The 144,179-nt window shown below is 47.3% G+C and overlaps 2 protein-coding genes across 2 annotated transcripts in view; both read left to right on the forward strand.

The window, feature by feature from the left end:
- The first annotated feature begins 9,889 nt into the window (after window positions 1–9,889).
- On the forward strand, window positions 9,890–76,901 carry LOC139266718 (dynein axonemal heavy chain 14-like). Its single transcript, XM_070884304.1, has 6 exons — window positions 9,890–9,931; window positions 10,080–10,341; window positions 22,048–22,268; window positions 56,702–56,954; window positions 74,918–75,047; window positions 76,799–76,901. The coding sequence occupies exons 1-6, from the start codon at window positions 9,890–9,892 to the stop codon at window positions 76,899–76,901; spliced, it is 1,011 nt and encodes a 336-aa protein (XP_070740405.1).
- Window positions 76,902–112,648: 35,747 nt separating this feature from the next.
- LOC139266720 (dynein axonemal heavy chain 6-like) overlaps window positions 112,649–144,179 on the forward strand; it is a 199,542-nt gene continuing 168,011 nt past the window's right edge. Inside the window, exons 1-2 of the mRNA XM_070884305.1 lie at window positions 112,649–112,682; window positions 128,606–128,761. Coding sequence (XP_070740406.1) covers window positions 112,649–112,682; window positions 128,606–128,761 — 190 coding nt within the window. The remainder of the gene's footprint in view (window positions 112,683–128,605; window positions 128,762–144,179) is intronic.

Below are 144,179 nucleotides of genomic sequence, written 5' to 3' on the forward strand. Positions count from 1 at the left end.
CAACCCTTTAAGTATCCTTTGCCAGTCTATTCTAGCCAATTCATCCCTCATACCGTCGAAGTTAACTTTCCTTAAGTTCAGGATTTAGTTTCCGAATTAACTGTGTCACTCTCCATCTTAATAAAGAATTCTACCATATTATGGTCACTCTTCCCCAAAGGGCCTCGCACAACAAGATTTCTAATTAGTCCTTTCTCATTACACATCACCCAGTCTAGGATGGCCAGCTCTCTAGTTGGTTCCTCGACATATTGGTCTAGAAAACCATCCCTAATACACTCCAGGAAATCCTCCTCCACCGCATTCCTACCAGTTTGGTTAGCCCAATCAATATGTAGATTAAAGACGCCCATGATAACTGCTGTACCTTTATTGCACACATCCCTTATTTCTTGTTTGATGCTGTCCCCAACCTCACTACGACTGTTTGATGGTCTGTACACAACTCCCACGAGTGTTTTCTGCCCTTTGGTATTCCGCAGCTCCACCCATACCGATTCCACATCATCCAGACCAATGTCCCTCCTTACTATTGCATTAATTTCCTCTTTAAACAGCAACGCCACCCCGTCTCCTTTTCCTCTCTGCCTATCCTTCCTAAATGTTGAATACCCCTGGATGTTGAGTTCCCAGCCTTGGTCACCCTGGAGCCACGTCTCCGTGATGCCAATTACATCATATCTGTTAACTGCTGTCTGCACAATTAATTCGTCCACTTTATTCTGAATACTCCTCGCATTGAGGCACAGAGCCTTCAGGCTTGTCTTTCTAACACACTTTGCCCCTTTTGAATCTTGCTGTAATGTTGCCCTTTTTGTTTTTTGCCTTGGGTTTCTCTGCCCTCCACTTTTACTATTCTCCTTTCTATCTTTTGCTTCTGCCTCCATTTTATTTCCCTCTGTCTCCCTGCATAGGTTCTCATCCTCCTGCCATGTTAGTTTAACTCCTCCCCAACAGCACGAGCAAACACTCCCCCTAGGACATTGGTTCCGGTTCAGCCCAGGTGCAGACCGTCCGGTTTGTACTGGTCCCACCTCCCCCAGAAGCGGTTCCAATGTCCGAGGAATTTGAATCCCTCCCTTTTGCACCACTCCTCAAGCCACGTATTCATCTGAGCTATCCTGCGATTCCTACTCTGACTAGCACGTGGCACTGGTAGCAATCCTGAGATTACTACTTTTGAGGTTCCACTTTTTAATTTAGCTCCTAGCTCCTTAAATTCGTCACGTAGGATCTCATCCCGTTTTTTACCTATATCGTTGGTACCTATGTGCACCACCACAACTGCCTGTTCACCCTCCCTTTTCAGAATGTCCTGCACTCGCTCCGAGACATCCTTGACCCTTGCACCGGGGAGGCAACATACCATCCTGGAGTCTCGGTTGCGGCCGCAGAAACGCCTATCTATTCCCCTTACAATTGAATCCCCTATCACTATAGCTCTCCCACTCTTTTTCCTGCCCTGCTGTGCAGCAAAGCCAGCCACGGTGCCATAAACTTGGCTGCTGCTGCCCTCCCCTGATGAGTCATCCCCCTCAATAGTACTCAAAGCAGTGTATCTGTTTTGCAGGGGGTGACTGCAGGGGACCCCTGCACTACCTTCCTTGCAGTGCTCTTCCTGTTGGTCACCCATTTACTATCTGGCTGTGTACCCTTTACCTGCGGTAAGACCAACTTGCTAAACGTGCTATTCACGTCAGTCTCAGCATCGTGGATGCTCCAGAGTGTATCCACCCGCAGCTCCAGTGCCGCAATGCGGTCCATCAGGAGCTGGAGGCGGATGCACTTCCTGCCCACATAGTCGTCAGGGACACCGGAGGCGTTCCCACATAGTACAGGAGGAGCATAACACGTGTCCGAGTTGTCCTGACATGACTTAACTGCAGCACTTTGCAATTTTTCTCCATTTAAATAATAATTTGCTTTTCTATTTTTTTTGCCAAAGTGGATAACCTCACATTTTCCCACATTATGCTGCATCTGCCAATTTTTTTCCCACTCACTTAGCCTGTCTATATCCCTTTGCAGATTTTTTGTGTCCTCCTCACAACTTGCTTTCCCACCCATCTTTGTATCATCAGAAAACTTGGCTACATTACACTCGGTCCCTTCATCCAAGTCATTAATATCGATTGCAAATAGTTGAGGCCCCAGCACCGATCCCTGCGGCACCCCACGAGTCACTGTTTGCCAACCGAAAAATGACCCATTTATTCTGACTCTCTGTTTTCTGTTGGTTAGACAATCCTCTAACCATGTTAATATATTACCCCCAACCCTGTGAAATTTTATCTTGTGCAGTAACCTTTTATGTGGGCACCTTATCGAATGCCTTCTGCAAATCCAAATACACCACATCCACTGGTTCCCCCTTATCCACCCTGCTTGCTACACCCTCAAAGAATTCTAGCAAATTAATCAAACACGATTTCCCCTTCATAAAACCATGCTGACTCTGCTTGATTAAATTATGCTTTTCCAAATGTCCTGCTACTGCTTCCTAAATAATGGGCTCCCAGCATTTTCTCAACGACAGATGTTAGGTTAACTGGTCTACGGTTTCCTGCTTTCTGCTTTCTGATCCTTTACCACTTTTGCTTTCCTGATCTTCCTCCTCTCACCCTGTACAGTTGAGCTAGCCTTGGTGCTGTGGACTTGGCTCCCACTGAACTCCCCAGATGAACCATCACCCTCACCTGAATACTGGTTGGAGAGCGAGATGCACTCAGAGGATACCTGCACTACCTGCCTGGTGCTCCTTGTCTGTCTGGAAGTAACTAATTCCCTCTCTGGCTGCACACCCTTGTGCTGCGGGGTGATCACCTCCTGAAGCGTGCTCTCCGCGCAGCTCTCAGCTTCACGGATGCATCGCAGTGACACCAGCTGCTGCTCACGCTCCAAAGCCTGGAGCTTGAGCTCCTCCAGCTGACGCACATGATTGTACAGGACACTGGAAGCTTCCTCGAGTTCCCACATGGCACAAGATTTGCATTCCACGGGACTGAAGTGCCCTGCCATGCCTCTACTTAATAGATTATTAACTAAATTTACAGAAATAAAAAAGAACAATCACCAGCTACTCACCAATGAGTTTGTTTCTCTTTAGCTCCTTCCCTTTCCCTTGTGCTGACATCACTTACCTTGATCACTGTCGGAGTGCCAGTACTAGGGGATATGGAGCCAATGTAGATGGATTGAGTTTGGATAGAGATCAGCCATGATCTCATTGAATAGCAGAACGGGCTCGAGTCGGCAGATTTGGCCTCATCCTATTCCTAAGTTCCTAACCCCAGCTTCTTTAGTCATTGCGCATAACTGAAGTCCCTCATCCCTGGGACCGTTCATTCATTCACTCGCGTCAGTCCTCCGACTCTGGATTCCTGTGCCTACTCATCCCTGTTCCCGCTGCACCACCATTGCCCTCACAGCACTGATTCCTTCCGTTACTCCTCGGCACTTCCTTCTCTGTGAAGCGTCTTGGGCTGTTTCCTACACTGAAGTTGCGGTATCTTCTCCTGAGTTTGGAATTGCACACTGAAACTCTCTTTAATTCAGACACCCGCGTGACGGGCCAAAGGTGAGGATACAGCACCACCGAGGGCCATACAGTTTCCCTGATTAATTGCCGATCTTCATCTGTCTGCAGGTCCGCCTTGGAGTGATGCTGGTGGGCCCCACATGTGGGGGAAAGACAACGGCCAGAAATATCCTGCAGAAGGCTCTCATCATTTTACCAAGCATTGCAACAGAGGCTGCGGCTGATAGTGTAAGATATGAGACTTATGTTTGTGACCACAACAAACCACGCTGGGTAAAGATATATTTTAAATAAGCACAACAGATTTTATCATGTGGTTTACATCCAACACAACGTGGATAAAATGGCTTTTAATTTTAAGAATCAGACCTTTGGTGTGCAGTATTTCTCGTAAAGAAAGAAAGAATTTGCAATTCTATAGCGCTTTTCATAACCTCAGGATGTCCCAAAGCGCTTTACAACCAATAAAGTATAGTCATTGTTGTAATGTAGGAAACGTGGCAGCTGATTTGCGCACAACAAGCTCCCACAACCAGCAATGAGTTTATGACCAGATTATCTGTTTTAGTGATGTTGGTCGAGGGATAAAACTTCTTCGAATAGTGTCATGGGAGCTTTTACATCCACCTGAGAGGGCACATGGGTCCTGGGTTAAATGCTTATCAGAAAGACGGCACCTCACAGAGTGTAGCAGTGCGCACCCTCAGTACTGTCCCTCAGTACTCCCTCAGTACTGCACTCTGTGTCCATAGAAACATAGAAAATAGGTGCAGGAGTAGGCCATTCGGCCCTTCGAGCCTGCACCACCATTCAATAAGATCATGGCTGATCACTCCCTCAGTACCCCTTTCCTGCTTTCTCTCCATACCCCTTGATCCCCTTAGCCGTAAGGGCCATATCTAACTCCCTCTTGAACATATCCAATGAACTGGCATCAACAACTCTCTGTGGCAGGGAATTCCACAGTTTAACAACTCTCTGAACAAAGAAGTTTCTCCTCATCTCAGTCCTAAATGGCCTATCCCTTATCCTAAGACTATGTCCCTTGGTCCTGGACTTCCCCAACATTCTTCCCGCATCGACCTGTCCAGTCCCGTCAGAATCTTATACGTTTTTATGAGGTCCCCTCTCATCCTTCTAAACTCCAGTGAATAAAGGCCCAGTTGATCCTGTCTCTCCTCATATGACAGTCTAGCCATCCCTGGAATTAGTCTGGTGAACCTTCACTGCACTCCCTCAATAGCAAGAACGTCCTTCCTCAGATTAGGAGACCAAAACTGAACACAATATTCCAGGTGAGGCCTCACTAAGGCCCTGAACAACTGCAGTAAGACCTCACTGCTCCTATACTCAAATCCCCTAGCTATGAAGGCCAAAATACCATTTGCCTTCTTCACTGCCTGCTGTACCTGCATGCCAACCTTCAATGACTGATGAACCATGACACCCAGGCCCCCTTTTCCTAATCTGCCGCCATTCAGATAATATTCTGCCTTTGTATTTTTGACCCCAAAATGAATAACCTTACATTTATCCACATTATACTGCATCTGCCATGCATTTGCCCACTCACCTAACCTGTCCAAATCACCCTGCAGCCTCTTAGCATCCCCCTCACAGCTCACACCGCCACCCAGTTTAGTGTCATCTGCAAACTTGGAGATATTACACTCAATTCCTTCATCCAAATCATTGATGTATATTGTAAAGAGCTGGGGTCCCAGCACTGAGCCCTGTGGCACTTCACTAGTCACTGCCTGCCATTCTGAAAAGGACCTGTTTATCCTGACTCTCTCTTCCTGTCTGCCAACCAGTTCTCAATCCACATCAGTACATTACCCCCAATACCGTGTGCTTTAATTTTGCACACCAATCTCTTGTGTGTGACCTTGTCAAAAGCCTTTTGAAAGTCCAAATACACCACATCCACTGGTTCTCCCTTGTCCACTCTACTAGTTACATCCTCAAAAAATTCTAGAAGATTTGTCAAGCATGATTTCCCTTTCATAAATCCATGCTGACTTGGACCGATCCTGTCACTGCTTTCCAAATGCGCTGCTATTTCATCCTTAATGATTGATTCCAACATTTTCCCCACTACTGATGTCAGGCTAACTGGTCTTTAAGTGCCCGTTTTCTCTCCCTCCTTTTTAAAAAAATGGTGTTACATTAGCTACCCTCCAGTCCATAGACAGTGATCCAGAGTTGATAGACTGTTGGAAAATGATCACCAATGCATCCACTATTTCGAGGGCCACTTCCTTAAGTACTCTGGGATGCAGACTATCAGGCCCCAGGGATTTATCGGCCTTCAATCCCATCAATTTCCATAACACAATTTCCCGCCTAATAAGGATATCCTTCAGTTCCTCCTTCTCACTCGACCCACTGTCCCCTAGTACATTCGGAAGGTTATTTGTGTCTTCCTTCATGAAGACAGAACCGAAGTATTTGTTCAGTTGGTCTGCCATTTCTTTGTTCCCCATTATAAATTCATCTGAATCCGACTGCAAGGGACCTACATTGGTCTTCACTAATCTTTTTGTCTTCACATATTTATAGAAGCTTTTGCAGTCAGTTTTTATGTTCCCTGCAAGCTTCCTCTCGTACTGTATTTTCCCCCTCTTAATGAAACCCTTAGTCCGCCTCTGTTGAATTCTAAATTTCTCCCAGTCCTCAGGTTTGTTACTTTTTCGAGCCAATTTGCATGCTTCTTCCGTGGTTTTAACACTATCCTTAATTTCTCTTGTTAGCCACGGTTGAGCCACCTTCCCCATTTTATTTTTACTCCAGACAGGGATGTACAATTGCTGAAATTCATCCATGTGGTCTTTAAATGTTAGCCATTGCTTATCCACCGTCAACCCTTTAAGTATCATTTGCCAGTCTATTCTATCCAATTCACGCCTCATACCGTCAAAGTTACCTTTCCTTTAGTTCAGGACCCTAGTTTCCGAATTAACTGTGTCACTCTCCATCTTAATAAAGAATTCTACCATATTATGGTCACTCTGCCCCAAGGAGCCTCGCACAACAAGATTGCTAATTAGTCCCTTCTCATTACACATCACCCAGTCTAGGATGGCCAGCTCTCTAGTTGGTTCCTCGACATATTGGTCTAGAATACCATCCGTAATACACTCCAGGAAATCCTCCTCCACCGCATTCCTACCAGTTAGGTTAGCCCAATCAATATGTAGATTAAAGTCGCCCATGATAACTGCTGTACCTTTATTGCACACACATCCCTTATTTCTTGTTTGATGCTGTCCCCAATCTCACTACTACTGTTTGGTGGTCTGTACACAACTTCCAATCGCGTTTTCTGCCCTTTGGTATTCCGTAGCACCACCCATACCGATTCCACATCATCCAAGCTAATGTCCCTCCTTACTATTGCATTAATTTCCTCTTTAACCAGCAACGCCACCCCGTCTCCTTTTCCTCTCTGTCTATCCTTCCTAAATGTTGAATATCCCTGGATGTTGAGTTCCCAGCCTTGGTCACCCTGGAGCCATGTCTCCGTGATGCCAATTACATCATATCCGTTAACTGCTATCTGCGCAGTTAATTCATCCACCTTATTCCGAATACTCCTCGCATTGAGGCACAGAGCCTTCAGGCTTGTCTTTCTAACACACTTTGCTCCTTTAGAATTTTGCTGTAATGTGGCCCTTTTTGTTTTTTGCCTTGGGTTTCTCTGCCCTCCACTTTTACTATTTTCCTTCTTTTGCTTCTGCCTCCATTTTATTTCCCTCTGTCTCCCTGCATAGTTTCCCATCCCCATGCCATATTAGTTTAACTCCTCCCCAACAGCACTAGCAAACACTCCTCCGAGGACATTGGTTCCGGTCCTGCCCAGGTGCAGACCGTCCGGTTTGTACTGGTCCCACCTCCCCCAGAAGCGGTTCCAATGTCCGAGGAATTTGAATCCTTCCCTGCTGCACCACTCCTCCAGACACGTATTCATCTGAGCTATCCTGCGATTCCTACTCTGACTAGCATGTGGCACTGGTAGCAATCCTGAGATTACTACTTTTGAGGTTCCACTTTTTAATTTAGCTCCTAGCTCCCTAAATTCGTCTCGTAGGATCTCATCCCGTTTTTTACCTATATCATTGGTACTATGTGCACCACCACAACTGGCTGTTCATCTTCCCTTTTCAGAATGTCCTGCACCCGCTCCAAGACATCCTTGGCCCTTTCACCAGGGAGGCAACATACCATCCTGGAGTCTCGATTGCGGCCGCAGAAACGCCTATCTATTCCCCTTACAATCGAATCCCCTATCACTATTGCTCTCCCACTCTTTTTCCTGCCCTCCTGTGTAGCAGAGCCACCCAAGGTGCCATGAACTTGGCTGCTGCTGCCCTCCCCTGATGCGTCATCCCCCCCAACAGTACCCAAAGCGGTGTATCTGTTTTGCAGGGGGATGACTGCAAGGGACCCCTGCACTACCTTCCTTGCACTGCTCTTCCTGTTGGTCACCCATTTACTATCTGGCTGTGGACCCATTACCTGCGGTAAGACCAACAAACTAAATATGCTATTCATGTCATTCTCAGCATCGTGGATGCTCCAGAGTGAATCCACCCTCAGCTCCAGCTCCGCAATGTGGTCCGTCAGGAGCTGGAGGCGGATGCACTTCCTGTACACATAGTCGTCAGGGACACCGGAAGCATCCCTGACTTCCCACATTGTACAGGAGTAGCATAACACGTGTCCGAGCTTTCCTGCCATGACTTAACCCTTAGATTAACTTAATTTGACAACAACAATGCTAAATGTTACTTACTTTTAAAGAAAAGAAAACTAAAAACTACTTACCAATCACCAGCCAATCACTTACCCCCTTGGTTGTGACGTCACCTTTCGATTTTTTTTCTCCTTCTTTTTTGCCTTCTCCCTGCAGCTACACCGGCTGGCCTCTTGTCGGCCTCTCGACTGCTGAACTCGTGGCCTTTTTATAGGCCTCCGACCCCGGACTCCCGCCTCCTCCTCAACGAACTCCCGATTGCTGAACTCGTGGCCTTTTTATAGGCCTCCGACCCCGGACTCCCGCCTCCTCCTCAACGAACTCCCGGCCTTTTGAAAGGCCTGCGACCCCAGACTCCCGCCTCCTCCTCAACGAACTCCTGACTGCTGAACTCGCGGCCTTTTTATCGGCCTCCGACCACGGACTGCCTGGATTTTGTGCTTGTGTCTCTGGAGTGGGACTTGAACCCACGATCTACTGACTCAGAGACAAGATTGCTCCCAACTGAGCCACGGCTGACACCAGAGACTGGGTACTCTGTGTTGAGTGGCTTATTCCCTGACCCCTCAAAGCCTTTCTACAATCGACAAGGCTCGCCAGGAATGTGACGCAAGACTCACCATTTACCTTTCCCTAGTTTGAACCTGCGTCCCCTTAGACTACTGTGATTATTTAGTATGACATAATATTCTGGAATTCCCTTATCCGTTTACTGTCTAAAATCCCTCAGCAATATCACCTCTTGGCACCCCCTTTCCAGGTCGAAGAGCCAAGGTTTCCTCCAGCCATTCCTCCTATCTCGAACCACTGACACTGTGTGGCAGCCATGGCTCAGTGGTAGCATTTTCGCCTGAGTAACAATGTTGTGGGTTCAAGTTCCACTCCACTGCAGTACTGAGGGAGCGCTGCACTGTCGGAGGGGCAGTACTGAGGGAGTGCTGCACTGTCGGAGGGGCAGTACTGAGGGAGCGCTGTACTGTCGGAGGGGCAGTACTGAGGGAGTGCTGCACTGTCGGAGGGGCAGTACTGAGGGAACGCTGCACTGTCGGAGTGGCAGTACTGAGGGAGTGCTGCACTGTCGGAGGGGCAGTACTGAGGGAGCGCTGTACTGTCGGAGGGGCAGTACTGAGGGAGTGCTGCACTGTCGGAGGGGCAGTACTGAGGGAACGCTGCACTGTCGGAGTGGCAGTACTGAGGGAGTGCTGCACTGTCGGAGGGGCTGTACTGAGGGAGTGATGCACCGTCGGAGGGGCAGTACTGAGGTAGCGCTGCACTGTCGGAGGGGCAGTACTGAGGGAACGCTGCACTGTCGGAGTGGCAGTACTGAGGGAGTGCTGCACTGTCGGAGGGGCTGTACTGAGGGAGTGATGCACTGTCGGAGGGGCAGTACTGAGCGAGCGCTGCACTGTCGGAGGGGCAGTACTGAGGGAGTGCTGCACTGTCGGAGGGGCAATACTGAGAGGGAGCTGCACTGTCGGAGGGACAATACTGAGGGAGAACTGCACTGTCGGAGTGCTGAGGGAAAGGGCAAGTTTGGGAAAGAGTGAGGCAATCATGCGTTGCGAGGAACCAGACATAGTCGGGATTACTAAAACATGGCTACAGAAAAATCAGGACTGGGAATTAAACATTGCAGGGTAGAACATATTTAGAAAACAGAGAGAGGGAAAAGGGGGATGTGGAGTAGCTCAACCCCAAGTCACAGAGGTGAAGAGACATCTTCCAACCCATGGTTCACCCAACCTCTCAAACCTATTCCCCAAATGTTTTCTGCCCCCTCTGCAGAGTCCCACAGCCAAGAGAGGCAAGGTGGAAGCCTTCACCATCAATCCCAAGTGTGTCACTCTCAGGGAGCTGTACGGGCATTTGGACCAGCAAACCATGGACTGGTCTGATGGCCTGCTGGCTCAAGCAATGCGGAGGTTCGCAAAGGAACTGAACAGAGAGTACAACCGTGGACCTGACGTAAAGGTGCTTTCTTCTAACTTCGTTAACGTTGATAAAAATTGGATTGACCTCCAAGATTACGAAAATCTGGAGAGCGAAGGTGAGCACGTGCGAGCAATGGGGTTTATTGCAGCAGTTCCCATGGTTGAAAGAGATGGACCATATGCTCTTTGTTCTGCAAGTGTTAGAGAAGGTGAATTGAGTGATAGGGAGGTCATCAAAATAAATGACATGAGCTAACATATTCCGGGACATTCAACCATTTTTCCACTGAGGAATCTGAGTATGATTTAAGTTGAAGCATTACTTTTAACTTCGGTTCAGTACACAATGGTTTAGAATTCACCTTACGGACAGAGCTGGGGGGGACTTCTGTTTCCAAGCCAAGTGGGCCAGTCTGTGGAAGTTTACCTGCCTTCGGATCAGACACTGAGAGTCTATTTGGCAGAAAAAAAATCAAAGAGCAAGTTATTATTTAAATGGAGAAAAATTGCAAAGTGCTGCAGTACAGCGGGACCTGGGAGTACTTGTGCATGAAACACAAAAGGATAGTATGCAGGTACAGCAAGTGATCAGGAAGGCCAATGGAATCTTGGCCTTTATTGCAATGTGGATGGAGTCTTGCAAGAGTTGTACAGGGTATTGGTGAGGCCACACCTGGAACACTGCATGCCGTTTTGGTTTCCATATTTAAGAAAGGATATACTTGCTTTGGAGGCAGTTCAGAGAAGGTTCACTCGGTTGATTCCGGGGATGAGGGGGTTGACTTATGAGGAAAGGTTGAGTAGGTTGGGCCTCTACTCATAGGAATTCAGAAGAATGAGAGGTGATCTTATCAAAACGTATAAGATTATGAGGGGGCTTGACAAGGTGGATGCAGTGGGGATGTTTCCACTGATAGGGGAGACTAGAACTTGGGGCATAATCTTAGAATAAGGGGCCGTCCATTTAAAACAGAGATGAGGAGGAATTTCTTCTCTCAAAGGGTTGTAAATCTGTGGAATTCGCTGCCTCAGAGAGCTGTGGAATAAGGGGAATAAGGGAATAAGGGGTTTTGGGGAGCGGGCAGGGAAGGTGACCTGAGTCCATGATCGGATCAGCCATGATCGTATTAAATGGCGGAGCAGGCTCAAGAGGCCGTATGGCCTACTCCTGCTCCTATTTCTTATGTTTTTATGTCCTTATTCAGACTCACTGAAATGATTCTAATCACTTTGAAAGCAGTGTGGCAAGTTACCAGGGGTAATTACAGATGAACTAGTGGGGTGCCACAGGAATCAATGCTGGGGCCTCAACTATTTACAATCTATATTAATGACATGGATGAAGGGACCGAGTGTATTATCGTCAAATTTGTTGACGATATAAAGATAGGTGGGAAAGCAAGTTGTGAGGAGGACACACAGGTGTCGAAATCCGGCTGCTACCGCCAGCTGATATCCGGGAGAGGTGGCAACGGGCTGTAAACGGCTGGGCAGCAGCTTCAGGTGGTGGTGCTGCCTGATGGGAAATTCGGTTCTGCTTCTTCAAGGGTGCAAAGATTTGCCGCCCCGCCGACTACCGCCACGGAAATCCTGACGTCAGTACGCGTGACACGCTTCTTTGGCGCAGGTCTCGCCAAATTCACTTTACCGGCTGGCGGGTAAAAAGTTGCAGTTCACAAGTCGAGGTAAAGATTCTGGGGCGGTATTTAAAGGGAGTTGCAGCCGGGCCACAGAGGTCGCAGTCAGTGCTGTGCTCTCTCCTCGCAGAGTGTGTAGGTGTTGCCTTGCAGCCACTCCTCAGCTTCACAACTACCATTTCGCAAACATTGATGGATTTCAGGTCGGATCCATTGGTGACTGACATATCGCGGCTACCTTCTGTAAGTTAATGGGGGCAGTGATGGCACACATGTCGTCCTGTGGCGAAGACTTGAAAGGCACCGGCTACAGAGATGGCTTCAGGTGGATCCACGCCAGAGGAGAGGCCCCAGACCTCAGGGCAGGAGGCCGTACAGACGCAGGGTTTACCGTGCACATTATTCTTACCTTAATTTGTCCGAGGAGCAGTGCCTAAGAAGGCTGCGGTTCCGCAAAGAGGTGGTCACCGAGCTCTGCCACCTCCTGCACACACACCTCACAGCTGACATCAGCACCAGGACCTCACTGCCTGGCAGTGAAAATCACAGTTTCCCTCAACTTCTATGCTACCGGGACCATCTAGTTTCCTGTCGTTTGCAGTACCTTGCTGCATTTGCCAAGTGACCGACCCTCTCTACAGCCGCACATGGACCACATAAAGTTCAGCATGTCCAGGCAGAGCCAGGATGAGCGCTCCCGTGTCTTCGCCAGGATAGCGGGCTTCCCCATGGTTCAGGGGGCCATTGATTGTATGCATATGGCATTGCGGGCCCCACCTCACAATGGAGAGGTGTTTCGCAATCGAAAGGGCTACCACTCCCTCAACGTTCAGCTGGTCTGTGACCACGGGCAGATGATCCTCTCTGCAATGCCCGCTATCCTGGCAGCTGCCACGATGCCTTCATCCTGCGGGAGAGCAGTGTGCCATGACTGTTCCAGACACTGCATGAAGGGCATACCGGGCTCATAGAAACATAGAAAATAGGTGCAGGAGTAGGCCATTCGGCCCTTCGAGCCTGCACCGCCATTCAATGAGTTCATGGCTGAACATGCAACTTCAGTACCCCATTCCTGCTTTCTCGCCATACCCCTTGATCCCCCTAGTAGTAAGGACCACATCTAACTCCTTTTTGAATATATTTAGTGAATTGGCTTCAACAACTTTCTGTGGTAGAGAATTCCACAGGTTCACCACTCTCTGGGTGAAGAAGTTTCTCCTCATCTCGGTCCTAAATGGCTTACCCCTTATCCTTAGACTGTTCTGGACTTCCCCAACATTGGGAACATTCTTCCTGCATCTAACCTGTCTAAACCCATCAGAATTTTAAACGTTTCTATGAGATCCCCTCTCATTCTTCTGAACTCCAGTGAATACAAGCTCAGTTGATCCAGCCTTTCTTGATAGGTCAGTCCCGCCATCCCGGGAATCAGTCTGGTGAACCTTTGCTGCACTCCCTCAATAGCAAGAATGTCCTTCCTCAAGTTAGGAGACCAAAACTGTACACAATACTCCAGGTGTGGCCTCACCAAGGCCCTGTACAACTGTAGCAACACCTCCCTGCCCCTGTACTCAAATCCCCTCGCTATGAAGACCAACATGCCATTTGCTTTCTTAACCGCCTGCTGTACCTGCATGCCAACCTTCAATGACTGATATACCGTGACACCCAGGTCTCATTGCACCTTCCCTTTTCCTAATCTGTCACCATTCAGATAATAGTCTGTCTCTCTGTTTTTACCACCAAAGTGGATAACCTCACATTTATCCACATTATAATTCATCTGCCATGCATTTGCCCACTCACCTAACCTATCCAAGTCGCTCTGCAGCCTCATAGCATCCTCCTCGCAGCTCACACTGCCACCCAACTTAGTGTCATCCGCAAATTTGGAGATACTACATTTAATCCCCTCGTCTAAATCATTAATGTACAATGTAAACAGCTGGGGCCCCAGCACAGAACCTTGTGGTACCCCACTAGTCACTGCCTGCCATTCTGAAAAGTACCCATTTACTCCTGCTCTTTGCTTCCTGTCTGCCAACTAGTTCTCAATCCACATCAGCACACTACCCCCAATCCCACGTGCTTTAACTTTGCACATTAATCTCTTGTGTGGGACCTTGTCGAAAGCCTTCTGAAAGTCCAAATACACCACATCAACTGGTTCTCCCTTGTCCACTCTACTCGAAGCATCCTCAAAAAATTCCAGAGATTTGTCAAGCATGACTTCCCTTTCACAAATCCATGCTGACTTGGACCTATCATGTCATCTCTTTCCAAATGCGCTGCTATGACATCCTTAATAATTGATTCCATCATTTTACCCACAACCAATGTCAGGCTGACTGGTCTATAATTCCCTGTTTTCTCTCTCCCTCCTTTTTTAAAAAGTGGGGTTACATTGGCTACCCTCCACTCCATAGGAACTGATCCAGAGTATATGGAATGTTGGAAAATGACTGTCAATGCAACCGCTATTTCCAAGGCCACCTCCTTAAGTACTCTGGGATGCAGTCCATCAGGCCCTGGGGATTTATCGGCCTTCAATCCCATCAATTTCCCCAACACAATTTCCCGACTAATATGGATTTCCCTCAGTTCCTCCTTCTTACTAGACCCTCTGACCCCTTTTATATCCGGAAGGTTGTTTGTGTCTTCCTTAGTGAGTACCGAACCAAAGTACTTGTTCAATTGGTCTGCCATTTCTTTGTTCCCCCTGAATCTGACTGCAGGGGACCTACGTTTGTCTTTACTAACCTTTTTATCTTTACATATCTATAGAAACTTTTGCAGTCCGTCTTAATGTTCCCTGCAAGCTTCCTCTCGTACTCTATTTTCCCTGCCCTAATCAAACCCTTTGTCCTCCTCTGCTGAGTTCTAAATTTCTCCCAGTCCCTCGGTTCACTGCTATTTCTGGCCAATTTGTATGTCACTTCCTTGGCTTTAATACTATCCCTGATTTCCCTTGATAGCCACAGTTGAGCCACCTTCCCTTTTTTATTTTTACGCTAGACAGGGATGTACAATTGTTGTAGTTCATCCATGCGGTCTCTAAATGTCTGCCATTGCCCATCCACAGTCAACCCCTTAAGTATCATTCGCCAATCTATCCTAGCCAATTCACGCCTCATACCTTCAAAGTTACCCTTCTTTAAGTTCTGGACCATGGTCTCTGAATTAACTGTTTCATTCTCCATCCTAATGTAGAATTCCACCATATTATGGTCACTCTTCCCCAAGGGGCCTCGCACAATGAGATTGCTAATTAATCCTCTCTCATTACACAACACCCAGTCGAAGATGGCCTCCCCCCTAGTTGGTTCCTCGACATATTGGTCTAGAAAACCATCCCTTATGCACTCCAGGAAATCCTCCTCCACCGTATTGCTTCCAGTTTGGTTAGCCCAATCTATATGCATATTAAAGTCATCGGTGACAAAGGATATGGAATCACCACCTAGCTGGTGACATCCCTCCGCAATCCCACCACACCTGCCGAGCAGCACTACAACAGCAGCCATATCGCAACCAGGACCATTATAGAGCAAATTATCGGGGTTCTAAAGCAGTGTTTCCACTGTTGGAGGGGCAATTCAGTACTCATCTAATAGAGTGTCCATCTTCACCGTTGTGTGCTGCATGCTGCACAACCTGGCCATCATGAGCGGCCACTCATTACCAGCAGGGATGGATGATCCACCTCAGGAGGATGACGACGATGAGGAGGAAGGTGAGGAGCTATAGCCAAGGAGGAGGCAGCCTGATACTATTGCGGCTGCAAGGTCTGCTCGTCAGAGACTCAATTCCAGTGAATGACACAAGATGCGCCGAATGGCCAGCCTATTCAACTGGCGATCTGCTGAAGAAATTGCGCCCCAAGCCTCCATGTACATAACATAAGAACATAAGAAATAGGAGCAGGAGTAGGCCATTTGGCCCCTCGAGCCTGCTCCGCCATTTAATAAGATCATGGCTGATCTGATCTTGGCCTCAACTCCACTTCCCCGCCCGCTCCCCATAACCCTTGACTCCCTTATCGTTCATAAAATCTGTCTGTCTGCACCTTAAATATACTCAATGACCCAGCCTCCACAGCTCTCTGGGGTAGAGAATTCCAAAGATTCACGACCTTCTGAGAGAAGAAATTCCTCCTCATTTCCTTTTTAAATGGGCGACCCCTTATTCTAAAACAATGTCTCCTAGTTCTAGATTCACCCACGAGGGGAAACATTCTCGCTGCATCTACCGTCAAGCCCTTCAGAATCTTACACGTTTCAATAAGATCACCTCTCACTCTTCTAAACTGCAATGAGTATGGACCCAACCCACTCAACTTTTCTTCATAAGACAACCCCTTCATCTCAGGACTGATTGATGCCACCACGCACTGATGACATGACAGCCTGCAGGCCTACCATAGCGTCGACTTGTGCTCAATGGCCACTGCCACCATGTCTGGGACACCATGGTCACTTGATGCATCCCATTTAAGAACATAAGAAATAGGAGCAGGAGTGGGCCATTCAATAAGATCATGGCTGATCTGATCATGGACTCAGCTCCACTTCCCCGCCCGCTCCGCATAACCCTTTACTCCCTTATCGCTCAAAAATCTGTCTATCTCCGCCTTAAATATATTCAATAACCCAGCCTCCACAACTCTCTGCGGCAGAGAATTCCACAGATTTACAACATAAGCAGAAGAAATTTCTCCTCATCTCAGTTTTAAATGGGCGACCCCTTATTCTGAGACTATGTCCCCCTCGGAACATCCTGTGGCATTGCTGCAGGCTACTGGGTCCCGGAGCATCACTCACCTCTATATCCCCGACCACACCTTCCACCAAAAAGCTGCTGGCCCCGCTCTCTGAGGCTGCTGGATCCTTTGTCACGTCCAGTGAGGTGTCCCATGCCTCCTCTCCACCGTTACCCGCAGTGCAGGCGTGCAGGCCCTTGGCCGTCTGAGTCATCATCTGAAAGCACAAAGCCAGAGAAGAGTGGTTACCTGCAGGGGCGGGGGCCAGGACTGGGAAAGGCATTCCGAAACGCCAGTCTCATGGAAAGTGGTGAAGGATTGTGGTGTCAGGCCTGTTGGAGGTTGCAAAGGAACTCAACAAACCGTCACTGTCACAGAGGGCTTGGTCTCACCCACCACTTGTGCACCCATCAGGGCCGAGACATGTTATTCCACAGGAGTTATAGGTTGCACCTCTTGCAGACTGGCGGCGACCCCCTTTCCACCCCACGTGGGAATTATCCTGCGAGAGTGGATCGGCCATCGCTCGGCGCCCCCAACAGTTTTCCGCAGTGGGAAGCTTCTTGTGGCTGTCAGCGCATCCACCCTTAAAGGGGAAGGGTGCACTGCCTTGGCCGCCAACTTATTTTAATTGTTGGCCAACTCCGAAGTCAGCCCGGCAATGGCACCACGGGTTCGGCCGGGCCACCAACAGGCAGCTCGGCACCCACGGCCGAAACGTTCCTGGTGGCCCAGTGGGTGCCACTAAAGTGGTTGGGAAAATGTTGGGAGTCGATTATTAAAGAAGCAGTCGCAGGACATTTGGAAAAGCAAAATTCGGTCAGGCAGAGTCAGCATGAATTTATGAAAGGGAAATCATGTTTGACAAATTTGCTGGAATTCTCTGAGGATGTAACGAGCACGGTGGGTAAAGGGGAACCAGTGGATGTGGTGTATTTAGATTTCCAGAAAGCATTTGACAAGCTGCCACATAAAAGATTACTGCACAAGACAAAAGTTCACGGGGTTGGGGGTAATATATTAGCATGGATAGAGGATTGGCTAACTAACAGAAAACAGAGAGTTGGGATAAATGGTTCATTCTCTGGTTGGCAACCAATAACTAGTGGGATGCCGCAGGGATCAGTGCTGGGACCCCAACAATTTACAATCTATATAAACGACTTGGAAGAAGTGTAACGTAGCCAAGTTTGCTGATGATATAAAGATGGGAGGAAAACCAATGTGTGAGGAAGACACAAAAAATCTGCAAAAGAACAGACAGGCTAAGTGAGTGGGCAAAAATTTGGCAGATGGAGAATAATGTTGGAAAGTGTGAGGTCATGCACTTTGGCAGAAAAAAAATCAAAGAGCAAGTTATTATTTAACTGGAGAAAGGTTGCAAAATGCTGCAGTACAGCGGGACCTGGGGGTACTTGTGCATGAAACACAAAAGGATAGTGTTATATATGTATACTTGTATTTACTCTGTACAGCCACCAGAGAACTCATCCCCTGGAGTCCCAAGGGATCCCATAATCCCCTGGAGTCGCACAGGTATTTAAGGAGGCTTCACAGGTTGGAGAGGCACTCTGGAGACCTGCAATAAAAGACTAAGGTCACACTTTACCTTGAGCTGACAGTGTTCAGTCTGACTCTTTCTCCATACACAACAACTGGTGACGAGATACAGATAGCGATCCCAAAGATGCAGAGAACAGTGGGCATCCTGGAGAAATTCTTGGAGGGAGATGATTGGGAAACTTTTGGGGAGCGACTCGACCAATACTTCGTGGCCAACGTGCTAGATAGGGAAGAGAGCGCTGCCAAACGAAGGGCGATCCTCCTCACCGTCTGTGGGGCACCAACGTATGGTCTCATGAAGAATCTGCTCACTCCAGCGAAGCCCATGGAGAAATCATACGATGATTTGTGCATACTAGTCCGAGAGCATGTGAACCCGAAGTAAAGCGTTCTGATGGCAAGGTACAGGTTCTGCACCTACAAAAGGTCTGAAGGCGAGGAAGTGGTGAGTTATGTCGTTGAACTAAGACGCCTTGCAGGACATTGCGAATTTAAAGGACATTTGGAGCACATGCTCAGAGACATTTTCGTACTTGGCATTGGCCACGAAACCATACTTCGCAAACTTTTGACTGTGGCACTCCAACCTTGAGTAAGGCCATAGCAATAGCCCAGGTGTTCATTGCCACCAGTGACAATACGAAGCAAATCTCTCAGCACATAAGTGGCCTCAAGGCCAGTCTTAACTCCGGTTCGCACGAAACTAAGAACTTACACGAGAAAATTGATTCCTGTAATCGGCAGTGCTACCGTAAAGGTCTCCTACGATGGAGCGGTGCACAAGCTGGAAGGTACCGGGCGATGGTCCCACGCTGCTCAGTAGGAGCTGGCTGGGAAAGATACACTGGAACTGGGACGACGTCCGAGCGCTATTGCCTGCCGACTACACTTCGTGTGCCCAGGTCTTAAACAAATTTCCTTCGCTGTTCGAACCAGGCATCGGGAAATTCCAAGGAGCAAAGGTGCAGATCCACCTAATTCCGGGGGCGCGACCCATCCATCACAAGGCGAGAGCAGTACGGTACATGATGAGAGAAAGGGTAGAGATCGAGCTAGACTGGCTGCAAAGAGAGGGCATCATTTCCCCGATCGAGTTCAATGAGTGGGCCAGTCCTATCGTCCCAGTCCTCAAGGGAGACGGCACCATCAGAATCTGTTGCGATTACAAAGTAACTATCAATCGTTTCTCCCTGCAGGACCAATATCCATCACCGTGGAAAGTCTGCGTATGGTTTTCACAAGCCATGGATTGCCGGACATCCTAGTCAGCGACAATGTCCCGTGTTTCATCAGCCATTAATTCCAGGATTATATGTCGGGCAATGGTATCGAGCACCTCCGGACAGTGCCGTTCAAGCCAGCTTCCAATGGCCAGGCAGAACGGGCGGTCCAAGTCATAAAACAGGGCATGCTACGCATCCAAGGACCCTCCCTTCAGTACCGCCTATCGCGCCTCCTGTTGGCCTACAGGTCCCGCCCGCACTTGCTCACGGGAGTCCCGCCAGCGGAACTCCTCATGAAACGCATGCTCAAGACGCGGCTGTCCCTCATTCACCCAGCCCTGGCAGATATTGTTGAGGGCAAGCGCCAGTCCAAAACCGAGCTCCATAACCGTAACTCAAGGGGGTGGTGTATAGAAATAGATGACCCGGTATTTGTTCTTAACCTTGCTTTGGGACCCAGGTGGCTTGAGGGCACAGTAATTGGCAAAGAAGGAAATAGAGTCATGGTGGTCCGACTAAACAATGGGCAGATACGCCGCAAACACTTGGACCAAGTAAAGAAAAAGTTCAGCATAGACACGGAAGAACCTGAAGAAGAGCATGATGAGATGGCACCCACACCACTGCCAGTGCACGAGCAACAAAGACAGCCCTCAGCATGCACAGTCCCTGCGCCCAGCCCGGACAGGCCGGAATCACCTCAAGTGACAGAGACGCGTGCTGAGGCTCAGCCACCAGAGCCACAACTGCGGCGCTCCACGAGAGAGCGTCGACCACCTGACAGACTTAACCTCTGAAACAAAAAGACTTAGGGGGGAGGTGATGTCATGTATTTAACCATCTTGCAATGACATAGTCATGTAACTGTAACTCATGTACACTGTACCTGTACCCGAGATATCACATCCTGACCACAGGGGGTGAACTTGCGGGAGACACTCCTCACCTGGGTTTCCAGGTATAAAAGGGGAGGTCCCACCCAGGGTCAGCACTCCTTGGTCCTGGCAGTAAAGGTGAAGGTCACAGAAGGACCGTGTCTGATATATCCATGCCTCGTGTGAGTTTGTAGTAAGATGCATGGACACTACAATTACCGCCTCAATTGCTGCCCCACTTACGCTGCTTACCACCTCCAGAGTAGCATGCAATGCCTGGTTTAACACTGCAATTCCCTTTTCAGGCGGCAAAACTAAATTTCGCGGTTCGAGGCAGCAACTGCCGCCTGGCGTTAAAATCTCCATTCAGACGGTGACATCGCCTCACGAACGGCGGGACCAAATTTAATAAATTCTGCAAAGGGATATAGATAGGTTAAGTGAGTGGGCAAAAATGGCAGATGGAGTATATTGTGGGAAAATGGGAGATTATCCACTTTGGTAGGAAGAATAGAAAAGCAAAATATTATTTAAATGGAGAGAGACTAAAGAATGCTGCGGTACAGAGGGATCTGGATGTCCTCCTACATGAAACACAAAAGGTTAGTATGCAGGTACAGCAAGTAATTAGGAAGGCAAATGGTATGTTGGCATTTATTGCAAGGGGGAATGGAGTATAAAAGTAAGGAAGTAGTGCATTGATGAGGCCACACCTGGAGTACTGCGTACAGTTTTGCTTTCCTTATTTAAGGAAGGATATACTTGCATTGGAGGCAGTTCAGAAAAGGTTCACTAGGTTGATTCCTGGGATGAAGGGATTATCTTATGAGCAAAGGTTGGGCAGGTTGTGCCTATACTCATTGGAGCTTAGAACAATGAGAGGTGATCTTATTGAAACATATAAGATTCTGAGGGGGCTTGACAGGGTAGATGCAGTGAGAATGTTTCCCCGAGTGGGGGAATCTAGAACTAGGGTGCATAGTTTCAGAATAAGGGGTTGTTTAAAACAGAAATGAGGAGGAATTTCTTCTCTCAGAGGGTATTGAATCTTTGGAATTCTCTGCCCCAAAGACTGGAGACTGGGTCATTGGATATATTCAAGGCTGAGATCAACAGTTTCTTAACCGATAAGGGAATAAGGGGTTATGGGGAGCGGGCAGGGAAGTGGACCTGAATCCATGATCGGATCAGCCACGATCGTATTAAATGGCAGAGCAGGCTCGAGAGGCCGTATGGCCTACTCCTGTTCCTATTTCTTATGTTCTTGTGTTCTTAAGTGGATTGCTCTTTGAAAGAACTGGTGCAGAATCAATGGGCCGAGTGCCTCCATCTCTGCTGTATGATTCTATGATTCAATAGTTTATAAGCAAGGACAGAGCCTGGGAAAAGGAGCAGGGGGAAGGGGAGGAAAGGACAAAAGGGATGGACTGTGATAGGGTGGAGGGCAGGAGTGATTAAATGACAAAAGTACGATGGTACAAGGCAAAAAGGACAAGTAAAGAAACAAAAGATGAGTCCAGAGGAGGAGTACAGCAGAACCATTTTACTTTTGTTAAAGTGTTAATCAGTCTGCTCTCTGGAAGTTTGGATTAGCTCATGTAAAGGCATACATGAGATCATTCTATCCAGTTTGTATCACAAGAATTAGAAAGTCACTTTATTTAGGATCAGCAATCAGTGTCTGGAGAGGTTAAACATAGATTATTAATTCAGTCTTGTAATGGGGCGCAGGCTCTGTTAATCTGCCCTGTTTTTGTTCCTCCAGATATGACCGTGATGTCCACCTGGCGATGGATAATCATGGACGGCCCAGTAGACACTGTTTGGGTGGAAAACCTCAACACGGTGCTAGATGACACGAGGACTCTCTGCTTGTCCAATGGGGAACGCATCAGTTTGCCACCGGGCATGAGGCTGCTGTTTGAGGTAGACAGCCTTTCCCAGGCCAGCCCTGCCACAATCAGCAGGTGTGCCATGGTGTACATGGTAAGCTATCAGGGACCTCGCCAAGAACTGAGGGGGGCGCTTATTGGGAACAGTACAGAGTGCGTGCATTTGTTACCATTTGAGAGAGTTCTTTTTTATTGTACTTAGCAGATTCTTGTGAATGTCATTCTGGGGGAACTATTTTCAATCTCTTAAAAAAAATGTTAATGTCAATTTTATGTTCCTCTTTATGAAGGATGTTAGCGATGGGGGATTGGTGCATATTCCGTTTAAAAGACCCAGTGTCCCATCAAACACTCCCAGGGCAGGTACTGCACGGGTTAGATTCAGAGTAAAGCTCCCTCTACACTGTCCCATCAAACACTCCCAGGGCAGGTACAGGGGGTTAGATACAGAGTAAAGCTCCCTCCACACTCTCCCATCAAACACTCCCAGGGCAGGTATTGCACGGGTTAGATTCAGAGTAAAGCTCCCTCTACACTGTCCCATCAAACACTCCCAGGGCAGGTATTGCACGGGTTAGATTCAGAGTAAAGCTCCCTCTACACTGTCCCATCAAACACTCCCAGGGCAGGTATTGCACGGGTTAGATTCAGAGTAAAGCTCCCTCCACACTCTCCCATCAAACACTCCCAGGGCAGGTATTGCACGGGTTAGATTCAGAGTAAAGCTCCCTCTACACTGTCCCATCAAACACTCCCAGGGCAGGTACAGGGGGTTAGATACAGAGTAAAGCTCCCTCCACACTCTCCCATCAAACACTCCCAGGGCAGGTATTGCACGGGTTAGATTCAGAGTAAAGCTCCCTCTACACTGTCCCATCAAACACTCCCAGGGCAGGTACTGCACGGGTTAGATTCAGAGTAAAGCTCCCTCTACACTGTCCCATCAAACACTCCCAGGGCAGGTACAGCACGGGTTAGATACAGAGTAAAGCTCCCTCTACACTGTCCCATCAAACACTTCCAGGGCAGGTACAGCACAAGTTAGATACAAAGTAAAGCTCCCGCTACACTGTCCTTTCAAACTGTCCATGAGTGTTTTTGTGACTGGAAGGCTGTTTCCAGTGGGGTTCCGCAGGGCTCAGTGCTGGGGTTCTTGCTCTTTGTGGTATATACCAATGATTTAGACTTGAACGTAGGGGGTATGATTAAGAAGTTTTCAGATGATATCAACATCGGCTGTGTGGTTGATAATGAAGAAGAAAGCTGTAGACTGCAGGAAGATATCAATGAACTGGTCAGGTGGGCAGAACAGTGACAAATGGAATTCAATCTAGAGAAGTGGAAGGTAATGCATTTTGGGAGGGCTAACAAGGCAAGGGAATCCACATTAAATGGCAGGACACTGAGAATTGTAGAGGAACAAAGGTGTTGTGTATGCAATAACGCAATAGACAGAATACTGTAAACTCAGAACAGTTACAAACCTGGCTCTACTTTATTAGGACCCAAAGTGATTACATTACAAGGTGGCTGGCCTTTTATACCTGGGCTGCACACACATGACCTCCGACAGTGGCGCCACCTGGTGGCTAGTAAACCCAAGCATACATATATGATAATATCCCCATTTAAGATATTAGTAACGGTCTTTTTACAAATTGAGATGGCCTGGGGCTTTCTGCTCCCGAGTTGAACGTCTCAGTTCAACTCCAGCCTTGGGCGAGCCTTCTGAGTCTGTTATGACTGGGGGCTGGGGAGCCGATCTGATGGGAGTGGCAATGACCATGTCAGGGATTGAAAGTCCAGATTCACTGATGTCAGCGGAGTCCTCTAATGACTGAGGGTAGGTTGGTTGGTCAATGATTGTGTCTTCCTCAGACTGTTCCGGCTCATCCTTGTGCCGCAGCTTTATCTGATCGACATGTTTCCTGCATGTCTGCCCATTCTTGAACTTAACGATAAACACTCTGTTACCCTCCTTGGCCGTAACAGTACCAGCAATCCATTTGGGTCCTTGACCATAATTCAGTACATACACAGGATCACTGATAGAAATGTTATGTGACACAATAGCTCGATCATGATACCCTTGCTGACTTTGACGTCTGTATTTGACACGATTATTCAAGTCAGGGTGGACAAGAGAGAGCCTGGTCTTGAGATCTCTCTCATCAATAGTTCAGCATGGGAGACCTCGGTAAGCGTATGGGGTCTTGTCCTGTAACTAAGCAATATGTGTGACAAGCGAGTTTTCAGTGAACCTTGAGTTACACGTTTCATACACTGCTTGATGGTTTGGACCGCACACTCTGCTTGAACATTGGATGTGGGTTTAAAGGTGCTGACCTCACATGTTTGATACCAGTGAGTTTCATGAACTCTTGAAACTCAATACTGGTGAAGCAAGGTCCGTTGTCGCTTACAACGATGTCAGGCAGACCATGCGTAGCAAACATGACACGAAAGCTCTCAATGGTAGTTGTGGATGTGCTGGATGACATGATTGTACACACTATCCACTTGGAATAAGCATCCACCACAACTAAGAACATCTTTCCCAGGATGGGACCTGCAAAGTCGATGTGGATCCTGGACCATGGTTTAGATGGCCACGACCACAGCGAGAGCGGGACCTGAGCAGCGGTGATAAAAGGAGCGGCAAGTCGAGGCCTGAGATCACAGCGAGAGCGGGACCTGAGCAGTGGGGATAAAAGGAGCGGGGAGCTGAGGCCCGAGATCACAGCGAGAGCGGGACCTGAGCAGTGGGGATAAAAGGAGCGGGGAGCCGAGGCCCGAGATCACAGCGAGAGCGGGACCTGAGCAGTGGGGATAAAAGGAGCGGGGAGCCGAGGGCCGAGATCACAGCGAGAGTGGGACCTGAGCAGTGGGGATAAAAGGAGCGGGGAGCCGAGGGCCGAGATCACAGCGAGAGCGGGACCTGAGCAGTGGGGATAAAAGGAGCAGGAGCTGAGGCCTGAGATCACAGCGAGAGCGGGACCTGAGCAGCGGGGATAAAAGGAGCGGGGAGCTGAGGCTCGAGATCACAGCGAGAGCGGGACCTGAGCAGTGGGGATAAAAGGAGCGGGGAGCCGAGGCCCGAGATCACAGCGAGAGCGGGACCTGAGCAGTGGGGATAAAAGGAGCGGGGAGCCGAGGCCCGAGATCACAGCGAGAGCGGGACCTGAGCAGTGGGGATAAAAGGAGCGGGGAGCCGAGGCCCGAGATCACAGCGAGAGCGGGACCTGAGCATTGGGGATAAAAGGAGCGGGGAGCCGAGGGCCGAGATCACAGCGAGAGTGGGACCTGAGCAGTGGGGATAAAAGGAGCGGGGAGCTGAGGCCTGAGATCACAGCGAGAGCGGGACCTGAGCAGTGGGGATAAAAGGAGCGGGGAGCTGAGGCCTGAGATCACAGCGAGAGCGGGACCTGAGCAGTGGGGATAAAAGGAGCGGCAAGCCGAGGCCCGAGATCACAGCGAGAGCGGGACCTGAGCAGCGGGGATAAAAGGAGCGGGGAGCCGAGGCCTGAGATCACAGCGAGAGCGGGACCTGAGCAGTGGGGATAAAAGGAGCAGGGAGCTGAGGCCCGAGATCACAGCGAGAGCAGGACCTGAGCATTGGGGATAAAAGGAGCGGGGAGCCGAGGCCTGAGATCACAGCGAGAGCGCGACCTGAGCAGTGGGGATAAAAGGAGCGGGGAGCCGAGGGCCGAGATCACAGCGAGAGCGGGACCTGAGCAGTGGGGATAAAAGGAGCGGGGAGCTGAGGCCTGAGATCACAGCGAGAGCGCGACCTGAGCAGTAGGGATAAAAGGAGCGGGGAGCTGAGGCCTGAGATCACAGCGAGAGTGGGACCTGAGCAGTGGGGATAAAAGGAGCGGGGAGCTGAGGCCCGAGATCACAGCGAGAGCGGGACCTGAGCAGTGGGGATAAAAGGAGCGGGGAGCCGAGGGCCGAGATCACAGCGAGAGTGGGACCTGAGCAGTGGGGATAAAAGGAGCAGGGAGCTGAGGCCCGAGATCACAGCGAGAGCGGGACCTGAGCAGTGGGGATAAAAGGAGCGGGGAGCCGAGGGCCGAGATCACAGCGAGAGTGGGACCTGAGCAGTGGGGATAAAAGGAGCGGGGAGCCGAGGGCCGAGATCACAGCGAGAGTGGGACCTGAGCAGTGGGGATAAAAGGAGCGGGGAGCCGAGGGCCGAGATCACAGCGAGAGTGGGACCTGAGCAGTGGGGATAAAAGGAGCGGGGAGCTGAGGCCCGAGATCACAGTGAGAGCGGGACCTGAGCAGTGGGGATAAAAGGAGCGGGGAGCCGAGGGCCGAGATCACAGCGAGAGTGGGACCTGAGCAGTGGGGATAAAAGGAGCGGGGAGCTGAGGCCCGAGATCACAGTGAGAGCGGGACCTGAGCAGTGGGGATAAAAGGAGCGGGGAGCCGAGGGCCGAGATCACAGCGAGAGCGGGGATAAAAGGAGCGGGGAGCTGAGGCCTGAGATCACAGCGAGAGTGGGACCTGAGCAGTGGGGATAAAAGGAGCGGGGAGCTGAGGCCTGGGATCACAGCGAGAGTGGGACCTGAGCAGTGGGGATAAAAGGAGCGGGGAGCCGAGGGCCGAGATCACAGCGAGAGTGGGACCTGAACAGTGGGGATAAAAGGAGCGGGGAGCTGAGGCCTGAGATCACAGTGAGAGCGGGACCTGAACAGTGGGGATAAAAGGAGCGGGGAGCTGAGACCGGAGATCACAGCGAGAGCGGGACCTAAGCAGCGGGGATAAAAGGAGCGGGGAGCCGAGGGCCGAGATCACAGCGAGAGTGGGACCTGAGCAGTGGGGATAAAAGGAGCGGGGAGCCGAGGCCTGAGATCACAGCGAGAGCGCGACCTGAGCAGTAGGGATAAAAGGAGCGGGGAGCCGAGGCCTGAGATCACAGCGAGAGCGGGACCTGAGCAGCGGGGATAAAAGGAGCGGGGAGCCGAGGCCGGAGATCACAGCGAGAGCGGGACCTGAGCAGTGGGGATAAAAGGAGCGGGGAGCCTAGGCCCGAGATCACAGCGAGAGCGGGACCTGAGCAGTGTGGATAAAAGGAGCGGGGAGCCGAGGGCCGAGATCACAGCGAGAGCGGGACCTGAGCAGTGGGGATAAAAGGAGCGGGGAGCTGAGGCCTGAGATCACAGCGAGAGCGGGACCTGAGCAGAGGGGATAAAAGGAGCGGGGAGCTGAGGCCTGAGATCACAGCGAGAGCGGGACCTGAGCAGTGGGGATAAAAGGAGCGGGGAGCCGAGGGCCGAGATCACAGCGAGAGCGGGGATAAAAGGAGCGGGGATAAAAGGAGCGGGGAGCCGAGGCCTGAGATCACAGCGAGAGCGGGACCTGAGCAGCGGTGATAAAAGGAGCGGCAAGCCGAGGGCCGAGATCACAGCGAGAGCGGGACCTGAGCAGTGGGGATAAAAGGAGCGGGGAGCCGAGGGCCGAGATCACAGCAAGAGCGGGACCTGAGCAGTGGGGATAAAAGGAGCGGCAAGCCGAGGCCTGAGATCACAGCGAGAGCGGGACCTGAGCAGTGGGGATAAAAGGAGCAGGGAGCCGAGGGCCGAGATCACAGCGAGAGCGGGGATAAAAGGAGCGGGGAGCCGAGGCCTGAGATCACAGCGAGAGCGGGACCTGAGCAGTGGGGATAAAAGGAGCAGGGAGCCGAGGGCCGAGATCACAGCGAGAGCGGGACCTGAGCAGTGGGGATAAAAGGAGCAGGGAGCCGAGGGCCGAGATCACAGCGAGAGCGGGACCTGAGCAACGGGGATAAAAGGAGCAGGGAGCCGAGGGCCGAGATCACAGCGAGAGCGGGACCTGAGCAACGGGGATAAAAGGAGCGGGGAGCCGAGGGCAAAGGTAAAACAAAGAAGTAAAAAGAAATCGAAGTGTGACGTCACAGCCAAGTGGGTAAGTGATTGGCTGGTGGATTGGTGAGTATTTAATCTTTTTTTCTTCTTTTTATTTCCTTACCAGTAGGTAACCTTTGACATTGTAGCCAAATTAAATAATTTAAGTGTTAAGTCATGGCAGGAGAGCCCAGACCCGTGTCATGCTCCTTACGTGCTATGTGTGAAGCCAGGGACGCTTCCATTGTCCCTGACGACTACATGTGCGGGAAGTGTATCCAGCTGCACCTCCTGAAAGACCGCATTGCGGCACTGGAGCTGCGCATGGATTCACTCTGGAGCATCCGCGATGCTGAGGATGTCGTGAATAGCAGGTAAAGAGGTAACGGTTACTCAGGCAGATAGGCAATAGGTGACCATCAGGAAGAGCAGTGGAAGGAAGGTAGTGCAGGGAGCCCCTGCGGTCACGTCCCTCCAAAACAGATACACTGTTTTGGGTACTGTTGGAGGAGATGACTCATCGGGGGAAGGTAGCAGCAGCCAAGTTCATGGCACCATGGGTGGCTCTGCTGCACAGGAGGGCAGGAAAAAGAGTGGAAGAGCTATAGTAGTAGAGGATTCTATTGTAAGGGGAATAGATAGGCGTTTCTGCGGTCGCAACCGAAACTCCAGAATGGTATGTTGCCTCCCTGGTGCAAGGGTCAAGGATATCTCGGAGCGGCTGCAGGACATTTTGGAGGGGGAGGGGGAACAGCCAGTTGTCGTGGAGCATATAGGTACCAACGATATAGGTAAAAAACGGGATGAGGGCCTACAAACTGAATTTAGGGAGCTCGGAGTTAAATTACAAAGCTTGACCTCAAAGGTAGTAATCTCAGGATTGCTACCAATGCATGTGCTAGTCAGAGTAGGAATTGCAGGATAGCTCAGATGAATACGTGGCTTGAGGAGTGGTGCAGAAGGGAGGGATTAAAATTCCTGGGGCATTGGAACCGGTTCTGGGGGAGGTGGGACCAGTACAAACCGGACGGTATGCACCTGGGCAGGATCGGAACCAATGTTCTAGATGGAGTGTTTGCTAGTGCTGTTGGGGAGGAGTTAAACTAATATGGCAGGGGGATGGGAACCTATGCAGGGAGACAGAGGGAAGTAAAATGGGGCAGAAGCGAAAGATAGAAAGGAGAATAGTAAAAGTGGAGGGCAGAGAAACCCAAGGCAAAAAACAAAAATGGCCACATTACAGCAAAAGTCTAAAGGCACAAAGTGTGTTAAAAAGACAAGCCTGAAGGCTCTGTGCCTCAATACGAGGAGTATTAGTAATAAGGTGGACAAATTAACTGCGCAGGCAGCTATTAACAAATATGATATAATTGGGATTACGGAGACATGGCTCCAGGGTGACCAAGGCTGGGAACTCAACATCCAGGAGTATTCAACATTCAGGAACGGTAGACAGAAAGGAAAAGGAGGTGGGATCGCGTTGCTGGTGAAAGAGGAAATTAACGCAATAGTAAGAAAGGACATTAGCTTGGATGATGTGGAATCTGTATGGGTAGAGCTGCAGAATACAAAAGGACAAAAAACGCTAGTGGGATTTGTGTATAGACCACCAAACAGTAGTAGTCGGCTGGGGACAGCATCAAACAAGAAATTAGAGATGCGTGCAATAAAGGTACAGCAGTTATCATGAGCGTCTTTAATCTACATATAGATTGGGCTAACCAAACTGGTAGCAGTACAGTGGAGGATTTCCTGGAGTGTATTAGGGATGGTTTTTTAGACCAATATGTCGAGGAACCAACTAGAGGGCTGGCCATTCTAGACTGGGTATTGTGTAATGAGAAAGGACTAATGAGCAATCTTGTTGTGCGAGGCCCCTTGTGGTAGAGTGACCATAATATAGTAGAATTCTTTATTAAGATGGAGAGTGACACAGTTAATTCAGAGACTAGGGTCCTGAACTTAAGGAAAGGTAACTTCGATGGCATGAGACGTGAATTGGCGAGGATAGACTGGCGAATGATACTTAAAGGGTTGCCAGTGGATAAGCAATGGCAAACATTTAAAGATCACATGGATGAACATCAACAACAATGCATCCCTGTCTGGAGTAAAAATTAAACGGGGAAGGTAGCTCAACTGTGGCAAACAAGGGAAATTAGGAATAGTGTTAAATCGAAGGAAGAGGCATATAAATTGGCCAAAAAAAGCAGCAAACCTGAAGACTTGGAGAAATTTAGAATTCAGCAGAGGAGGACAGAGAGTGGGACATCTCCAGTGCATGTGTCCGCAACTGAGCAAGTGTGCTGTGACACACCATGTGAAGGATGATGACCAGTCTAGTGCAGATCCGGATATGCAATCCGAGATACCAGAGGAGGAAGTGTATCGACTGTATTTGTTCCAACCAATAATGATTAATGTAAAATTTAATGATGTGCCGGTATCGATGGAATTGGACACTGGTGCGAGTCAATCAATAATGAGCCAGAGGACATTCGACAGGCTGTAGGATACTATGGCTGTGAGACCTAAGCTGAGTCCAGTCAATGCCAAGTTGCGTACGTTCACTAAAGAGCTCATAATGGTGATTGGCAGTATGATGGTGCGGTTCACGATTTACCATTATGGATTGTTCCAGACAAAGGTCGAACGCAGTTCGGCAGGAACTGGTAAGAAAAAATCGAATGGAACTGGAACAAGATCAAAGCGTTGTCGTCGGATGAGAATACTCCATGTGCTCAAGTGCTGAGAAAGTTCCCCTCGCAATTGGCAATTTCACCGGAGCCAAAGTGCAGCTCCACATGGACTCGGATGCAAGATCGATCCAAAGCTCGGGCAGTTCCGTACATGATGAGGGAGAAGGTCAAAATCGAACTGGACAGACTCCAGCATGAAATGATCATATCACCGGTCGAATTTAACGAATGGGCCAGCCCCATTGTTCCCGTGTTGAAAAGTGATGGCACTGTCAAGGTTACAATCAACTGAGTTTCGAAACAGGATCAATACCCGTTACCGAAGGCTGATGATCTGTTTGCAATGCTAGCCAGTGGGAAGTCGTTAACAAAACTGGATCTGATGTCAGCCTACATGACACAGGAGTTGGTCGACACGTCGAAGAAACTTACGTGCATCAACACTCATAAAGGACTGTTTATCTACAACAGGTGCCCTTTTGGAATTGGCTCGGCTGCAGCCTTAGTTTAGAGGAACATGGAGAGTCTACTGAAGTCTGTCCCCAGAATCGTCGTGTTCCAAGATGACATACTGATCACAGGTCTTGACTCCGCCGAACATCTGAACAACCTGGAAGATGTTTTACATCGTCTGGACAAAGTGGGACTCAGATTGAAACGCTCGAAGTGCGTCTTCATGGCACCGGAAGTCGAATTCCTGGGGAGGAAAATTGCTGCTGACGGTATCAGGCCTACAGACTCGAAAACCAAGGCCATCAAAAATGCACCTAAGCCTCAGAATATGATGGAGCTGCGTTCGTTCCTTGGTCTACTCAACTACTTCGGTAATTTCTTACCTAGATTGAGCACTTTTATTAGAGCCACTGCACATGCTACTAAGAAAAGGCGACAACTGGGTTTGGGGTGCGTCTCAAGATAGAGCTTTTGAGAAAGCTACTAATCTGCTTTGCTCAAACAAGCTGCTGGTACATTATGATCCGTGTAAGCGTCTCGTATTGGCCTGTGATGCTTCATCATATGGAGTTAGTTGCGTGCTCCAACAAGCTAATGAGTTGGGCAAATTACAACCTGTTGCATATGCTTCAAAAAGTTTGCCAAAGGCGGAAAGAACTACAGCACGGTAGAGAAAGAAGCACTAGCCTGTGTGTATGGGGTTAAAAAGATGCATCAGTATGTGTTTGGTCTTTGGTTTGAACTGGAAACAGATCACAAGCCACTCATTTCATTGTTTTAGGAAAACAAAGGTATCAATACCAATGCATCGTTCTGCATCCAGAGGTGGGCGCTGACATTATCTGCCGATGGTTATGTCATTCGCCATAGACCTGGCACTGAGAATTGTGCCGATGCATTGAGCCGTCTGCCGTTTCCCACACTGGAGGTGGAAAAGCCACAACCGGCAGACCTACTGTTAGTCATGGATGCTTTTGAAAGTGAAGGAAACCCTATCACAGTCTAACAAGTTGAGAACTGGATTAGCCAGGACCCGATATTATCGATTGTGAACGTTGTATGCTTAGTGATGATTGGTCTGCCATACCCAAGCAAATGTGTGAGGAGACTAAACCTTACATTCATCGCGAAGACGAACTATATATTCAATCAGATTGTATACTGTGGGGTAATCGTGTTATTATGCCCAAGAAAGGCAGAGAGAAATTTGTGCATGATCTACATAGCACGCATCTTGATATTGCCATGATGAAAGCCATTGTCAGGTCTCATGTATGGTGGCCTGGAATTGACTCTGATCTGGAATCACGTGTGCATCAGTGCAACACTTCCATGCAGCTTTGTAAAGCACCAGCGGAACATAGAAAATAGGTGCAGGAGTAGGCCATTCGGCCCTTCGAGCCTGCACCACCATTCAATAAGATCATGATAGATCATTCACCTCAGTACCCCATTCCTGCTTTCTCTCCATACCCCTTGATCCCTTTGGCCATAAGGGCCATATCTAACTCCTTTTTGAATATATTTAGTGAATTGGCCTCAACAATTTTCTGCGGTAGAGAATTCCACAGGTTAACCACTCTCTGAGTGAAGAAGTTTCTCCTCATCTCAGTCCTAAATGGCTTACCGCTTATTCTTAGACTGTGACCTCTGGTTCAGGAACTCTCCAGCAACGGGAACATTCTTCCTGCCTCTAACTTGTCCAATCCCATCAGAATTTTATATTTTTCTATGAGATCCCCTCTCATTCTTCTAAACTCCAGTGGATACAAGCCCAGTTGATCCAGTCTCTCCTCATATGCCAGTCCTACCATTCCAAGAATCAATCTGGTGAACCTTCACTGCACTCCCTCAATAGCAAGAACGTCCTTCCTCAGATTAGGAGACCAAAACTGAACACAATATTCCAGGTGTGGCCCCACCAAGGCCCTGTACAACTGCAGTAAGACCTCCTTGCTCCTATACTCAAATCCCCTTGCTATGAAGGCCAACATGCCATTTGCCTTCTTCACCGCCTGCTGTACCTGCATGCCAAACTTCAATGACTGATCTACCATGACACCCAGGTCTCATTTCACCTCCGCTTTTCCTAATCTGTCACCATTCAGATAATATTCTGTCTTCCTGTTTTTGCCACCAAAGTGGATAACCTCACATTTATCCACATTATACTGCATCTGCCATGTATTTGCCCACTCACCTAACCTGTCCAAGTCACCCGGCAGCCTCTTCGCATCCTCCTCACAGCTCACACTGCCACCCAGCTTAGTGTCATCTGCAAACTTGGAGATATTACATTCAATTCCTTCATCTAAACCATTGATGTATATTGTAAAGAGCTGGGGTCCCAGCACTGAACCCTGTGGTACCCCACTGGTCACTGCCTGCCATGCCTGCCAGTTCTCCATCCACGTCAATACATTACCCCCAGTACATGTGCTTTAATTTTGCACACTAATCTCTTGTGTGGGACCTTGTCAAAAGTCCAAATACACCACATCCACTGGTTCTCCCTTGTCCACTCTACTAGTTACATCCTCAAAATATTCTAGAAGATTTGTCAAGCATGATTTCCCTTTCATAAATCCATGCTGACTTGGACCGATCCTGTCATCGCTTTCCAAATGCGCTGCTATTTCATCTTTAATAATTGATTCCAACATTTTCCCCACCATCGATGACAGGGTAACTGGTCTATAATTCCCCGTTTTCTCTCTCCCTCCCTTTTTAAAAAGTGGTGTTATATTAGCTACCCTCCAGTCCATAGCAACTGATCCATAGTCAATAGACTGTTGGAAAATGATCACCAATGCATCCACTATTTCTCGGGACACTTCCTTAAGTACTCTGGGATGCAGCCTATCAGGCCCTGGGAATTTATCAGCCTTCAATCCCATCAATTTCCCTAACACAATTTCCCGCCTAATAAGGATTTCCTTCAGTTCCTTCTTTTTGCGAGACCCTCGAACCCCTAGTTTTTCCAGACGGTTATTTGTGTCTTCCTTCATGACGACAGATCCAAAGTATTTGTTCAACTGGTCTGCCATTTCTTTGTTCCCCATTGTAAATTCACCTGATTCTGTCTGCAAAGGACCTACGTTGGTTTTCACTAATCTTTTTCTCTTCACATATCGATAGAAGCTTTTGCCTTCAGTTTTTATGTTCCCTGCAAGCTTCCTCTCATACTTTATTTTCCCCCTCCTAATTAGACCCTTTGTCCTCATCTGCTGAATTCTAAATTTCTCCCAGTCCTCAGGTTTGCTGCTTTTTCTGGCCAATTTATGTGCCTCTTCCTTGGATTTAACACTCTCTCTAATTTCCCTTGTCAGCCACGGTTGAGCCACCTTCCTCTTTTTATTTTTACTCCAGACAGAGATGTACAATTGTTGAAGTTCCGCCATGTAATCTATAAATGTCTGCCATTGCCTAGCCACCATCAACCCTTTAAGTATCATTTGCCAGTCTATCATTGCCACTTCACGTCTCATACCATCGAAGTTACCTTTCCTTAATTTCAGGACACTAAACGCTGAATTAACTCTGTCACTCTCCATCTTAATATAGAATTCTACCATATTATGGTCACTCTTCCCCAGGGAAGAGTGACCATAATTTGGTAGAATTCTTTATTAAGATGCGACCTTGGAGTTCATGTCCACAGATCCCTGAAGGTAGCAGGCCAGGTAGATATAGGGGTTAAGAAGGCATACGGAATATTTGGTTTTATTAGCCGAGGCATAGAATACAAGAGCAAGGAGGTTATACTTGAACTGTACAAAACACTTGATAGGCCACAGCTAGAATACTGCGTGCAGTTCTGGTCACCACATAACAGGAAAGATGTGATTGCACTGGATAGGGTATAGAGGAGATTTACGAGGATGTTACCTGGAGTGGAGAATTTTAGCTATGAGGAAAGAATCGATAGGCTGGGTTTGTTTTCTTTGGAACAGAGGAGGCTGAGGGGAGACCTTATTGAGCTGTATTATGAGGGGGCTAGATAGAGTGGTTAGGAAGGACCTATTTCCCTTAGCAAAGGGGTCAACAACCAGGGGGAAAAAGATTTAAAGTCATTGGTAGGAGGTTTAGAGGGGATTTGAGGGGAACTTCTTTCACCCAGAAGGTGATAGGGGTCTGGAACTCACTGCCTGAAAGGGTGGTAGAGGCAGAAACCCTCATCACATTTAGAAAGTACTTGGATGTGCATTTAAAGTGCCGTAACCTCAGGGCTACGGACCGAGAGCTGGAGAGTGAGATTAGGCTGGATAGTTGCTGACACGATGGGCTGAAGTGGCCTCCTTCCAGACTGTAAATTTCTATGATTCTATGAAACACTGCCAGCTTAACAGTGTATCTGACTCCTTGTGGGCCTGAGCTAAGAGCACTGGATCTGTTGCGGAATTGGAAAGTGGCCCTCTGACTTGATTCTGAAATGCTGTGTTGATAAGAAGCATGCATAGCATATGATTGAATGAATGGTAATTAATGCTGAAAATCTTTTCCAGCAAAAGAGATTCATTTTCTCTCGTGATTTTTAAGCTGGTGTTGCGGTAGTCACTCATGGAAAGATCAATGGTATAGCTGCTCTCCTGTACTGACATCAGGCCTATCAACGGGGGAGGACAGGAATCAGACACGAAGCTTTGTTCAAAGGAACTCAGTAAAACATAAATCTGACACTTGAAAGGTGAACATTGCCTCCACGTTTACATCTCCTTTGGAGCTCAATCGAGTACAGTGTGGACAGGAGGCTCAGCAAACGTGCTCAGTGGAAAACATTAAAGAGCAACAGTTCTTTGATCGTACGGCACTGAATGCCCTTTACCTGCTGCTGAGGCTCTCTCACAGTTCTCATGTTTATCTTCCTGCTGTGTTGAAGGCCCGAGAGTCGGAGGAGGCGACCACAGGAGCGGGAGTTCGGGCAGTCGAGTGGCCTATAAAGGCCTGAGAGTCAGAGGAGGCGGCCACAGGAGCGGGAGTTCGGGCAGTCGAGTGGCCTATAAAGGCCTGAGAGTCAGAGGAGGTGGCCACAGGAGCGGGATTTGGGCAGTCGAGTGTCCTATAAAGGCCTGAAAGTCGGAGGAGGCAGCCACAGGAGCGAGAGTTCAGGCAGTCGAGCGGCCTATAAAGGCTCGGGAGTCGGAGGAGGCTAGCTGATGCAGGGGCAGTGGCAGAAGGTAAACAAAGAAGTAAGAAGAAATCGAAGTGGAACGTCACAGCCAAGCGGGCAAGTGATTGGCTGGTTGGTGAGTATTTGATCTTTTATTTTTCTTAGCAATAAGAAACCTTTGGCATTGTTACAAATTAAGTTAATCTAACCGTGAAGTCACAGCTGAATACACTTCGCTGACTACTATGTGTGTGGGAAGTGTATCCAGCTGCAGCTCCTGACAAAATGCATTGCGGCACTGGAACTGCGGATGGATTCACTCTGGAGTATCCGCGATGCTTAGGATGTCACAAATAGCACGTTTAGTGAGTTGGTCACACCGCAGGTAAAGATTGCACAGCCAGATAGGGAATGGGTGACCATCAGGAAGAGCGAGGAAAGGCAGGGGTCCCCTGCGGTCACCTCCATCCAAAACAGATACACCGTTTTGGGTACTGTTGAGGGAGGTGGCTCATCAGGGGAAGGCAGCAGCAGCCAAGTCCATGGCACCAGGAGGGCAGAAAAAAGAGTGGGAGAGCTATAGTGGTAGGGGATTCTATTGTAAGGGGAATAGATAGGCGTTTCTGCGGCCGCAACCGAGAATCCAGGATGGTATGTTGCCTCCCTGGTGCAAGGGTCAAGGATGTCTCAGAACGTCTGCAGCACATTCTGGAGGGGGAGGGTGAACAGCCAGCTGTCGTGGTGCATATAGGTACCAACCAAACAATAGTAATGAAGTTGGGGATGGCATCAAACAAGAAATTAGGGATGCGTGCAATAAAGGTACAGCAGTTATCATGGGTGACTTTAATCTACATATAGATTGGGCTGGTAGCAATGCGATGGAGGAGGATTTCCTGGAGTGTATTAGGGATGGCTTTCTAGACCAATATGTCGAGGAACCAACTCGAGAGCTGGCCATCCTAGACTGAGTAATGAGAGAGGACTAATTAGCAATCTTGTTGTGCGAGGCCCCCTGGGGAAGAGTGACCATAATATGGTAGAATTCTTTATTAAGTAGGAGAGTGACTGTTAATTAAGAGATCTAGGGTCCTGAACTTAAGGAAAGGTAACTTCAATGGTATGAGATGTGAATTGTCTAGGATAGACTGGCAAATGATACTTAAAGGGTTGACAGTGGATAAGCAATGGCAGACATTTATAGATTACATAGATGAACTTCAACAATTGTACATCCCTGTCTGGATTAAAAATAAAACGGGGAAGGTAGCTCAACCGTGGCTAAGAAGGGAAATTAGGGATAATGTTGAATTCAAGGAAGAGGCATATAACTTGGCCAGAAAAAGCAGCAAACCTGAGGACTGGGAGAAATTTAGAATTCAGCAGAGGAGGACAAAGGGTCTGCTTAGGAGGGGAAAAATAGAGTATGAGTGTAAGCTTGCAGGGAATATAAAAACTGACGGCAAAAGCTTCTATAGATATGTGAAGATAAAAAGATTAGTGAAGACTAATGTAGGTCCCTTGCAGTCAGAATCAGGTGAATTCATAATGGGGAACAAGGAAATGGCAGAGCAATTGAACAAATACTTTGGTTCTGTCTTCCTAAGGAAGACACGAATAACCTCCCGAAAATAAAAGGGGACCAAGGGTCTAGCGAGAAGGAGGAACTGAGCAAGTGCGAGCAGCGGGGTATCCGGTGACGTCGGAGCAGCCTATAAAGGTCCAGCGTCGAGTCGGGAGGCGGGAGTGCGAGCAGCAGGGAGTTCGGGGACATCGGAGAGGTCTATGAAGGCCCAGCAGTTGTCCAGGAGGTGGGAGTGCGAGCAGTGGGGAGTCCTGGGACGTCGGAGCGGCCTATAAGCTGTACCAAGCAAACACGTCTGCAGGAGATGTCTCCATCTCGAAACTCTCCGACTCAGAGTCATTGAGCTGAAGTGCGAGTTGGAGACACTCCAACACATAAGGGAGGAGGTGGAATTTCTGGACAGTTTTATCTGGAATAGTCATTTCCCAGAGAAAAGTACAGGTTCAGGAAAGAGAGGGTGTGACTGTTGGGGAGCTGGGTAGCGGGGATTTAGGAGAGGTTGAGAAAGAGGTCCCACAGACACTGGTTCTATCCAGTGGGTACGATGTATTTTCTACCTGTGAGGACAAGGAGACAGACTGCAGGGAGGGCAGACACAATGCAGACCAAGGCACCTTGGCTCAGAAGGCTGTCCAAAGGGTGGAAAGGGCAGAATAAAATGCGATAGTGATAGGAGACTTTATAATTAGGGGATAGATAGTGTCCTCTGCAGCCAAGAATGAGAATCCCGAAGGGTGCGTTGCCTACCCGGTGCCAAGATGAGGGATATCTCACAGCATCTGGAGAGAAACTTGGAAAGGGAGGGGGTAAATCCAGTTGTCATAGTCCGTGCTGGAACAAACGACATAGCTAGGAACAGGGAGGATGTCCTGCTCAAACATTATCAGATGTTAGGCTCTAAATTAAAAAGCAGGTCCTCGAGGGTAATAATCTCTGCATTATCGCCCAAGCCACGTACAAATTGGCATAGAAGCAGACAGATCAGGAGAATTAACACATGACTAAAGGGCTGGTGTGGGAAAGAGGGTTTCCTTTTCATGGGACACTGGCACCAGTTCTGGGACAGGAAGGAGCTGTACTGATAGGATGGGGTGCAACTTAACCGGGATGGGACCTGTGTCCTGGTGGAAAGGGGAAGTAGGGAGGTGGCAAAGGCTTTAAACTAGTTAGATTGGGGGAGGGATCTACAAGAAACATAACCAGCCTATATATATAAAACAGGAAAAGAGAGCATAGGAAAGAATAAAGTAAGGTAGGAAGGACATTGATGACAAGGGAATAAATAGATTTATAGAACAGGCATCTAAAAATATGGTTAAACATAAAGTGAGAGGAAATCGTATTAAAAATGAGTTAAATTGTCTTTACAGCAATGCACACAGTGTCTGTAATAAAACAGGGGAGCTGGAGGCAATCATGCGTAGTGAGGAACCAGACATAGTAGGGATTACTGAGACATGGCTACAGAAAAATCAGGACTGTGAATTAAACATTGCAAGGTATAACATATTTAGAAAAGATAGAGAAGGAAACCGTGGAGGTGGAGCAGCTGTACTTATTAGGGATAACATAATGGCAGTAGAAAAAAGTGACGCAGCTATCAGCAAGGCAAAAATAGAATCCATATGGAGAGACATAATAGATAATAAAGGATCAATCACACTAATCGGTGTAGTCTATAGACCACCTCATAGTGGAAGGAAGGTGGCGGAAGAAATATGCAGACAAATTGGGGAAATGAGTAAAACATACGGAATAATAATCGTGGGGCATTTCAAATACCCTGACATTTATTGGACAGAAGAGGTAGGTAAAGGGGATAAGGGAATGGAATTTCTGCAATGTTTACAAGACTCCTTTCTAACCCAATATGTATAACCCCAACAAGGGAGGATTTGCTATTGGATCTAGTAATGGGAAATGAACCAAAGCAGATAAGAGATGTAAAAGTAGGGTAATATCTAGGCAATAGTGATCATAATATAAAACGCTTTAAGATGATAATTGAGAAGGACATAAGTATGATGAAAACCAGGGTAATAGATTAGAGAAAAGCTGATTTTGAGGGATTGAGAATAGAACTTGGGAAAATAAAATGGACAATAATATTGGCCAAAAAACAATGTAGAACAGCAATGGGAAACATTGTGCAGGAACAATATATTTTGCTAAAAGGAAAAAACAAACTACACACTAATTGTCATGTATGTAATCTCAATGTAACACCACTGCAATACTGTATATACTTAAGCAATGCACACCTTGACCACAGGGGGTGAACTTGTGGGAGACACTCCTTACCTGGTCATCCAGGTATATAAAGGGAGGTCCCACGCAGGGTCATCACTTCTTGGTCCTGTGAATAAAGATTCAGGTCATAGAGTGACCTCGTCCATAGAATGTGCCTCATGTGGGTTTTGTGCCATTGAGTAAGGACTTTACACTAATGAGACTCCTTGGATGAATAAAGCCATAAGGGAACAATTGCGGGTAAGAAAAGAGGCATACATTAAGTACATAGTCAGTAGGGGAGTGCATGATAAGGGAGAATATGAAAAGATTCGGAGAGAAGCCAAAAAAACAATTAGGAAGGCAAAGAGGATCTATAAAATTAAATGACCAAGGAACGTAAATCAAAATATTGAAATATTTTACAGGCACATCAATAAAAAAAGGAAGGTTGGGATGGGAATAAGGCCATTAATGTTCACTAATGTCCTTTAGGGAAGGAAATCTACCGTGCTTACCCTGTCTGAATAAATGTCACTCCAGACACACAGCAATGTGGTTGACTCTCAATTACCCTCTGAAATGACCCAGCAAGCCACTCAGTTGTACACAACCGCTACGAAAAACAATAATAAAAATAAAACCGGATGGACCACTCAGCATCGACCTCGGCACTGACTACGGACAACGGCATATACAGCCCAATCGATCCTGCAAAGTCCTTCTCACCAACATCTGGGGACTTGTGCCAAAATTGGGAGAGCTGTCGCACAGACTAGTCAAGCAACAGTCTGACATAGTCATACTCACAGAATCATACCTTTCCATCAATGTCCCAGACTCCTGCGTCACCATCCCTGGGTATATCGTGTCCCACCATCAGGACAGACCCACCAGGGGTGGCGACACAGTGGTGTACGACACAGGAGGGAGTGGCCCTGGGAGTCCTCAACATTGACTCCGGACCCCATGAAGTCTCATGGCTTCAGGACAAGCATAGGCAAGGAAACCTCCTGCTGATTACCACCTACCCTCCTCCATCAGTTGATGAATCAGTACTCCTCCATGTTGAACACCACTTGGAAGAAGCAGGGAGAGGAGCAAGGGCACAAAATGTACTCTGGGTGGGGGACTTCAATGTCCATCATCAAGACTGGCTCGGTAGGACCACTACTGACTGAGCTGGCCAAGTCCTGCAGGACATAGCTGTCAGACTTGGCCCGAGGCAGGTGTTGAGAGAACCAACATGAGGGAAAAACCTATTTGACCTCGTCCTCACCAATCTACTAGTCGCATCTGTACATGACAGCATTAGTAGCAGTGACCACTGCACAGACATTGTGGAGACGAAAGTTCCATCTTCACACTGAGACACCCTCCATCGTGATGTGTGGCATTACAACCGTGCTAAATGGGATAGATTCAGAACAGATCTAGCAGCTCAAAATTGGCATCCATGAGGCGCTGTAGGCCATCAGCAGCAGCAAATTTGTATTCCACCACAATCGGTAATCTCATGGCCCGGCATATCCCTCACTCTACCATTACCATCAAACCAGAGGACCAACCCTGGTTCAATGAGGAGTGCAGAAGAGCATGCCAGGAGCAGCACCAGGCGTACCTAAAAATAGGTGCCAACCTGGGGAAGCTGCAACACAGGACTACATGTATGCTAAACAGCGGAAGCAGCATGCTATAGACAGGGCTAAGCAATCCCACAACCAACAGATCAGATTGTCCACCGCTATTCAGTCATGAATAGCGGTGGACAATCAAACAACTAACGGGAGGAGAAGACTCCATGAATATCCCCATCCTCAATGATGGCGGAGCTCAGCATGTGAGTGCAAAAGACAACGCTGAAGTTTTTGCAATTATCTTCAGCCAGAAGTGCTGAATGGATGATCCATATCGGCCTCCTCCTGAGGTCCCCACCATCACAGAAACCAGTATTCAGCCAATTCGATTCACTTCACGTGATATCAAGAAACGGCTGAGTACACTCGGTACAGCAAAGGCTATCGGCCCCCACAACATCCCGACTGTTGTGCTGAAGACTTGTGCTCCAGAACTAGCCGCACCTCTAGCTAATCTTTTCCAGTACAACTACAACACTGGCATAAAAGTTCACGGGATTGGGCATAATATATTAGCATGGATAGAGGATTGGTTAACTAACAGAAACAGAGAGTCGGGATAAATGGCTCATTCTCGGGTTGGCAATCAATAACTAGTGGGGTGCCGCAGGGATCAGTGACCCCAACTATTTACAATCTATATTAATGACTTGGAAGAAGGGACCGAGTGTAATGTAGTCAAAATTTGCTGACGATACAAAAATGGGAGGAAAAGCAATGTGTGAGGAGGACACAAAAATTCTGCAAAAGGACATAGACAGGCTAAGTGAATGGGCAAAAATTTGGCAGATGAAGTATAATGTTGGAAAGTGTGAGGTCATGCACTTTAGCAGAAAAAAATCAAAGAACAAGTTATTATTTAAATGGAGAAAAATTACAAAGTGCTGCAGTACAACGGGACCTGGGGGTACTTGTGCATGAAACACAAAAGGTTAGTATGCAGGTACAGCAAGTGATCAGGAAGGCCAATGGAATTTTGGCCTTTATTGCAAAGGGGATGGAGTATAAAAGCAGGGAAGTCTTGCTACAATTATACAGGGTATTAGTGAGGCCACACCTGGAATACTGCGTGCAGTTTTGGTTTCCATATTTACGAAAGGATATACTTGCTTTGGAGGCAGTTCAGAGAAGGTTCACTAGGTTGATTCTGGAGATGAGGGAGCTGACTTACGAGGAAAGGTTGAGTAGGTTGGGCCTCTACTCATTGGAATTCAGAAGAATGAGAGGTGATCTTATCGAAACATATAAGATTATGAGGGGGCTTGACAAAGTGGTCGCAGAGAGGATGTTTCCACTGATAGGGGAGACTAGAACTAGAGGGCATGATCTGAGAATAAGGGGTCACCCATTTAAAACTGAGATGAGGAGGAATTTCTTCTCTCAAAGGGTTGTAAATCTGTGGAATTCGTTGCCTCATAGAGCTGTTGAAGCTGGGATATTGAATAAATTTAAGACAGAGATAGACAGATAAGGGGATAAGGGATTATGGGGAGTGGGCAGGGAGGTGGACGTGAGTCCATGATCAGATCAGCCATGATCGTATTAAATCGCGGAGCAGGCTCGAGGGGCCGTATGGCCTACTCCTGCTCCTATTTTTTATGTTCTATTCTTATCTACCTGACAATGTGGAAAACTGCCCAGGTATGTCCTGTCCACAAGAAGCAGGACAAATCCAACCCGGCCAATTACTGCCCCCTCAATCTACTCTAAATCGTCAGCAAAGTGATGGAATGTGTCATTAACAGTGCTATCAAGTGGCACTTACTCATCAATAACCTGTCCACCGATGCCCAATTTGGGTTCCACGAGGACCACTCGCCTCAGACCTCATTACAGTCTTGGTCCACGCATAGACAAAAGAGCTGAATTCCAGAGGTGAGATGACAGTGACTGCCCTTGACATCAATGCAGCATTTGACCGAGTGTGGCATCAAGGAGCTCTAGTAAAACTGAAGTCAATGGGAATCAGGGGGAAAACTCTCCACTGGCTGGAATCATTCCGAGCACAAAGGAAGATGGTTGTTAGAGATCAATCATCACAGCCCCAGGATATCGCTGCAGGAGTTCCCCAGGGCAGTGTCCTAGGCCCAAACATCTTCAGCTGCTTCATCAATGACCTTCCCTCCATCATAAGATCAGAAATGTGGATGTTCGCTGATGATTGCACAGTGTTCAGTTCCATTCACAACTCCTCAGATAATGCCCACATGCAGCAAGACCTGGACGACATTCAGGCTTGGGCTGATAAGTGGCCAGTAACATTTGTGCCATACAAGTGCCAGGCAATGACCATCTCCAACAAATGAGCATTTAAACAAAGACCACCTCTCCTTGACATTCAACAGCATTACCATCGCCGAAGCCCCCAACAGCAACATCCTGGGGGGCGGTCACCATTGACCAGAAACCTAACTGGACCAGCCACATAAATACTGTGGCAACAAGGGCAGGTCAGAGGCTGGGTATTCTGCAGTGAGTCTCTCATCTCCTGACTCCCCAAAGCCTTTCCACCATCTACAAGGCACAAGTCAGGAGTGTGATGGAATACTCTCCACTTGCCTGGATGAGTGCAGCTCCAGCAACCTCAAGAAGCTCAACACCATTCAGGACAAGGCAGCCCGCTTGATTGGCACCCCATCCACCACCTTCAACATTCACTCCCTCCACCACCGGCGCACCGTGGCTGCAGTGTGTACCATCTACAAGATGCACTGCAGCAACTCGCCAAGGCTTCTTCGGCAGCACCTCCCAAACCCGTGAGCTCTACCACCTAGAAGGACAAGGGCAGCAGGCGCATGGGAACACCACCACCTCCATGTTCCCCTCCCAGTCACACACCATCTTGCCTTTCGTTCATCTTCGCTGGGTCAAAATCCTGGAACTCCCTCCCTAACAGCACTGTGGGAGTACCTTCGCCACACGGACTGCAGCGGCTCAAGAAGGCGGCTCACCAACATCTTCTCAGGGGCAATAAATGCTGGCCTTGCCATTGACGACAACATCTCATGAAGGTATAAAAAAAAAATGTAAGGGATAACAGGATAGTACCACAGGTAACGATAGAGAGATGGTAGAAATATTAAATAATTATTTTGCTTCAGTATTTACTAGGGAGATAGAACAGGTGGACATGACATTGGATGATGAGATTAGTAATGAGATAAGTGCATTTGAAATAAAAAGAGGGGATATATTAAATAAACTAATCAAACTCAAAGAGGATAAAACATGCAACCATTGCATTTTAAAAGAATCTAGGGCAGAGATAGCAGAGGCCTTACTATACATATTTAATAATTTGTGAGAAAAACATGCCGTGCCAGCTTAACGTCAGACCTGTATTTAAGGAACGGAATTGTCCAGGGAATTATAGATGAGTCAGCATAACATCAGTGTTAGGAAAAATAATGGAATTCCGACTAAAGGAGAAAATTGAAGAATATCGAGAAATCAAAAATATAATAATGAATAGTCAGGAATTCAAAAGGGAAAGACTTGCTTGACCAAACTTTTTTGAAGATGTAACAGAATAGACAATGGTAAGACAGTAGCCGTAATTGATCTGTATTTTCAAAAAGCCTTCGACAAGGTACCCCACAATAGACTGACGAACAAGGTGAGAGAATGCAGAGTCAGGGGACAAGTAGCAGATTGGATAGCTAGCTGGCTTCAAGAAAGAAAGCAGAGAGTAGGGGTAAAAGGTAGCTATTCACAGTGGTAGAAGGTGGGTTGTGGTGTTCCACAAGGAGCAGTGCTGGGACCACTGGTGTTCACAATTTATATTAATGATTTAGACTTTGGAATTAAAACATAATTTCGACATTTGCGGATGACACCAAATTGGGGGGGGGGGATATTTAATAATGAGGAGCACTCCAAAAAATTACAGGAGGACATTAATAAACTTGCAGAATGGGCAGATAATTGGCAAATGAAGTTCAATAGAGATAAATGTGAGGTAATACATTTTGCGAGGAAGAACAGGAAGGTCACTTATTACTTGGAGGGGGCGAGTCTAAGTGGGGTAGAGGAACAAAGGGATCTCGGAGTGCAAATACACATTCTCTAAAAGTTGCGAGACAGGTACAGATCCTTATCCAATTGATGTGTGGTGGATTCAGATACAGACCCACATCCTATCACTGAGGTAACTTCAGATACAGACCCACATCCCATCACTGTGGTGGATTCAGAAACAGACCCACATCCTATCACTGTGGTGGATTTAGATACAGACCCACATCCTATCACTGTGGTGGATTCAGATACAGACCCACATACTATTACTGTGGTGGATTTAGATACAGACCCACATCCTATCGCTGTGGTGGATTCAGATACAGACCCACATCCTATCACGGTGGTGGATTCAGATACAGACCTACATCCTATCACTGCGTGGTGGATTCAGATACAGACCCACATCCTATCACTGTGAGATGGATTCAGATACAGACCTGCATCTATTCACTGTGGTTGATTCAGATACAGACCCACATTCTATCACTGTGGTGGATTCAGGTACAGATCCACATCCTATCACTGTGGTTGATTCAGATACAGACGCACTTCCTATCACTGTGGTGGATTCAGATACAGACCCACATTCTATCACTGTGGTGGATTCAGATACAGACCCACATCCTATCACTGTGGTGTATTCTGATACAGACCCACATCCTATCGCTGTGGTGTATTCTGATACAGACCCACATCCTATCACTGTGGTTGATTCAGATACAGACCCACATCCCATCACTGTGGTGGATTCAGATACAGACCCACATCCTATCACTGTGGTTGATTCAGATACAGACCCACATCCTATCACTGTGGTGGATTCAGATACAGACCCACATCCTATCACTGTGGTTGATTCAGATACAGACCCACACCCTATCACTGTGGTTGATTCAGATACAGACCCACATCCTATCACTGTGGTTGATTCAGATACAGACCCACACCCTATCACTGTGGTTGATTCAGATACAGACCCACATCCTATCACTGAGGTAACTTCAGATACAGACCCACATCCCATCACTGTGGTGGATTCAGAAACAGACCCACATACTATCACTGTGGTGGATTCAGATACAGACCCACATCCCATCACTGTGGTGTATTCTGATACAGACCATCATCCTATCACTGTGTGGTGGATTCAGATACAGACCCACATCCCATCACTGTGGTGGATTCAGATACAGACCCACATCCTATCACTGTGGTTGATTCAGATACAGACCCACATCCTATCACGGTGGTGGATTCAGATACAGACCTACATCCTATCACTGCGTGGTGGATTCAGATACAGACCCACATCCTATCACTGTGAGATGGATTCAGATACAGACCTGCATCTATTCACTGTGGTTGATTCAGATACAGACCCACATTCTATCACTGTGGTGGATTCAGGTACAGATCCACATCCTATCACTGTGGTTGATTCAGATACAGACGCACTTCCTATCACTGTGGTGGATTCAGATACAGACCCACATTCTATCACTGTGGTGGATTCAGATACAGACCCACATCCTATCACTGTGGTGTATTCTGATACAGACCCACATCCTATCGCTGTGGTGTATTCTGATACAGACCCACATCCTATCACTGTGGTTGATTCAGATACAGACCCACATCCCATCACTGTGGTGGATTCAGAAACAGACCCACATCCTATCACTGTGGTGGATTTAGATACAGACCCACATCCTATCACTGTGGTGGATTCAGATACAGACCCACATACTATTACTGTGGTGGATTTAGATACAGACCCACATCCTATCGCTGTGGTGGATTCAGATACAGACCCACATCCTATCACGGTGGTGGATTCAGATACAGACCTACATCCTATCACTGTGGTTGATTCAGATACAGACCCACATCCTATCACTGTGGTTGATTCAGATACAGACCCACACCCTATCACTGTGGTTGATTCAGATACAGACCCACATCCTATCACTGAGGTAACTTCAGATACAGACCCACATCCCATCACTGTGGTGGATTCAGAAACAGACCCACATACTATCACTGTGGTGGATTCAGATACAGACCCACATCCCATCACTGTGGTGTATTCTGATACAGACCATCATCCTATCACTGTGTGGTGGATTCAGATACAGACCCACATCCCATCACTGTGGTGGATTCAGATACAGACCCACATCCTATCACTGTGGTTGATTCAGATACAGACCCACATCCTATCACGGTGGTGGATTCAGATACAGACCTACATCCTATCACTGCGTGGTGGATTCAGATACAGACCCACATCCTATCACTGTGAGATGGATTCAGATACAGACCTGCATCTATTCACTGTGGTTGATTCAGATACAGACCCACATTCTATCACTGTGGTGGATTCAGGTACAGATCCACATCCTATCACTGTGGTTGATTCAGATACAGACGCACTTCCTATCACTGTGGTGGATTCAGATACAGACCCACATTCTATCACTGTGGTGGATTCAGATACAGACCCACATCCTATCACTGTGGTGTATTCTGATACAGACCCACATCCTATCGCTGTGGTGTATTCTGATACAGACCCACATCCTATCACTGTGGTTGATTCAGATACAGACCCACATCCCATCACTGTGGTGGATTCAGATACAGACCCACATCCTATCACTGTGGTTGATTCAGATACAGACCCACATCCTATCACTGTGGTGGATTCAGATACAGACCCACATCCTATCACTGTGGTTGATTCAGATACAGACCCACACCCTATCACTGTGGTTGATTCAGATACAGACCCACATCCTATCACTGTGGTTGATTCAGATACAGACCCACATCCTATCACTGTGGTGTATTCTGATACATCCTATCAGTGTGGTGGATTCAGATACAGACCTACATCCCATCACTGTGTGGTTGATTCAGATACAGACCCACATCCCATCACTGTGGTGTATTCTGATACAGACCATCATCCTATCACTGTGTGGTGGATTCAGATACAGACCCACATCCCATCACTGTGGTGGATTCAGATACAGACCCACATTCTATCACTGTGTGGTGGATTCAGATACAGACCCACATCCTATCACTGTGGTTGATTCAGATACAGACCCACATTCTATCACTATGGTTGATTCAGATACAGACCCACATCCTATCACTGTGGTTGATTCAGATACAGACCCACATTCTATCACTATGGTTGATTCAGATACAGACCCACATCCTATCACTGTGGTTGATTCAGATACAGACCCACATCCTATCACTATGGTTGATTCAGATACAGACCCACATCCTATCACTGTGTGGTGGATTCAGATACAATCCCATATCCTATCACTGTGGTGGATTCAGATACAGACCCACATCCTATCACTGTAGTGGATTCAGATACAGACCCACATCCTATCACTATGGTTGATTCAGATACAGACCCACATCCTATCACTGTGTGGTAGATTCAGATACAGTCCCATATCCTATCACTGTGGTGGATTCAGATACAGACCCACATCCTATCACTGTAGTGGATTCAGATACAGACCCACATCCTATCACTGTGGTGGATTCAGATACAGACCCACATCCTATCACTGTGGTGGATTCAGATACAGACCCACATCCTATCACTGTGGTGGATTCAGATACAGGCCCACATCCTATCACTGTGTGGTTGATTCAGATACAGACCCACATCCTATCACTGTGGTGGATTCAGATACAGGCCCACATCCTATCACTGTGGTGGATTCAGATACAGACCCACATCCTATCACTGTGGTTGATTCAGATATAGACCCACATCCTATCACTGTGTGGTGGATTCAGATACTGACCCACATCCTATCACTGTGGTTGATTCAGATATAGACCCACATCCTATCAATGTGGTGGATTCAGATACAGACCCACATCCTATCACTGTGGTGGATTCAGATACAGACCCACATCCCATCACTGTGGTTGATTCAGATACAGACCCACACCCTATCACTGTGGTGGATTCAGATACAGACCCACACCCTATCACTGTGGTTGATTCAGATACAGACCCACATTCTATCACTGCGGTTGATTCAGATACAGACCCACACCCTATCACTGTGGTTGATTCAGATACAGACCCACATTCTATCACTGTGGTGGATTCAGATACAGACCCACATCCTATCACTGTGGTGTATCTGATACATCCTATCAGTGTGGTGGATTCAGATACAGACCTACATCCCATCACTGTGTGGTGGATTCAGATACAGACCCACATCCTATCACTGTGTGGTGGATTCAGATACAGACGCACATCCTATCACTGTGGTGGATTCAGATACAGACCCACATCCTATCACTGTGGTGGATTCAGATACAGACCCACATACTATCACTGTGGTGTATTCTGATACAGACCATCATCCTATCACTGTGTGGTAGATTCAGATACAGACCCACATCCTATCACTGTGTGGTGGATTCAGATACAGACACACATCCCATCACTGTGTGGTTGATTCAGATACAGACCCATATACTATCACTGTGAGGTGGATTCAGATACAGACCCACATCCTATCACTGTGTGGTGGATTCAGATACAGACCCACATCCTATCACTGTGGTTGATTCAGATGCAGACCCACATCCTATCACTGTGAGGTGGATTCAGATACAGACCCACATCCTATCACTGTGTGGTGGATTCAGATACAGACCCACATCCTATCACTGTGGTTGATTCAGATACAGACCCACATCCTATCACTGTGGTTGATTCAGATGCAGACCCACATCCTATCACTGTGAGGTGGATTCAGATACAGACCCACATCCTATCACTCTGTGGTTGATTCAGATGCAGACCCACATCCTATCACTGTGTGGTGGATTCAGATACAGACCCACATTCTATCACAGTGAGGTGGATTCAGATACAGACCCACATCCTATTGATGTGGTGTATTCTGATACAGACCCACATCCTATCACTGTGTAGTGGATTCAGATACAGACCCACATTCTATCACAGTGAGGTGGATTCAGTTACAGACCCACATCCTATTGATGTGGTGTATTCTGATACAGACCCACATCCTATCACTGTGTGGTGAATTCAGATACGGACACACATCCCATCACTGTGGTTGATTAAGATACAGACCCACATACTATCACTGTGAGATGTATTCAGATACTGAACCACATCCCATCGCTGTGTGGTATATTCAGATACAGACCCACATCCTATCAATGTGAGGTGGATTCAGATACAGACCCATTTCCGATCACTGTGGTTGATTCAGATACAGACCCACATCCCATCACTGTGGTGGATTCAGATACAGACCCACATCCTATCACTGTGGTGTATTCTGATTCAGACCCACATCCTATCACTGTTGTGTATTCTGATACAGACCCACATCCTATCACTGTGGTGTATTCTGATACAGACCCACATCCTATCACTGTGGTGGATTCAGATTCAGACCTACATCCTATCACTGTTGTGTATTCTGATACAGACCCACATCCTATCACTGTGGTGGATTCAGATACAGACCCACATCCTATCACTGTGGTGTATTCTGATACAGACCTACATCCTATCACTGTGGTTGATTCAGATACAGACCCACATTCTATCACTGTGGTGGATTCAGATACAGACCCACATCCTATCACTGTGGTGGATTCAGATACAGACCCACATCCTATCACTGTGGTGGATTCAGATACAGACCCACATCCTATCACTGTGGTTGAGTCAGATACAGACCCACATTCTATCACTGTGGTTGATTCAGATATAGACCCACATCCTATCACTGTGTGGTGGATTCAGATACAGACCCACATCCTATCACTGTGGTTGATTCAGATACAGACCCACATCCTATCGCTGTGGTGTATTCAGATACAGACCCACATCCTATCACTGTGGTTGATTCAGATACAGACCCACATCCTATCGCTGTGGTGTATTCTGATACAGACCCACATCCTATCACTGTGGTTGATTCAGATACAGACCCACATCCCATCACTGTGGTGGATTCAGATACAGACCCACATCCTATCACTGTGGTGTATTCTGATTCAGACCCACATCATATCACTGTGGTGGATTCAGATACAGACCCACATCCTATCACTGTGGTGGATTCAGATTCAGACCCACATCCTATCACTGTTGTGTATTCAGATACAGACCCACATCCTATCACCGTGGTGGATTCAGATAGAGACCCACATCCTATCACTGTGGTGTATTCTGATACAGACCCACATCCTATCACTGTGTGGTGGATTCAGATACAGACCCACATCCTATCACTGTGGTTGATTCAGATACAGACCCACATCCTATCACTGTGGTGGATTCAGATACAGACCCATATCCTATCACTGTGGTTGATTCAGATACAGACCCACATTCTATCACTGTGGTGGATTCAGATACAGACCTACATCCTATCACTGTGGTGGATTCAGATACAAACCCACATCCTATCACTGTGGTGGATTCAGATACAGACCTACATCCTATCACTGTGTGGTTGATTCAGATACAGACCCACATCCTATCACTGTGGAGTATTCTGATACAGACCCACATCCCATCACTGTGGTGGATTCAGATACAGACCCACATCCTATCACTGTGGTGGATTCAGATACAGACCCATATCCTATCACTGTGGTTGATTCAGATACAGACCTACATCCTATCACTGTGGTGGATTCAGATACAGACCTACATCCTATCAATGTGGTGGATTCAGATACAAACCCATATCCTATCACTGTGGTTGATTCAGATACAGACCCACATTCTATCACTGTGGAGTATTCTGATACAGACCCACATCCCATCACTGTGGTGGATTCAGATACAGACCCACATCGTATCACTGTGGTTGATTCAGATACAGACCCACATCCTATCACTGTGGTGGATTCAGATACAGACCCATATCCTATCACTGTGGTTGATTCAGATACAGACCCACATTCTATCACTGTGGTGGATTCAGATACAGACCTACATCCTATCACTGTGGTGGATTCAGATACAGACCTACATCCTATCACTGTGGTTGATTCAGATACAGACCCACATCCTATCACTGTGGAGTATTCTGATACAGACCCACATCCCATCACTGTGGTGGATTCAGATACAGACCCACATACAATCACTGTGGTGGATTCAGATACAGACCCACATCCTATCACTGTGGTTGATTCAGATACAGACCTACATCCTATCACTGTGGTGGATTCAGATACAGACCTACATCCTATCAATGTGGTGGATTCAGATACAAACCCATATCCTATCACTGTGGTTGATTCAGATACAGACCCACATCCTATCACTGTGGAGTATTCTGATACAGACCCACATCCCATCACTGTGGTGGATTCAGATACAGACCCACATACTATCACTGTGGTGTATTCTGATACAGACCCACATCCTATCACTGTGTGGTAGATTCAGGTACAGACCCACATCCTATCACTGTGTGGTGGATTCAGATACAGACCCACATCCTATCACTGTGTGGTGGATTCAGATACAGACCCACATCCTATCACTGTGTGGTGGATTCAGATACAGACCCACATCCTATCACTGTGTGGTGGATTCAGATACAGACCCACATCCTATCACTGTGGTGGATTCAGATACAAACCCACATCCTATCACTGTGTGGTGGATTCAGATATAGACCCACATCCTATCACTGTGTGGTAAATTCAGATACAGACCCACATCCTATCACTGTGTGGTAAATTCAGATACAGACCTACATTCCATCACTGTGGTGGATTCAGATACAGACCCACATCCTATCAATGTGGTGGATTCAGATACAGTCCCACATCCTATCACTGTGGTGGATTCAGATACAGACCCACATCCTATCACTGTAGTGGATTCAGATACAGACCCACATCCCATCACTCTGTGGTGGATTCAGATACAGACCCACATCCTATCACGGTGTGGTAAATTCAGATACAGACCTACATCCCATCACTCTGTGCAGGAATCACAGATATAAATTTCTGTGAATTCTAAAAACCATAGGTCTGTAATAGTAGGGGATTTTAACTATCCTAATATTAATTGGGACAAATATATTGTGAAGGGTATAGAGGGTGTGGAATTCTTGAAATGCATTCAAGAGAACTTTTTTAGTCATTATGTAACAAGCCCAACATGAGAAGGTGTAGTTTTGGTTTTAATTGAAGGGAATGAAGCTGAGCAGGTTGAAGGGGTATCAGTGGGAGAGCACTTGGGTGCCTGTGACCATAATTCAGTCAGATTCAAGGTAGTTATGAATAAGGACAAGGATAGACCAAGAATAAAAGTCCCAAATTGGGGAAAAGCTAACTTTGCTAAGTTGAGAAGTGGGCTGGAAACAGCTACTTGTAGGTAAATCAGTGTCGGAACAGTGGGAGGCATTCAAGGAGGAGATCCGGAGGGCTCAGGACAAACACGTACCCTTAAAGAAAAAGGATAGGAGTAACAATTCTAGGGCTCCCTGGATGTCTCGGGACTTACAGGGGAGGATCAAGAAAAAAAGGGAAGCTTATGTCATATACCGACGACGGAATATTGTAGAATCTTTGGAGGAATATAGAAAGTTCAGAGGTGGAATTAAAAAGGATATTAGGAATGCTAAGAGAGAGCATGAAAAATTCTTGGCAAGTAAAATCAAGGAAAACCCAAAGATGTTCTATAAATATATTAAGAGCAAGAGGATAACTAAAGAAAGGGTAGGGCATATTAGAGACCATGAGGGTAATCTGTGTGTGGAGGCGGAAGATGTTGGTATAGTTCTTAATGACTACTTTGCATCTATTTTCACAAAGGAAAGGGGCAATGCAGATACTGCTATCGAGGAGGAATCTGAAATTCTTGATGAAACAAGCATTGTGAGAGAGGAGGTATTAAGGGTTTTAGCAGCTTTGAAAGTAGATAAGTCCCCAGGCCTGGATGAAATGCATCCCATGCTGTTGAGCGAAGTAAAAGGGATAGGCTGAGTAATTACAGGCCTGTCAGCCTAACCTCAGTTGTGAGAAAATTAGACAGGATAAATCTACATTTAGAAAGGTAAGGATTAATTAGGGACAGTCAGCACGGATTTGTTAAGGGAAGATCATGTTTGACTAACCTGATTTAATTTTTTGAGGAGGTAACCAGAAGGGTTGATGAGGCTAGTGCATACGATGTAGTGTGTATGGATTTTAGTAAAGCTTTTGATAAGGTCCCACATGGTAGACTGGTCATGAAGGTTAAAGCCTATGGGATCCAGGGCAAAGTGGCAAGTTGGATCCAAAATTGGCTTCGAGGTAGGAAGCAAAGGGTAATGATTGATGGATGTTTTTGTGACTGGAAGGATGTTTCCAGTGGGGTTCCGCAGGGCTCAGTACTGGGACCCTTGCTTTTTGTGGTATATATCAATGATCTAGATTTGAATATAGGGAGTAGAGTATGATTAAGAAGTTTGCAGATGACACTAAAATGGCTGTGTGGTTGATAATGAAGAGGAAAGTTATGGACTGCAGGAGGATATCGATCTACTGGTCAGGTGGGCAGAACAGTGACAAATGGAATTTAAATTGGAGAAGTGTGAGGTAATGCACTTGGGGAGAGCTAATAAGGAAAGGGTATACACATTAAATGGTAGGCCACTTAGAAGTGTAGATGAACAAAGGGACCTTGGAGTGTTTGTTCACAGATGCCTGAAAGTAGCAGGCCAGGTGAATAAGATGGTTAAGAATGCATACGGAATGCTTGCCTTTATTGGCCAAGGCATAGAATACAAGAACAGGGAGGTTATGCTTAAATTGTATAATACTCTGGTTAGGCCACAGCTGGAGTACTGCTTGCAGTTCTGGTCGCCGTATTATAGGAAGGACGTGATTGCATAAGAGAGGGTGCAGGGGAGATTTCCTCGAATGCTGCCTGGAATGGAGAATCTTAGCTATGAGGACAGATTGGATAGGTTGGGTTTGTTCTCATTAGAACAGAGGAGGCTGAGAGGAGACCTCATTGAGGTGTATAAAATTTTGAGGGACCTGGATATAGTGGATAGCAAGGGTCTATTTCCCTTGGTGGAGGGGTCAATTTCGAGGGGGTGTAGTTTTAAGGTGGTTGATGGAAGGTTCAGAGGGAATTTGAGGGAAGCTACTTCACATAGAGGGTTGTAGGGGTCTGGAACTTACTGCCTCGAAGGTTTGTGGATGCAGAAACCCTCACCACATTTAAAAGGTGCTTGGATGGGCACTTGAAGTGCCGTAACCTGCAGGGTTACGGATCTAGAGCTGGTAAGTGGGATTAGACTGGATAACCTCTTGTCGACTGGCGCAGATACGATGGTAAGTACTGCAGGGAATCAAATATTGCCAGGGTAATCTCCTGGACTAGTTTCTATCACCTGGATGGGTCAGAGAGGAATTTTCCCAGATTTATTTCCCTAATTGGCCTGGGTTTTTATCTGGTTTTTGCCTCTCCCAGGAGAACACATGGCTCCGATTGAGGTGAAGTGTAGAATGTTGCGATGCATGGGGTGTCGCAGTTGTGTGGGGCGGATGCTCTTTACGTGTTCATTGTTCATAAGTTTATATGTAACCTTCAGGGCTGCTGACCGAGGGTTGTGCAGCTCTTTGTCAGCCAGCGCGGACACGATGGACCGATATGGCCTCCTTCTGCGCTGTAGATTTCTATGTTTCTATGTTTCTAAATCCACATCCCATAAAGATGTGGAGGATAGTCACAGGAGCCCTAACGAATGTGGACCGATGAGGAATACGATTCTGATTCCCTTCCACGATAGTACTGTACTTTTTGGACAGGCAGTGTGAAGTGACCTTGTTGACAGTACTTTTTATTTTAATCATGTAACAGGACCCGGTTGATCTTGGTTGGCGCCCTTACGTTGATACCTGGCTAGCAAGGCTGCCGGAGGAGCTGCCTCAGAAGGGGAGAGAATGGTTACAGACGCTTTTTGACACAAGCATGTCAGCAGGCCTGAGCTTTGTAAGGGATCACCGAATGTTGCAGCAACTTGCCATCTCAGAGTTGGGCATAGTGATGACTCTTTGTCACATATTACGAGCTTTTCTGGACTTCATGAGCAGCAACGGTGGTTTTGGAATGGGTAAGTAGATCGGTGATCATAATCCTCATTGTGACTTTCAAATTGGAGTTGCAGGAGTGCAGGGACAGAGAGACTTGCAGGAGTATATACGCAAATCACTGAGGCTGGCAGGAGAATCGGGAAAGCTGTTCAAAAAGCATATGGGTTCTTGGCTTCACAATTACAGGCAGAGAGTACAAAAGCAAAGAAGTTTTATGCGAAACCCTGATTCGACCTCAGCTGGCGTATTGTGTTTAATTCTGGGCACCACACTTTAGAAAGGATGTCAAAGCCATGGAGAGGGCTCAGGGAAACTTACTGGGATAGTACCAAAGATAAGGAGCTTCAGTTACATGGAGAGACTGGGTGATGTGTAATGAGAAAGGACTAATTAGTAATCTTGTTGTGTAAGGCCCCTTGGGGAAGAGTGACCATAATATGGTAGAATTCTTTATTAAGATGGAGAGTGACACAGTTAATTCAGAAACTAGGGTCCTGAAGTTAAGGAAAGCTAACTTCGACGGCATGAGGCGTGAATTGGTCTAGAATATATTGGCAAATGATACTTAAAAGGTTGACGGTGGATAGGCAATGGCAAACATTTATAGTTCACATGGATGAACTTCAACAGTTGTACATCCCTGTCTGGAGTAAAAATAAAATGGTGAAGGTGGCTCAACCATGGCTAACAAGGGAAATTAAGGATAGCGTTAAAGCCAAGGAAGAGGCATATAATTTGGCCAGGAAAAACAACAAACCTGAGGACTGGGAGAAATTTAGAATTCAACAGAGGAAGACGAAGGCATTAATTAAGAGGGGGAAAATAGAGTACGAAAGGAAACTTGCAGGGAACATAAAAACTGACAACAAAAGCTTCTATAAATATGTGAACAGAAAAAGATTAGTGAAGACAAACATAGGTTCCTTGCAGTCGGATTCAGGTGAATTTATAATGGGGAACAAAGAAATGGCAGACCAATTGAACAAATACTTTGGTTCTGTCTTCACGAAGGAAGACACAAATGACCTTCCGGATGTACTAGGGGACCGAGGGTCGAGTGAGAAGGAGGAACTGAAGAATATCCTTATTAGGCAGAAAATTGTGTTGGGGAAATTGATGGGATTGAAGGCCGATAAATCCCCGGGGCCTGATTGTCTACATCCCAGAGTACTTAAGGAGGTGGTCCTAGAAATAGTGGATGCATTGGTGATCATTTTCCAACAGTCTATCGACTCTGGATCAGTTGCTATGGACTGGAGAGTAGCTAATGTAACACCACTTTTTTAAAAAAGAGGGAGAGAGAAAACAGGGAATTATAGACTGGTTAGCCTGACATCCGTAATGGGGAAAATGTTGGAATCAATTATTAAGGATGAAATAGCAGCGCATTTGGAAAGTGGTGACAGGATTGGTCCAAGTCAGCATGGATTTGTGAAAGGGAAATCATGCTTGACAAATCTTCTGGAATTTTTTGAGGATGTAACTAGTAGAGTGGACAAGGGAGAACCAGTGGATGTGGTGTATTTGGACATTCAAAAGGCCTTTGACAAGGTCCCACATAAGAGATTGGTGAGCAAAATCAAAGCACATGGTATTGGGGGTAATGTACTGGCGTGGATAGAGAACTGGGTTGGCAGACAGGAAGCAGAGAGTCGGGATAAATGGGTCCTTTTCGGAAGTGGAGTGCCGCAGGGCTCAGTGTTGGGACCCCAGCTCTTTACAATATACATTAACGACTTGAATGAAGTGTAATATCACTAAACTGGGTGGCGGTGTGAGCTGTGAGGAGGATGCGAAGAGGCTGCAGGGTGATTTGGACAGGTTAGGTGAGTGGGCAAATGCATGGCAGATGCAGTATAATGTCGATACATGTGAGGTTATCCACTTTGGTGGCAAAAACACAAAGGTAGAATATTATCTGAATGGTAGCAGATTAGGAAAAGGGGAGGTGCAACGAGACCTGGGTGTCATGGTACATCAGTCATTGAAAGTTGGCATGCAGGCGGTGAAGAAGGCAAGTGGCATATTGGCCTTCATAGCTAGGGGATTTGAGTACAGGAACAGGGAGGTCTTACTGCAGTTGTACAGGGCCTTGGTGAGGCCTCACCTGGAATATTGTGTTCAGTTTTGGTCTCCTAATCTGAGGAAGGACGTTCTTGCTATTGAGGGAGTGCAGCGAAGGTTCACCAGACTGATTCCAGGGATGGCTGGACTGTCATATGAGGAGAGACTGGATCAACTGGGCCTTTATACACTGGAGTTTAGAAGGATGAGAGGGCATCTCATAGAAACTGTTAGCGTTAGTGTTTTCTCAGAAGAATCACTCAACACTCAGAGTCGGTTCCAATGCTGATGCGGCCTTTATTACGCTTAGCAGGGAGGAAATCACAAGACTGAGTCCAGGCTTCTCTCCACAAAACAAAGGGTTACATTCACTTTTATATGTTTCACAACAGTTACAAATAGTTTACTACAGTTACACAGCCCATCACGGCTGGACACAAGCCAATCACAATGATTATAGATTACATATAGGTTCTTTTAACCCAATAGAATTCCCCTTATGTCTCAGGAACCATGTGTTCGTCTCTTGTCAGCTTGGGCTGATTGATATAGGTTCTCTCACTAGTTCTTTCTTCGTGGAGAAATAATTGGTTTATAACCTTGGGGAATTAATTGGTTTATGGCCTTGAATACGGGAGATGGGTTCTCTCCTCATTATTCTTATCCTGCATCCAAGGCATTCCTATAGTGGGCCTCACAGGGTTATTGCTCGGTCATTGAACATTCAACAGTTCACAGCTTGACTATCTGATTTCCCATCATGCCTGGGCAGCCATTTTATGTGTGGCCACTTTAAACTTATATGCGTTTAGATATACCTAGCAGGTGCCTAATGCCTAGTATTCTGGTATATTCTAAAGGTGCCTACCTCCTACAACAGAAACGTATAATGTTCTGACGGGACGGGACAAGTTAGAAACATAGAAACATAGAAAATAGGTGCAGGAGTAGGCCATTCGGCCCTTCTAGCCTGCACCGCCATTCAATGAGTTCATGGCTGAACATTCAACTTCAGTACCCCATTCCTGCTTTCTCGCCATACCCCTTGATCCCCCTAGCAGTAAGGACCTCATCTAACTCCTTTTTGAATATATTTAGTGAATTGGCCTCAACAACTTTCTGTGGTAGAGAATTCCACAGGTTCACCACTCTCTGGGTGAAGAAGTTCCTCCGCATCTCGGTCCTAAATGGCTTACCCCTTATCCTTAGACTGTGACCCCTGGTTCTGGACTTCCCCAACATTGGGAACATTCTTCCTGCATCTAACCTGTCTAACCCCGTCAGAATTTTATATGTTTCTATGAGGTCCCCTCTCATTCTTCTGAACTCCAGTGAATACAAGCCCAGTTGATCCAGTCTTTCTTGATAGGTCAGTCCCGCCATCCCGGGAATCAGTCTGGTGAACCTTCGCTGCACTCCCTCAATAGCAAGAATGTCCTTCCTCAGGTTAGGAGACCAAAACTGTGCACAATACTCCAGGTGTGGCCTCACCAAGGCCCTGTACAATTGTAGTAACACCTCCCTGCCCCTGTACTCAAATCCCCTTGCTATGAAGGCCAACATGCCATTTGCTTTCTTAACCGCCTGCTGCACCTGCATGCCAACCTTCAATGACTGATGAACCATGACACCCAGGTCTCTTTGCACCTCCCCTTTTCCTTAGATGCGGGAAGAATGTTCCCGATGTTGGGGAAGTCCAGAACCAGGGGACACAGTCTTAGGATAAGGGGTAGGCCATTTAGGACTGAGATGAGGAGAAACTTCTTCACTCAGAGAGTTGTTAACCTGTGGAATTCTCTGTCGCAGAGAGTCGTTGATGCCAGTTCATTGGATATATTCAAGAGGGTGTTAGATCTGGCCCTGACGGCTAAAGGGATCAAGGGGTATGGAGAGAAAGCGGGAAAAGGCTACTGAGGTGAATGATCAGCCATGATCTTATTGAATGGTGGTGCAGGCTCGAAGGGCCAAATGGCCTACTCCTGCACCTATTTTCTATGTTTCGATGTTTCTATGTAAAAGCTGAAGTTGTTTTCCTCAAAGCGGAGATGGTTAAGAGGAGATTTAGTAAAGGGGTTTTGAAAGAGTAAATAGAGAGAAACTGTTTCCAGTGACAGGAGGGTCGGTAACCAGCGGATACAGATTTAAGGTAATTGGCAAAAGAAGCAGAGGGGAGATGAGGAAAATTTGTTTACATAGCAAGTTGTTATGATCTGAAATGCACTGTCTGAAAGGTGGAAACACATTCAATAACTTTCAAAAGGGAATTGGATAAATACTTCAAGGTGAAAAATTTGCCAGGCTATGGAGCAAGAATAGGGAATTGGGACTAATAGGATAGTTCTTTCACAGAACCGGCACAAGTTATTGGGCTGAGTGGCCTCATTGTATGTTTCTATGCCAGTGGCTCAGTGGCTAAATGCATATTGCAGCGAGACACGGAGGACCAGGCCAGGTAATTTCCCACACCCGTAACTTTGTCGGAGAGCGGTGAGAATCCCAATTAATGCATTCCCGGATAGCGCCATTCCACTAGAAGCCCTACTTCCGAACTGAAAAATGTCCCATTTGCTGTCATGAGATTGGGCCTGAAACACAAAATTGAGGTATTGTAGAGGGAGCTTTACTCTGTACCTAACACATGCAGTAGTTGCCCTGGGAGTGTTTGATGTGACAGTGTAGAGGGAGCTTTACTCTGTATCTAACCCCGTGCTGTACCTGCCCTGGGAGTGTTTGATGGGACAGTGTAGAGGGAGCTTTACTCTATATCGAACCCCGTGCTGTACCTGCCCTGGGAGTGTTTGATGGGACAGTGTAGAGGGAGCTTTACTCTGTATCTAACCCCCTGTACCTGCCCTGGGAGTGTTTGATGGGACAGTGTAGAGGGAGCTTTACTCTGTATCTAACCCCCTGTACCTGCCCTGGGAGTGTTTGATGGGACAGTGTAGAGGGAGCTTTACTCTGTATCTAACCCGTGCTGTACCTGCCCTGGGAGTGTTTGATGGGACAGTATAGAGGGAGCTTTACTCTGTATCTAACCCCCTGTACCTGCCCTGGGAGTGTTTGATGGGACAGTATAGAGGGAGCTTTACTCTGTATCTAACCCCCTGTACCTGCCCTGGGAGTGTTTGATGGGACAGTGTGGAGGGAGCTTTACTTTATACCTGCGCAGGCCTTGGAGTGTTTGATGCTCACACTGGAAAGCATTTCATATCCCAGTGTCATTGCCTTAATTTTTAACAAGTTAACAAGGAGGGTCGATGAGGGCAATGCATTTGATGTAATGTGAATGGATTTTAGCAAGGCATTTAATAAGGTTCCACATGGTAGACTGGTCACAAAAGTAAAAGCCCATGGGATCCAGGGCAAAGTTGCAAGTTGGATCCAAAATTAGCTCAGAGGCAAGAAGCAAAGTAATGGTTGATGGATGTTTTTGTGACTGGAAGGCTGTTTCCAGTGGGGTTCCACAGGGCTCAGTAGTAGGTCCCTTGCTTTTTGTGGTGTATATCAATGATTTAGACTTGAATGTAGGGGGTAGGATTAAGAAGTTTGCAGATGACACTAAAATGGGCTGTGTGGTTGATAATGAAGAAGAAAGCTGCAGAGTGCAGGAAGATATCAATGAACTGGCCAGGTGGACAGAACAGTGGCAAATGGAATTCAATCCGGAGAAGTGAGAGGTAATGCATTTGGGGAGGGCCAACAAGGCAAGGAAATTAAATGGTAGGACACTGAGAAGTGTAGAGGAACAAAGGGACCTTGGAGTGCAGGTCCACAGATCCCTGAAGGTAGCAGGCCAGGTAGATAAGGTGGTTAAGAAGGCATACGGAATACTTGCCTTTATTAGCTGAGGGATAGAATACAAGTGCAGGAAGGTTATGCTTGAACTGTATAAAACACTGGTTAGGCCACAGCTGGAGTACTGCATGCAGTTCTGATCACCGCATTACAGAAAAGATGTGATTGCACTAGAGAGGGTACAGAGGAGCTTTACGAGGATGTTGCCCGGACTGGAGAATTTTAACTATGAGGAAAGATTGGATAGGCTGGGTTTGTTTTCTTTGGAACACAGGAGGCTGAGAGGAGATCTTATTGAGGTGTATAAAATTATGAGCGGCCTAGACAGAGTGTATAGCAAGGGCCTGTTTCCCTAAGCTAAGGGGTCAACAACCAGGAGGCATAGATTTAAAGTAATTGGAGGGAGGTTTAGAGAAGATATGAGGGGAAATTTCTTCACCCAGAGGGTGATGTGGGTCTGGAACTCACTGCCTGAAAGGGTGGTAGAGGCAGAAACCCTTACCACATTTAAAAAGTGGTGTAACCTACAGGGCTACGGATCAAGAGCTGGAAAGTGGGATTAGGCTGGATAGCTCTTGGTCGGCTGGCGCGGACACGATGGGCCGAAATGGTCTCCTTCCGTGCTGTAAATTTCTATGATTCTATGAATAATTGGGTCAAAAGGCTTAGGAAAATCTAAGAAACAGATCACTGAACCGATTGTGATTCTAATGGAAAGAATGCAAGGAATCTCACTCTTTACCGTGAGGAACGTCTCCCTTTACCGTGAGGAACCACTCCCTTTACCGTGAGGAATGTCTCCCTTTACCGTGAGGAACATCTCCCTTTACCGTGAGAAACCACTCCCTTTACCGTGAGAAATGTCTCCCTTTACCGTGAGGAACATCTCCCTTTACCGTGAAAAACCACTCCCTTTACCATGAGGAATGTCTCCCTTTACCGTGAGGAACATCTCCCTTTACCGTGAGAAACCACTCCCTTTACCGTGAGGAACCACTCCCTTTACCATGAGAAACATCTCCCTTTACCGTGAGAAACCACTCCCTTTACCATGAGGAACGTCTCCCTTTACCGTGAGAAACCACTCCCTTTACCATGAGGAACGTCTCCCTTTACCGAGAGGAACATCTCCCTTTACCGTGAGAAACCACTCCCTTTACCGTGAGGAACCACTCCCTTTACCGTGAGAAACCACTCCCTTTACCATGAGGAACGTCTCCCTTTACCGTGAGGAACCACTCCCTTTACCGTGAGGAACGTCTCCCTTTACCGTGAGGAACGTCTCCCTTTACCGTGAGAAACCACTCCCTTTACCGTGAGGAACGTCTCCCTTTACCGTGAGAAACCACTCCCTTTACCGTGAGGAACGTCTCCCTTTACCGTGAGGAACCACTCCCTTTACCGTGAGGAACGTCTCCCTTTACCGTGAGGAACATCTCCCTTTACCGTGAGGAACCACTCCCTTTACCGTGCGGAACGTCTCCCTTTACCGTGAGGAACCACTCCCTTTACCGTGAGGAACATCTCCCTTTACCGTGAGGAACATTTCCCTTTACCGTGAGGAACCACTCCCTTTACCGTGAGGAACGTCTCCCTTTACCGTGAGGAACGTCTCCCTTTACCGTGAGGAACGTCTCCCTTTACCGTGAGGAACGTCTCCCTTTACCGTGAGGAACGTCTCCCTTTACTGTGAGGAACATCTCCCTTTACCGTGAGGAACGTCTCCCTTTACCGTGAGGAACCACTCCCTTTACCGTGAGGAATATCTCCCTTTACCGTGAGGAACGTCTCCCTTTACCGTGAGGAACCACTCCCTTTACCGTGAGGAACATCTCCCTTTACCGTGAGGAACCACTCCCTTTACCGTGAGGAACATCTCCCTTTACCGTGAGGAACATCTCCCTTTACCGTGAGGAACATCTCCCTTTACTGTGAGGAACGTCTCCCTTTACCGTGAGGAACCACTCCCTTTACCGTGAGGAACCACTCCCTTTACCGTGAGGAACATCTCCCTTTACCGTGAGGAACCACTCCCTTTACCGTGAGGAACGTCTCCCTTTACCGTGAGGAACATCTCCCTTTACCGTGAGGAACATCTCCCTTTACTGTGAGGAACATCTCCCTTTACCGTGAGGAACATCTCCCTTTACTGTGAGGAACATCTCCCTTTACCGTGAGTAACCACTCCCTTTACCGTGAGAAATGTCTCCCTTTACCGTGAGGAACCACTCCCTTTACCGTAAGGAACCACTCCCTTTACCGTGAGAAACATCTCCCTTTACCGTGAGGAACGTCTCCCTTTACCGTGAGAAACCACTCCCTTTACCGTGAGGAACGTCTCCCTTTACCGTGAGGAACCACTCCCTTTACCGTAAGGAACCACTCCCTTTACCGTGAGAAACATCTCCCTTTACCGTAAGGAACCACTCCCTTTACCGTGAGAAACCACTCCCTTTACCGTAAGAAACATCTCCCTTTACCGTGAGGAACGTCTCCCTTTACCGTGAGGAACCACTCCCTTTACCGTAAGGAACCACTCCCTTTACCGTGAGAAACATCTCCCTTTACCGTGAGAAACCACTCCCTTTACCGTGAGCAAGATCAGAAACAGTTCACTCATGTCGCTGCCCTATAAATGTCACGTTCCTCTGTGAGCAGTGCTCTCTTCAGCCTGACAGTACTTACTAGCTGGGGATGGGGAGAACAGCATTTTCCGCAGGCGGTACAAGTGTAACAGACAGAGAAGGAGTCAGTTTAATTGCTAGTATAGTGATTATTCTCTCTTTCCTTCACTCTTTTGCTGAAGAAGATGTACAGGTCACTAAGTGAGAAAAAAACAGAATGCTCAGATCTCATGTGACCGTTGCTGGTATTTTTTTTACTCTCCACTGGTAGCAGTGTCATTTTAATGCGTATATATATTACATGTTGCAAATATTTTATTTTCAGTCTTTAAAATACGTTGTACTGTATGCTTTCAGTAGCAGTTATTTTTAATTCAATCCATTGGGACATGAGGGAGCCAATGCAGGTCTGCGAGCATGGGAGGGGATTGATGGGCAACTAGGTCTTTGTGTGGAATTTTGGTCATTTGGAGTTGATGGAGAGCGGGATCAGGAGGCTGGCAAGGAAGGTGTCAGAGCTGTTGCGTCTCGAGGTGACACCGGGAGATAAGAGTTTCGGCAGCTGTGGGGATAAGGTAGAGCTGGGGATGGGCACGGTGCAGAGATGAGTGATCTTGGGGATGGATAAGATGGGGATTGTTTCAGTGTCAGTTACAACCCAGGAATGGGTTCAGACAGTGTGTAACAAATCACAGAAATGGACAAAGATCTGTTGGGATGAATCATTTCACGCCCCCGGGGAACTGCATGTGGTGTTCAGGCTGGGGGTCAAAAGCTCCCATCTGAACTAAGCGGGAGATTCGTAATCATATTCAAATGGCCAGGAAGAGATGCCAATTAAACATCAGTGGCCTGGAAATTTGGGTGGTAACTGGCCGAGTAAGGTCTCAGTATGACAACCCGAAAGTGTGCCGCCCGCCATATTGGTTAAGGTGGAAGTGCTGGCGGCTGCAACATATGCTCGGATTATTTAAAGGGCAGAATCTTTATTTCAATTCTCCTTGTATGACTTCAAATGAGCCGTGTGGCAAATGGCTGGCACAGTGCTGAACACAGCTTCCATCGCTAAGACTAAGAGGCTTTCGAAGCAATAAAACTAACTTTAATATAAAAGCCTTTCCCGACAACACCAGCCTGTCACCGTAAGACCAAAAATGCCTGAACAGCAGCTCAGGAAGCAGTGACACCAGCTTTCCATGGGGAAGCCTGCCCCTGATCTACACCCCAGTCCTAATCTGGGTGCAGACCCAGTTGACATTTGTTTACATGTCATTTACATTGTTGCTGCCTCTTCAGGTGCAGAAAAGTCATGGAAGAATTTCAGGGGCAATGCTCTTCAGGGACAGAACAGGGGGACAAGAATTAGAGCAAATCCCCCCCCCCCCCCGCCCCGCCCCAGGAGCCTGTGATAACATAGAAACATAGAAAATAGGTGCAGGAGTAGGCCATTCGGCCCTTCGAGCCTGCACCGCCATTCGATAAGATCATGGCTGATCATTCCCTCAGTACCCCTTTCCTGTTTTCTCACTATACCCCTTGATCCCCTTAACCGTAAGGGCCATATCTAACTCCCTCTTGAATATATCCAATGAACTGGCATCAACAACTCTCTGCGGCAGGGAATTCCACAGGTTAACAGTTTCTCCTCATCTCAGTCCTGAACGGCCTGCCCCTTATCCTAAGACTATGTCCCCTGGTTCTGGACTTCTCCAACATCGGGAACATTCTTCCCGCATCTAGCCTGTCTAGTCCAGTCAGAATCTTATATGTTTCTATGAGATCCCCTCTCATCCTTCTAAACTCCAGTGAATAAAGGCCCAGTGATCCAGTCTCTCCTCATATGACAGTTCAGCCATCCCTGGAATCAGTCTGGTGAACCTTCGCTGCACTCCCTCAATAGCCAGAACGTCCTTCCTCAGATTAGGAGACCAAAACTGAACACAATATTCCAGGTGAGGCCTCACCAAGGCCCTGTACAACTGCAGCAAGCCTTCCCTGCTCCTATACTCAAACCCCCTTGCTATGAAGGCCAACATACCATTTGCCTTCTTCACCGCCTGCTGTACCTGCATGCCAACTTTCAATGACTGATGAACCATGACACCCAAGTCTCGCTGCACCTCCCCTTTTCCTAATTTTCCGCCATTCAGATAATATTCTGCTTTCGTGTTTTTGCCCCCAAAGTGGATAACCGCACATTTATCCACATTATACTGCATCTGCCATGTATTTGCCCACTCGCCTAACCTGTCCAAGTCACCCTGCAGCCTCTTAGCATCCTCCTCGCAGATCACACCGCCACCCAGCTTAGTGTCATCTGCAAACTTGGAGATATTACACTCAATTCCATCATCTAACTCATTAATATATATTGTACAGAGCTGGGGTCCCAGCACTGAGCCCTGCGGCATTCCACTAGTCACTGCCTGCCATTCTGAAAAGCACCCGTTAATCCCGACTCTCTGCTTCCTGTCTGCCAACCAGTTCTCTATCCACGTCAGTACATTACCCCCAATACGATATGCTTTGATTTTGCACACCAATTTCTTGTGTGGGACCTTGTCAAAAGCCTTTTGAAAATCCAAATACACCACATCCACTGGTTCTTCACCTTAGGTGTCTACTGTACATGGTCCATGTCGTAATAAGGTGGATGAATTGAGGTAAGAACATAAGAATAAGGTAAGAACATAAGAACATAAGAAATAGGAGCAGGAGTCGGCCATACGGCCTCTCGAGCCTGCTCCGCCATTTAATACGATCATGGCTGATCCGATCATCAACTCAGGTCCACTTCCCTGCCCGCTCCCCATAACCCCTTATTACCTTATCGTTTCAGAAACTGTCTATCTCTGTCTTAAATTTATTCAATGACCCAGCTTCCACAGCTCTCTGAGGCAGCGAATTCCACAGATTTACAACCCTCTGAGGGAAGCAACTCCTCCTCAGTTTTAAATGGGTGGCCCCTTATTCTAAGATTATGCCCTCTAGTTCCAGTGGGATCACGTGAGACTTTGTATAGCTGAGTTCCACAATTACTCACAGCCGTCAGGAGAGCGGTCTCCCGTTAGTTCTATATTCTGGCATACTGGGTAAACAGTGGATTCAGGAGCGATGCTTAAAGGCAGGCCAGCTCTGCTCAGCACGGAGGCAGCAGTGAGTTGGCAGTGTGAGCTCTGCCTTCACCTGCCTCATACTAAACAGCTCAGCAAGGGCTGCCAGTCACTGCATCGAGGAGCAAACCGTTGGAAACATCAAAGGCACACAGCACCAACATGAAAGGAATTCCGCAGGGGGACATATTAAAGGATTAGCTTCGGGAGCTCGTTTCATTCAATTGCTTCATGCATATTTACTTTTTCTCTTTGCTGATTGTGTGCCTATTAAGGTGGAGGATGAAACATTTTTGCACCTATTAAACATTAACCTTTCTTCCGCCCTCAAGGTGTGGGTGACACGGCCCAGGTAACATTTTTGGTCCATCCCTCACTCATCTCATAAGTAGTCCCTCAGAATCGAGGAAGACTTGCTTCCACTCTTAAAATGAGTCCTTAGGTGGCTGAACAGTCCAATACGAGAGCCACAGTCTCTGACACAGGTGGGACAGATAATCGTTGAGGGTAAGGGAGGGTGGGACAGATTTGCCGCACGCCTGCGCTCGATTTCTGCATGCTCTCGGCGATGACACTCGAGGTGCTCAGCGCCCTCCCGGATGCACTTCCTCCACTTAGGGTGGTCTTTTGCCAGGGACTCCCTGGTGTCAGTGGGGATGTTGCACTTTATCAGGGAAGCTTTGAGGGTGTCCTTGTAATGTTTCCTCTGCCCATCTTTGGCTTGTTTGCTGTGAAGGAGTTCAGAGTAGAGCGCTTGCTTTGGGAGTCGTACATGTGGACAATGTGGCCTGCCCAGCGGAGCTGACCAAGTGTGGTCAGTGCTTCAATGCTGGGGATGTTGGCCTGGTCGAGGACGCTAACGTTGGTGTGTTTGTCATCCCAGGAGATTTGTAGGATCTTGCGGAGACTTCGTTGGTGGTATTTCTCCAGCGACTTGAGGTGTCTACTGTACATGGTCCATGTCGTAATAAGGTGGATGAATTGACTGCGCAAATAGCTATTAACGGATATGATGTAATTGGGATTACGGAGACATGGCTCCAAGGTAACCAAGGCTGGGAACTCAACATCCAGGGGTATTCAATATTCAGGAAGGACAGACAGGAAGGAAAAGGAGGTGGGATAGCGTTACTGGTTAAAGAGCAGATTAACACAATAGTAAGGAAGGACATTAGCGTGGATGTTGTGAAATCTATATGGGTAGAGCTGCGAAACACGAAAGGGCAGAAATCATTAGTGGGAGTTGTGTACAGACCACCAAACAGTAGTAGGGAGGTTGGGGATGGCATCAAACAGGAAATTAGGGACGCGTGCAATAATGGTACAGCAGTTATCATGGGTGATTTTAATCTGCATATTGATTGGGCTAACCAAACTGGTAGCAATACTATGGAGGAGGATTTTCTGGAGTGTATAAGGGATGGTTTTCGAGACCAATATGTCGAGGAACCAACTAGAGAACAGGCCATCCTAGACTGGGTCTTGTGTAATGAGAGAAGATTAATTAGCAATCTGGTCGTGCGCAGCCCCTTGGGGAAGAGTGACCATAATATGGTAGAATTCTTAATTAAGATGGAGAGTGACACAGTTAATTCAGAGACTAGGGTCCTGAACTTAAAGAAAGGAAACTTTGACAGTATGAGACGTGAATTGGCAAGGATAGACTGGAGAATGATGCATAAAGGGTTGACGGTGGAGAGGCAATGGCAGACATTTAAATATCGCATGGATGAACTACAACAATTGTACATCCCTCTGTGGCGTAAGAATAAAAAAGGTAGATGGCTCAACTGTGGCTAACAAGGGAAATTAGGGAAAGTGTTAAATCCAAGGAAGAGGCATATAAATTGGCCAGAAAAAGCAGCAAACCTGAGGACTTGGAGAAATTTAGAATTCAGCAGAGGAGGACTAAGGGTTTAATTAGGAGGGGGAAAATAGAGTATGAGAGTAAGCTTGCAGGGAACATAAAAACTGACTTCAAAAGCTTCTGTAGATATGTGAAGAGAAAAAAATTAGTGAAGACTAATGGTCCCTTACAGTCAGGATCAGGGAATTCATAATGAAGAACAAGTAAATGGCAGACCAATTGAACAAATACTTTGGTTCTGTCTTCACGAAGGAAGACATGAATAACCTCCCAAAAATACTAGGGGACTGAGGGAAATTCTTATTAGTCAGGAAATGGTGTTCGGGAACTTGAAGAGACTGAAGGCTGATAAATCCCCAGGGCTTGATAGTCTGCATCCCAGAGTACTTAAGGAAGTGGCCCTAGAAATAGTGAATGCATTGGTGATCATTTTCCAACATTCTATAGGGCTCAGGTTTCAGCCTGAGTTGCCCCTATTTTTTTGGAGCAACTAGTTTAGAATGGAGCATCTTAGAAATTGCAATTCTCTGCATTTAGTTTGCTCCAGTTCTAATGAGTTAGAATCGTTGCATTTTAGAACAGATTTTTTTTTCAAAAGGGCGCGTCCGGCCACTTACGCCTGTTTTGCAAGTTTAGTCAGCGAAAACGTACTCCGAACTAACTTAGAATGGAGTAAGTGTAGATTTTTTACACTCAGAAAAACCTTGCCTTCACTTAGAAAATCAGGCGTAGGGCACGAGAGATGGCAGGGAGAAGGGGGTTTATAAACATTAAACACTTCACTTTTACAAATAAAGAACCATCATCAGTAAGAAATGACAAATAAATCAATAAATCAATTAAAAAAAAATTAAAAAATTAAAAAAAATTTAAAAATCACTCAATAAATAAAACATTATTTTTACTCACCTACTGCAGCACCGGGGAAACGGGGCGGGGGGGGAAGAGAGGTGGAGGGAGAAGGGGGGGAGAGGAGAAGAGAGTGGGGGAGAGAAGCAGATGAACAGGGGTGGTAAGAAGAAGATGAACGGGGGGTGGGGGGGGGGGGAGAAGACGACGAAGCCAGTCCCGCCGAGAACTTCGGGCAGGGCCCGCATGTAGCAGATATGCCGGGCCACTGACGACTCTTCGGGCGGGGCCCTATGTAGCAGATATGCCGGGCCACTGATGACTCTTCGGGCAGGGCCCCATGTAGCAGATATGCCGGGCCACTGATGACTCTTCGGGCGGGGCCCTATGTAGCAGATATGCCGGGCCACTGACGACTCTTCGGGCGGGGCCCCATGTAGCAGATATGCCGGGCCACTGATGACTCTTCGGGCAGGGCCCCATGTAGCAGATATGCCGGGCCACTGATGACTCTTCGGGCGGGGCCCCCATGTAGCAGATATGCCGGGCCACTGACGACTCTTCGGGCGGGGCCCCCATGTAGCAGATATGCCGGGCCACTGACGACTCTTCGGGCAGGGCCCCATGTAGCAGATATGCCGGGCCACTGATGACTCTTCGGGCAGGGCCCCATGTAGCAGATATGCCGGGCCACTGACGACTCTTCGGGCGGGGCCCCCATGTAGCAGATATGCCGGGCCACTGATGACTCTTCGGGCGGGGCCCCCATGCAGCAGATATGCCGGGTCACTGATGACTCTTCGGGCGGGGCCCCCATGCAGCAGATATGCCGGGCCACTGATGACTCTTCAGGCGGGGCCCGCCCCCAGCGAGAGGCCGGGCAGGCGGGCCCCGCCGCCGAGGCAAGATGCGTCAGGCCACTCGGCCCGGGATAGGGGTGACGTCCCTTCGGCCAGGGATAAGGTCGTCGCCCCGGAGACAGGACGTGTAGGGAGGGCCGGGAACTTCTGCGCACGCACGCAGCTGCCGGCACTGTTTTTGGCGCAGGGCTGTAGCTCCGCCCCCAGCAGCTCCTGCTGTGCCGCGCCGAGGTGGAATTGGGCCTACAGATATCGGAGAATCAAGAGGTAAGTATTCGGCGCAATTTTTGTTCTATAAATTAGGCGGGCCTCTCCGATGTGCGCCGTTCTAGCGGGCGTCCGATACTTGAGCCCAAAGACTCTGGTTCAGTTCCTATGGACTGGAGAGTAGCTAATGTAACCCCATTTTTAAAAAAGGAGGGAGAGAGAAAACGGGGACTTATAGACCGGTTAGCCTGACATCAGTAGTGGGGAAAATGTTGGAATTAATTATTAAAGATGAAATAGCAGCACATTTGGAAAGCAGTGACAGGATCGGTCCAAGTCAGCATGAATTTATGAAAGGGAAATCATGCTTGACAAATCTTCTGGAATTTTTTGAGGATGTAACTAGTAGAGTGGACAAGGGAGAACCAGTGGATGTGGTGTATTTGGACTTTCAAAAGGCTTTTGACAAGGTCCCACACAAGAGATTAGTGTTCAAAATTAAAGCACACGGTAGTAGGGGTAATGTATTGACGTGGATTGAGAACTGGTTGGCAGCCAGGAAGCAAAGAGTCGGGATAAACGGGTCCTTTTCAGAATGGCAGGCAGTGACTAGTGGGGTGCCGCAGGGCTCAGTGCTGGGATCCCAGCTGTTTACAATATACATCAATGATTTAGACGAAGGAATTGAGTGTAATATCTCCAAGTTTGCAGATGACACTAAACTGGGTGGCAGTGCGAGCTGCGAGGAGGATGCTAAGAGGCTGCAGGGTGACTTGGACAGATTAGGTGAGTGGGCAAATGCATGGCAGATGCAGTATAATGTGTATAAATGTGAGATTATCCACTTTGGTTGCAAAAACATGAAGGCAGATTATTATCTGAATGGTGACAGATTAACAAAAGGGGAGGTGCAACGAGACCTGGGTGTCATGGTACATCAGTCATTGAAGGTAGGCATGCAGGTACAGCAGGCAGTAAAGAAAGCAAATGGCATGCTGGGCTTCATAGCGAGAGGATTTGAGTATAGGAGCAGAGAGGTCTTACTGCCGTTGTACAGGGCCTTGGTGAGACCCTTGAGTATTGTGTGCAGTTTTGGTCTCCTAATCTGAGGAAGGACATTCTTGTTATTGAGGGAGTGCAGCGAAGGTTCACCAGACTGATTCCCGGGATGGCAGGACTGACATATGAAGAAAGACTTGATCGACTAGGCTTATATTCACTGGAATTTAGAAGAATGAGAGGGTACCTCATAGAAACATATAAAATTCTGACGGGATTGGACAGGTTGGATGCAGGAAGAATGTTCCCGATGTTGGGGAAGTCCAGAACCAGGGGTCACAGTCTAAGGATAAGGGGTAAGCCATTTAGGACCAAGATGAGGAGAAACTTCTTCACTCAGAGAATTGTGAACCTGTGGAATTCTCTCCCACAGAAAGTTGTTGAGGTCAGTTCGTTAGATATATTCAAAAGGAGTTAGATGTGGCTCTTACGGCTAAAGGGATCAAGGGGTATGAAGAGAAAGCAGGATTAGAGCACTGAAGTTGAATGATCAGCCATGATCATATTGAATGGTGGAGCAGGCTCGAATGGCCGAATGGTCTACTCCTGCACCTATTTTCTATGCTTCTATGTCTCTGCGCTATACAGGAGGGCGGGTATTACTACAACCCTGTAGACCATGAACTTGGTGACAGATTTGAGTGCCTAGTCATCGAACACTCTTTTCCTCAGGCGGCCGAAGGCTGCACTAGCACACTGGAGGTGGTGTTGGATCTCTCCCTGAGGTCCGTCCCTAACAATTGGTCGGCAACCGAGTGGCTTCCGAGGGTCCCTTGGAGAGCATTGAGAGGCAGGAGCACAGAGCGGACCAGCATCAGGTGTAGGCCAGGCCCCATGGAGGGTAGCAAGGCAGCTCCCCTTCCCAGAAGGACATGAATGGCCCAGTTTGATTTGTATAACAATCCAGCAACTTTCAGAGGCTCCCTTGGAGCATTTGAGTACACAGCCTCTGTGGTGGTAATCCAGTAGTATACCTACTGCCATACTCCAATATTACTCACTCCTGAGTATCTGTGAATATATATATACCTGTAACTATATGTATCTATATATAAACCACCGAACCCCTCGATTAGATCCCAGCCTGTAACTCATTCCCGGGTATCTGTTATTCTAAATATAAACCCCCCGATTCCCTCGATTAGATTCCAGCCTGTAACGCACTCCCAGAATCTGTTATTCTAGGTATAAACCGCCCTAACCGCTTGATTAGATTAGATCCCAGTCTGTAACTCACTCCCGGGTACCCGTTATTCTTTATAATAAACCACCCAAACACCTTCATTATATATCGGGGCAGATTTTCCAATTAATGTGCTGAGCTCTAAAGGATCAATTGCGTGGAGCACAGCAAGAAAGATCAGGTAGGGAAGACCACCCAAGCCTGTAACGGAGCCCGCTGGATCATCCCTGTGCCTTGGCAGGAGCTCCTCCTAAGCTGTACAGAGGACTAGCTCCCTTTCTCTGCAGCTAGATATATAGACACTGATGCTCTTGTCCACGGTAAAAGCTATAAGATGATCTTTCGTAACCTTCTCTCAACAGACACCACTGAACCTAATGAAGAAACCAATGTAGCAGATAGACAGCAAAAACTCAAAGATGTGCCAACCATCGTCATCTCCAGCGGTGAAAGCGCAGGAGCACAAGATGGGGAGGTGAGCTCCGGAACCAGGTGAGGCTTCACATAGTCCTGTCATGGTATCCCTGTGAGTGGCGTTTAGGAACTATGGGCTAGAATTTCCCCAAAGCCCACCAGCGCCCGATTGCTACCCAAAAAAACGCTAAGGCTGGGAAGATTATCGCTGGTGAAAACTTCCTGAAAGAAATGTTTTTAAATCCGCCCAGCGAAAAATATGGGCTTGCATCCCCAGCCTAGGCGGGAAAGTGCACTTTCGGCTAGATTGGACGGTGCCTAAAGAAAATGGGCGATAAATTTAAAAATCTATTAAAAAAATTTACCCCGAGGCCTAACACGAGAAAAAGAATAAAAATTATTTTTAAAAAAACCTAACTAAAAAAATCAAAAAATATTCTCAACACACTTTTAAATTAAATCAGCCCAACAGATTTTGAAAATAAATAGTAAAAAGCCAATCACTTCCCTTTTTCTTGCAGACCTCCTCACCGACCGCCCAGCTCCGCTGATCCTCGTGGGCAGTTTGTTTTTTTTATACTTACCTACGAGTCCCCGCTCAGCCAAAGATGGCGCCAGGGTGATCTGTGGACAGTGCACGCCGGTGGGCCGCTCCCCAGCGAGACTTCGAAACCGCCGGTGTTCCTCAGCTGGGGAATTTATCGCTGACCCGGTTCTCGCCCAAAACGGCCAATACCGCCGAGAAACCGGGCGGTGAACCAATGCCAATTCTAGCTCTATATGAATATAAGTAAGCCATTCAGCCCATCGAACCTGAGATCATGGCTGATCTGTGACCTTATTACCTTTGGTTAACAGAAAGCTAACAATCTCTGATTTAAAATTAAGAATTGATCTTGCATCAATTGCCGTTTGCAGAAGAGAGCTCGAAACTCCTACCATCCTTTGTGTGTCGAATTGTTTCCTGATTTCACCCCTGGAAGGTCTGGCTCTAATTTTTAGACTATGCCCCCTAGTCCTAGAATCCCCAACCAGCGGAAATAGTCTCTATCTATCAGTTCCCTGTTTGGGGCAGTTCTCGACACCTGTGCAGACTTGGGGCCGCGTGCAATTGCTTATCGCACCATCAGCCTGAGTCCCCTTTCACTGCATTGGTGTACTGATTAACTCCTCAGACAATGAAGCAGTCCATACCTGCATGCAGCAAGACCTGGACGACATTCAGGCTTGGGCTGATAAGTGGCAAGTAACATTCGCACCACACTAGTGCCAGGCAATGACTATCTCCAACAAGCGAGAGTCTGACCACTGCCCCTTGACATGCAACAGCATTACCATCGCTGAATCCCCCACCGTCAACATCCTGGGGGTCACCATTGACTAGAAACCTAACTGGACCAGCCACATAAATACTGTGGCTACAAGAGCAGGTCAGAGGCTGGGTATTCTGCGGCAAGTGTCTCACCTCCTGACTCCCCAAAGCCTTTCCACCATCCACACCACACGGGCTGCAGCAGTTCAAGAAGGCAGCTCACCACCACCACCTTCTCAAGGGCAGTTAGGGATGGGCAATAAATGCTGGCCTTTCCAGCGATGTCGCATCCCAGGAATGAATAAAAAAAAACACATTGGTGTGGGACTGGAGTCACATGTAGGCCTAGACCAGCTAAAAGTGGCAGATTTCCTACCCTAAAGGGTATTAGTGAACCACACGCCCACATCCTGTAAACGAATAAATAATAAAAGGTGGGTTTTTAATGAAAATCCAACAGCTTCATGGTCATGTGCTGTCTGAACCCCGCCCCGCATAATAATAATTATAAAAACAGATCACCTTCTTTGTTCATCCTGGTTGATGGGAACAAGACCAACCCGAGCACTTTCATTGCATCGCCGATGTCATTCAAGTCAGTGTCGGGCTCCATTTACTGAGCCAGATGGTCTGGAAAGTCCTGGGCAATATCGCTGGGCCAACAGGCTGCGGTAACATAAGAACTTAACATAAGAACATAAGAAATAGGAGCAGGAGTAGGCCATTCGGCCCCTCGAGCCTGCTCCGCCATTCAATAAGATCATGGCTGATCTGATCCTGGCCTCGACTCCACTTCTCCAGCCACTCCCCATAACCCTTGACACCCTTATCGTTCAAAAGCAGGTGGCGGGCAGGTGATGGTATAGATTTATGTTTAAGCAGTAGCTGTAAAGTTATCAAACAACTATCTGACTCTCAGCCGAGATAAAGAGAAATACCAAGCAGGGAATGGCAGTCATTGTTTGAAATGACACAATCCACTTCAAGCAGCAATATAAAACATTGTGAAGCGTTCTCCATTGAGGAAGACTTTTTAAACAGACACTGAGTGCCTGGACTGTAGCTCAGGGACATTACCAGAGTCTGAACTCATTTAAATGAAAATGCATAGATGCTTAATGATCTCGGACACAGTCCACACGCAAGGTCTGGGCACTCAAAGCAGGTCCAGGTGGCGCTGACCGTGATTTGGCCAACATGATTCTACGGGGATTACACTAAAGTCATTATATAAACAGTCCGGTCATTTATTGCATTGCTGCCTGTGGGATTCCCTACATTACAGCATTTCAAACGCAATTAGTTGGCTGTAAAGCACTTTGGGATGTCCTGAGGGCATGAAAGAGGCCATATAAATGCACGTCATTTCTTGATTTAGTTGGTAGCCTTGGGTAGTAGATGCTGCGGAAGGTGGCTGAGATGGTCAGTCATGGTACACAACCCTCGATGGGAAATCAGTTGCTCGCGAAGGGGCGTCAGCATGGAATATCCGAGATATTGACAGCCCAGCATGAGATGGTCTGAGCCGCAGCCGCCCCTTCTGTTTCTCCTCCTATCTCTCTGACCTCTTCCAGGCCCATAACCCTCCTGGATATCTGCACTCCCCCAATTTGGCCTCTTGCGCATTCCCAATTTTAATCGCTCCACCATTGGCGGCCGTGCCTTCAGCTGCCTGGGCCCTAAGCTCTGCAGTTCCCGCCCTAAACCTCTCCGCCTCTCTACCTCTCTCTTCTCCATAAAGACGCTCCTTAAAACCTCACCTGCCCTAATATATCTCTTTACGTGGCTCGGTGTCAAATATTGTTTGATAACGCTCTTGTGAAGAGCCTTGAGATGTTTTATGAGGTTAAAGGCCCTGTATAAATGCTGCTTGTTCCTGTTGCTGTTAAACCATGGTGTGCCGTGTAACCGCAGGTCTGTAAAGTGGTTTCTACAGAAGCAGCCGGCCCAGCTGCTCGCACTGCTGACGAAGCTCTACATGTTCTCCTTCACCTGGGCAGTGGGAGGCTGCCTGAAACGTGAGGATGACTACGAGGAGGAAGCCCTGATTGGGCTCAGTGACAGAAGCAAAGAGAACCCGGTCATCAACATCACGATGGACTTCAACACTTTCGTCCATAGCACGTTCGAAACACAAGTCCCGCTCAGTGAGTCCATGGCTTTTACCGACAGCGTCTTCACCGCTGTCTAACCAGGACAGTCGGTGACCCAGTCACTGCTGTATATTGTGTTTCGTTCATCAGTGTGCCTGATCCTGCCTTTGAGCAGCGCTGCCCAATGGCATCAAGTTTCACAGTGACTGCCACCAGCTCCCCTCTTGTTCTCGTACTGCCCCATCCACTCTCGCCGCTTTTGTCAAAAATCCTAACCCTAAAATGGAGGTTAAATTGGGGCTAAATTTGTCCCACTGAGGCAGGGTTAAATGAGGGTTTCATTGTGAACATCTCCACATTTACTTTAACAGAGTGTTTGGAGTTTCTGAGCCCCCTGACGACCAATGGGACCTTTCACAAGGGGTTTCATTGCCCACAATTATTGATCCATTGATATTAATAAATGGGAGTTCATAGCAGTGAAATTAAGGGATACTGAGAGGCTGGCGTTAAAATTGAAAACCCTGTCATTTCTGCAATTAATGGGCCTCATGGAATTTAAATTTGATAAGGTCCAGTGTCGCTGACATTGATTATAGGGAAGGCAACATAATAGAGACAAGGACACTGTTGAAATTATGTTCCCTGGGACCGCATGTGCTGTGGCGATTTATTCCCTTTGGCTGTCCCCATGCTCTGTGGCAGCAAGTGAGTCAAGGATTTGGGTTCAGGTCCCACTCCAGAGACTTTAGCCCACGATCATAGAATCATAGACATTTACAACACAGAAAATAAGAACATAAGAACATAAGAAATAGGAGCAGGAGTAGGCCATTAGGCCCCTCGAGCCTGCTCCGCCATTTAATACAATCATGGCTGATCTGATCATGGACTCAGCTCCACTTCCCTGCCCGCTCCCCATAACTCCTTATTCCCTTGTTTAAGAAACTGTCTATTTCTGTCTTAAATCTACTCAATGACCCAGCTTCCACAGCTCTCTGAAGCAGCGAATTCCACAGATTTACAACCCTCTGAGAGAAGAAATTTCTCCTCATCTCAATATTAAATTGGCGGCCCCTTATTCTAAGATTATGCCCCCTAGTTCGAGTCTCCCCCATCCTCTCTGCATCCACCTTATCAAGCCCCCTCACAATCTTATACGGTTCGATGAGATCACCTCTCATTCTTCTGAATTCCAATGAGTAGAAGCCCAACCTATTCAACCTTTCCTCATAAGTCAACCCCCTCATCTCCGGAATCAACCTAGTGAACCCCTCTGAACTGCCTCCAAAGCAAGTATATCCTTTCGTAAATACGGAAACCAAAACGTAAATATGGAAACTAAAGAAGGAGGCCATTTGGCCCATCGTGTCTGTGCCAGCCAAATAGAGCTATCCAGCGTAATCCTACTTTCCAGCTCTTGGTCCATAGCGCTGCAGTTTACAGCACTTCAAGTGCACATCCACGTACTTTTTAAATATGGTGAGGGTTTCTGCCTCTATCAGGCAGTGATTTCCAGACCACCAACACCCTTTGGGTGAAAAAAGTTCTCCTCAACTCCCCATTAATCCTTCTAACAATTGCTTTAAATATATGCCCCCTGATTATTGACCTCTCTGTTAAGGGAAATAGGTCTTTCCTATCCACTCTATCTCGGCCAAACATAATTTTGTACCCCTCAATTAAGTCTACCCTCAGCCTTCTCTGTTCCAAAGAAAACAACCCCAGCCTATCCAATCTTTCTTCATAGCTAAAATTCTCCACTCCAGGTAACATCCTCGTAAATTTCCTCTGTATCCGCTCCAGTGAAATCACATCTTTCCTGTAATGTGGTGACCAGACCTGCACGCAGTACTGCAGCTGTGACTTAACTAAATAATAACAATAACTTTTATTTATATAGCGCCTTTAATGTAATAAAATGTCCCAAGGCGCAACAGGTTACAGACAAACAGATAAATTTGACACCGAGCCACAGAAGAAATTAAGGCAGATGATCAAAAGCTTGTTTAAAGAGGTAGGTTTTAATGAGCGTCTTAAAGGAGAAAAGAGTGATAGAGAGGTGTAGAGGTTTAGGGAGGGAGTTCCAGAGCTTAGGGCCCAGGCAACTGAAGGCACATCCACTGATGGTTGGGCAGTTATGAGGGATGTTCAAGAGGTCAAAATTTGAAGAGCGCAGACATCTTGTGGGATTGTGAGGCTGACAAAGATTACAGAGATAGGGAGGGGAGGGGCAAGTCCATGGAGTGATTTGTAAACAAGGATAAGAATTTTGACATCGTTGTTTAACTGGGAGCCAATGTAGGTCAGAAAGCACAGGGATGATGGGTGATCTTGACGGGTTGGTGCCACGGGCTGCTGAGTTTTGGATGATTTCAAGTTTACGTACTGTGGAATGTGGAAGGCCGGCCAGGAGTGAGTTGGAGTAGTCAAGTCTAGAGGTAACAACGGCATGAAAGAGGGTTTCAGCAGCAGAAGAGCTGAGGCAGGGGCAATGTTACGGAGGTAGAAAAAGGCAGTTTTAGTTATGCCGGGGATATTTCAGGGTCAAATATGACATCTAGGTTTGTTCTTGTTCACCCTCAGATTGATGCAGCATATAGATGAGAAATAAGAGAGGGCCAAGGATAGATCCTTGCGGGACACCACAGGTAATGATGCGGGAGTGGGAAGAGAAGCCGTTGCAGGTGATTCTCTGGCTAAGATGGAGTCAGTGGTTAGGGAATGCAGTTTGTGGCAGGGAACAAAGATAATGGCTTCGGTCTTCCCAATAAACATAGAAACTAGGTGCAGGAGTAGGCCATTCGGCCCTTCGAGCCTGCACCACCATTCAATAAGATCATGGCTGATCATTCCCTCAGTATCCCTTTCCTGCTTTCTCTCCATACCCCTTGATCCCTTTAGCCGTAAGGGCCATATCTAACTCCCTCTTGAATATATCCAATGAACTGGCATCAACAACTCTCTGTGGTAGGGAATTCCACAGGTTAACAACTCTCTGAGTGAAGAAGTTTCTCCTCATCTCAGTCCTAAATGGCCTACCCATTATCCTAAGACTGTGTCCCCTGGTTCTGGACTTCCCCAACATCGCGAACATTCTATCCACATCTAACCTGTCCCGTCCCGTCAGAATCTTATATGTTTCTATGAGATCCCCTCTCATCCTTCTAAACTCCAGAGTATAAAGGCCCAGTTGATCCAGCCTCTCCTCATAAGTCAGTCCTGCCGTCCCGAGAATCAGTCTGGTGAACCTTCGCTGCACTCCCTCAATAGCAAGAACGTCCTTCCTCAGATTAGGACACCACAACTGAACACAATATATCAGGTGAGGCCTCACCAAGGCCCTGTAAAAACTGCAGTAAGACCTCCCTGCTCCTATACTCAAATCCCCTAGCTATGAAGGCCAACATACCATTTGCCTTCTTCACCGCCTACTGTACCTGTATGCCAACTTTCAATGACTGATGAACCATGACACCCCGGTCTCGTTGCATCTCCCCTTTTCCTAATCTGCCGCCATTCAGATAATATTCTGCCTTCGCGTTTTTGCCCCCAAAGTGGATAACCTCACATTTAACCACATTATACTGCATCTGCCATGCATTTGCCCACTCACCTAACCTGTCCAAGACACCCTGCAGCCTCCTAGCATCCCCCTCACAGCTCACACCGGCACCCAGCTTAGTGTCATCTGCAAACTTGGAGATATTACACTCAATTCCTTCATCCAAATCGTTGATGTATATTGTAAGGAGCTGGGGTCCCAGCACTGAACCCTGCGGCACTCCACTAGTCACTGCCTGCCATTCTGAAAAGGACCCATTTATCCCGACTCTCTGCTTCCTGTCTGCCAACCAGTTCTCTATCCACGTCAGTATATTACCCCCAATACCATGTGCTTTGATTTTGCACACCAATCTGTTGTGTGGGACCTTGTCAAAAGGCTTTTGAAAGTCCAAATACACCACATCCACTGGTTCTCCCTTGTCCACTCTGCTAGTTACATCCTCAAAAGATTCTAGAAGATTTGTCAAGCATGATTTCCCTTTCATAAATCCATGCTGATTTGGACCGATCCTGTCACTGCTTTCCAAATGCGCTGCTATTTCATCCTTAATGATTGATACCTACCACTGATGTCAGGCCAGCCATTCAATTATTACCCGTTTTCTCTCTCCCTCACTTTTTAAAAAGTGGTGTGACATTAGCTACCCTCCAGTCCATAGGAACTGAGCCAGAGTCGATAGACGGTTGGAAAATGATCACCAATGCATCCACTATTTCTAGGGCCACTTCCTTAAGTACTCTGGGATGCAGACTATCAGGCCCCGGGGATTTATCGGCCTTCAATCCCATCAATTTCCCTAATACAATTTCCCGCCTAATAAGGATATCCTTCAGTTCCTCCTTCTCACTAACCCCTCGGTCCCCTAGTACTTCTGGAAGGTTATTTGTGTCTTCCTTCGTGAAGACAGAACCAAAGTATTTGTTCAATTGGTCTGCCATTTCTTTGTTCCCCATTATAAATTCCACCTGAATCCGACTGCAAGGGACCTACATTGGCCTTCACTAATCTTTTTCTCTTCACATATCTATAGAAGCTTTTGCAGTCAGTTTTTATGTTCCCGGCAAGTTTCTTCTCAGACTCTATTTTCCCCCTCTTAATTAAACCTTTGTCCTCCTCTGCTGAATTCTAAATTTCTCCCAGTCCTCAGGTTTGCTGCTTTTTCTGGCCAATTTATATGCCTCTTCCTTGGATTTAACACTATCCTTAATTTCCCTTGTTAACCATGGTTGAGCCAGCTTCCCTTTTTGTTTTTACTCCAGACAGGGATGTAAAATTGCTGAAGTTCATCCATGTGATCTTTAAATGTTTGCCATTGCCTATCCACCATCAACCCTTTAAGTATCATTTGCCAATCTATTCGAGCCAATTCATGTCTCATAACATCAAAGTTACCTTTCCTTAAGTTCAGGACCCTAGTCTCTGAATTAACTGTGTCACTCTCCATCTTAATAAAGAATTCTACCACATTATGGTCACTCTTCGCCAAGGGGCCTCACACAACAAGATTGCTAATTAGTCCTTTCTCATTACACATCACCCAGTCTAGGATGGCCAGCTCCCGAGTTGGTTCCTCGACATATTGGTCGAAAACCATCCCGAATACACTCCAGGAAATCCTCCTCCACCGCATTGCTACCAGCTTGGTTTGCCCAATCTATATGTAGATTAAAGTCGTCCATGATAACTGCTGTACCTTTATTGCATGCATCCTTAATTTCTTGTTTGATGCCGTCCCCAACCTCACTATTACTGTTTGGTGGTCTGTACACGACTTCCACTAGCATTTTCTGCCCCTTGGTATTCCGCAGCTCCACCCATACCAATTCCACATCATCCAAGCTAATGTCCTTTCTTACTATTGCATTAATTTCCTCTTTAACCTGCAATGCCACCCCGCCTCCTTTTCCTTTCTGTCTATCCTTCCTAAATGTTGAATACCCCTTGATGTTGAGTTCCCAGCCTTGGTCACCCTGGAGCCATGTCTCCGTGATGCCAATTATATCATACCCATTAACTGCTATCTGCGCAGTAATGTGGCCCTTTTTGTTTTTTGCCTTGGGTTTCTCTGCCCTCCACTTTTACTATTCTCCTTTCTATCTTTTGCTTCTGTCTCCATTTTATTCTCCTCTGTCTCCCTGCATTGGTTCCCATCCCCCTGCCTTATTAGTTTAACTCCTCCCCAACAGCACTAGCAAACACTCCCCCTAGGACATCGGTTCCGGTCCTGCCCAGGTGCAGACCGTCGGGTTTGTACTGGTCCCACCTCCCCCAGAACCGGTTCCAATGTCCCAGGAATTTAATCCCTCCCTTGTGCACCACTCCTCAAACCACGTATTCATCTGAGCTATCCTGCGATTCCTACTCTGACTAGCACATGGCACTAGTAGCAATCCTGAGATTACTACTTTTGAGGTCCTACTTTTTAATTTAACTCCTAGCTCCCTAAATTCGTCTTGTAGGACCTCATCCCGTTTTTTACCTATATCGTTGTTACCTATATGCACCATGACAACTGGCTGTTCAGCGTCCCTTTTCAGAATGCCCTGCACCTGCTCCGAGACATCCTTGACCCTTGCACCAGGGAGGCAACATACCATCCTGGAGTCTCCGTTGCGGCCGCAGGAACGTCTATCTATTCCCCTTACAATAGAATCCCCTATCACTATAGCTCTCCCACTCGTTTTCCTGCCCTCCTGTGCAGCAGAGCCACCCACGGTGCTATGAACTTGGCTGCTGCTGCTCTCCCCTGATGAGTCATCCCCCTCAACAGTATCGAAAGCGGTGTATCTGTTTTGCAGGGGGGTGACCGCAGGGGACCCCTGCACTACCTTCCTTGCAGTGCTCTTCCTGTTGGTCACCCATTTACTATCTGGCTGAGTACCCTTTACCTGCGGTAAGACCAACTTGCTAAATGTGCTATTCATGTCATTCTCAGTATCGTGGATTCTCCAGAGTGAATCCACCCTCAGCTCCAGTGCCGCAATGCGGTCCGTCAGGAGCTGGAGGTGGATGCACTTCCTGCACACATAGTCGTCAGGGACACCGGAAGTGTCCCTGACTTCCCACATAGTACAGGAGGAGCATAACACGTGTCCCAGCTCTCCTGCCATGACTTAATCCTTAGATAAATTTAAATTGACAACAACAATGCTAAAGGTTACTTACTGATATGGAAAAGAAAAAGAAAAACTACTTACCAATCACCAGCCAATCACTTACCCCCTTGGCTATGATGTCACAGTTTCAATTTCTTTGTACTTCTTTTGTGCCTTCTCACCCTGCTGCAGCTGGACCAGCTGGTCTTTATAGGCCTCCCCACGCTCGCCTCTCCGACGCTGCTCCGACTGCCGCTTCCCGCTGACGTTGGGCCTTTATATTTACTTGGAGAAAATTTCTGCTCATTCAGTACTTGATGTCTGACAAGCAGTCTGACAATTTAGAGACCGAGGAGGGGTCGAGAGAAGTGGTGGAGAGATAGAGTTGGGTATCATCAGCGTACATGTGGAAACTGATGCTGTGTTTTCGGATGATATCGCCAAGGGGCAGCATATCGATGAGAAATAAGAGGGGGCCAAGGATAGATCCTTGGGGGACACCAGAGGTAACGATGTGGGAGTGGGAAGAGAAGCTGTTGCAGGTGATTCTCTGGCTATGATTAGATAGATACGGATGAAACCAGGCGAGTGCAGTCCCACCCAGCTGGACATTGGTGGAGAGGCGTTGGAGGAGAATGGAGTGGTCAACTGTGTCAAAGGCTGCAGACAGTGTTTTATACAGTTCAAGCATAACCTCCCTGCTCTTATATTCTATCCATCGGCTAATAAAGGAAAATCATAGAATCAAGGAAAGTTTACAGCACAGAGGGAAGCCATTCAGCCCGTCGAGCCCGTGCCGGCTCCTTGCAAGAGCACTTCCGCTCGTCTCAATCCCCGCCCTTTCCCCAGCCCTGCAATTTTTTTTCATTCAGGTATTTATACAATTCCCTTTCGAAAGCCATGATTGAGTCTGCCTCCACCACTCTATCAGGCCGTGCATTCCAGATCCTAACCACTTACTGCGTAACAAAGTTTCCCAATCACCTTATGTCTGTGTCCTCTGGTTCTCGACACTTCCGTCAATGGGCATAGTTTCTCTCTATTTACTTTGTCTAGACCCCTCGTGATTTTGAATACCTCTATAAAATCTCCTCTCAACCTTCTTTGCTCTAAGGAGAACAACCCTAGCTTCTTTAGTCTAGCCACGTAACTGAAGTTCCCTTATCCTTGGAATCATTCTCGTAAATAGTGCAGGAGTCCCTTGAGTGCATCTTGCTCACCAACCAATATTCTGTTCTGAGTACTGGTGAGGGCGATGGTTCCTCTGGGGAGTGCAGCCAGAGCCAAGTCCACGGCACCACGAGTGACCCAGCTGCACAGGGGGGAGGAAGAAGAATGGAAGAGCCACAGACGTGACTCCAGGATGGTATGTTGCCTCCCTGGTGCCAGGGTCAAGGATGTCACCGAGCGGCTGCAGGTCATTCTGGGGGGAGAGAGTGAACAGTCAGAGGTTGTGGTCCATATTGGCACCAATGACATAGGTAGGAAGAGGGATGAGTTCCTGCAGGCAGATTTTATGGAGCTAGGAGAGAGATTAAAAAGCAGGACCTCAAAGGTAGTAATCTCCGGATTACTCCTGGTACCACGAGCTAGTGAGTACAGAAATGGGAGGATAAATCAGATGAATACGTGGCTGGAAGGATGGTCCAGGAGGGAGGGCTTTAGATTCCTGAGGCATTTGGACCGTTTCGGAGGGAGGTAGGACCTGTACAAGTTGGATGGGTTGCACCTCAACAGAGCCGGGACCAATATCTTCGCAGGGTGGGGTGGTGGGCGGGGGGGGGGTGTGTTGCTAGTGCTTTTGGGGAGGGTTTAAACTAGCTTGGCAGGGGCATGGGAACCTGAGAATAGATTCAGTAGGGAGAGAAGCAAAGCTGGCATTGAAAAGCAAAAAAGTAGAAAGTGAATTTGGAGGACAGAGGAAACAAGGGCTGGAAAATAGACAACAAGGAAGTTTGGCAGTGCTAAATGGTATATACTGGATAAAGGCTGAGCTCTGTCAAGCCCATGTGGTGGCTGATATGCAAAAAAAATTCACGCACAGGCATTTTCCACCCCCCTCAATTGGAGTTCAGGACTGGAACATCGGGTCCTTCATTGAAACATCTGTGAACTCATGTGGAAGCAAGTCATCCTCGTTCGAGGGACCGCCTGTGATGATGATGATACTTTAATGCAAGGAATATAGGGAATAAGGCAGATGAGCTGAGAGCACAGATAGACACTTGGAGTACGATATTATAACTTACTTAGGCATGGCTGAAAGAAGGGCAGGTATGGTAGCTCAACATTCCTGGTTACAAGGTTTTAGGATGAGATAGAAAGGGAGGTAAAATGGAGGGGGGGTCGCAGTATTGATTAATGAAACAATTAGAGCTGTGAGGAGGGTGATATGTTGGAAGGCTCATCAAATGAGGCCATATGGGTCGTATTAAAGAACAAAAAAGGGGCGATCTCACTACTGGGAGTGTACTATAGACCTCCAAACAGTCAGAGGGAGATAGAAGAACAAATATGTGACCAAATTTCTGAGAAGTGCAACAACTATAGGGCAGTAATAGTAGGGGATTTCAACTACCCCAATATTAACTGGGATAAAATTAGTGTGGAAGATATAGAGGGTGTGGAATTCCGAAAATGCATTCAGGATAACTTTTTAGCCAGTATGCAGCAAGGCCAACAGGGGAGGGGGTGGTTCTGGACTTGGTTTTGGGGAATGAAGAGGGGCAGGTGGAAGGTTTATCAGTGGGAGAGCATTTTGTTGCTAGTGATCATAATTCAGTTAAATTTAGGGTTGTTATGGAAATGGACAAAGATAGACCAGGAATAAAAGTTCTCACTTGGGGAAAAGCCAATTTTGATAAGCTGCGAGGTAATTTAGCCAAAGTGGACTGGAAACAGCTACTTTAAGGTTAATCAGTGTCAGCAGTGGGAGGCATTTAAGGAGGCGATCCGGAGTGTACAGAGCAAGTATGTTCCTTTCAAGAAAAAAAGTGGGACTAACAAATCTAGACCTCCTGGATATCAAAGGATATACAGGGCAGGATAAAGAAAAAAATTGCAGCTTACGACAGATCCAAGGGCTCAAGACTGCAGAAACTCGAGAGAAGTATAGAAAGTGCAGGCGTGAAATTAAAAAGGAAATTAGGAAAGCAAAGAGAGAGCATGATAACATTTTTCCAAATAAAATCAAGAAAATTCCAAAGATATTTTATAAATACTTGAAGAGCAAGAGAATAACTAAAATAGTAGGGCTTATTCGAGACCATGAGGGTAAACTGTGTGTGGAGGCGGAAGACCTGGGTATGTTTCACAAAAGAGAGGGGCGATGCAGACATTGCAATCAGGGAGGAGAAGTTTAAATATTAGATGAAATAGGTGGAGGAGGATTTGCTGGAGTGTATTAGGGATTGTTTTCTAGACCAATATGTTGAGGAACCAACTAGAGGGCTGGCCATCCTAGATTGGGTGATGTGTAATAAGAAAGGACTAATTAGCAATCTTGTTGTGCGAGGCCCCTTGGGGAAGAGTGACCATAATATGGTAGAATTTTTTTATTAAGATGGAGAGTGACACAGTTAATTCAGAGACTAGGGTCCTGAACTTAAGGAAAGGTAACTTTGATGGTATGAGACGTGAATTGGCTAGAATAGACTAGCGAATGATACTTAAAGGGTTGATGGTGGATAGGCAATGGCAAATATTTAAAGATCACATGGATGAACTTCAACAATTGTACATCCATGTCTGGAGTAAAAATAAAACGGGGAAGGTGGCTCAACCGTGACTAACAAGGAAAATTAGGGATAGTGTTAAATCCAAGGAAGAGGCATATCAATTGGCCAGAAAAAGCAGCAAACCTGAGGACTGGGAAAGATTTAGAATTCAGTAGAGGAGGACAAAGGCTTTAATTAGGAGGGAGAAAATAGAGTATGAGAGGAAGCTTGCTGGGAACATAAAAACTGACTGCAAAAGCTTCTATAGATATTTGAAGAGAAAAAGATTAGTGAAGACCAATGTAGGTCCCTTGCAGTCAGAATCAGGTGAATTTATAATGGGGAACAAAGAAATGGCAGACCAATTGAACAAATACTTTGGTTCTGTCTTCACGAAGGAAGACACAAATAACCTTCCGGAAATACAAGGGGACCGAGGGTCTACCGAGAAGGAGGAACTGAAGGAAATCTTTATTAGTCAGAAAATTGTGTTAGGGAATTGATGGGATTGAAGGCCGATAAATCACCACGGCTTGATAGTCTGCATCCCAGAGTACTTAAGGAATTGGCCCGAGAAATAGTGGACGCATTGGTGATCATTTTCCAACAGTCTATTGACTATGGATCAGTTCCTATGGACTGGAGGGTAGCTAATGCAACACCACTTTTTAAAGAAGGAGGGAGAGAGAAAACGGGGAATTATAAGATGGTTAGCCTGACATCAGTTGTGGGGAAAATGTTGGAATCAATTATTAAAGATGAAATAGCGCATTTGGAAAGCAGTGACATGATCGGTCCAAGTCAGCAGAGATTTATGAAAGTGAAATCATGCTTGACAAATATTCTAGAATTTTTTGAGGATGTAACTAGTAGAGTGGACAAGGGAGAACCAGTGGATGTGGTGTATTTCGACTTTCAAAAGGATTTTGACAAGGCTGGGACATTGGAACCGGTTCTGGGGGAGGTGGGACCAGTACAAACCGGATGGTTTGCACCTGGGTAGAACCAGAACCAATGTCCGAGGGGAGTGTTTGCTAGTGCTGTTTGGGAGGGGTTAAACTAATATGGCAGGGGGATGGGAACCTATGCAGGGAGACAGAGGGAAATAAAATGGCGGCAGAAGCAAAAGATAGAAAGAAGAATTGTAAAAGCGGAGGGCAGAGAAACCCAAGGCAAAAATCAAAAAGGGCCACATTACAGCAAAATTCTAAAGGGACAAAGAGTGTTAAAAAGACAATACTGAAGGCTCTGTGCCTCAATGCGAGAAGTATTCATAATAAGGTTGATGAATTAACTGTGCAGGCAGTTATTAACAATTATGGTATAATTAGGATTCAGAGACATGGCTCCATGGTGACCAAGGCTGGGAACTCAACATCCAGGGGTATTCAACATTCAGGAAGGATAGATAGAAAGTAAAAGGAGGTGGGGTAGCGTTGCTGGTTAAAGAGGAAATTAACGCAATGGTAAGAAACGACATTAGCCTGGATGATGTGGAATCTGTATGGGTAGAGCTGCGGAATGCCAAAGGGCAGAAAACGCAAGTGGGAGTTGTGTACAGACCACCAAACAGTAGTAGTGAGGTTGGGGACGGCATCAAACAAGAAATTAGGGATGTGTGCAGTAAAGGTACAGCAGTTATCATGGATGACTTTAATCTACATATAGATTGGGCTAACCAAACTGGTAGCAATGCAGTGGAGGAGGATTATCTGGAGTGGATTAGGGATGGCTTTCGAGACCAATATGTCGAGGAATGAACACGAGAGCTGGCCATCCAAGACTGGGTGTTGTGTAATGAGAAAGGACTAATTAGCAATCTTGTTGTGCGAGGCCCCCTGGGGAAGAGTGACCATAATATGGTAGAAGTCTTTATTAAGATGGAGAGTGACAGTGTTAATTCAGAGACTAGGGTCCTGAGCTTAAGGAAAGGTAACTTCGATGGTATGAGACGTGAATTGGCTAGGATAGACTGGCAAATGATACTTAAAGGGTTGACAGTGGATAGGCAATGGCAGACATTTATAGATTACATGGATGAACTTCAGCAATTGTACATCCATGTCTGGAGTAAAAATAAAACAGGGAAGGTAGCTCAACCGTGGCGAACAAGAGAAATTAGGGATAGTGTTAAATCCAAGAAAGATGCATATAAATTGGCCAGAAAAAGCAGCAAACCTGAGGACTGGGAGAAAATTAGAATTCAGCAGAGGAGGACAAAGGGTTTAATTAGGAGGGGGAAAATAAAATATGAGAGGAAGCTTGCAGGGAACATAAAAACTGACTGCAAAAGCTTCTATAAATATTTGAAGAGAAAAAAATTAGTGAAGACCAATGTCGGTCCTTTGCAGTCAGAATCAGGTGAATTTATAATGGGGAACAAAGAAATGGCAGACCAATTGAGCAAATACTTTGGATCTGTCTTCACTAAGGAAGACACAAATAACCTTCCGGAAATACTCGGGGTTCGAGGGACGAGTGAAAAGGAGGAACTGAAGAAAATCCTTATTAGTCAGGAAATTGTGTTAGGGAAATTGATGGGATTGAAGGCCGATAAATCCCCAAGGTCTGATAGGCTGCATCCCAGAGCACTTAAGGAATTGGCCCCAGAAATAGTGGATGCATTGGTGATCATTTTCCAACAGTCTATTGACTCTGGATCAGTTCCTATGGACTGGAGGGTAGCTAATGTAACACCACTTTTTAAAGAAGGAGGGAGAGAGAAAACGAGGAAATTATAAGCTGGTTAGCCTGACATCAGTAGTGGGGAAAATGTTGGAATCAATTATTAAAGATGAAATAGCGCATTTGGAAAGCAGTGACATGATCGGTCCAAGTCAGCAGAGATTTATGAAAGTGAAATCATGCTTGACAAATATTCTCGAATTTTTTGAGGATGTAACTAGTAGAGTGGACAAGGGAGAACCAGTGGATGTGGTGTATTTCGACTTTGAAAAGGATTTTGACAAGGCTGGGACATTGGAACCGGTTCTGGGGGAGGTGGGACCAGTACAAACCGGATGGTTTGCACCTGGGTAGAACCAGAACCAATGTCCGAGGGGAGTGTTTGCTAGTGCTGTTTGGGAGGGGTTAAACTAATATGGCAGGGGGATGAGAACCTATGCAGGGAAAAGAGGGAAATAAAATGGCGGCAGAAGCAAAAGATAGAAAAGAGAATAGTAAAAGTGGAGGGCAGAGAAACCCAAGGCAAAAATCAAAAAGGGCCACATTACAGCAAAATTCTAAAGGGACAAAGAGTGTTAAAAAGACAATACTGAAGGCTCTGTGCCTCAATGTGAGGAGTATTCATAATAAGGTGGACGAATTAACTGTGCAGGCAGTTATTAACAATTATGGTATAATTGGGATTTCAGAGACATGGCTCCATGGTGACCAAGGCTGGGAACTCAACATCCAGGGGTATTCAACATTCAGGAAGGATAGACAGAAAGGAAAAGGAGGTGGGGTAGCGTTACTGGTTAAAGAGGAAATTAACACAATGGTAAGAAACGACATTAGCTTGGATGATGTGTAAGCTGTATGGGTACAGCTGCGGAATGCCAAAGGGCAGAAAACGCAAGTGGGAGTTGTGTAAGACCACCAAACAGTAGTAGTGAGGTTGGGGACGGCATCAAACAAGAAATAAGGGATGTGTGCAATAAAGGTACAGCAGTTATCATGGACGACTTTAATCTACATATAGATTGGGCTAACCAAGCTGGGAGCAATGCGGTGGAGGAAGATTATCTGGAGTGTATTAGGGATAGCTTTCGAGACCAATATGTCGAGGAACGAACTCGAGAGCTGGCCATCCTAGACTGGGTGTTGTGTAATGAGAAAGGACTAATTAGCAATCTTGTTGTGCGAGGCCCCCTGGGGAAGAGTGACCATAATATGGTAGAAGTCTTTATTAAGATGGAGAGTGACAGTGTTAATTCAGAGACTAGGGTCCTGAGCTTAAGGAAAGGTAACTTCGATGGTATGAGACGTAAATTGGCTAGGATAGACTGGCAAATGATACTTAAAGGGTTGACAGTGGATAGGCAATGGCAGACATTTATAGATTACATGGATGAACTTCAGCAATTGTACATCCATGTCTGGAGTAAAAAAAAATGGGGAAGGTAGCTCAACCGTGGCTAACAAGAGAAATTAGGGATAGTGTTAAATCCAAGAAAGATGCATATAAATTAGCGAGAAAAAGCAGCAAACCTGAGGACTGGGAGAAAATTAGCATTCAGCAGAGGAGGACAAAGGGTTTAATTAGGAGAGGGAAAATAAAATATGAGAGGAAGCTTGCAGGGAACATAAAAACTGACTGCAAAAGCTTCTATAAATATTTGAAGAGAAAAAAATTAGTGAAGACGAATGTAGGTCCTTTGCAGTCAGAATCAGGTGAATTTTTAATGGGGAACAAAGAAATGGCAGACCAATTGAACAAATACTTTGGATCTGTCTTCACTAAGGAAGACACAAATAACCTTCCGGAAATACTCGGGGTTCGAGGGTCGAGTGAAAAAGAGGAACTGAAGGAAATCCTTATTAGTCAGGAAAGTGTGTTCGGGAAATTGATGGGATTGAAGACCAATAAATCCCCAAGGCCTGATAGGCTGCATCCCAGAGCACTTAAGGAATTGGGCCCAGAAATAGTGGATGCATTGGTGATCATTTTCCAACAGTCTATTGACTCTGGATCAGTTCTTATGGACTGGAGGATAGCTAATACAGGTGTCGCTAATGCAGGGGTAGAGAGGTGTTGCTACAGTGTACAGGGCCTTGGTGAGGCCACACCTGGAGTATTGTGTACAGTTTTAGTCTCCTAACTTGAGGAAGGACATTCTTGCTATTGAGGAAGTGCAGTGAAGGTTCACCAGACTGATTCCCGGGATGGCGGGACTGACATATCAAGAAAGACTGGATCAACTGGGCTTGTATTCACTGGAGTTCAGAAGAATGAGAGGGGATCTCATAGAAACGTTTAGAATTCTGACGGGTTTAGACAGGTTAGAGGCAGGAAGAATGTTCCCAATGTTGGGGAAGTCCAAAACCAGGGGTCACAGTCTAAGGATAAAGGGTAAGCCATTTAGGACCGAGATGAGGAGAAACTTCTTCACCCAGAGAGTGGTGAACCTGTGGAATTCTCTACCACAGAAAGTAGTTGAGGCCAATTCACTAAATATATTCAAAAAGGAGTTAGATATAGTCCTTACTACTAGGGAGATCAAGGAGTATGGCGAGAAAGCAGGAATGGGGTACTGAAGTTGCATGTTCAGCCATGAACTCATTGAATGGCGGTGCAGGCTCGAAGGGCCGAATAGCCTTCTCCTGCACCTATTTTCTATGTTTCTATGTTTCTATAATGTAAACCCACTTTTTTTAAATGGAGGGAGAGAGAAAACAGGGAATTATAGACCGGTTAGCCTGATATCGGTGGTGGGGAAAATGTTGGAATCAATGATTGAAGATGAAATAGCAGCGCAGTGACAGGATCGGTCCAAGTCAGCATGGATTTATGAAAGGGAAATAATGTTTGACAAATCTTCTAGAATTTTTTGAGGATGTAACTAGTAGAGTGGACAAGTGAGAACCAGTGGATGTGTATTTGGACTTTCAAAAGGCTTTTGACAAGGTCCCACACAAGAGATTAGTGTGCAAACTTAAAGCACATGGTATTGGGGGTAATGTATTGACGTGGATAGAGAACTGGTTGGCAGACAGGAAGTAGAGAGTCGGGATAAATGGGCCCTTTTCAGAATGGCAGGCAGTGACCAGTGGGGTGCCGCAGGGTTCAGTGCTGGGACCCCAGCTCTTTACAATATACATCTATGATTTAGATGAAAGAATTGAATGTAATATCTCCAAGTTTGCAGATGACACTAAGCTGGGTGGCAGTGTGAGCTGTGAGGAGGATGCTAAGAGGCTGCAGGGTGACTTGGACAGGTTAGGTGAGTGAGCAAATGCATGGTTGATGCAGTATAATGTGGATAAATGTGAGGTTATCCACTTGGGTGGCAAAAACAGGAAGACAGAATATTATCTGAATGGTGACAGATTAGGAAAAGGGGAGGTGCAACGGGACCTGGGTGTCATGGTACATCAGTCGTTGAAAGTTGTCATGCAGGTACAGCAGGCGGTGAAGAAGGCAAATGGTATGTTGGCCTTCATAGCTAGGGGATTTGAGTATAGGAGCAGGGAGGTGTTACTGCGGTTGTACAGTGCCTTGGTGAGGCCTCACCTGGAATATTGTGTTCAGTTTTGGTCTCCTAATCTGAGGAAGGACATTCTTGCTGTTGAGGGAGTGCAGTGAAGGTTCACCAGACTGATTCCCAGGATAGCAGGACTGAATATGAGGAGAGACTGGATCGACTGGGCCTGTATTCACTGGAGTTTAGAAGAATGAGGAACTGAGGGAAATCCTTATTCGTCGGGAAATTGTGTTGGGGAAATTGATGGGATTGAAGGCCGATAAATCCCCAGGGCCTGATGGACTGCATCCCAGAGTACTTAAGGAGGTGGCCTTGGAAATAGTGGATGCATTGACAGTCATTTTCCAACATTCCATTGACTCTGGATCAGTTCCTATGGAGTGGAGGGTAGCCAATGTAACCCCACTTTTTAAAAAAGGAGGGAGAGAGAAAACAGGGAATTACAGACCGATCAGCCTGACATCGGTAGTGGGTAAAATGATGGAATCAATTATTAAGGATGTCATAGCAGTGCATTTGGAAAGAGGTAATATGATAGGTCCAAGTCAGCATGGATTTGTGAAAGGGAAATCATGCTTGACAAATCTTCTGGAATTTTTTGAGGATGTTTCCAGTAGAGTGGACAAGGGAGAACCAGTTGATGTGGTATATTTGGACTTTCAGAAGGCTTTCGACAAGGTCCCACACAAGAGATTAATGTGCAAAGTTAAAGCACATGGGATTGGGGGTAGTGTGCTGACATGGATTGAGAACTGGTTGTCAGACAGGAAGCAAAGAGTAGGAGTAAATGGGGACTTTTCAGAATGGCAGGCAGTGACTAGTGGGGTACCGCAAGGTTCTGTGCTGGGGCCCCAGCTGTTTACACTGTACATTAATGATTTAGACGAGGGGATTAAATGTAGTATCTCCAAATTTGCGGATGACACTAAATTGGGTGGCAGTGTGAGCTGCAAGGAGGATTCTATGAGGCTGCAGAGCGACTTGGATAGGTTAGGTGAGTGGGCAAATGCATGGCAGATGAAGTATAATGTGGATAAATGTGAGGTTATCCACTTTGGTGGTAAAAACAGAGAGACAGACTATTATCTGAATGGTGACAGATTAGGAAAAGGGCAGGTGCAAAGAGACCTGGGTGTCATGGTACATCAGTCATTGAAGGTTGGCATGCAGGTACAGCAGGCGGTTAAGAAAGCAAATGGCATGTTGGCCTTCATAGCGAGGGGATTTGAGTACAAGGGCAGGGAGGTGTTGCTACAATTGTACAGGGCCTTGGTGAGGCCACACCTGGAGTATTGTGTACAGTTTTGGTCTCCTAACCTGAGGAAGGACATTCTTGCTATTGAGGGAGTGCAGCGAAGGTTCACCAGACTGATTCCCGGGATGGCGGGACTGACCTATCAAGAAAGACTGGATCAACTGGGCTTGTATTCACTGGAGTTCAGAAGAATGAGAGGGGACCTCATAGAAACGTTTAAAATTCTGACGGGGTTAGACAGGTTAGATGCAGGAAGAATGTTCCCAATGTTGGGGAAGTCCAGAACCAGGGGACACAGTGTAAGGATAAGGGGGAAGCCATTTAGGACTGAGATGAGGAGGAATTTCTTCACCCAGAGAGTGGTGAACCTGTGGAATTCTCTACCACAGAAAGTTGTTGAGGCCAATTCACTAAATATATTCAAAAAGGAGTTAGATGAAGTCCTTACTACTAGGGGAATCAAGGGGTATGGTGAGAAAGCAGGAATGGGGTACTGAAGTTGCATGTTCAGCCATGAACTCATTGAATGGCGGTGCAGGCTAGAAGGGCCGAATGGCCTACTCCTGCACCTATTTTCTGTGTTTCTATTTTCTAAAGGGGATCGCATAGAAACATGTAAAATTCTGACGGGACTGGACAGGTTAGATGCTGGAAGAATGTTCCCGATGTTGGGGAAGTCCAGAACCAGGGGACACAGTCTTAGGATAAGGGGTAAGCCATTTCGGACTGAGATGAGGAGAAACTTCTTCACTCAGTGACTTGTTAACCTGTGGAATTCCCTGCCGCAGAGAGTTGTTGATGCCAGTTCATTGGATATATTCAAGAGGGAGTTAGATATGGCCCTTACCTCTAAAGGGATCAAGGGGTATGGAGAGAAAGCAGGAAAGGGTTACTGAGGTGAATGATCAGCCATGATCTTATTGAATGGTGGTGCAGGCTCGAAGGGCCGAATGGCCTACTCCTGCACCTGTTTTCTATGTTTCTATGTTTCTAAACATAGTGAGAGAGGAAGTATTAAGGTGTTTAGCAGCTTTGAAAGTGGATAAATCACCAGGTCGGATGAAATGTATCCCAGGCTCTTAAGAGAAGCAAAAGAGGAAATCGCAGAGGCACTTGCCATCATTTCCCAATCCTCTGTCTACTGGTGTGGTGCCAGAGGACTGGAGGACTGCTAACATGGTACCTTTGTTTAAAAAGGGAGAAATGGATAGACCAAGCAATTACAGGCCAGTCAACCTAACCTCAGTGATGGGAAAATTATTAGAAAAAATTCTGAGGGACAGGATAAATCTTCATTTAGAAAGACATGGATTAATCAAGGACAGTCAAAATTAATTTGTTAAGGATAGGTCGTGTCTGACTAACTTGATTGAATTTTTTGAGGAGGTAACAAGGAGGTCGATGAAGGTAGTTTCTTTGATGTAGTGTATATGGACTTTAGCAATGCTTTTGATAAGATCACACATGGCAGACTGGTCACGAAAGTAAAAGACTGTGAGATCTAGAGCAAAGTGGCTAATTGGATCCAAAATTGGCTCAGAGGCAGGAAGCAGAGGGTAATGGTTGATGGCTGTTTTTGTGACTGGAAGGCGGTATCCAGTGGGGTTCCGCAGGGCTCAGTACTGGGTCCCTTGCTTTTTGTGGTACATAGATCAATAATTTAGATTTGAATGTAGGGGGTTTGATTAAGAAGTTTGCAGATGATACTAAAATCAGCTGTGTGGTTGATAATGGAGAAGCTGTAGACTGCAGGAAGATATTAATGAACTGGTCAGGTGGGCAGAACAGTGGCAAATGGAATTCAATCCGGAGAAGTGTGAGGTAATGCATTTGGGGAGGGCCAACAAGGCAAGGGATTACATATTAAATGGTACGACACTGAAAAGTTTGGAGGAACAAAGGGATCTTGGAGTGCAGGTCCACAGATCCCTGAAGGTAGCAGGCCAGGTAGATAAGGTGGTTAAGAAGGCATACGGAATACTTGCCTTTATTAGCCGAGGCATAGAATACAAGATCAGGGAGGTTATGCTTGAACTGTATAAAACACTGGTTAGGCCACAGTTAGAGTACTGCGTGCAGTTCTGGTCACCGCATTACAGGGAAGATGTGCTTGCACTGGAGAGGGTACAGAGGAGATTTACGAGGATGTTGCCTGGCCTGGAGAATTTTAGCTATGAGGAAAGATTGGATAGGCTGGTGTTGTTTTCTTGAGGAGGTTGAGGGGAAACCTTATTGAGGTGTATAAAATTATGAGGGACCTAGATAGAGTGGATAGGAAGGACCTATTTCCCTTAGCAGAGGGGTCAACAACCAGGGGGCATAGATTTAAAGTAACTGGTAGCAGGTTTAGAGGGGATTTGAGGGGAATATTTTTCACCCAGAGGGTGGTGGGGGTCTGGAACTCACTGCCTGAAAGGGTGGTAGAGGCAGAAACCCTCACCACTTTTTAAAAGTACTTGGATATGAATCAAAGTGTGTAACCTACAGGGCTACGGACCAAGAGCTGGAAAGTGGGATTAGGCTGGGTGGCACTTTGTCGGCCGGCGTGGACACGATGGGCCGAATGGCCTCCTTCCGTGCTGTAAATTTCTATGATTCGATGAAATCTTTTCTGCAACCTGTCTCAGGCCTTCACATCCTTCGTAAAGTGCGGTGGCCAGAATTGGCCACAATACTCCAGTTGAGGCCGAACCGCTGTTTTATAAAGGTCCATCATAAATTTCTTGCTCTTGTACTCCATGCCAGTATCCTGTATGCTTTTTTAAACCCATTCTCAACCTGCCCTGCCACCTTCAATGATTTGTGCACATATACCCCAGGTCTCTCTGTTCATACATTCCCTTTAGGATTGTACCCTTTAGTTTATATTGCCTCTCTTCGTTCTTTCTACGAAAATGTATTATTTCGCACTTTTCTGCGTTAAATTTCATCTGCCACGTGTCCGCCCATTTAACCAGCCTGTTCTTGAAGTTTATCATTATCCTCCTCACTTCACCATACTTCTAAGTTTTGTGCCATCTGCAAATTTTGAAATTGTGCCCTGTACTCCCAAGTCCAAGTCATTAATATATATATCAAGAAAAGCAGTGGTCCCAGTACCTTCCTCCAGTCTGAAAAATAACCATTCACCACTACTCTCTGTTTCCTGTCACTGAGCCAATTCCGTATCCATGCTGCCACTGTCCCTTTATTCCACAGGCTTCAACTTTATCACTTTATCAAATGTATTTTGGAAGTCCATATACACCACATCAACCGCATTACCCTGATCAACTCTCTCTGTTACCTCACCAATAAACTTGATTAAGTTAGTTAAACATGATTTGCCTTTAACAAATCGTGCTGTCTGTCCTTAATTAATCAACACTTGTCCAAGTGACTGTTAATTTTGTCCCTGATTATTGTTTCTAAAAGCTTCCCCACTACCATGATCATCATCATAGGCAGTCCCTCAAAAACGAGGTAGACTTGCTTCCATTCTTAAAATGAGTCCTTAGATGGCTGAACAGTCCAATACAAGAACCACAGTCCCTGTCACAGGTGGGACAGATAGTCGTTGAGGGTAAGGGAGTGTGGGACAGGTTTGCCGCATGCTCTTTCCGCTGCCTGCGCTTGATTTCTGCACGCTCTCCGCGATGAGACTCGAGATGCTCAGCGCCCTCCCGGATGCACTTCCTTCATTTAGGGCGGTCTATGGCCAGGGACTCCCAGGTGTCAGTGGGGATGTCGCACTTTATCAGGGAGGCTTTGAGGGTGTCCTTGTAACGTTTCCTCTGCCCACCTTCGGCTCGTTTGCCATGAAAGAGTTCCGAGTAGAGCACTTGCTTTGGGATTCTCGTGTCTGGCATGCGGACAATGTGGCCTGCCCAGCGGAGCTGATCAAGTGTGGTCAGTGCGTCAATGCTGGGGATGTTGGCCTGATGTTGGTGTGTCTGTCCTCTCCCAGGGGATTTGTAGGATCTTGCATTAGTGGTATTTCTCCAGCGACTTGAGGTGTCAACTGTACATGGTCCATGTCTCTGAGCCATACAGGAAGGCGGGTATTGCTACAGCCCTGTAGACCATGAGCTTGGTGGCATATTTGAGGGCCTGGTCTTCGAACACTCTTTTCCTCAGGCGGTGTTGAATCTCATCGTCAATGTCTGCTCTTGTTGATAAGTGGCTCCCGAGCTATGGAAAATGGTCCACGTTGTCCAGGGCCGCGCCGTGGATCTTGATGACTGGGAGGCAGTGTTGTGCGGCGAGGACAGGCTGGTGGAGGACCTTTGTCTTACGGACTAAGGTTAACCTGACTGGCATGTAGTTGCTGGGTTTATCCTTACACCCTTTTTTGAACAAGGATGTAACATTTGCAATTCTCCAGTCCTCTGGCACTACCCTCGTATCTAAGAAGGATTGGAAGATTATGGCCAGTACCTCTGCGATTTCCTCCTTAACCTCCCTCAACATCCCATCCTGTCCTGGTGACATATCAACTTTAAGTACAGACAGCCTTTCTAGGACCTCTTTATCAATTTTTATCTCATCTACTATCTCCACTACCTCCTCTTTCACTATGACTTCAGCAGTATCTTCTTCCTTGGTGAAGCCAGATGCAGAGTACTTATTTAGTACCCCAGCCATGCCCTCGGCCTCCAGGCGTAGGTCTCCATTTTAGTCCCTAATCGTCCCCACCCCTCCTCTGTAAAGGGGTGTGTGTGGTTGGTCTCTATGAGGGGGTCAGGTTCCCTTCTGACCAACTTGAGCGTCGTCGGAAGCGGAGCGGCAGAGTCGGGAGTTCGTTGTTGAGGCCTACAAGAGGCACAGCAGGGAGTCCGGGGAGCAGCGTGGTCGGAGGCGGAGTGGCAGTCGGGAGTTCGTTGCTGAGGTCTACAAGAGGCACAGCAGGGAGTCCGGGGAGCAGCGTGGTCGGAGGCGGAGTGGCAGTCGGGAGTTCGTTGCTGAGGCCTACAAGAGGCACAGCAGGGAGTCCGGGGAGCAGCGTGGTCGGAGGCGGAGTGGCAGTCGGGAGTTTGTTGCTGAGGCCTACAAGAGGCACAGCAGGGAGTCCGGGGAGCAGCGTGGTCGGAAGCGGAGCGGCATAGAGTCGGGAGTTCGTTGCTGAGGCCCAGCTTGTGCAGCTGCAGCAAGGGTAGAAGGCAAAAAGAAGTAGAAAGAAATCGAAAGGTGACGTCACAGCCAAGGGGGTAAGTGATTGGCTGGTGATTGGTAAGTAGCTTTTCTTTTTTCTTTTCTCTATCAGTAAGTAACCTTTAGAATTGTTGTTGCCAATTTAAGTGTATCTAAGGGTTAAGTCATGGCAGGAGAGCTCGGACACGTGTTATGCTCCTCCTGTACTATGTGGGAAGTCAGGGACGCCTCCGGTGTCCCTGATGACTACGTGTGCGGGAAGTGTATCCGTCTCCAGCTCCTGACGGAACGCATTGCGAAACTGGAGCTGCGGGTGGATTCACTCTGGAGCATCCACGATGCTGAGAATGACGTGAATAGCACGTTTGGCGAGTTGGTCTTATCGCAGGTAAAGGGTACACAGCCAGATAGGGGATGGAAGACCAACAGGAAGAGCAGTGCAAGGAAGGTAGTGCAGGGTCATCCCCCTGCAAAACAGATACATCGCTTTGGGTACTGTTGAGGGGGATGACTCATCAGGGGAGGGCAGCAGCAGCCAAGTTCACGGCACCGTGGGTGGCTCTGCTGCACAGGAGGGCAGGAAAAAGAGTGAGAGAGCTATAGTGATAGGGGATTCAATTGTAAGGGGAATAGATAGGCGTTTCTGCGGCCGCAACCGAGACTCCAGGAGGATATGTTGCCTCCCTGGTGCAAGGGTCAAGGATGTCTCGGAACGGGTGCAGGACATTCTGAAAAGGGACGCTGAACAGCCAGTTGTTGTGGTGCATATAGGTACCAACGATATAGGTAAAAAAAACGGGATGAAGTCCTACAAGACGAATTTAGGGAGCTAGGAGTTAAATTAAAAAGTAGGACCTCAAAAGTAGTAATCTCAGGATTGCTACCAGTTCCACGTGCTAGTCAGAGTAGGAATCGCAGGATAGCTCAGATGAATACGTGGCTTGAGGAGTGGTGCAGAAGGGACAGATTCAAATTCTTGGGACCAGTACAAACCGGACGGTCTGCACCTGGGCCGGTCCGGAACCAATGTCCTAGGGACGGGGGGAGTGTTTGCTAATGCTGTTGGGGAGGAGTTAAACTAATGTGGCAGGGGAATGGAAACCTATGCAGGGAGACAGAGGGAAATAAAATGGAGTCAGAAGCAAAAGATAGAAAGGGGATGAGTAAAAGTGGAGGGCAGAGAAACCCAAGGCAAAAAACAAAAAGGGCTACATTACAGCAAAATTCTAAAGGGGCAAAGAGTGTTAGAAAGACAAGCCTGAAGGCTCTGTGCCTCAATGCGAGCAGTATTCAGAATAAGGTGGACGAATTAACTGCGCAGATAGTAGTTAATTGGTATGATGTAATTGGCATCACGGAGACATGGCTCCAGGGTGACCAAGGCTGGGAACTCAATATCCAGGGGTATTCAGCATTAGGAAGGATAACCAGAAAGGAAAAGGAGGCGGGGTCGCGTTGCTGGTTAAAGAGGAAATGAATGCAATAGTAAGCAGGGACATTAGCCTGGATGATGTAGAATCGGTATGGGTGGAGCTACGGAATACCAAGGGGCAGAAAACGCAAGTGGGAGTTGTGGACAGACCACCAAACAGTAGAAGTGAGGTTGGGGACAGCATCAAACAAGAAATAAGGGATGTGTGCAATAAAGGTACAGCAGTTATCATGGGTGACTTTAATCTACATATTGATTGGGCTAACCAAACAGGTAGCAATGCGGTGGAGGAGGATTTCCTGGAGTGTATTAGGGATGGTTTTCAAGACCAATATGTCGAGGAACCAACTAGAGGGCTGGCCATCCTAGACTGGGTGATGTGAAATGAGAAAGGACTAATTAGCAATCTTGTTGTGCGAGGCCCTTTGGGGAAGAGTGACCATAATATGGTAGAATTCTTTATTAAGATGGAGAGTGACACAGTTAATTCAGAAACTATGGTCCTGAACTTAAGGAAAGGCAACTTCGACGGTATGAGGCGTGAATTGGCTAGAATAGACTGGCAAATGATACTTAAAGGGTTGACGGTAGATAAGCAATGGCAAACATTTAAAGATCACATGGATAAACTTCAGCAATTGCACATCCTTGTCTGGAGTAAAAATAAAATGGTGAAGGTGGCTCAACCATGGCTAACAAGGGAAATTAAGGATAGCGTTAAAGCCAAGGAAGAGGCATATAATTTGGCCAGGAAAAGCAACAAACCTGAGGACTGGGAGAAATTTAGAATTCAACAGAGGAAGACGAAGGCATTAATTAAGAGGGGGAAAATAGAGTACGAAAGGAAACTTGCAGGGAACATAAAAACTGACAACAAAAGCTTCTATAAATATGTGAACAGAAAAAGATTAGTGAAGACAAACATAGGTTCCTTGCAGTCGGATTCAGGTGAATTTATAATGGGGAACAAAGAAATGGCAGACCAATTGAACAAATACTTTGGTTCTGTCTTCACGAAGGAAGACACAAATAATCTTCCGAATGTACTAGGGGACAGTAGGTCTAGTGAGAAGGAGGAACTGAAGGATATCCTTATCAGGCGGGAAATTGTGTTAGGGAAATTGATAAGATTGAAGGCAGTTAAATCCCTGGGGCCTGATAGTCTGCATCCCAGAGTACATAATGAAGTGGCCCTCGACATAGTGGATGCATTGGTGATCATTTTCCAACAGTCTATTGATTCTGGATCAGTTCCTATGGACTGGAGGGTAGCTAATATAACACCACTTTTTAAAAAAGGAGGGAGAGAGAAAACGGGGAATTATAGACCGGTTGGCCTGACATCAGTAGTGGGGAAAATGTTGGAATCAATCATTAAGGATGAAATAGCAGCGCATTTGAAAAGCAGTGACAGGATCGGACCAAGTCAGCATGGATTTATGAAAGGGAAATCATGCTTGACAAATCTTCTGGAATTTTTTGAGGATGTAACTAGTAGAGTGGACCAAGGAGAACCAGTGGATGTGGTGTATTTGGACTTTCAAAAGGTTTTTGACAAGGTCCCGCACAAGAGATTGGTGTGCAAAATCAAAAGCGCATGGTATTGGGGGTAATGTACTGATGTAGATAGAGAACTGGTTGGCAGACAGGAAGCAGAGAGTCGGGATAAACGGGTCCTTTTCAGAATCGCAGGCAGTGACTAGTGGGGTGCCGCAGGGCTCAGTGCTGGAACCCCAGCTATTTACAATATACATTAATGATATGGATGAGGGAATTGAGTGTAATATCTCCAAGTTTGTAGATGACACTAAACTAGGTGGTGGTGTGAGCTGTGAGGAGGATGCTAAGAGGCTGCAGGGTGACTTGGACAGGTTAGGTGAGTGGGCAAATGCATGGCAGATGCAGTATAATGTGGATAAATGTGAGGTAATCCATTTTGGGGGCAAAAGCACAAAGGCAGAATATTATCTGGATGGCGTCAGATTAGGAAAAGGGGAGGTGTAACGAGACCTGAGTGTCATGGTTCATCAGTCACTGAAAGTGGGCATACAGGTACAGCAGGCGGTGATGAAGGCAAATGGTATGTTGGCCTTCATAGCTAGGGGATTTGAGTATAGGAGCAGGGAGGTCTTACTGCAATTGTACAGGGCCTTAGTGAGGCGTCACCTGGAATATTGTGTTCAGTTTTGGTCTCCTAGTCCGAGGAAGGACGTTCTTGCTATTGAGGGAGTGCAGTGAAGGTTCACCAGACTAATTCCAGGGATGGCTGGGCTGTCATATGAGGAGAGATTGGATCAACTGGGCTTTTATCACTGGAGTTTAGAAGGATGAGAGGGGATCTCAGAAACGTATAAGATTCTGACGGGACTGGACAGGTTAGATGCGGGAAAAATGTTCCCGATGTTGGGGAAGTCTAGAACCAGGGGACATAGTCTTAGGTTAAGGGGTAGGCCATTTAGGACTGAGATGAGGAGAAACTTCTTCACTCAGAGGGTTGTTAACCTATGGAATTCCCTGTCGCAGAGAGTTATTGATGCCATTTCATTGGATATATTCAAGAGGGAGTTAGATATGGCCCTTACAGCTAAGGGGATCAAGGGGTATGGAGATAAAGCAGTAAAGGGGTACTGATGGAATGATCAGCCATGATCTTATTGAATGGTGGTGCAGGCTCGAAGAGCCGAATGGCCTACTCCTGCACCTATTTTCTATGTTTCTATGATTCGCTCCCACTCACTTGAGTTCTGTACTCTGGATTTATTTGGGGGTGTGACAAAAGTGCAGAGGACACTGGTTTGATGCAAAGAACTTTGGTTTTATTACAGTCAAGGCAATACAGGCTTATTACTCTAGTAAGAAAATATACGGCCAAACTTACAATCACTCTAATAAAGAACAATACATGCTAAGGTACAAGGTCAAACTTATAGGCCCCAAGTTTCCACATGATTTGCTCCTGATTTTTAGGAGCAACTGGTGTAGAACGGAGTATCTTAGAAATCGGAATTCTCCACATTTAGTTTGCTCCAGTTCTAGTCAGGTAGAACAGTTTCACTTTGGAACAGAATATTTTTTTTCAAAAGGGGGCATGTCTGGCCACTTACGCCTAATTTCAAAGTTTCGTGAGTGAAAATTTACTCCAAACTAACTTAGAATGGAGTAAGTGACGATTTTTGTACGCTCGAAAAAACCTTGTCTACACTTTAGAAAATCAGGCGTTGGTTACAAATTAGGCGTAGGGAACGAGGTGGGGGGGAGGGGGGGAAGGGAAGTCATTAAATTCTACAATCAATCCTTAGTTATACTTATACAAATATTATACAAATAAATCCAACCTGAATAAAAATTTATAAGCAAAGAAAAGATTAAATAAACCATGTTCCTACCTGTGTGAAAGTGCTTCAGGCAGGCCTTTCACGTTGGAGACAGGCAGCGGTGTGGCGTCAGTGTCTTGACGGCAGCGGCAGCAAGCTTCGAGCTGAGCTGCAGTGCTTGAGGCAGGCCTTCATTCTCTTCGTGGCTGGCCGCGAAGAAGCAGCACCGGACGGACCCGAGACCATTCGGCCATGAGATATCAGCGGCGTCAGTGGCTGGCCGGCAGCCAAAGAATCAGCGGACCGATGTGAGGCCATTCGGCCATGAGATAGCAGCGGCGTCAGTGGCTGGCCGGCAGCCGAAGAATCAACGCAGGACACACGCAGCTCATTAAGGTTCTTGAGGCCATTCGGCCAGGCTTTAGGGGCGGAGTCAGTGGCTGGCCGGCAGCCAAAGAATCAGCAGCAGACGGACGTGAGGCCATTCGGCCATAGGATATCAGTGGCATCAGTGGCTGGCCGGCAGCCGAAGATACAGCAGCAGCCTTCGAGCTGTGAGGGGGACTGAGGCCATTTGGACAGGGAGAGTCAGCCACATCGACAGTTTTATATTTAAATTTGCAGAATGGGTGCTGCATTGTCAACACCACGTATTATTGCAAAGTTGAATTGGCACTCTTATTTCTCAAAACACACAGCCCTTACTTTGCATGCACCAATGCAGCACCGGTTCTGCAAGTTGAGCAGTGAAAAGCTGAACTCACTGATTTCAGCAGGTGATTTATTCAGCAGTGCTGTTAAAAGCACTCCCTCACACACAGAAATATCAAAAAAAATTAAATTACAAGCCTTTGCAGGGGTCCAAGAAACAAATCTTCACTTTTTCTGCAGTATTTTTAAAAATGGCCGAGTGCCAATGTTAGTGTGAAACTGCACGTGCGCGCACGCTCCAATGCACACGCACAGGGTTGCCGGCACCACGAAGGCTAATTTAAATTGTACCCACCCCCTGCTACTTAGAAAATCGGCGGGAGTGTTAGGCTCCGCCACCTGCTGCGATGAGCGCGCCGCGCCAAGCAGACATCGAGCTCCAAGGAGCTCGAGAATATCGGACTTTTTTTTAGACGCGAAAAACAGGCGCCCAGCTCGGAGGTGCGCCGTTTTCGCCGCGGCACGAAACTTGGGGCCATAATCACTCTAATAAAGTACCGTACACTACACGTTCAAAGGGATTGCAGTAAAATTATACCTCCCACCTCCCAATACCTAATTCTAGCTAGGTTAGACTCCAGGGCAGGTAGGGGCTTATGCTTACCAATCCTTTTGATAGTTAATGGTAGATGGTGATGTTTTTCCTTCCTTCAGGACTTCAAGACTTCGAGGCTGGAGAAGTTAGTTTACAACTGTCGCGTTGGTTTCTCTCCTTGTCTTGATGAGGTAGTGGCAGCCTTGTGGCTACCTAGCAACCACCTCTCTCTAACCTCTGTTGAAAACAGGGGCCAGTTATACGATTTCAGTGTTCTGATCTTAGCGCCAAATCTCTTCAAAATCCTTTGTATAATTTTGGCGGGCTTGGTTCATCTTTGTAATATTTTGTCGGGCTCGTTAAAGTTGATATGTCTTGGGTGGGTTGATGTTCGAAAACTGTTTCCTGATGGAAATATTAGTTTGGTAATTGCAATGTCCGTTTGTGCTTCGTTTTTCGCATACAGGCTGGATTGGGCCTCTTTGTGATGTATATGCTAAAATGGTTGTCCATAGAAACATAGAAACATAGAAAATAGGTGCAGGAGTAGGCCATTCGGCCCTTCTAGCCTGCACCGCCATTCAATGAGTTCATGGCTGAACATGCAACTTCAGTACCCCATTCCTGCTTTCTCACCATACCCCTTGATCCCCCCAGTAGTAAGGACTTCATCTAACTCCTTTTTGAATATATTTAGTGAATTGGCCTCAACAACTTTCTGTGGTAGAGAATTCCACAGGTTCACCACTCTCTGGGTGAAGAAATTCCTCCTCATCTCAGTCCTAAATGGCTTCCCCCTTATCCTTAGACTGTGTCCCCTGGTTCTGGACTTCCCAACATTGGGAACATTCTTCCTGCATCTAACCTGTCTAACCCCGTCAGAATTTTAAACGTTTCTATGAGGTCCCCTCTCATTCTTCTGAACTCCAGTGAATACAAGCCCAGTTGATCCAGTCTTTCTTGATAGGTCAGTCCCGCCATCCCGGGAATCAGTCTGGTGAACCTTCGCTGCACTCCCTCAATAGCAAGAATGTCCTTCCTCAGGTTAGGAGACCAAAACTGTACACAATACTCCAGGTGTGGCCTCACCAAGGCCCTGTACAATTGTAGCAACACCTCCCTGCCCCTGTACTCAAATCCCCTCGCTATGAAGGCCAACATGCCATTTGCTTTCTTAACCGCCTGCTGTACCTGCATGCCAACCTTCAATGACTGATGTACCATGACACCCAGGTCTCTTTGCACCTCCCCTTTTCCTAATCTGTCACCATTCAGATAATAGTCTGTCTCTCTGTTTTTACCACCAAAGTGGATAACCTCACATTTATCCACAATATACTTCATCTGCCATGCATTTGCCCACTCACCTAACTGATCCAAGTCGCTCTGCAGCCTCATAGCATCCTCCTCGCAGCTCACACTGCCACCCAACTTAGTGTCATCCGCAAATTTGGAGATACTACATTTAATCACCTCGTCTAAATCATTAATGTACAGTGTAAACAGCTGGGGCCCCAGCACAGAACCTTGCGGTACCCCACTAGTCACTGCCTGCCATTCTGAAAAGTCCCCATTTACTCCTACTCTTTGCTTCCTGTCTAACAACCAGTTCTCAATCCATGTCAGCACACTACCCCCAATCCCATGTGCTTTAACTTTGCACATTAATCTCTTGTGTGGGACCTTGTCGAAAGCCTTCTGAAAGTCCAAATATACCACATCAACTGGTTCTCCCTTGTCCACTCTACTGGAAACATCCTCAAAAAATTCCAGAAGATTTGTCAAGCATGATTTCCCTTTCACAAATCCATGCTGACTTGGACCTATCATATTACCTCTTTCCAAATGCACTGCTATGACATCCTTAATAATTGATTCCATCATTTTACCCACTACCGATGTCAGGCTGACCGGTCTATAATTCCCTGTTTTCTCTCTCCCTCCTTTTTTAAAAAGTGGGGTTACATTGGCTACCCTCCACTCCATAGGAACTGATCCAGAGTCAATGGAATGTGGGAAAATGACTGTCAATGCATCCACTATTTCCAAGGCCACCTCCTTAATTACTCTGGGATGCAGTCCATCAGGCCCTGGGGATTTATCGGCCTTCAATCCCATCAATTTCCCCAACACAATTTCCCGACTAATAAGGATTTCCCTCAGTTCCTCCTCCTTACTAGATCCTCCGACCCCTTTTATATCCGGAAGGTTGTTTGTGTCCTCCTCAGTGAATACCAAACCAAAGTACTTGTTCAATTGGTCCGCCATTTCTTTGTTCCCCGTTATGACTTCCCCTGATTCTGACTGCAGGGGACCTACGTTTGTCTTTACTAACCTTTTTCTCTTTACATATCTATGGAAACTTTTGCAATCCGTCTTAATGTTCCCTGCAAGCTTCTTCTCGTACTCCATTTTCCCTGCCCTAATCAAACCCTTTGTCCTCCTCTGCTGAGTTCTAAATTTCTCCCAGTCCCCGGGTTCGCTGCTATTTCTGGCCAATTTGTATGCCACTTCCTTGGCTTTAATGCTATCCCTGATTTCCCTTGATAGCCACGGTTGAGCCACCTTCCCTTTTTTATTTTTACGCCAGACAGGAATGTACAATTGTTGTAGTTCATCCATGCGGTCTCTAAATGTCTGCCACTGCCCATCCACAGTCAACCCCTTCAGTATCATTCGCCAATCTATCCTAGCCAATTCACGCCTCATACCTTCAAAGTTACCCTTCTTTAAGTTCTGGACCATGGTCTCTGAATTAACTGTTTCATTCTCCATCCTAATGCAGAATTCCACCATATTATGGTCACTCTTCCCCAAGGGGCCTCGCACAACGAGATTGCTAATTAATCCTCTCTCATTACACAACACCCAGTCTAAGATGGCCTCCCCCCTAGTTGGTTCCTCGACATATTGGTCTAAAAAACCATCCCTTATGCACTCCAGGAAATCCTCCTCCACCGTATTGCTTCCAGTTTGGTTAACCCAATCTATGTGCATATTAAAGTCACCCATTATAACTGCTGCACCTTTATTGCACGCACCCCTAATTTCATGTTTGATGCCCTCCCCAACATCACTACTACTGTTTGGAGGTCTGTACACAACTCCCACTCACGTTTTTTGCCCTTTGGTGTTCTGCAGCTCTACCCATATAGATTCCACATCATCCAAGCTAATGTCTTTCCTAACTATTGCATTAATCTCCTCTTTAACCAGCAATGCTACCCCACCTCCTTTTCCTTTTATTCTTCCTGAATATTGAATACCCCTGGATGTTGAGTTCCCAGCCCTGATCATCCTGGAGCCACGTCTCCGTAATCCCAATCACATCATATTTGTTAACATCTATTTGCACAGTTAATTCATCCACCTTATTGCGGATACTCCTTGCATTAAGACACAAAGACACATCCAGACCCATGTTGATGAGTAGCTATTTTGTTAATGTTCCTTGTGGAGAAAAATTCTTGACTACTCAATTCTCCAGACAAAGTTACTTCAGTTCCAACACCTAGGCAGACTCATTAATCAGGGTGTCTCCTGTCGGTTCTTTAGGTACACCCATAGCCTTGAATTTGTCTTGTAAAAGTTCATAATTCTCTTAAAGTTCGTAGTTTCTTCCATAAGCACTATAGAGTTCCAAACCCTTCAGTAGATAGTCCCAAATTAAATTTCCCTTCGAATGAGCCCAAACACAGGGGAGGTTTCTTGTGAATTTTGCATTCTTTCACCTCTTACTACCCTTTTATTATTTATATGCCTGGAGAATACTTTATAATTCCCTTTTGATATTAGCTGCCAATCTATTCTCATAAGATCTCTTTGCCCCTCTTATTTCCTTTTTCACTTCCCCTCTGAACTTTCTATATTCAGCCTGATTCTCACTTGTATTCTCAAGCTGACATCTGTCATACACCCCCTTTTTCTGCTTCATCTTCGACTCTCTCTTTTGTCATCCAGTGAGCTCTGGCTTTACTTGCCCTACCTTTCCACCTTGTGGGAATATACCTCAATTGTACCCGAACTATCTCTTCTTTAAAGGCAGCCCATTTGATTACAGTTTTGCCTGCCAATCTTTGATTCCAATTTACCCGGGCCAGATCTGTTCTCAACCCACTGAAATTGGCCTTCCTCCAATTAAGTATTTTTACTCGAGATTGCTCCCTGTCATTTTCCATAGCTAATCTAAACCTTATGAAACTGTGATCACTTTCCCCTAAATGTTCTCCGACTGATGTTTGCTCCATTTGACCCATCTCATTCCCCAGAACCAGATCCAGCACTGCCTCCTTCCTCATTGGGCCGGAAATGTACTGATCAAGAAAGTTGATCAACACACTTCAGAAATTCTTCTCCCAATTAGGATATTTGGAACATTCTTTGTTCCAGTCCTACGTGGGTCCCCTCCCTCACCTTTTTTTCCGCTATTGATGACTGTATCGGTGCCGTTTCCTGCTCTCAACCTGAACTAGAAAATGTCATTCACTTTGCACCCAATTTCCCCCCTTCCCTCACCTTCACATGGTACATCCCAACTCTTGCCTTCCTCAACTTCTCCGTCTCCATTTCTGGAAGGCAGCAGAGATTAAATGACAAAAGGGATGATAGTACAAAACAAAAGGGGATGGTAACGGGACAAGAAAAGAAACAAAAGATGACTCTAGAATGGGAATGGCAGAAACATCAACAACTGCCATGTGAAAAAAATAGGGGCAGAGGTTCTGGTCTGAAATTGTTGAACTCGATGTTGAGTCCGGAAAGCTGTAAAGTGCCTAAACGAAAGATGAGGTTTTGTTCCTCATGCTTGCGTTGAGCTTCATTGGAACAGTGCAAGAGGCTGAGGGCGGAGAGATTAGAAGTGGGAGTGGAGAGTCAGTACTGAGGGAAGGCTGCACTGCCAGAGGGGCAGTACTGAGGGAGCGCTGCACTGTCGGAGGGGCAGTACTGAGGGAGCGCTGCACTGTTGGCGAGGCAGTACTGAGGGAGTGCTGCATTGTTGGAGGGGCAGTACTGAGGGAGTGCTGCACTGTCAGATGTGCCGTCTTTTGGATGAGATGTTAAACCGAGGCTCCATCAGCCCATCCAAAATACTGAATGATCCTGAGCCCAGGAGGTAGGGTGGGGTGAGAGGGTGCAGGACTTTTGCTGTTGTATCAGGGACTGCGGCCACGGTAAGTTCGGCTCTGTGTACTGTCACTGCACTGACTTTATTGTGTTTGACTTTTTCAGCGGTTCAATTTCCATCTGGGAGCATTACAGTCTTTGGATACTTCGTGGATATGCAAACAGGGAATTTTATAACCTGGGACAAAATGGTTCTATCTACTCAAGCACTTATTACAAAAGGTAACTGGTTATCCTGATTTGCTACTATATATGTGTGTGCATCAGTGCATGTGTGCCTGTGCTTGTGCGTTTGTGTGCGTGTGCGTGTCAGCCTGTGCGTGTGTGTGTCTGTGCTTGTGCGTTTGTGCGTATGCGTTTCTGTGCGTGGGCCTGTGCGTGTGTGTATTTGTGATAATTGAGGAGAACAGTGTGTGTTATTTTTCAGTGTGATATCCATTATAAAGCCATTGTAAATCTGTCATTGGCTAACACTCTAAATCTCACTCTGTTTGATTGTGTCTTCCACTTTTTATTTTAGTATTCAGGTCACTTTATAAACCACTGAATCTCCCCTCTTCTGATTTACCACATCTTTTAATTGTTTTATAGGTGTGCAATCCTTATTTTGTCTCCAGCAAAATCCTTAATCTCTTTCACCCTGGTCATTCCCTCTATATGGTTCCCATGTTTGCTCCTTCAAGTCCAAGTGTTGCGGATGTGAGCATATCTGGTGCTCAATTGGTTCAGCCATTTATCATCAGAAATGGCTGGACTATATCAGGCACTAGTGGGTCCGGTTTTCCTCTGCCAAAGCCGACCACTACTCCAGGATTATCCTGGAACTCAAAGATAGCCTCCGGCTTCTCTTCTCCACTTCTCTTCACTACAAACCATCTCCTTAAACCCCCCTCCCCTGCCTCCACCACACTCACCTCCAACAATAAGTGCGTGGATTTCTTCCATTCTGTTGTGTATGGAGAAAGTCAGACTGAGCACTGTGAGCTTAAAGTAAAGTGTGACCTTAGTCTTTTATTGCAGGTCTCCAGAGTGCCTCTCCAACCTGTGAAGCCTCCTTAAATACCTGTGCGACTCCAGGGGATGAGCCCTCTGGTGGCTGTACAGAGTAAATACGAGTCCACATACATAACAACACTCCCCCCAAAGTCAATAGTGTAACTATTTACAATGTGAGTTGATCTGGGGCCCTTCTTGCCCTGGTTGATCGTCTCGGTGTGAAAGCTGGTGTTGTTGAATCATTTGTTGTGCCCTCGCTGGGCTGCTGTGCAGCTGGCCTTGCTGGGCTGCCTGGTGTGTTGGGCCCTGCTGTGGATGATAGGTTCTGCTTCGTGGTCAACCGTGGTGCCGGTTGCCACTGGTGTGTATGTTGGGGGGTCAAAAAAGGTAGGGTCCAAGGTGGGTTACTCAGGATAGTCCGTGAATCTGAGTTTGATTTGGTCCAAGTGTTTCTGGTGAATGAGTCCATTTGAAAGTTTGACCTGAAACACCCTGCTTCCCTCTTTGGCCACGACAGTGCCGGGAAGCCACTTGGGACCTTGTCCATAATTTAATACAAATACAGGATCATTGATTTCAATCTCGCGTGACACATTTGCGCTATCATGGTATGCACTTTGTTGAAGCCTGTTCATGTAGATCAGGGTGAACTAACGAGAGCCTTGTCTTAAGTGCTTTTTTCGTGAGCAGTTCAGCAGGTGGGATCCCAGTGAGTGAGTGGGGTCTCGTGCGGTAGCTAAGCAAGACACGGGATAGGCGAGTCTGCAGTGAGCCTTCCGTTACCCTCTTCAAGCCTTGCTTGATGGTTTGTACTGCTCTCTCTGCCTGACCATTGGACGCAGGTTTAAACAGGGCAGATGTGGCATGTTTGATCCCGTTATGGGTCATGAATTCTTTGAACTCAGCATTGGTAAAACATGGCCCGTTGTCGCTCGCCATGACAACGGGTAGGCCGTGTGTGGCAAACATGGCCTGCAGGCTTTCAGTAGTGGCAGCGGACATGCTAGCCGACATTATCTCACATTCAATCCACTTGGAGTACGCGTCTACAACCACAAGGAACATTTTACCCAAGAACGGGCCTGCATAGTCGACGTGTACCCTAGACCACGGTTTGGAGGGCCAAGACCATAAACTTAGCGGCGCCTCCCTGGATGCATTGCTTAACTGCGAGCATGTATTACATCTGTGAACGCAGGACTCTAAGTCCGCATCGATACCGGGCCACCACACGTGGGAGCTGGCTATCGCTTTCATCATTACGATGCCTGGGTAGGTACTGTGGAGGTCATTGATGAAGGTGTCTCTGCCCTTCTTGAGGACCACTACTCGAATCATACCCACGTCTTCTGCCTCCATGCACAGATTTCCTTTATCGTCCCTAATAGGCCCCACTCTTACTCTCAATGTATTTATTAAACAACTTTGGGTTTTCCCTGATTTTACTTGCCAACATTCTTTCATGCTTTCCCTTTGCTTTCCTGATATATTTTTAACTACACTCCTGCACTTCTTATACACCTGTAGAGTTTCTGCAGTATTGAGTTCTCGGTATCTGTCATAAGCTTCCCTTTTTTTCTTTATCTTACCCTGTATGTCCCTTGACATCCAGGGGGCTCTAGATTTGTTAGTCCCACCCTTTTTTATATACCATTTAGTAGTTCCAAACTCTCTTGTTGTCTGTTTGCCAGCCCTGGTCTCCTCTGTCTTCCAAATTCACTTTCTACTTTTCTGCTGCCCAATTCCAGCTTTGCTTCTCTCCCCCACATAATCTGTTCTCCGGTTCCCTTCCCCTGATGTCATGTATTTCACCATCTTGCAATGACTATAAGTATGTAACTGTAACTCATGCATACTGTACCTGTACCCTTGTAATGCACACCCTGACCACAGGCAGTGAGCTCCTCACCTGGGCTTCCAGGTATAAAAGGGGAGGTCCCACCCAGGATCAGCACTCTTCAGTCCTGGGAATAAAGTGAAGGTCACAGAGTGACCGTGTCTGATATATCCATGCCTCGTGTGAGTTTGTGACAAGGTGCAGAGACACCACATCTGGCGACGAGAAACGGGAATCACCGAACCACGAGGATGGCCACCGGTGGCACAGAGGAACGCTACTGTGTGGTTGAGGACTGGGACGACTTTGTGGAAAGACTCCAGCAGAGCTTCGTCACAAAGGACTGGCTGGAAGAGGCAGCGGCTGACAAGCGGAGGGCGCATCTACTGACCAGCTGTGGTCCACAGACGTATGCGCTGATGAAAGACCTGCTCGCACCCCAAAAGCCAGCGGACAAGTCCTTCGAAGAGCTCAGCCAGCTGATCAGTGAGAATCTCAAGCCGGCAAGTAACGTACACGTGGCCCGGCACCGGTTCTACTCTCACCGGTGTCGGGAGGGTCAAAACATCTCGGACTTCATGGTGGAACTGTGGCGTTTGGGCAGTCTCTGTAAGTTCTCCGATGCCTGCAGGGGGGAGATGTTAAGGAACTTTTTCATCGAGGGCATTAATCATGCCGGCATTTTCAGGAAGCTCATAAAGACTAAGGATTTGACTTTAGAAGGGGCAGGGTTGATAGCTCAGACCTTTATGGAAGGGGAAGAGGAGACCAAGCTAATTTACGCACACAGCCCTGGTGTTAAAGTTGCGTTGAACCCAGGGAATCAATATTATAAAAATGACACAGAACCCCACAGGCAGGCAAGGGCAATTCGACACCGTCCAGGCAGGCAGGCAAGGGCAATTCGACACCACCCAGGTAGCAATTTGCAATTGCACATTGCTGTCAAATGTACTTGAATCACTGAATTCAGGAACTGAACACAGAACTCTTTCTTAAAACACACTTTTTTGGAATGAACAGGTAATGAGTTGAAGCTTTTGATGTACAAGAACGACAATCTGTAGTCTAGCCCAATGGCAGGAAGAGCATATTGTGCTGCCGTTAATGTTGCAAATGGGATGCAATAATATGCTTTTTAACTTTAATCATGTTTACATTTACATCAGAATTGCTTTCTGTACATAGCTGGTGTCATGCAGAAGTTATTTGAAATTAATGTAGGAATGTCTTTGATTTGTTAGCACCTGTGTCTTTTGTTCTTACGAATGTATGTTTGTTATGTTGTATTATTGAAGCTGAAAACATTAATTATGGCATAAATATGTTATCACCTCAGTCCCTAAAACATTAATACAGTAATAAAATATGGTATTGCTTATCAGAAGAAGTACTTTTAACTGGTGAGATTCATAGACACCTGTTTCTTATAAGTCCTTTGATCAGTGCGGCGCACCCTCAGTATTGTACTGAATTGAGGCCAATTCACTAAATATATTCAAAAAGGAGTTAGATATAGTCCTTACTACTAGGGGGATCAAGGGGTATGGCGAGAAAGCAGGAATGGGGTACTGAAGTTGCATGTTCAGCCATGAACTCATTGAATGGCGGTGCAGGCTCGAAGGGCCAAATGGCCTACTTCTGCACCTATTTTCTATGTTCTATGTTTCTATGTTCTATGTAACAAGCTCCTGGCAACAGGGACAATGGAAAGGGGATCGGCAATTCACGTCATCACGAGAAACAATACACCCTGTGATGGGACAATTAACATCCCCCCTCAGAGTGCTTAGAAACAGCCAAAAGGGCCATCAGAGAGGAATGCCTGGGAATAGTCCTTTTGTTAACAGCAATCTCAGCTCATGTTGGAGATGTCGGAGCAGACACACTGCAAAAATCTGCAGGTTCCAACTTTACACCTGTAGGATTTGTAATGTCAAGGGACACCTGGCCAGGATGTGCAAAAAGGCAGTAGCGTGGCTAGTCTGCGAGACAGAGGAACCAGGCGAGGGGTCTGAAATGCAGGATGAGGCCTGGGGAACAACCATGGATGCTGAAGTTCAGAGAGTTCATGTGGCTGACGTCCACAGCTCATACACCAAAACGCCACCCATGATGATGGAAGTCTCACTGAATGGCATCTCGGTGCACATGGAGCTGAATGCCAGAGCTAGCCAGTCACTCATGAGCGCCCAACAATTTGAGAGACTATGGTCACACAGAGCTAGCAGGCCCAAATTGGAACGCATTGAGACGCAGCTACATACGTACACCAAAGAGATCATCCCAGTGCTGGGCAGTGCAAACTTGGTGCTAACGCATAATGGATCACAGAACTGGCTGCCACTCTGGATTGTTCCGGGAAATGGCCCCGCTCTCTTGGGGAGGAGTTGACTAGCTGAGATGAATTGGAAATGGGGGGATGTGCACGCCATTTCATCCGTGGAGTGAAGATCATGCTCACAGGAATTGCAAAAATTCGAGTCATTCTTTCAACCCGGTGTCGGAACGTTCAAGGGCACCAAAGTAGTGATATACATCACTCCGGACGCCAGACCAGTGCACCACAAAGCCAGAGCGGTGCCGTACGTGATGCGTGAAAAAATTGAAAGTGAACTGGACAGGCTGCTCAGAGAGGGCATAATTTCGCCCGTTGAATTCAGCGACTGGGCAAGTCCCATTGTTCCTGTCCTTAAAGCAGATGGCTCGGTCAGAATTTGTGGCGACTACAAAGCCACCATCAACCGAGTGTCGCTACAAGACCAATACCCGCTTCCGAGAGCGGAGGACCTTTTTGCCACGCTGGCAGGTGGTAAGCTGTTCACGAAGCTGGACCTCACTTCGGCCTACATGACTCAGGAACTGGCTGAAGAATCCAAGTTTCTGACCAACATCACGACACACAAAGGATTATTTGTTTACAATCGGTGCCCGTTTGGCATTCGTTCGGCAGCGGCTATCTTTCAGCGAAACATGGAAAGTTTGCTCAAGTCCATCCCTGGAACGATCGTGTTCCAATACAAGATCCTTATAACGGGTCGAGACACTGAGGAACAACTCCGCAACCTGGAGGAGGTGCTACACCGATTGGAACGGGTCGGCCTGCGGCTGAAAAAGGCCAAGTGCTTGTTTTTAGCCCTAGAGGTCGAATTCCTGGGCAGGAGGGTTGCCGCAGATGGGATCCGGCCCACTGAATCAAAAACTGCGGCAATTTGCCGGGCGCCCAGGCCCGGCAACACGTCGGAGTTCCGATCATTCCTGGGACTCTTGAACTATTTTGTGAACTTCCTGCCGAACTTAAGCACATTGTTGGAGCTGTTACACATGCTCCTCCGTAAAGGTTGTGAATGGTCTTGGGGGGGATTGTCAAGAACAGGCTTTCAATAAGGCGAGGAACCTGCTGTGTTCCAACAAACTATTGACTTTGTATGATCCCTGTAAAAAACTGGTTTTAACATGCGATGTGTCATCCTACGGGGTTGGGTGTGTTTTGCAGCAGGGTAACGATGACGGCCGACTCCAACCGATGGCTTATGCCTCCAGGTCGCTCTCCCAGGCAGAGCGTGGATACGGCATGGTCGAGAAGGAGGCACTCGCGTGTGTGTACCGTGTGAAAAAGATGCACCAGTACCTTTTTGGTAGACGGTTCGAACTCGAGACGGACCACAAGCCGTTAACATCCCTGTTGTCCAACAGCAAGGCTGTCAACGCTAATGCGTCAGCTCGCATACAGCGATGGGCCCTCACGCTGGCTGCGTATGACTACACCATACGGCACAGGCCAGGTACCGAAAATTGCACTGACGCGCTCAGCAGGCTCCCACTGGCCACCACCGAGGGGGCGTCGGAGCAGAGCACCGAGATGGTCATGGCCGTTGAGGCTTTTGACACTGCGGGCTCCCCCATCACAGCCCGCCAGATCAAACTCTGGACCAACAGGGACCCCCTCCTATCCATGATAAAGAAATGTGTCCTGACTGGGAATTGAGTGCCCGCACACAGGGCGTGCCCCGAGGAGGTCAGACGGTTTCAGAGACAGATGGTTGAACTCTCCGTCCAAGCCGACTGCCTGTTATGGGGCAGCCGGGTAGTTATGCCCCAGAAAGGAAGGGAAGCATTCATCAGGGAACTCCACAGCGAGCACCCTGGCATCGTGTTAATGAAGGCCATTGCCCGGTCACACGTGTGGTGGCCGGGGATTGACTCAGACCTGGAATACTGTGTTCGCAGGTGCACAACGTTTGCCCAGCTGGGCAATGCCCCCAGGGAGGCCCCACTCAGCCCGTGGCCCTGGCCCAACATGCCATGGTCACGTATTCACATGGACTATGCGGGCCTGTTCATGGTGAAGATGTTCCTGATCGTTGTCGATGCATACTCGAAGTGGATCGAGTGCATCATATTGAACTCGTGCACGACATTCATCACTGTGGAGAGTCTGTGTACGGTTTTTGTGACCCACACCGATAATGGCCCGTGTTTTACCAGCCATGAATTCCAGGAGTTTATGTCGGGCAATGGGATCAAGCACGTCCGGACAGCGCCATTTAAGTTGGCCTCCAATGGCCAGGCGGAACGGGCGGTCCAAGTCATAAAGCAGGGCATGCTACGCATCCAAGGACCCTCCCTTCAGTATCGCCTATCGCGCCTCCTGCTGGCCTACAGGTCCCGGCCGCACTCGCTCACGGGAGTCCCGCCAGCGGAACTCCTCATGAAACGCACGCTCAAGACGCGGCTGTCCCTCATTCACCCAGCCCTGGCAGACATTGTTGAGGGCAAGCGCTAGTCCCAAACCGAGCTCCATGATCGAGGCTCAAGGGGGAGGTGTATAGAAATAGATGACCCGGTATTTGTTTTAACCATGCTTTGGGACCCAAATGGCTTGAGGGCACCGTAATTGGCAAAGAAGGAAACAGGATCATGGTGGTCAGACTAAACAATGGGCAGATATGCCGCAAACACTTGGACCAAGTAAAGACAAGGTTCAGTGCAGACACGGAGGAACCGGAAGAGGAGCATGATGGGATAGCACCCACACCACTGCCAGTGGACGAGCAACAAAGACAGCCCTCAGCATGCACAGTCCCTGCGGTCAGCCCGGACAGGCCGGAATTACCTCAAGTGACAGAGACTCGTGCTGAGGCTCAGCCACCAGAGCCACAACTGCAGCGCTCAACAAGAGAGCGTCGACCATCCGATAGACTTAACCTCTGAAACTAAATGACCTAAGGGGGGAGGTGATGTCATGTATTTCACCATCTTGCAATGACTATAAGTATGTAACAGTAACTCAGGCATACTGTACCTGTACCCTTGTAATGCACACCCTGACCACAGGGAGTGAGCTCCTCACCTGGGCTTCCAGGTATAAAAGGGGAGGTCCCACCCAGGATCAGCACTCTTCAGTCCTGGAAATAAAGTGAAGGTCACAGAGTGACCGTGTCTGATATATCCATGCCTCGTGTGAGTTTGTAACTCACAACACCTGCCAAGCTAATTTAAACAGCACTAGCAAACCCTCCCATGAGGATGCTGATCCTGGCTCCGTTAAAGTGCACGCATTCATCTGCTCTATCCTCCTATTTCTGTACTCACTGGCACGTGGCACCGGCAGTAAACCGGAGATTTACTACCTTTGCGGTCCTGCTTTTTGATCTCTCTCCTAGCTCCCTAATCTCTGTCTGCAGGACCTCATCCCTCTTTCTACCTATGTCATTGGTACCGATATGGACCACGACCTCTGGCTGTTCACCCTCTCTCCCCAGAATGCCCTGCAGCCGCTCGGTGACATCCTTGACCCCGGCACCAGGGAGGCAACATACCATCTTGGAGCCACGTCTGCGGCCGCAGAACGCCTGTCTGCTCCCCTGCCACTATCGCTCTTCCAGTCTTCTTCCTCCCCCCCTGTGCAGCTGAGCCACCTGTGGTGCCGTGGACTTGGCTCTGGCTGCACTCCCTAGACGCCTTCACCAGTACTCAGAACATAATACTGGTTGGAGAGTGAGATGAAGTCAGGGGACTCCTGCACTACTTGCCTAGTCCTCCTCCTCCCTCTGGTGGTCACCCATTACCTCTCTGCCTGCATACTTTTAAGCTGTGGGTGACCACCTCTAGAAACGTGCTATCCATGAAATTCTCAGTCTTGTGGATGCACCGCAGTGATTCCTGCCGCCGCTCAAGCTCTGAAAAGCGGAGCTAGAGTTGCTGTAGCTGGAGACACCTCCTGCACATGTGGTCATCCAGGCTACACGAAGCGTCCTGGACTTTCCCTGTGGCACAGGATGTGCACTCCACGGGACAGAGCTGCCCTACCATGCCTCTAGTTAATAGACTTGGAACTACCCAGCAGAAATAAACTTTAAAACTTAGCAAAGCACACTCAGCCACTACTCACCAATCAGCTCTTACCCTCTATTTTATAGGCTATAGAAACATAGAAAATAGGTGCAGGAGTAGGCCTTTCGGTCATTCGAGCCTGCACCACCATTCAGTAAGATCATGGCTGATCATTCCCTCAGTACCTGGAAGCGTCCCTGACTTCCCACATAATACAGGAGGAGCATAACTCGTGTCCGAGCTCTCCTGCCATGACTTAACCCTTAGATTAACTTAATTTGTCAACAACAATGTTAAAGGTTACTTACTGATACAGAAAAGAAAAACAAAAACTACTCACCAATCACCAGCTAATCACTTACCCCCTTGGCTGTGATGTCACCTTTCGATTTCTTTCTACTTCTTTGTTTACCTTCTGCCTTTGCTGCAGCTGCACCAGCTAGCCTCTCCGAACTCCCCGCTCGAACTGCCGCTGGGCCTTTTTATAGACCTCTCCTCCGACGTCCCCAGATTCCCACCTTTCCGAACTCCCCGCTCGAACTGCCGCTGGGTCTTTTTATAGACCTCTCCTCCAACGTCCCCAGACTCCCGCCTCTCCGAACTCTCCAATCGAACTGCCGCTGGGCCTTTTTATAGACCTCTCCTCCGACGTCCCCAGATTCCCACCTTTCCGAACTCTCCAATTGAACTGCCGCTGGGTCTTTTTATAGGCCTCTCCTCCAACGTCCCCAGACTCCCGCCTCTCCGAACTCCCCAATCGAACTGCCGCTGGGCCTTTTTATAGACCTCTCCTCCGACGTCCCCAGATTCCCACCTTTCCGAACTCTCCAATTGAACTGCCGCTGGGTCTTTTTATAGGCCTCTCCTCCAACGTCCCCAGACTCCCGCCTTTCCGAACTCTCCAATCGAACTGCCGCTGGGTCTTTTTATAGGCCTCTCCTCCAACGTCCCTGGACTCCCGCCTCTCCGAACTCCCCGCTCGAACTGCCGCTGAAATACTTCACAGAAAAAAACTTGAAAACGTTTTATTTTCAATTAAATATTTTATTTAATTAATGAGGTTAGGTTTAGAAATATCACTTGTCTTTATTCACTTTTTAAATCGCGGCTCTTGAATTATACCAATGCTGAATGTTAAAAGAAGAGAAATGGAGAAATACTCACCAACCAACCAGCCAATCACTTACCTGCCTTCCTGTGATGTCGCACTTCGCTCATGCGGCTTCCAGCTCCGGGCTGCTCTGAGCCTTGCTCCTTTATCCTGAAGGTGAACGTACCCTCCTCCACCGAGCTGGTCTCCCCACTCGAGGGCACTGAAGAGGGGTCTCGTTCTGTGGCCACACATGTCTCCACGTCCTCCTTGTCCTCCCCTCGTGTGATGACGGTGGCTGACGGGCAGGCTGCGGCTCATCTGGCTCACCATTGGTAAGCACAAAGCAGCACAAGTGTGGGTAGCAGTTGGGGAGGGGGCAGGAAGGCAAGAAGGAGGGGGCATCGTTATTGTGGAGCTCCATGTTGTAAGGCATGTGGGCTCAAGGTTCAGGGCTCTCACAGAAAACGGATATCTCATTCACAAGATATGTGGGCTATTATGGATCCCCCACCCCCGACCACCTCCCTCCTTCCCTCCCTTCACCCTGCCATTGGCAGCAGGTTCCCTCTTTAAATTCCTCCACCTCGACCATTCTCTCCTCCATTAACAACCTCCTCACAATCCAACACTTTCCCAGTGTCTCCTTTCTCTCAGTGTCCATATCCATACATCTATCTGTGGAGTCTTTTGGGAAGTTCCTTCGTTAAAGGTGCTATATAAGGGCAAGTTGTTATAGTTGTTGAATGACTATCATCATAATAAGTGACAGCTCATTAAACAATAACTTGGCTTCGCAAGCAGTAATTATCACATTAACATGATTTGGCAAGACATAGGGGTCATTAAGCTGGTGCTACAGCTGATTAATTGTCATGTAATTCTCATCATCATTGGCAGTTCCTCGAAATCAAGGAATACTTGCTTCCACTCTAAAAGTGACTTCTTAGGTGACTGTATAATCCAATACGGGAATTGCAGTCTCTGTCACAGGGGGTACAGACAGTCGTTGAAGGAAAGGGTGGGTGGGGAGTCTGGTTCACTGCACACTCCTTCCGTTGCCTGTGCTTGCTTTCTGCATGCTCTCGCCGACGAGACTCAAGGTGCTCAGCACCCTCCCGGATGCTGTTCTTCAACTTAGGGTGCTCTTTGACCAGGGTCTCCCAGGTGTCGGTGGGGATGTTGCACTTGATTTTGTCCCTTAGTTCTAGTCTCCCCCATCAGTGGAAACATCCTCTCAGCATCCACCTTGTCGAGCCCCCTCATAATCTTATATGTTTCGATAAAATCACCTCTCATTCTTCTGAATTCCAATGAGTAGAGGCCCAACCGACTCAATCTTTTCTCATAAGTCAACCCCCTCATCTCCGGAATCAACCTAGTGAACCTTCTCTGAACTGTCTCCAAAGCAAGTATATCCTTTCGTAAATATGGAAACCAAAACTGCACGCAGTATTCCAGGTGTGGCCCCCCCAATACCCTGTATAACTGTAGCAAGACTTCCCTGCTTTTATACTCCATCCCCTTTGCAATAAAGGCCAAGATACCATTGGCCTTTCTGATCACTTGCTGTACCTGCTTACTAAGCTTTTGTGTTTCATTCACCAGGACCCCCAGGTCCCACTGTACTGCAGCACTTTGCAATTTTTCTCCATTTAAATAATAACTTGCTCTTTGATTTTGTCTGCCAAAGTGCATAACCTCACACTTTCCAAAATTATACTCCATCTGACAAATTTTTGCCCACTGACAGCCTGTCAGGAGCAGGGTACCGCTGGAGTTGGTTTTCCCTACCCCCTTCTGCCGATCACGCCTCCCCAGAGGTCTGTGTCCTTACCGACTCTGGCATTGAAGTCGCCGAGGAGGATCAGTTTGTCGTCCATAGGGATGCGGGACAGGGATTGTTCGAGGCTGGAGTAGAATACCTCTTTGCCCTCATTTGTTGCGCTGAGTGTTGGGGCATACGCATTGTGGTGCACTGGTTCCAATATAGGGTAAGCCGGAGAGTCATGAGACATAGAAACATAGACAATAGGTGCAGGAGTAGGCCATTCGGCCCTTCGAGCCTGCACCACCATTCAATAAGATCATGGCTGATCATTCACCTCAGTACCCCTTTCCTGCTTTCTCTCCATACCCCTTGATCCCTTTAGCTGTAAGGGCAATATCTAACTCCCTCTTGAATATATCCAATGAACTGGCATCAACAATTCTCTGCGGTAGGGAATTCCACTGGTTAACAACTCTCTGAATGAAGAAGTTTCTCCACATCTCAGTCCTAATGGCTTACCCTTTATCCTTAGACTGTGTCCCCTGGTTCTGGACTTCCCCAACATCAGGAACATTCTTCCTGCATCTAACCTGTCCTGTCCCATCAGAATTTTATATATTTCTATGAGATCCCCTTTCACCCTTCTAAACTCCAGTGAATACAGGCCCAGTCGATCCAGTCTCTCCTCATATGTCAGTCCTGCCATCATGGGAATCAGTCAGGTGAACCTTCGCTGCACTCCCTCAATAGCAAGAACGTCCTTCCTCAGATTAGGAGACCAAAACTGAACACAATATTACAGGTGAGGCCTCACTAAGGCCCTGTACAACTGCAGTAAGACCTCCCTGCTCCTGTACTCAAATCCTCTAGCTATGAAGTGCCTTCTTCACTGCCTGCTGTACCTGCATGCCAGCTTTCAATGACTGATGTACCAAGACACCCAGGTCTCGTTGCACCTCCCCTTTTCCTAATCTGCCGCCATTCAGATAATATTCTGCCTTCGTGTTTTTGCTATGTTCGCTAATGCTACAGGGGGAGTCTCTGAGGCGGTCGACCAGCTCGTTCTTGATGGCAAAACCAACTCCATGGAGGTGGCGTTCTTCTTCTGATTTGCCTTTCCAGCTTGTGCTCAAATTGTAATGGGACGATAGGATGGCACTTTTTCATCGTTTGCCGCCCGATCGAGTTGGAGCCGAGTCAGAGAAGCCAGCAGCAAAGTCGGGGCTCAGGAGCGAGGTCGGGACCCAGGAGCGAGGTCGGGGCCTGGGAGCAAGGTCGGGGATGGGAGCGAGGTCGGAGCTCAGGTGTGGGGTCGGGGCCCAGGAGCGAGGTCAGAACCCAGGAGCGAGGTCGGGGCCCGGGAGCGAGGTCAGGGCTCAGGAGCGAGGTCGGGGCCCAGGAGCGAGGTCGGGGCCCGGGAGCAAGGTCGGGGCCCGGGAGCGAGGTCGGGGCCCAGGAGCGGGGTCGGGGCCTGGGAGCGAGGTCGGGGCCCAGGAGTGAGGTCGGGTGGAGCGGGGTCGGGGCCCGGGAGTGAGGTCAGAACCCAGGAGCGAGGTCGGGGCCCGGGAGCAAGGTCGGGGATGGGAGCGAGGTCGGAGCTCAGGTGCGGGGTCGGGGCCCGGGAGCGAGGTCAGAACCCAGGAGCGAGGTCGGGGCCCGGGAGCGAGGTCAGGGCTCAGGAGCGAGGTCGGGGCCCAGGAGCGAGGTCGGGGCCCAGGAGCGAGGTCGGGGCCCGGTAGAGAGGTCGGGGCCCAGGAGCGAGGTCGGGGCCCAGGAGTGAGGTCGGGTCCCAGGAGCGAGGTCGGGGCCCGGGAGAGAGGTCGGGGCCCAGGAATGAGGTCGGGGCCCAGCAATGAGGTCGGGGCCCAGGAATGAGGTCGAAGTCCAGCAGTGGCACAGCATGGACCAGGAGCGAGGTCGGGGCCCAGTAATGAGGTCGGGGCCCAGTAATGAGGTCGGGGCCCAGGAGTGAGGTCGGGGCCCAGGAGCGAGGTCGGGGCCCAGGAGCGAGGTCGGGGCCCAGGAGTGAGGTCGGGTGGAGCGGGGTCGGGGCCCGGGAGTGAGTCAGAACCCAGGAGCGAGGTCGGGGCCCGGGAGCAAGGTCGGGGATGGGAGCGAGGTCGGAGCTCAGGTGCGGGGTCGGGGCCCGGGAGCGAGGTCAGAACCCAGGAGCGAGGTCGGGGCCCGGGAGCGAGGTCAGGGCTCAGGAGCGAGGTCGGGGCCCGGGAGCGAGGTCGGGGCCCGGGAGCGAGGTCGGAGCTCAGGTGCGGGGTCGGGGCCCGGGAGCGAGGTCAGAACCCAGGAGCGAGGTCGGGGCCCGGGAGCGAGGTCGGGGCCCGGGAGCGAGGTCGGGGCCCGGGAGCGACGTCGGGGCCCGGGAGCGAGGTCGGGGCCCGGGAGCGACGTCGGGGCCCAGGAATGAGGTCGGGGCCCAGCAATGAGGTCAGGGCCCAGGAGTGGCACAGCATGGACCAGGAGCGAGGTCGGGGCCCAGCAGCGGCACAGCATGGACCAGGAGCGAGGTCGGGGCCCAGGAATGAGGTCGGGGCCCAGGAATGAGGTCGAAGCCCAGGAGCGAGGTCGGGGCCCAGGAATGAGGTCGGGGCCCAGGAATGAGGTCGAAGCCCAGCAGTGGCACAGCATGGACCAGGAGCGAGGTCGGGGCCCAGGAGCGAGGTCGGGGCCCAGGAGCGAGGTCGGGGCCCAGGAGCGAGGTCGGGGCGCAGGAATGAGGTCGGGGCCCAGCAGTGGCACAGCATGGACCAGGAGCGAGGTCGGGGCCCAGGAGCGAGGTCGGGGCCCAGGAATGTGGTCGGGGCCCAGCAGTGAGGTCGGGGCCCAGGAATGAGGTCGGGGCCCAGCAGTGGCACAGCATGGACCAGGAGCGAGGTCGGGGCCCGGGAGCGAGGTCGGGGCCCAGGAATGAGGTCGGGGCCCAGCAGTGGCACAGCATGGACCAGGAGCGAGGTCGGGAGGCCTACACTACGTTCTCTGAAACCCAGGTAGAGAGATCCTGCGGGAAGGAGGGAGGGGGACAGTAGGAATATGTGTGTGTGTGTGTGTGTGTGTGTGCTCGGCCCATGCAGCAGAGCCTGCTCTCCAGTCGTCTTGGACCCCCTCGCCATTGGACCAAGATCTTGATCTGCTAAGCCCGTGTGGTAGCTGGTGTGCAATGGCTACCACACATTAAAATAATTCATGCACAGGCATCTTCCACCCTTTAAAATGAAGTTCGGGACCTGGAACGTCAGGACCCTCATGGACAACCCCAACAGTGACAGACTGGAATACCGCACTGCTATCGTTGCCTGGGAACTCAAACGATTCGACATAGACATCGCCGCCCTAAGCAAGACTCGGTGGGCAGGGGATCTCAGAGACGCTGTAATCGTGAACATCTTCAAGAAAGGTGACGTCCGATTGCGGTAATTACAGAGGTGTTTCCCTGCTGTCTGCCACAGGGAAAGTCATTGCAAGAATCCTCCTCAAACGCCTTCTCCCAGTGGCTGCAGAGCTCCTCCCAGAGTCGCAATGCAGATTCCGCCCACTACGGGCCACAATGGACATGATCATCACTACACGACAAATCCAAGAAAAATGTAGGGAGCAGCATCAACCCTTGTACATGGCCTTCTTTGACCTCACAAAGGCCTTTGACACGGTCAACCATGAGGGATTATGGAGTGTCCTTCTCAAATTCGGCTGCCCTCAAAAGTTTGAATAGTGCCGCTTAACCTGCACGTTCCTCAGCCTGGACTCCTGCTGACCCATCTGCTCAGCCACATCTCCAGATCCTTAAGGGCACCTCTGAGCTGGAGAGCCCACCAAAGGGGATTGCAGCAAAGTGATGCTCTTTACAATAGCCACACTGGGCCTGAACTCCCCTCCAGGTGCAGGGGGGTACTGCTGCAGTGCTCGTCCCTTGCCCGACCATTGGATGTTCCGGTGAAGCTCCTTGGGATGTTCCACTACTTTAACAGCGCTGTATAAATGCAAGCTACTGCTGTTGTTGTTGATGAGAAGAAAATTGACAAAAAAAATGTTCAGGTTAGTTAAGAGTAGAATCTTCCTTCACAGATATCATGACTGACTCTTTGTCTTGTTCCTGTTTGTAGGGGTGCAGTTATCAAGCCTTGCTGGATCAATAATGTCTGGGACTCCCAAATCAAAGCAAACCAATCAGAAAAGTCTTGTGTGTACAGTAGACATTGTGCGATATTCCTTTCTAACCAGCCTGCTGCTGCTCAACAAATGCCCTGTGCTGCTTACAGGTAAGAACTCATTGGCAAAATGAACATCCTGTGCACTTTACTCTCCCATCTGACAATTCACCTTGCAGCTTCTGCATCCTTCCGCTGATGTTCTTTGGTCAGAAGGCGAGGGGATTGCAAATCAACAGTGCATGGCTGAAGAATATTTATGAGCGTCATAGAATGATACAGCACGCAAGGAGGCCACTCCAGCCGTCGTATCTGTGCCAGCTCTTTGAAAGAGCTGTCCAATTTAGTCCCACACCTCAGCTTTTTCTCCATAACCCTGCAAATTAGTCCTCTCCACATATATGTGCAATTGCAGGTGGGGGTAGGGGTGGCAGTGTTTTTCTGCATAGGATTACATCGGATATACAGCACAGAAACAAGCAATTCAGCCCAACTAGTCCATGCCAGCGTTTATGTTCCACTCTTGCCTCTTTCCTCATCTAACTCTGTTCCCTTCTCCCTCTAAGGTATACTTATCTAACTTCCCCTTAAATGCATTGATACTGTACCCTTCAACCACTCCCTGTGGCAGCGAGTTCCACATGCTCACCACTCTCTGGGTACAGAAGTTTCTTCTGAATTCCCTATTTGATTTCCTGGTGACTATCTTATATTGATGGCCTCTAGTTATGCTCTTCCCCACCTTGGTTAGACCACAATTGAAGTACTTCGTACAAGTCTGGTCACCATATTATCTATGTATTCACTTTATCAAAACCTTTTAGAATTTTAAAGACTTCTATTAGGTCACCCCTCATCATTCCCTTTTCAAGAGAAAAGAGACCCATCCTGTTCATCCTTTCCTGATATGTATAACCTCGCATTTCTGGTATTATCCTTGTAAATCTTCACTGCCTCTATATCCTTTTTATATATGGCGACCAGAACTGTACTCAGTGCTTCAAGTGAGGTCTAACCAAGGTTCGATACAGGTTTAGCATAACTTCCCTACTTCTCAATTCTGTTCCTCTAGAAATAAACCCTAGTGCTTGGTTTGCTTTTTTTTTATGGCCTTGCTAACCTCTGTCGCTACTTTATAGCAATTTATGTATTTGTACACCGTGATCCCTTTGTAACTCTACCCCACCGAGACTCGCACCCTCCAAGTAATAAGTGACCTCCCTGTTCTTCCTACCAAAATGTAATAATTCACATTTATCTGTGTTGCACTTCATTTGCCAATTATATACCCATTCTGCGTTTATTAATGTCCTCCTTTAATTTGTTGCAGTCCTCCTCAGGTATAACCCCACCCCCCCCCCCCACACACACACACAATTTGGTGTTATCCGCAAATTAAGAAATTGTGTTTTTGATTCCAAAGTCTAAATCATTATTCTAAATTGGAAACAACAATGGTCCCAGAACTGATCCACCTTCTGCCAATCTGAATAGCTACCTTTTACCCCTACTCTACTTTCTGTCTTGGAGCCAGATATTTGTGGTACCTTATCGAAGGCCTTTTGAAAATCTAGATAAATTACATCTACTGCTTTACCCTCGTCTACTCTCTCTCTGTTACCTCTTCAACAAATTGTGAGGTTGGTCAAATAAGACTTTCCCTTTTGAAATCCATGCTGACTATTCATTAATATATTTTTGGTTTCTAGATGTTCTATTTTCTCCTTTAGTAGGGATTCAATTATTTTTCCTACCGCCAATGTTATGCTGACTGGTCCACAGTTCCCTGAACATGTTCTATCTCCTTTCTTAAATATAGGTTACATTAGCTATCCACCAGTCCTCTGGCACTACACCTTTTTCTAACGAGTTATTAAATATGTATAGTAATCCCTCTGATATCTCTTCCTTATATTCTTTCAAAATGCATGGATGTAATCCATCCAGACCAGGGCTTTATCCTCTTTGAGTTTGATTAATTTATTTCATATATCTTCTCTTTTTATTTTTAATGCAGTTATCTCAGTACTAATCTCATCATCCGAAGTCATGTCCACTTGTTCTATCTCCCTGATAAATACTGAAGCAAACTAATTATTTAATACTGCTGCCATCTCTCTATTGCTGCCTGTGGTATTATCCTTCCTTTTTTATTTATGTGCCTGGAAAATATTTTACTATTTTGTTTTATGTTCCTTGATAATTTAATTTCATAGTTCCTCTTGCCTTTCTAATGGTTTTCTTGACTCCTCTCCTAATCTCTTTGTATTCTCCCTTATCATGCTCTCCCCTGCTGTCCATCTACTTAATTTATGCCTCTTTCCTTACCTTTAATTGTTCCCCTTATGGCTTTATTCATCCATGGTGTCTCATTAGTGCTTAGCTTGTTTTTTAGCAGAATATATTTTTCCTGGATTTTGTTGAATACCCTTTTAAATGTTTCCCATTGCTGTTCCACATCATTGTTTGTCAATAATGTTGTCCATTTTATTTTCCCAAGTTCTATTCTCAGCCCCTTTAAATCAGCTTTTCTCTAATCTATTACCCTGGTCTTCGTTATACTTAGGTCCTTCTCAATTATTATCTTAAAGCGTATTATATTTTGGTCACTATTGCCTAGATATTCCCCTACTTTTACTTCTCTTATCTGTACACATTGTAGGAACTCCATTGCCTTATCCCCTTTACCTACCTCCTCTATCCAATTATTATTGGGGTAATTGAAATCTCCCATTATTATTCTATGTTTTTTACTAATTTCCCTAAAATCTTTGCATATTTCTTTCTCCACCTCCCTTCCATTATTAGGTGTAGAATAGCGCTATTAGTAAGTTTGATCCTTTATTATTGTTTATCTCTATCCACATGTATTCTATTTTTGTCTTGCTAATAGCTGCATCACATTTTTCTATTATGCCATTATGTTATCCCTAATAAGTGTAGCTACTCCAACTCCCCTTTTTCCCACTATCTTTTCTAAATATGTTATAACCTGCAATTCACAGTGCTGATTTTTCTGTAGCCATGTCTCAGTAATCCCGACTATGATGGTTCCTCACAACTCATGATTGCCTCCAGCTTCCATGCTTTATTATGGACACTGTGTGCATTGCTGTACAGACAGTTTAACTTGTTTTTAATAGCAGTTCCTCTCAATTTATTGTTAACCATCTTTTTAAACTCCTGGGGCTGGATTATTGGTTGCCTAATGCCTCAGTTAGCGGCCAGAGGAGGCATTAATGGGAACATAAGAGGTTACCGATCGGGAGCGCAGTGTTTGGTGCCCTGACCGAGAGCTCACTAGAGGCTCACCGGGGGCGCAGACCAGTAGCTGATGGTCAGTCCGATCATGACGTATTCCTGGTGCAACGTCCATGCTTGTGTCCCAGTCGTAAAATTGGGTGCGCGCCTCATTTAAGGGCCGCCAAGATCAACGTCGGGAAAAACAGTCGGTACAGGTATGAGGAGTCGTTAGCTGGTGGCTACTTACCCATGACCTCTACCATCTAGAAGGACAAGGGCAGCAGGCGCATGTGAACATCACCACCTCCAAGTTCCCCTCCAAGTCACACACCATCCTGACTTGGAAGTATATCGCCGTTCCTTCATTGTCGCTGGGTCAAAATCATGGAACTCCCTTCCTTACAGCACTGTGGGAGTACCTTCACCACACGGACTGCTGAGGTTCAAGAAAGCGGCTCACCACCACATTCTCAAGGGAAAGTAGGGATGGGTAACAAATGCTGGCCTTGCCAGTGACGGCCACATACCAAAGTCGAGAAGTCTTGCTACAATTGTACAGGGCATTGGTGAGACCACAACTAGAGTATTGCATACAGTTTTGGTCTCCTTATTTAAAGAGGGATATACTTGCATTGGAGGCAGTTCAGAGAAGGTTCACTAGGTTGATGACATCCTTTGTGAGTGTGACAAAGGTAAACTATCCCTCCTCGTCCTTCTGGACCTGTCTGCTGCCTTTGACACAGTTGACCACTCCACCCTCCTCCAACACCTCTCCACCACCGTCCAGCTGGGTGGGACTGCACTCACTTGGTTCCTTTCTTATCTATCTAATCGTAACCAGAAAATCTGCAATGGCTTCTATTCCCACTCCCGCTTCGTTACCTCTGGTGTCCCCCAAGGATCTATCCTTGGCCCCCTCTTATTTCTCATCTACATGTTGCCCCTTGGAGATATCATCTGAAAACATGGAATTAGTTTCCACATATACGCTGACGACACCCAACTCTACCCCGCCACAAACTGCGTTCCCTAACCACTGACTCCATCCCTCTCCCTAGCATCAATCTGAGGGTGAACAAGACTGTTCGCAACCTTGGTGTCATATTTAACCCTGAAATGAGTTTCCAGCCACATATCCCGGCATAACTAAAACCGCCTTTTTCCACCTCCGTAACATCGGCCGTCTCCGCCCCTGCCTCAGCTCTTCTGCTGCTGAAACCCTCATTCATGCCTTTGTTACCTCTAGACTTGACTACTCCAACTCACTCCTGGTCGGCCTTCCACATTCCACATGACGTAAACTTGAGATCACCCAAAACTCTGCAGCCCAAGTCACGATTACCCATCCTTTCTGACCTACATTGGCTCCCGTTTAAACCACCCCTCGATTTTAAAATTCTCATCCTTGTATACAAATCACTCCATGGACTTGCCCCTCCCTATCTATGTAATCATTTTCAGCCTCACAATCCCACAATCTCAAATTCTGCCCTCTTGAACATCCCACATTAGAACTGTTCAGCCATCGGTGGCCGTGCCTTCAGCTGTTTGAGCCCTAAGCTCTGGAACTCCCTCCTTACATCTCTCTGCCTCTCTACCTCTCTTTCCTCCTTTAAGACGCTCCTTAAAACCTCCCTCTTGAACCAAGCTTTTGGTCATCTGCCTTAATTTCTTCTTTTGTGGCTCAGTGTCAAATTTATCTGTTTTATCTTATTACACTGCTGTGAAGTGCCTTGCAATGTTTTACTACGTTAAAGGCGCTATATAAATAAAATTTATTATTATTATTTTTGATGAAGGGGTTGACATATGAAGAAAGATTGAGCAAGTTGGGCCTGGGCCTATACTCATTGGAGTTTAGAAGAATGAGAGATGATCTTATTGAAACGTGTAAGATTCTGAGGGGGCTTGACAGGGTAGATGCAGAGAGGATGTTTCCCCTCGTGGAGGAATCTAGAACTGGGGGCTATGGTTTTAGAATAAGGGGTCACCCATTTAAAACGGAAATGAGGAGGAATATCTGCTCTCTGAGGGTCGTGAATCTTTGGAATTCTCGACCCCAGAGAGCTGTGGAGGCTGGGTCATTGAATATATTTAAGGTGGAGATAGACAGATTTTTAAATGATAGGGGAGTCAAGGGTTATGGGGAGCGGACAGGAAAGTGGAGTTGAGGCCAGGATCATATCAGCCATGATCTTATTGAACGGTAGAGCAGGCTCGAGGGGACAAATGGCCGACTCCTGCTCCTATTTCTTATGTTCTTATGAACGAATAAAAAAAAAAATTCAGCCATTTTGCTGAGCTCCCCTTTGAACCCCGGGGTCCATGCTGCGTTCAGGTAGCCCGGCACTCAAGAATAACGGGCTCCTTTCTTTCCATTGTGCAGGATTTGGTGCTGAAAACCTCCCGATAACTGACCACTGACTCAAGTACATTTCCAATCTTCTGTTTTTAAACAAAATTTGCATTTATGTGTTTTTCCTATTTTTAACTAGTGGATTCATTTGAAGTCGTGTGATCAAAAAATAAACACCAGACAAGATTATTTCTCGCAATACAATTAGCAGTTCTCGTACAGCAGAAACTGAATAAATACATATGTAAGCAGGGCTTGACAATATTCATAAGATACAATCTACAGATCGCACAAACTCATCTGGAGCCCTGCCGAGCAGGTAGAACTTTCCCATCAAGTAATCATGGAAACGATTTTTATCAACTTTAAAAATAATCGACCTTTTGATTCCACAACTGAAAGCTACGATCCAAATTTTTAATTGAGCAGTCACAAAGTATTTGAGACTCACAAGTCTAATCAGAATTCACTATAGATGTAACTCAGTGAATGAGGGAGGGCAATGCAGCCGATTAATTTCAGCATTTTTGATCAACTTCATGTAAGTCTTTTCAAGAAGATCGAGACTCGCGCGATTAATGGCTAAAACAAAAGCAAGGTTCTGCGGATGCTGGAAATCTGCAATACAAACAGAAAATGCTGTAAAACACTCAGCAGGTTCGGCAGAATCTGTACAGAGAGAAACATAGAAACATAGAAACATAGAAAATAGGTGCAGGAGCAGGCCATTCAGCCCTTCTAGCCTGCACCGCCATTCAATGAGTTCATGGCTGAACATGCAACTTCAGTACCCCATTCCTGCTTTCTCGCCATACCCCTTGATCACCCGAGTAGTAAGGACTACATCTAACTCCCTTTTGAATATATTCAGTGAATTGGCCCCAACCACTTTCTGTGGCAGAGAATTCCACAGGTTCACCACTCTCTGGGTGAAGAAGTCTCTCCTCATCTCGGTCCTAAATGGCTTCCCCCTTATCCTTAGACTGTGACCCCTGGTTCTGGACTTCCCCAACATTGGGAACATTCTTCCTGCATCTAACCTGTCTAAACCCGTCAGGATTTTAAATGTTTCTACGAGGTCCCCTCTCATTCTTCTGAACTCCAGTGAATACAAGCCCAGTTGATCCAGTCTTTCTTGCTAGGTCAGTCCCACCATCCCGGGAATCAGTCTGGTGAATCTTCGCTGCACTCCCTCAATAGCAAGAATGTCCTTCCTCAAGTTAGGAGACCAAAATTGTACACAATACTCCAGGTGTGGCCTCACCAAGGCCCTGTACAACTGTAGCAACACCTCCCTGCCCCTGTACTCAAATCCCCTCGCTATGAAGGCCAACATGCCATTTGCTTTCGTAACCGCCTGCTGTACCTGCATGCCAACCTTCAATGACTGATGTACCATGACACCCAGGTCTCGTTGCACCTTCCCTTTTCCTAATCTGTCACCATTCAGATAATAGTCTGTCTCTCTGTTTTTACCACCAAAGTGGATAACCTCACATTTATCCACATTATACTTCATCTGCCATGCATTTGCCCACTCACCTAACCTATCCAAGTCACTCTGCAGCCTCATAGCATCCTCCTCGCAGCTCACACTGCCACCCAACTTAGTGTCATCCGCAAATTTGGAGATACTACATTTAATTCCCTCGTCTAAATCATTAATGTACAATGTAAACAGCTGGGGCCCCAGCACAGAACCTTGCGATACCCCACTAGTCACTGCCTGCCATTCTGAAAAGTACCCATTTACTCCTACTCTTTGCTTCCTGTCTGACAACCAGTTCTCAATCCACGTCAGCACACTACCCCCAATCCCATGTGCTTTAACTTTGCACATTAATCTCTTGTGTGGGACCTTGTCGAAAGCCTTCTGAAAGTCCAAATATACCACATCAACTGGTTCTCCTTTGTCCACTTTACTGGAAACATCCTCAAAAAATTCCAGAAGATTTGTCAAACATGATTTCCCCTTCACAAATCCATGCTGACTTGGACCTATCATGTCACCATTTTCCAAATGCACTGCTATGACATCCTTAATAATTGATTCCATCATTTTACCCACTACTGAGGTCAGGCTGACCGGTCTATAATTCCCTGTTTTCTCTCTCCCTCCTTTTTTAAAAAGTGGGGTTACATTGGCTACCCTCCACTCCATAGGAACTGATCCAGAGTCAATGGAATGTTGGAAAATGACTGTCAATGCATCCGCTATTTCCAAGGCCACCTCCTTAAGTACTCTGGGATGCAGTCCATCAGGCCCTGGGGATTTATCGGCCTTCAATCCCATCAATTTCCCCAACACAATTTCCCGACTAATAAAGATTTCCCTCAGTTCCTCCTCCCTACTAGACCCTCTGACCCCTTTTATATCTGGAAGGTTGTTTGTGTCCTCCTTAGTGAATACTGAACCAAAGTACTTGTTCAATTGGTCTGCCATTTCTTTGCTCCCAGTTATGACTTCCCCTGATTCTGACTGCAGGGGACCTACGTTTGTCTTCACTAACCTTTTTCTCTTTACATACCTATAGAAACTTTTGCAATCCGCCTTAATGTTCCCTGCAAGCTTCTTCTCGTACTCCATTTTCCCTGCCCTAATCAAACCCTTTGTCCTCCTCTGCTGAGTTCTAAATTTCTCCCAGTCCCCAGGTTCGCTGCTATTTCTGGCCAATTTTTATGCCACTTCCTTGGCTTTAATACTATCCCTGATTTCCCTAGATAGCCACGGTTGAGTCAGCTTCCCTTTTTTATTTTTACGCCAGACAGGAATGTACAATTGTTGTAATTCATCCATGCGGTCTCTAAATGTCTGCCATAGCCCATCCACAGTCAACCCCTTAAGTATCATTCGCCAATCTATCCTAGCCAATTCATGCCTCATACCTTCAAAGTTAGCCTTCTTTAAGTTCTGGACCATGGTCTCTGAATTAACTGTTTCATTCTCCATCCTAATGCAGAATTCCACCATATTATAGTCACTCTTCCCCAAGGGGCCTCGCACAATGAGATTGCTAATTAGTCCTCTCTCATTACACAACACCCAGTCTAAGATGGCCTCCCCCCGAGTTGGTTCCTCGACATATTGGTCCAGAAAACCATCCCTTATGCACTCCAGGAAATCCTCCTCCACCGTATTGCTTCCAGTTTGGTTAGCCCAATCTATATGCATATTAAAGTCACCCATGATAACTGCTGCACCTTTGTTGCATGCACCCCTAATTTCCTGTTTGATGCCCTCCCCAACATCACTACTACTGTTTGGAGGTCTGTACACAACTCCCACTAACGTTTTTTGCCCTTTGGTGTTTTGCAGCTCTATCCATATAGATTCCACATCATCCAAGCTAATGTCTTTCCTAACTATTGCATTAATCTCCTCTTTAACCAGCAATGCTACCCCACCTCCTTTTCCTTTTATTCTATCCTTCCTGAATGTTGAATACCCCTGGATGTTGAGTTCCCAGCCCTGATCATCCTGGAGTCACGTCTCCGTAATCCCAATCACATCATATTTGTTAACATCTATTTGCACAGTTAATTCATCCACTTTATTGCGGATACTCCTTGCATTAAGACACAAAGCCTTCAGGCTTGTTTTTTTAACACCCTTTGTCCTTTTAGAATTCTGCCGCACAGTGGCCCTTCCTGTTCCCCGCCCCGGGCCTCTCCGCCCCCCACCCCCCACCATCTCCCCACCGTCTCCTGCCTCTGCCTCCCTTTTGTCTCCCTACATTGGTTCCCATCCCCCTGCCATATTAGTTTAACTCCTCCCCAACAGCACGAGCAAACACTCTCCCTAGGACATTGGTTCCGGTCCTGCCCAGGTGCAGACCGTCCGGTTTGTACTGGTCCCACCTCCCCCAGAACCGGTTCCAATGCCCCAGGAATTTGAATCCCTCCCTGCTGCACCACTGCTCAAGCCACGTATTCATCTGCGCTATCCTGCGATTCCTACTCTGACTAGCACGTGGCACTGGTAGCAATCCAAAGATTACTACTTTTGAGGTCCTACTTTTTAATTTAGCTCCTAGCTCCTTAAATTCGTTTCGTAGGACCTCATCCATTTTTTTACCTATGTCGTTGGTACCAATGTGCACCACGACAACTGGCTGTTCTCCCTCCCATTTCAGAATGTCCTGCACCCGCTCCGAGACATCCTTGACCCTTGCACCAGGGAGGCAACATACCATCCTGGAGTCTCGGTTACGGCCGCAGAAACGCCTATCTATTCCCCTCACCATTGAATCCCCTATCACTATCGCTCTCCCGCTCTTTTTCCTGCCCTCCTGTGCAGCAGAGCCACCCACGGTGCCATGAACTTGTCTGCTGCTGCCCTCCCCTGATGACTCATCCCCCCCCAACAGCACTCAAAACGGTGTATCTGTTTTGCAGGGGGAATGACCACAGGGGACCCCTGCACTACCTTCCTTGCACTGCTCTTCCTGCTGGTCTTCCATTCCCTATCTGGCTGTGGACCCTTCACCTGCGGTACGACCAACTCGCTACACGTGATACTCACGTCATTCTCAGCATCGTGGATGCTCCAGAGTGAATCCACCCTCAGCTCCAATTCCGTAACGTGGACCGTCAGGAGCTTGAGGCGGACACACTTCTCACACACGTAGTCGTCAGGGACACCGGAAGTGTCCCTCAGTTTCCACATGGTACAGGAGGAGCATAACACGTGACCGAGCTCTCCTGCCATGTCTTAACCCTTAGATACCCTTAAATTGGTAATAACAATGTTACAGTTCACTTACTGATATAAAAAACAAAAAGAAAAGATACTCACCAATCACCAGCCAATCACTTACCCCATTGGCTGTGACGTCACCTTTTGATTCCTTTCTACTACTATTTTGCTTTCTCTCCCGCTGTAGCTGCACAAGTACGCCTTTTATAGGCCGCTCCGACACTGCTCCCGCCTCTCACAAACTGCCGCTGACTCTCGAGCTCCCGCTGGGCCTTTATAGGCCGCTCAGACACTGCTCCCGCCTCTCACCAACTGCCGCTGACTCTCGAGCTCCCGCTGGGCCTTTTATAGGCCGCTCCGACACTGCTCCCGCCTCTCACCAACTGCCGCTGACTCTCGAGCTCCCGCTGGGCCTTTATAGGCCGCTCCGACACTGCTCCCACCTCTCGCCAACTGCCGCTGACCCTCGAGCTCCCGCTGGGCCTTTATAGGCCACTCCGACACTGTTCCCACCTCTCGCCAACTGCCGCTGACCCTCGAGCTCCCGCTGGGCCTTTATAGGCCGCTCCGACACTGCTCCCACCTCTCGCCAACTGCTGCTGACCCTCGAGCTCCCGCTGGGCCTTTTTAGGCCGCTCCAACGCTGCTCCCACCTCTCGCCAACTGCCGCTGACCCTCGAGCTCCTGCTGGGCCTTTTATAGGCCGCTCCGACACTGCTCCCACCTCTCACCAACTGCCGCTGACCCTCGAGCTCCCGCTGGGTCTTTATAGGCCGCTCCGTCACTGCTCACGCCTCTCGCCAACTACCGCTGACCCTCGAGCTCCCGCTGGGCCTTTATAGGCCGCTCCGACGCTGCTCCCACCTCTCACCAACTGCCGCTGACCCTCGAGCTCCCGCTGGGCCTTTATAGGCCGTTCCGACAATGCTCCCACCTCTCGCCAACAGAGGTAACGTTTCAGGTCGACGGCCTCTCGGCTGAATTAAGGGCAAAGCTGCTTCCTCAGTTGAAAATGATTTCGACACACATCAAGTCAGTACACAATATAGGGGTGAGAGAGAGGTAGTATAGGGGTGTGAGAGAGGTAGTATAGGGGTGAGAGAGAGGTACTGTAGGGGTGAGAGAGAGGTAGTATGGGGTATGAGAGAGGTAGTATAGGGGTGTGAGAGAGGTAGTATAGGGGTGAGAGAGAGGTAGTATAGGGGTGAGAGAGAAGTAGTATAGGGGTGTGAGAGAGGTAGTATAGGGGTGAGAGAGAGGTACTGTAGGGGTGAGAGAGAGGTAGTATGGGGTATGAGAGAGGTAGTATAGGGGTGAGAGAGAGGTAGTATAGGGGTGTGAGAGAGGTAGTATAGGGGTGAGAGAGAGGTACTGTAGGGGTGAGAGAGAGGTAGTATGGGGTATGAGAGAGGTAGTATAGGGGTGTGAGAGAGGTAGTATAGGGGTGAGAGAGAGGTAGTATAGGGGTGTGAGAGAGGTAGTATAGGGGTGAGAGAGAGGTAGTATAGGGGTGTGAGAGAGGTAGTATAGGGGTGAGAGAGAGGTACTGTAGGGGTGAGAGAGAGGTAGTATGGGGTATGAGAGAGGTAGTATAGGGGTGTGAGAGAGGTAGTATAGGGGTGAGAGAGAGAGCTAGTATAAGGGTGTGAGAGGGATAGTATAGGGGTGAGAGAGAGGTATTATAGGGGTGTGAGAGAGGTAGTATAGGGGTGTGAGAGAGGTAGTATAGTGGTGAGAGAGACAGCTAGAATAAGGGTGTGAGAGGGAAAGTATAGGGGTGAGAGAGGTAATACAGGGGTATGAGAGAGGTAGTATAGGGGTATGAGAGAGGTAGTATAGGGGTGTGAGAGAGGTAGTATAGGGCTGAGAGAGAGGTAGTATAGGGATGTGAGAGAGGTAGTATAGGGCTGAGAGCGGTAGTATAGGGGTGTGAGAGGTAGTATAGGTGAGTGAGAGGTAGTATCGGGGTGAGAGAGAGGTAGTATAGGGGTGTGAGAGAGGTAATACAGGGGTGTGAGAGAGGTCGTATAGGGGTGTGAGAGAGGTAGTATAGGGGTGAGAGAGGTAGTATAGGGGTGTGAGAGACACATTATAGGGGTGAGAGAGAGGTAGTGTAGGGGTGTGAGAGAGGTAATACAGGGGTGTGAGAGAGGTCGTATAGGGGTGTGAGAGAGGTAGTATAGGGGTGAGAGAGAGGTAGTATAGGGGTGTGAGAGACACAGTATAGGGGTGAGAGAGAGGTAGTGTAGGGGTGTGAGAGGTAGTATAGAGGTGAGAGAGAGGGAGTATAGGGGTGAGAGAGAGGGAGTATAGGGGTGAGAGAGGTAGTATAGAGGCGAGAGAGAGGGAGTATAGGGGTGAGAGAGGTAGTATAGGGCTGAGAGAGAGGTCGTATAGGGGTATGAGAGAGGCAGTATCGGGGTGAGAGAGAGGTCGTATAGGGCTGAGAGAGAGAGCTAGTATAAGTGTGTGAGAGGGATAGTATAGGGGTGTGAGAGAGGTAGTCTAGGGGTGTGAGAGGTAGTATAGGGGTGTGAGAGAGGTAGTATAGTGGTGAGAGAGAGAGCTAGAATAAGGGTGTGAGAGGGATAGTATAGGGGTGAGAGAGAGGTAGTCTAGGGGTGTGAGAGGTAGTATAGGGGTGTGAGAGAGGTAGTATAGTGGTGAGAGAGAGAGCTAGAATAAGGGTGTGAGAGGGATAGTATAGGGGTGAGAGAGCGGTAGTATAGGGGTGAGAGCGGTAGTATAGGGGTGTGAGAGAGGTAGTACAGGGTTATGAGAGACACAGTATTGGGGTGTGAGAGAGGTAGTAGTGTGGTGAAAGAGAGGTAGTACAGAGGCGAGAGAGAGGGAGTATAGGCTTGACAGAGAGGTAATATAGGTGTGAGAGAGGTAACATAGGGTTGTGAGAGAGGTAGTATAGGGGTGAGAGAGAGGTATTATAGGGGTGAGAGAGAGGTAATATAGGTGTGAAAGAGGTAATATAGGGTTGTGAGAGAAGTAGTATAGGGGTGAGAGAGAGGTATTATAGGGGTGAGAGAGAGGTATTATAGAGGTGTGAGAGAGGTAGTATAGGGGTGAGAGAGAGGTAATATAGGCGTGAGAGAGTTAATATAGGGTTGTGAGAGAGGTAGTATAGGGGTGAGAGAGAGGTATTATCGGGGTGAGAGAGAGGTATTATAGAGGTGTGAGAGAGGTAGTATAGGGGTGAGAGAGAGGTAGTATACGGGTGTGAGAGAGGTAGTATAGGGGTGTGAGAGAGGTATTATAGGGGTGAGAGAGAGGTATTATATAGGTGTGAGAGAGGTAGTATAGGGGTGAGAGAGAGGTAGTATACGAGTGTGAGAGAGGTAGTATAGGGGTGAGAGAGAGGTATTATAGGGGTGAGAGAGAGGTATTATAGAGGTGTGAGAGAGGTAGTATAGGGGTGAGAGAGAGGTAGTATAGGTGTGAGAGAGAGGTAGTATAGTGGTGTGAGAGAGGTAGTATTGTGGTGAGAGAGAGGTAGTATAGTGGTGAGAGAGAGGTAGTATACGGGTGTGAGAGAGGTAGTATAGGGGTGAGAGAGAGGTTGTATAGGGGTGTGAGAGAGGAAGTATCGGGGTGTGAGAGAGGTAGTATAGGGGTGAGAGAGGTAGTATAGGGGTGAGAGAGGGAGTATAGGGGTGAGAGAGAGGTAGTATAGGGGTGAGAGAGGTAGTATAGGGGTGAGAGAGAGATAGTACAGGGGTGAGAGAGAGAGGTAGTATAGGGGTGAGAGAGGTACTATAGGGGTGAGAGAGGTAGTATAGTGGTGAGAGAGATAGAATAAGGGTGTGAGGTAGTATAGATGTGAGAGAGAGGTATTATAGGGGTGTGAGAGAGGTAGTGTAGGGGTGTGAGAGAGATAGTATAGGGGTGAGAGAGGGAGTATAGGGGTGAGAGAGAGATAGTATAGGGGTGAGAGAGGTAGTATAGGGGTGAGAGAGAGATAGTACAGGGGTGAGAGAGAGGTAGTATAGGGGTGAGAGAGGTACTATAGGGGTGAGAGAGGGAGTATAGGGGTGAGAGAGATAGAATAAGGGTGTGAGGTAGTATAGATGTGAGAGAGAGGTATTATAGGGGTGTGAGAGAGATAGTATAGGGGTGTGAGATAGGTAGTATAGGGGTGTGAGAGAGATAGTAAAGGGATGTGAGAGAGGTAGTATAGGGGTGAGAGAGAGGTAGTATAGGGGTGAGAGAGAGGTAGTATAGGGGTGTGAGAGAGGTAGTATAGGGGTGAGAGAGAGGTAGTATATGGGTGTGAGAGAGGTAGTATAGGGGTGAGAGAGGGTTGTATAGGGGTGTGAGAGAGGTAGTATAGGGGTGAGAGAGAGATAGTATACGGGTGTGAGAGAGGTAGTATAGGGGTGTGAGAGAGGTAGTATAGGGGTGAGAGAGTAGTATAGTGGTGTGAGAGAGGTAGTATACGGGTGTGAGAGAGATAGTACAGGGGTGTGAGAGAGGTAGTATAGGGGTGTGAGAGAGATAGTATAGGGGTGTGAGATAGGTAGTATAGGGGTGTGAGAGAGATAGTATAGGGGTGTGAGAGAGGTAGTATAGGGGTGAGAGAGAGGTAGTATAGGGGTGAGAGAGAGGTAGTATAGGGGTGAGAGAGAGGTAGTATAGGGGTGTGAGAGAGGTAGTATTGTGGTGAGAGAGAGGTAGTATAGTGGTGAGAGAGAGGTAGTATACGGGTGTGAGAGAGGTAGTATAGGGGTGAGAGAGAGGTTGTATAGGGGTGTGAGAGAGGAAGTATCGGGGTGTGAGAGAGGTAGTATAGGTGTGAGAGAGGTAGTATAGGGGTGAGAGAGGGAGTATAGGGGTGAGAGAGAGATAGTATAGGGGTGAGAGAGGTAGTATAGGGGTGAGAGAGAGATAGTACAGGGGTGAGAGAGAGAGGTAGTATAGGGGTGAGAGAGGTACTATAGGGGTGAGAGAGGTAGTATAGTGGTGAGAGAGATAGAATAAGGGTGTGAGGTAGTATAGATGTGAGAGAGAGGTATTATAGGGGTGTGAGAGAGGTAGTGTAGGGGTGTGAGAGAGATAGTATAGGGGTGAGAGAGGGAGTATAGGGGTGAGAGAGAGAGGATAGTATAGGGGTGAGAGAGGTAGTATAGGGGTGAGAGAGAGATAGTACAGGGGTGAGAGAGAGGTAGTACAGGGGTGAGAGAGGTACTATAGGGGTGAGAGAGGTAGTATAGGGGTGAGAGAGA

Source organism: Pristiophorus japonicus, chromosome 7, assembly GCF_044704955.1.
Source record: "Pristiophorus japonicus isolate sPriJap1 chromosome 7, sPriJap1.hap1, whole genome shotgun sequence".
Taxonomy (NCBI): domain Eukaryota; kingdom Metazoa; phylum Chordata; class Chondrichthyes; family Pristiophoridae; genus Pristiophorus; species Pristiophorus japonicus.

What these genes read in the sequence shown, in the direction of transcription:
- LOC139266718 (XM_070884304.1), top strand. Translation starts at nt 9,890, where the DNA reads ATGGCTACAGAAAAATCAGGACTGGGAATTAAACATTGCAGG. An exon ending in TGGGAATTAAACATTGCAGG is followed by an intron (nt 9,932 to 10,079) that starts GTAGAACATATT and finishes CCCCCTCTGCAG; the next exon opens with AGTCCCACAGCCAAGAGAGG. An exon ending in CGAAAATCTGGAGAGCGAAG is followed by an intron (nt 10,342 to 22,047) that starts GTGAGCACGTGC and finishes TTGTTCCTCCAG; the next exon opens with ATATGACCGTGATGTCCACC.